At 42.4% G+C, this 144,179-nt stretch overlaps 1 pseudogene; it reads right to left on the reverse strand.

Annotated features, from left to right (window-relative positions):
* Position 1, reverse strand: part of LOC149274182 (pulmonary surfactant-associated protein A pseudogene) — a 444-nt pseudogene extending 443 nt beyond the window's left edge.
* Positions 2-144,179: the final 144,178 nt, after the last annotated feature.

Below are 144,179 nucleotides of genomic sequence, written 5' to 3' on the forward strand. Positions count from 1 at the left end.
TCGGTGGGTTTCTCCAGAAGAAGCCTTGGGCTGTGCATAGCCAAAACAGATAATTTAACTGTTTAACGTTATTTAGGTCCTTCTCTCAGGAGAAACCAGCCAACATTGACCTTTCATAATGTATCGTTTATTAAACGAAGAGATATTTCAACTGATGATTTGGTTAAAAAAAAACCTTTGGATAAAATATTCTTGGAAAGAACATCTGAATTGTTATGACATTTAGGAACGGAACCAGTCAGAGTTAACTGCCAACCAAGGGCCATAGCAGGAGGATGGACCATGTGGTCAAGACAATCCAGAACAAGTCATACCAGAGAGCAGAAAGACCAGGACAATTTGGGTTAGGATACCAGAGAGCATATAATAATGATGATGTCAGAATAAGACTACATGGTTTCTGGGTCTCAGGTGGGTCCTGAAGCATCAAACTTACCCTTCTGGAGGGATGCCAGCTTCTTCTCTAGAGCAGAAACCCTGCTCTCCAAATTTGTAACTTTTGTGTTCATGTTCGTATCTGCAATGGGCGCAATTCAAAATTAGTTTTGTTGATGGACCAAACAGAATCATGGATAGTGTTTAATAAACTCCAAGGTGACCTTCTGATGTACGTTGAGAAGGTCCTGGCTTTTCAGAGAGCCAACGCAGAACACGGCACGCAGGAGTCAGCGCCTTTTATATGAGCAGTTATTGATTATTCGCGGTATTTCATTGGACTTTTGACTTTTTCCTACGCTTATAGGATTCACGTTGTTGACTTTATAAAGGGGGCCCCCTGGACCTATAGGAAAGGGGGATCATGACTGCTGGCCCATGCATGGTGGTTTAGTAAGCTTCCTTTCATTGGTGGGTAGCTGCAACAATGTTGCAGCTATTAGGGTTTATAGGAAGGTGAAGAGGTGACTCTTACCTCTTTTTCCTGTACCAACAGCAGCTTCCAGACGTTCCTCTCCCGCCCGCCCCCTTTTTGGTCGTGTATAATTTTGTTGTATTGTGTATATTGTTTTGTTTTCTTTCCTGTTTGTTTTCTTCATTGTCACAGCAGCGGTCTGGGTCCCCTGGCCAGCGCGGTAATTTCAGGCAACCTGGATCATTTGCCCATAGCGGGCTTGGGGAGGCGAGTCCTGCGGGCGGCTCATGGCACCCGCAGGGCTGGGACTCTTGGTACAATCGGTGGTAATTTAACTGCCTGTTGGGCCTAGCGCTCAGCAGCTGGCAGGTTGTTTTCAGATGTGTAATGTTTGGTTTCCGCTGGCCTGGGGAATGGTTTAATAAAAGCTGTGGCCAAATGCCCTATCCCACTCATTGGTGTCTAGTGTCTTTATTTCTGGGGTTTGGGTGGGGTATTTGGTTCTTCTTGTTTATTCACCTTGCTATGGGTTTAAGCAGTCATGTTTTTCATAGCAGGGTAAGCTTTTTGGAGGAACTTGAAATCTAGAGAACTAGGTGAAATTTGAAAATGAATTATATATTTTTTTTTATTTTTGAATATTATTTTTATTATTATTATTATTATTTTTTTTTTTAGTAATTTTGATTAGGATTTCTCCTATGGGATAGGGACCTCTGCAGAAAAAAGCCCAGCATCTACCCCCTTCTTCTAGAGGGGAGTCAAGGTTTTATAAATAAAAATATATATATTTTTTTCTAGTGGTATGGCTATGAGGCGTTTCTAGTGGTTAGTGTATGAAATTCTCTTTTTTTATTATTTAGATTTTTATATTTTTGCACTGCTGACACTATGACCTCCACTGTAGCAGATCACACAGTGATCACGAAGCAGGGCACTGCAGTCCTGCATCTCTGACCCAGGCGAGGGTTCTCTGCAGTGTCTATATGGATCCCCTTGGATCTCTGCTCCTCCAATCAGTGCTTCCAGCGATGTCCACGCTGATACCAGTGTTTACCATGCATTATAGATTTGCCCTAAACCTTCAATGCTGAGTTTGCTTGTGATTTTTCAGTTGATCTATACCTGCATCATACCTGTTTCATGTGTTACTTATTAATACCTTCAAACACAAGGTTTGTATTTCTTTTTCATTTCATCTATACCTGCAATGCTGTGTTTTAATTTGTTGTTTATTTGCTCAATACGTGAATTACATGAGCAAAGAAAAGAGCATTTGGCACAGTGAAGGACAAATCGAAACTGGGGATGATAGGAGGGTGTCGACGAATTGCTATTTTGATTAAAGAAATATATCTCCGTGGTCTCTGTTTTTAGTTTTATATCAGGCATGGGTTTTTTGTATATTTGAGTCAGGACCTCGGATAAGATAAGGACCTGGAGTGTCTGGGATGTCTGAAGAAACAGAGGGCGAGTGCCTGGAGCAGGGCAGGAAAAGGGACACCTATTTGGTGGTGCGGCAGTTCTGTGAAGCCACCGATGCACTACAAACACACATAACAGAATTTCCAATGCTATTTACAGTTTATTAACAGATATACATAGCAGTGTAAATAGTGGCAGAAAATCCAGAAAAACTGCCATACTTTCTGTGCTTTGGATGGTTCTGGATTACTGAGCGGATGACTGGAACAGCCTCTCAGCAGAATACAACAACCAAAATGAAACATGCACAGAGAAGATATTTTTCATCCATCTATTCTCAAAATCCATCTTCCTCTGAACACTCAGAACTGTTTGATGATCCAAACAGTGCAGTGTAACAGCAGTAGCACATCGTCGTCATGGTGTCCGTCAGACAAAGCAGGACTCTGGATGTCAGGGAGTCGCTTTCAGAAGACGTTTCAGAAGACGTTTGAGAAGATGTTTTCAATGGCTCTGCCTGGGAAGTCTTGCTTGATGATTCCCCTCTGTCTAAGCTCGTTAAGCTTTCTCTAGGAAGCTTTTGAAGATGTCCCTCCAGAGGCTCCTGAGATTTAACAGGTTCCTCTCTGGGTAACGCATCCTTATTTTCCTTCCGAAGCCCACTCTGTGGTTTGAGATGCACCCGACTGTCTGTGCTGGTTGAGTGCTCCACAGGGAGATCTCGTAGATGTTTCTTCAGAGGGTTAGGCTGCTGAGATATAGCAGGTTTACCTCTGGATGATTTATGTCTCTCCTGTACACGTTCATCATTGAGTTTGGGAGGAGAAGGAATCTCCGAGCCACTTCGAATCATCTCCCGCATGTGGGTATTAGGAGACTGGGATGTTTTCATCAGTCCTACCCGTGAAGTCTTGCGTGAAGATTGACCGCTGTCTAAGCTCTTTAAGCTTTCTCCAGGCAGCTTTTGAAGATGTTCATCCTGAGCGGAAGGCTCCTGAGACATGACAGGTTCCTCTCTGGGTAACGCATCCCTATTTTTCTTCCCACGCCCACTCTGTTGTTTGAGATGCACCCCACTGTCTGTGCTGGTTGAGGGCTCCACAGGGAGATCTCGTAGATGTTTCTTCAGAGGGTAAGGCTGCTGAGATATAGCAGGTTTACCTCTGGATGATTTATGCCTCAATTTCCTCCTGCTCTCCCGTACTCGTTCATCATTGGGGTTGGGTTGTTCTCTGCTGATGGAACGTGTTTCTGGAGGGGAAGGTATCTCAGGGGGCACTACAGTTGCATTTATAGAGTTCTGGACCAGAATTGGTCGATCTGAGCAACTACGAAGCGTCTCCAGCATGTGGCTATGAATATGTTCCCCCGTCTCGGGATCCAAGAATGGGGTTGGGTGGAACCTCATATGTGTCTTGCGTGAAGATTCACGGCTGTCTAAGCTCTTTAAGCTTTCCCTAGGGAGCTTTTGAAGATGTTCCTCCAGAGGGGAAGGCTCCTGAGACATAACAGGTTCCTCTCTGGGTAACTCATCCCCATTTTTCTTCTTCCCACGCCCACTCTGTTGTTTCAGAAGCACCCCACTGTCTGCGCTGGTTGAGGGCTCCACAGGCAGATCTCGTAGGTGTTTCTTCAGAGGGGTAGGCTGCTGAGATATAGCAGGTTTACCTCTGGATGATTTATGTCTCTCCTGTACGCGTTCATAATTGAGGTTGGGAGGAGAAGGAGTATCCGAGCCACTTCGAATTATCTCCCGCATGTGGGTATTAAAAAATTCCCATGTCTCGGGATCCAGCTTTATCTGTTCAGGAGCTTCAGGAACTTCCTGTGAGAACGCTGGGATATTTCCCTCCATGTCTCTGGTTTTCGTCTCTGACATTTTGTTACCTTTGGCTTCCGCTTCACCAAGGTGAGTAAAATCGTCAGATGTCAGGGTGGGTGACGGGTCACTGGTTTGAGAAGACCGGGATGTTTTTAACAGTCCCGCCTTTGAAGTCTTGCGGCTGTCTAAGCTTTTTACATGCTCTCTTGGGAACTTTTGAAGATGTTCCTCCAGAGGGGAAGGCTCCTGAGATATAACAGGTTCCTCTCTGGGTAACGCATCCCTAATTTTCTTCCCACGCCCACTCTGTTGTTTGAGAAGCTCCCCACTGTCTGCGCTGGTTGAGGGCTCCACAGGGAGATCTCGTAGAGGTTTCCTCAGAGGGTTAGGCTGCTGAGATATAGCAGGTTTACCTCTGGATAATTTGTGTCTCAATTTCTCCCCACTCGGGGCCAGTAAATCTAGTCTTCGGTTGAGGATCCCCAGTTTCTCCTGTACATGTTCATCATTGAGGTTGGGAGGAGAAGGAATCTCCGAGCCACTTCGAATCATCTCCCGCATGTGGGTATTAAAACATTCCCTCGTCTCGGGATCCAGCTTTAGCTGTTCTTTAGCTTTAGGAACTTCCTGTGAGAACGCTGGGATTTTCTTGCGTGAAGATTCACCGCTGTCTAAGCTCTTTAAGCTTTCCCTAGGGAGCTTTTGAAGATGTTCCTCCAGAGGGGAAGGCTCCTGAGATATAACAGGTTCCTCTCTGGGTAACGCATCCCTATTTTTCTTCCCACGCCCACTCTGTTGTTTGAGAAGCTCCCCACTGTCTGTGCTGGTTGAGGGCTCCACAGGGAGATCTCGTAGCGGTTTCTTCAGAGGGTAAGGCTGCTGAGATATAGCAGGTTTACCTCTGGATGATTTATGCCTCAATTTCTCCCCACTCTGCTGCTGTAAAGTTGGTCTTCGGGGGAGGGTCTCCAGTGTCTCCTGTATAGCAGGTTTACCTCTGGATGATTTACGTCTCTCCTGTACGCGTTCATCATTGAGGTTGGGAGGAGAAGGAATCTCCGAGCCACTTCGAATCATCTCCCTCAAGTGGTTATTAAGAAATTCCCTCATCTCGGGATCCAGCTTTATCTGTTCAGGAGCTTCAGGAACTTCCTGTGAGAACGCTGGGATATTTCCCTCCACGTCTCTGTTTGTCATCTCTGACATAATGTTGTCTTTGGCTTCTACTTCACCAAGGTGAGTAAAATCGTCGCAGACGTTTTGTACGTCGTGTGATACACGGCCAACTCTATAAAGAAAGAAACAATGAATTCAGGATGTTGGTTCTCCATAGACAATAATGCTACACATGGGCACGGCCGATCTAGCAGCAACTCTATCAATATAGAGGCTCACAAATAATGAAATTCAAATTTCTTGCCCAAAAAGCAGCTGCCTTGGAAGCGAGATTCAATACAAAATACAAAGAAAGGTGAGGTATGTACAAATAAAAGGTGAGAGGGGCCGGCACATTTTTCTCTTGCTCTATGACCTTAAACCTTCATTGACTCCCCAGCCTTAAGTTCAGGGTGATGTGACTTACCTGTGAGTATCCATGTGTCTGTCTTACTCTCAGAATGTTGTGTTCATATAGCCTGTGCCCCATTGTGACATCATAGCTTCACATGTCATTGTGAAATCATCACTAGGCACAGGCAGAATCTTCATGCCTTTGTGACATCATCACTAGGCACAGCCAGAATCTTCAAATCTCTGTGACAGTATTACAAAGCACAGCTGAGAGCTTCAAATGTCTTTCTGATCATCACTAGACACATCCAGAATCTTCACCACTTTGTGACATCATCACCTATACCTTAAAAGAGAAGTCTGATGGAATTGTGTTTTCTTTAATCATAATTATAAATGTCACCCCCATTAATGTATTATATTATTACACAAACAAGGGGGTTTCTTTCTCATGGATCCAATAAAGTGCATAAAGGTATCTTGTTTAAATGTTCTTTATTATATCTACAGATTTCTATCACCAACAAATATATATTTCTATAAGCTTTATATACACACACATCTATACATATACAGATGTATGACGCTGGCTTCTGTACCAGCATGATGTCATCACCTGGGCGGGGCTGGCAGGTACATGAAAAGACAGTTGACGGTTGTTTTTCTTTGTAACCGTTAGCAGACAGTATAATAAAAGCATCAGTTACGTATTGGAATGGTCATTGCATCATTACGTCATAACACACATACACATATATTATATATATATACACATACTCATATATACACATACAGATATATATACACACACATAATTACACATACAGATATATTATATATACACACATAGATACACATACAGATATATTATATATACACACACATAATTACACATACAGATATATTATATATACACACACATATAGATACACATACAGACCTATTATATATACACACACATAATTACACATACAGATATATTATATATACACACATAGATACACATACATATATATTATATATACACACATAGATACACATACAGATATATTATATATACACACACATAGATACACATACAGATATATTATATACACACACATAATTACACATACAGATATATTATATACACACACATAGATACACATACAGATATATTATATACACACACATATAGATACACATACAGATATATTATATACACACACAAAATTACACATACAGATTTATTATATACACACACACATAGATACACATACATATATATTATATATACACACATATAGATACACATACAGATATATTATATACACACATAGATACACATACAGATATATTATATACACACACATAGATACACATACAGATATATTATATATACACACACATAGATACACATACAGATATATTATATACACACACATAGATACACATACAGATATATTATATACACACACATAGATACACATACAGATATATTATATATACACATATAGATACACATACAGATATATTTTATACACACAGATAGATACACATACAGATATATTATATATACACACACATAGATACACATACAGATATATTATATACACACACATAGATACACATACAGATATATTATATACACACACATAGATACACATACAGATATATTATATATACACATATAGATACACATACAGATATATTATATACACACACATAGATACACATACAGATATATTATATACACACACATAGATACACATACAGATATATTATATATACACACACATAGATACACATACAGATATATTATATATACACACATAGATACACATACAGATATATTATATATACACACACATAGATACACATACAGATATATTTTATACACACACATAGATACACATACAGATATATTATATACACACACATAGATACACATACAGATATATTATATATACACACACATAGATACACATACAGATATATTATATACACACACATAGATACACATACAGATATATTATATATACACACACATAGATACACATACAGATATATTATATATACACACACATAGATACACATACAGATATATTATATACACACACATAGATACACATACAGACATATTTTATACACACACATAGATACACATACATGTGGTTGTGCACCATGATGGAGATAACAGTAATATGTTGATTAGATGATGGTAGAGGCTGTGAAGTTCTCCTTTATATTGTTAATGTAACAACGATATAATCTTATTAAAACCTTAATGTTTTAAATTTAAACTAATAATGTAGTCATCACAATGAAAATTCACACAAGACTATGTTCCTAGCGCCACAGGGCCGGTCGTTCCACTGTCCGATTTCCATCATCTCAGCGCAGTTCTCACCCCTTTTTCCATCCGGTTGTTTCGGGTACCAGTTTTTATACCCAATTTTGTTCCCATTGAGATAAACAAAAACCCCTTCATCTTTAATGTCATTGATGCCAAGGAACACTCTCCTGTTAAAGGCTTTCGTAATCTGGGAGATGGCCGCGTTCTCGGCGCTGGTTTGGGGAGTCGGCAGCGTCCCCTGGAACTGTTCACAGTTGGCTTTTGCAGTCGCGTAATCAGCTTCCTTTCTGTTGCTCATGTATACTTTGTTCCCAGAGGAGATCGCTCCAGCTTCGAAGTAGAGAACTGCCAAACAGGACGAAACTATTTTAATATCCTCAAAGAAAACACTGTGAAGGTCAAACATCGGTGGGTTTCTCCAGAAGAAGCCTTGGGCTGTGCATAGCCAAAACAGATAATTTAACTGTTTAACGTTATTTAGGTCCTTCTCTCAGGAGAAACCAGCCAACATTGACCTTTCATAATGTATCGTTTATTAAACGAAGAGATATTTCAACTGATTTGGTTAAAAAAAAACCTTTGGATAAAATATTCTTGGAAAGAACATCTGAATTGTTATGACATTTAGGAACGGAACCAGTCAGAGTTAACTGCCAACCAAGGGCCATAGCAGGAGGATGGACCATGTGGTCAAGACAATCCAGAACAAGTCATACCAGAGAGCAGAAAGACCAGGACAATTTGGGTTAGGATACCAGAGAGCATATAATAATGATGATGTCAGAATAAGACTACATGGTTTCTGGGTCTCAGGTGGGTCCTGAAGCATCAAACTTACCCTTCTGGAGGGATGCCAGCTTCTTCTCTAGAGCAGAAACCCTGCTCTCCAAATTTGTAACTTTTGTGTTCATGTTCGTATCTGCAATGGGCGCAATTCAAAATTAGTTTTGTTGATGGACCAAACAGAATCATGGATAGTGTTTAATAAACTCCAAGGTGACCTTCTGATGTACGTTGAGAAGGTCCTGGCTTTTCAGAGAGCCAACGCAGAACACGGCACGCAGGAGTCAGCGCCTTTTATATGAGCAGTTATTGATTATTCGCGGTATTTCATTGGACTTTTGACTTTTTCCTACGCTTATAGGATTCACGTTGTTGACTTTATAAAGGGGGCCCCCTGGACCTATAGGAAAGGGGGATCATGACTGCTGGCCCATGCATGGTGGTTTAGTAAGCTTCCTTTCATTGGTGGGTAGCTGCAACAATGTTGCAGCTATTAGGGTTTATAGGAAGGTGAAGAGGTGACTCTTACCTCTTTTTCCTGTACCAACAGCAGCTTCCAGATGTTCCTCTCCCGCCCGCCCCCTTTTTGGTCGTGTATAATTTTGTTGTATTGTGTATATTGTTTTGTTTTCTTTCCTGTTTGTTTTCTTCATTGTCACAGCAGCGGTCTGGGTCCCCTGGCCAGCGCGGTAATTTCAGGCAACCTGGATCATTTGCCCATAGCGGGCTTGGGGAGGCGAGTCCTGCGGGCGGCTCATGGCACCCGCAGGGCTGGGACTCTTGGTACAATCGGTGGTAATTTAACTGCCTGTTGGGCCTAGCGCTCAGCAGCTGGCAGGTTGTTTTCAGATGTGTAATGTTTGGTTTCCGCTGGCCTGGGGAATGGTTTAATAAAAGCTGTGGCCAAATGCCCTATCCCACTCATTGGTGTCTAGTGTCTTTATTTCTGGGGTTTGGGTGGGGTATTTGGTTCTTCTTGTTTATTCACCTTGCTATGGGTTTAAGCAGTCATGTTTTTCATAGCAGGGTAAGCTTTTTGGAGGAACTTGAAATCTAGAGAACTAGGTGAAATTTGAAAATGAATTATATATTTTTTTTTATTTTTGAATATTATTTTTATTATTATTATTATTTTTTTTTTTTTTAGTAATTTTGATTAGGATTTCTCCTATGGGATAGGGACCTCTGCAGAAAAAAGCCCAGCATCTACCCCCTTCTTCTAGAGGGGAGTCAAGGTTTTATAAATAAAAATATATATATTTTTTTCTAGTGGTATGGCTATGAGGCGTTTCTAGTGGTTAGTGTATGAAATTCTCTTTTTTTATTATTTAGATTTTTATATTTTTGCACTGCTGACACTATGACCTCCACTGTAGCAGATCACACAGTGATCACGAAGCAGGGCACTGCAGTCCTGCATCTCTGACCCAGGCGAGGGTTCTCTGCAGTGTCTATATGGATCCCCTTGGATCTCTGCTCCTCCAATCAGTGCTTCCAGCGATGTCCACGCTGATACCAGTGTTTACCATGCATTATAGATTTGCCCTAAACCTTCAATGCTGAGTTTGCTTGTGATTTTTCAGTTGATCTATACCTGCATCATACCTGTTTCATGTGTTACTTATTAATACCTTCAAACACAAGGTTTGTATTTCTTTTTCATTTCATCTATACCTGCAATGCTGTGTTTTAATTTGTTGTTTATTTGCTCAATACGTGAATTACATGAGGAAAGAAAAGAGCATTTGGCACAGTGAAGGACAAATCGAAACTGGGGATGATAGGAGGGTGTCGACGAATTGCTATTTTGATTAAAGAAATATATCTCCGTGGTCTCTGTTTTTAGTTTTATATCAGGCATGGGTTTTTTGTATATTTGAGTCAGGACCTCGGATAAGATAAGGACCTGGAGTGTCTGGGATGTCTGAAGAAACAGAGGGCGAGTGCCTGGAGCAGGGCAGGAAAAGGGACACCTATTTGGTGGTGCGGCAGTTCTGTGAAGCCACCGATGCACTACAAACACACATAACAGAATTTCCAATGCTATTTACAGTTTATTAACAGATATACATAGCAGTGTAAATAGTGGCAGAAAATCCAGAAAAACTGCCATACTTTCTGTGCTTTGGATGGTTCTGGATTACTGAGCGGATGACTGGAACAGCCTCTCAGCAGAATACAACAACCAAAATGAAACATGCACAGAGAAGATATTTTTCATCCATCTATTCTCAAAATCCATCTTCCTCTGAACACTCAGAACTGTTTGATGATCCAAACAGTGCAGTGTAACAGCAGTAGCACATCGTCGTCATGGTGTCCGTCAGACAAAGCAGGACTCTGGATGTCAGGGAGTCGCTTTCAGAAGACGTTTCAGAAGACGTTTGAGAAGATGTTTTCAATGGCTCTGCCTGGGAAGTCTTGCTTGATGATTCCCCTCTGTCTAAGCTCGTTAAGCTTTCTCTAGGAAGCTTTTGAAGATGTCCCTCCAGAGGCTCCTGAGATTTAACAGGTTCCTCTCTGGGTAACGCATCCTTATTTTCCTTCCGAAGCCCACTCTGTGGTTTGAGATGCACCCGACTGTCTGTGCTGGTTGAGTGCTCCACAGGGAGATCTCGTAGATGTTTCTTCAGAGGGTTAGGCTGCTGAGATATAGCAGGTTTACCTCTGGATGATTTATGTCTCTCCTGTACACGTTCATCATTGAGTTTGGGAGGAGAAGGAATCTCCGAGCCACTTCGAATCATCTCCCGCATGTGGGTATTAGGAGACTGGGATGTTTTCATCAGTCCTACCCGTGAAGTCTTGCGTGAAGATTGACCGCTGTCTAAGCTCTTTAAGCTTTCTCCAGGCAGCTTTTGAAGATGTTCATCCTGAGCGGAAGGCTCCTGAGACATGACAGGTTCCTCTCTGGGTAACGCATCCCTATTTTTCTTCCCACGCCCACTCTGTTGTTTGAGATGCACCCCACTGTCTGTGCTGGTTGAGGGCTCCACAGGGAGATCTCGTAGATGTTTCTTCAGAGGGTAAGGCTGCTGAGATATAGCAGGTTTACCTCTGGATGATTTATGCCTCAATTTCCTCCTGCTCTCCTGTACTCGTTCATCATTGGGGTTGGGTTGTTCTCTGCTGATGGAACGTGTTTCTGGAGGGGAAGGTATCTCAGGGGGCACTACAGTTGCATTTATAGAGTTCTGGACCAGAATTGGTCGATCTGAGCAACTACGAAGCGTCTCCAGCATGTGGCTATGAATATGTTCCCCCGTCTCGGGATCCAAGAATGGGGTTGGGTGGAACCTCATATGTGTCTTGCGTGAAGATTCACGGCTGTCTAAGCTCTTTAAGCTTTCCCTAGGGAGCTTTTGAAGATGTTCCTCCAGAGGGGAAGGCTCCTGAGACATAACAGGTTCCTCTCTGGGTAACTCATCCCCATTTTTCTTCTTCCCACGCCCACTCTGTTGTTTCAGAAGCACCCCACTGTCTGCGCTGGTTGAGGGCTCCACAGGCAGATCTCGTAGGTGTTTCTTCAGAGGGGTAGGCTGCTGAGATATAGCAGGTTTACCTCTGGATGATTTATGTCTCTCCTGTACGCGTTCATAATTGAGGTTGGGAGGAGAAGGAGTATCCGAGCCACTTCGAATTATCTCCCGCATGTGGGTATTAAAAAATTCCCATGTCTCGGGATCCAGCTTTATCTGTTCAGGAGCTTCAGGAACTTCCTGTGAGAACGCTGGGATATTTCCCTCCATGTCTCTGGTTTTCGTCTCTGACATTTTGTTACCTTTGGCTTCCGCTTCACCAAGGTGAGTAAAATCGTCAGATGTCAGGGTGGGTGACGGGTCACTGGTTTGAGAAGACCGGGATGTTTTTAACAGTCCCGCCTTTGAAGTCTTGCGGCTGTCTAAGCTTTTTACATGCTCTCTTGGGAACTTTTGAAGATGTTCCTCCAGAGGGGAAGGCTCCTGAGATATAACAGGTTCCTCTCTGGGTAACGCATCCCTATTTTTCTTCCCACGCCCACTCTGTTGTTTGAGAAGCTCCCCACTGTCTGCGCTGGTTGAGGGCTCCACAGGGAGATCTCGTAGAGGTTTCCTCAGAGGGTTAGGCTGCTGAGATATAGCAGGTTTACCTCTGGATAATTTGTGTCTCAATTTCTCCCCACTCGGGGCCAGTAAATCTAGTCTTCGGTTGAGGATCCCCAGTTTCTCCTGTACATGTTCATCATTGAGGTTGGGAGGAGAAGGAATCTCCGAGCCACTTCGAATCATCTCCCGCATGTGGGTATTAAAACATTCCCTCGTCTCGGGATCCAGCTTTAGCTGTTCTTTAGCTTTAGGAACTTCCTGTGAGAACGCTGGGATTTTCTTGCGTGAAGATTCACCGCTGTCTAAGCTCTTTAAGCTTTCCCTAGGGAGCTTTTGAAGATGTTCCTCCAGAGGGGAAGGCTCCTGAGATATAACAGGTTCCTCTCTGGGTAACGCATCCCTATTTTTCTTCCCACGCCCACTCTGTTGTTTGAGAAGCTCCCCACTGTCTGTGCTGGTTGAGGGCTCCACAGGGAGATCTCGTAGCGGTTTCTTCAGAGGGTAAGGCTGCTGAGATATAGCAGGTTTACCTCTGGATGATTTATGCCTCAATTTCTCCCCACTCTGCTGCTGTAAAGTTGGTCTTCGGGGGAGGGTCTCCAGTGTCTCCTGTATAGCAGGTTTACCTCTGGATGATTTACGTCTCTCCTGTACGCGTTCATCATTGAGGTTGGGAGGAGAAGGAATCTCCGAGCCACTTCGAATCATCTCCCTCAAGTGGTTATTAAGAAATTCCCTCATCTCGGGATCCAGCTTTATCTGTTCAGGAGCTTCAGGAACTTCCTGTGAGAACGCTGGGATATTTCCCTCCACGTCTCTGTTTGTCATCTCTGACATAATGTTGTCTTTGGCTTCTACTTCACCAAGGTGAGTAAAATCGTCGCAGACGTTTTGTACGTCGTGTGATACACGGCCAACTCTATAAAGAAAGAAACAATGAATTCAGGATGTTGGTTCTCCATAGACAATAATGCTACACATGGGCACGGCCGATCTAGCAGCAACTCTATCAATATAGAGGCTCACAAATAATGAAATTCTAATTTCTTGCCCAAAAAGCAGCTGCCTTGGAAGCGAGATTCAATACAAAATACAAAGAAAGGTGAGGTATGTACAAATAAAAGGTGAGAGGGGCCGGCACATTTTTCTCTTGCTCTATGACCTTAAACCTTCATTGACTCCCCAGCCTTAAGTTCAGGGTGATGTGACTTACCTGTGAGTATCCATGTGTCTGTCTTACTCTCAGAATGTTGTGTTCATATAGCCTGTGCCCCATTGTGACATCATAGCTTCACATGTCATTGTGAAATCATCACTAGGCACAGGCAGAATCTTCATGCCTTTGTGACATCATCACTAGGCACAGCCAGAATCTTCAAATCTCTGTGACAGTATTACAAAGCACAGCTGAGAGCTTCAAATGTCTTTCTGATCATCACTAGACACATCCAGAATCTTCACCACTTTGTGACATCATCACCTATACCTTAAAAGAGAAGTCTGATGGAATTGTGTTTTCTTTAATCATAATTATAAATGTCACCCCCATTAATGTATTATATTATTACACAAACAAGGGGGTTTCTTTCTCATGGATCCAATAAAGTGCATAAAGGTATCTTGTTTAAATGCTCTTTATTATATCTACAGCTTTCTATCACCAACAAATATATATTTCTATAAGCTTTATATACACACACATCTATACATATACAGATGTATGACGCTGGCTTCTGTACCAGCATGATGTCATCACCTGGGCGGGGCTGGCAGGTACATGAAAAGACAGTTGACGGTTGTTTTTCTTTGTAACCGTTAGCAGACAGTATAATAAAAGCATCAGTTACGTATTGGAATGGTCATTGCATCATTATGTCATAACACACATACACATATATTATATATATATACACATACTCATATATACACATACAGATATATATACACACACATAATTACACATACAGATATATTATATATACACACACATATAGATACACATACAGACCTATTATATATACACACACATAATTACACATACAGATATATTATATATACACATAGATACACATACATATATATTATATATACACACATAGATACACATACAGATATATTATATATACACACACATAGATACACATACAGATATATTATATACACACACATAATTACACATACAGATATATTATATACACACACATAGATACACATACAGATATATTATATACACACACATATAGATACACATACAGATATATTATATACACACACAAAATTACACATACAGATTTATTATATACACACACACATAGATACACATACATATATATTATATATACACACATATAGATACACATACAGATATATTATATACACACACATAGATACACATACAGATATATTATATACACACACATAGATACACATACAGATATATTATATATACACACACATAGATACACATACAGATATATTATATACACACACATAGATACACATACAGATATATTATATACACACACATAGATACACATACAGATATATTATATATACACATATAGATACACATACAGATATATTTTATACACACACATAGATACACATACAGATATATTATATATACACATATAGATACACATACAGATATATTATATACACACACATAGATACACATACAGATATATTATATACACACACATAGATACACATACAGATATATTATATATACACACACATAGATACACATACAGATATATTATATATACACACACATAGATACACATACAGATATATTATATACACACACATAGATACACATACAGACATATTTTATACACACACATAGATACACATACATGTGGTTGTGCACCATGATGGAGATAACAGTAATATGTTGATTAGATGATGGTAGAGGCTGTGAAGTTCTCCTTTATATTGTTAATGTAACAACGATATAATCTTATTAAAACCTTAATGTTTTAAATTTAAACTAATAATGTAGTCATCACAATGAAAATTCACACAAGACTATGTTCCTAGCGCCACAGGGCCGGTCGTTCCACTGTCCGATTTCCATCATCTCAGCGCAGTTCTCACCCCTTTTTCCATCCGGTTGTTTCGGGTACCAGTTTTTATACCCAATTTTGTTCCCATTGAGAGAAACAAAAACCCCTTCATCTTTAATGTCATTGATGCCAAGGAACACTCTCCTGTTAAAGGCTTTCGTAATCTGGGAGATGGCCGCGTTCTCGGCGCTGGTTTGGGGAGTCGGCAGCGTCCCCTGGAACTGTTCACAGTTGGCTTTTGCAGTCGCGTAATCAGCTTCCTTTCTGTTGCTCATGTATACTTTGTTCCCAGAGGAGATCGCTCCAGCTTCGAAGTAGAGAACTGCCAAACAGGACGAAACTATTTTAATATCCTCAAAGAAAACACTGTGAAGGTCAAACATCGGTGGGTTTCTCCAGAAGAAGCCTTGGGCTGTGCATAGCCAAAACAGATAATTTAACTGTTTAACGTTATTTAGGTCCTTCTCTCAGGAGAAACCAGCCAACATTGACCTTTCATAATGTATCGTTTATTAAACGAAGAGATATTTCAACTGATGATTTGGTTAAAAAAAAACCTTTGGATAAAATATTCTTGGAAAGAACATCTGAATTGTTATGACATTTAGGAACGGAACCAGTCAGAGTTAACTGCCAACCAAGGGCCATAGCAGAAGGATGGACCATGTGGTCAAGACAATCCAGAACAAGTCATACCAGAGAGCAGAAAGACCAGGACAATTTGGGTTAGGATACCAGAGAGCATATAATAATGATGATGTCAGAATAAGACTACATGGTTTCTGGGTCTCAGGTGGGTCCTGAAGCATCAAACTTACCCTTCTGGAGGGATGCCAGCTTCTTCTCTAGAGCAGAAACCCTGCTCTCCAAATTTGTAACTTTTGTGTTCATGTTCGTATCTGCAATGGGCGCAATTCAAAATTAGTTTTGTTGATGGACCAAACAGAATCATGGATAGTGTTTAATAAACTCCAAGGTGACCTTCTGATGTACGTTGAGAAGGTCCTGGCTTTTCAGAGAGCCAACGCAGAACACGGCACGCAGGAGTCAGCGCCTTTTATATGAGCAGTTATTGATTATTCGCGGTATTTCATTGGACTTTTGACTTTTTCCTACGCTTATAGGATTCACGTTGTTGACTTTATAAAGGGGGCCCCCTGGACCTATAGGAAAGGGGGATCATGACTGCTGGCCCATGCATGGTGGTTTAGTAAGCTTCCTTTCATTGGTGGGTAGCTGCAACAATGTTGCAGCTATTAGGGTTTATAGGAAGGTGAAGAGGTGACTCTTACCTCTTTTTCCTGTACCAACAGCAGCTTCCAGACGTTCCTCTCCCGCCCGCCCCCTTTTTGGTCGTGTATAATTTTGTTGTATTGTGTATATTGTTTTGTTTTCTTTCCTGTTTGTTTTCTTCATTGTCACAGCAGCGGTCTGGGTCCCCTGGCCAGCGCGGTAATTTCAGGCAACCTGGATCATTTGCCCATAGCGGGCTTGGGGAGGCGAGTCCTGCGGGCGGCTCATGGCACCCGCAGGGCTGGGACTCTTGGTACAATCGGTGGTAATTTAACTGCCTGTTGGGCCTAGCGCTCAGCAGCTGGCAGGTTGTTTTCAGATGTGTAATGTTTGGTTTCCGCTGGCCTGGGGAATGGTTTAATAAAAGCTGTGGCCAAATGCCCTATCCCACTCATTGGTGTCTAGTGTCTTTATTTCTGGGGTTTGGGTGGGGTATTTGGTTCTTCTTGTTTATTCACCTTGCTATGGGTTTAAGCAGTCATGTTTTTCATAGCAGGGTAAGCTTTTTGGAGGAACTTGAAATCTAGAGAACTAGGTGAAATTTGAAAATGAATTATATATTTTTTTTTATTTTTGAATATTATTTTTATTATTATTATTATTATTTTTTTTTTAGTAATTTTGATTAGGATTTCTCCTATGGGATAGGGACCTCTGCAGAAAAAAGCCCAGCATCTACCCCCTTCTTCTAGAGGGGAGTCAAGGTTTTATAAATAAAAATATATATATTTTTTTCTAGTGGTATGGCTATGAGGCGTTTCTAGTGGTTAGTGTATGAAATTCTCTTTTTTTATTATTTAGATTTTTATATTTTTGCACTGCTGACACTATGACCTCCACTGTAGCAGATCACACAGTGATCACGAAGCAGGGCACTGCAGTCCTGCATCTCTGACCCAGGCGAGGGTTCTCTGCAGTGTCTATATGGATCCCCTTGGATCTCTGCTCCTCCAATCAGTGCTTCCAGCGATGTCCACGCTGATACCAGTGTTTACCATGCATTATAGATTTGCCCTAAACCTTCAATGCTGAGTTTGCTTGTGATTTTTCAGTTGATCTATACCTGCATCATACCTGTTTCATGTGTTACTTATTAATACCTTCAAACACAAGGTTTGTATTTCTTTTTCATTTCATCTATACCTGCAATGCTGTGTTTTAATTTGTTGTTTATTTGCTCAATACGTGAATTACATGAGGAAAGAAAAGAGCATTTGGCACAGTGAAGGACAAATCGAAACTGGGGATGATAGGAGGGTGTCGACGAATTGCTATTTTGATTAAAGAAATATATCTCCGTGGTCTCTGTTTTTAGTTTTATATCAGGCATGGGTTTTTTGTATATTTGAGTCAGGACCTCGGATAAGATAAGGACCTGGAGTGTCTGGGATGTCTGAAGAAACAGAGGGCGAGTGCCTGGAGCAGGGCAGGAAAAGGGACACCTATTTGGTGGTGCGGCAGTTCTGTGAAGCCACCGATGCACTACAAACACACATAACAGAATTTCCAATGCTATTTACAGTTTATTAACAGATATACATAGCAGTGTAAATAGTGGCAGAAAATCCAGAAAAACTGCCATACTTTCTGTGCTTTGGATGGTTCTGGATTACTGAGCGGATGACTGGAACAGCCTCTCAGCAGAATACAACAACCAAAATGAAACATGCACAGAGAAGATATTTTTCATCCATCTATTCTCAAAATCCATCTTCCTCTGAACACTCAGAACTGTTTGATGATCCAAACAGTGCAGTGTAACAGCAGTAGCACATCGTCGTCATGGTGTCCGTCAGACAAAGCAGGACTCTGGATGTCAGGGAGTCGCTTTCAGAAGACGTTTCAGAAGACGTTTGAGAAGATGTTTTCAATGGCTCTGCCTGGGAAGTCTTGCTTGATGATTCCCCTCTGTCTAAGCTCGTTAAGCTTTCTCTAGGAAGCTTTTGAAGATGTCCCTCCAGAGGCTCCTGAGATTTAACAGGTTCCTCTCTGGGTAACGCATCCTTATTTTCCTTCCGAAGCCCACTCTGTGGTTTGAGATGCACCCGACTGTCTGTGCTGGTTGAGTGCTCCACAGGGAGATCTCGTAGATGTTTCTTCAGAGGGTTAGGCTGCTGAGATATAGCAGGTTTACCTCTGGATGATTTATGTCTCTCCTGTACACGTTCATCATTGAGTTTGGGAGGAGAAGGAATCTCCGAGCCACTTCGAATCATCTCCCGCATGTGGGTATTAGGAGACTGGGATGTTTTCATCAGTCCTACCCGTGAAGTCTTGCGTGAAGATTGACCGCTGTCTAAGCTCTTTAAGCTTTCTCCAGGCAGCTTTTGAAGATGTTCATCCTGAGCGGAAGGCTCCTGAGACATGACAGGTTCCTCTCTGGGTAACGCATCCCTATTTTTCTTCCCACGCCCACTCTGTTGTTTGAGATGCACCCCACTGTCTGTGCTGGTTGAGGGCTCCACAGGGAGATCTCGTAGATGTTTCTTCAGAGGGTAAGGCTGCTGAGATATAGCAGGTTTACCTCTGGATGATTTATGCCTCAATTTCCTCCTGCTCTCCCGTACTCGTTCATCATTGGGGTTGGGTTGTTCTCTGCTGATGGAACGTGTTTCTGGAGGGGAAGGTATCTCAGGGGGCACTACAGTTGCATTTATAGAGTTCTGGACCAGAATTGGTCGATCTGAGCAACTACGAAGCGTCTCCAGCATGTGGCTATGAATATGTTCCCCCGTCTCGGGATCCAAGAATGGGGTTGGGTGGAACCTCATATGTGTCTTGCGTGAAGATTCACGGCTGTCTAAGCTCTTTAAGCTTTCCCTAGGGAGCTTTTGAAGATGTTCCTCCAGAGGGGAAGGCTCCTGAGACATAACAGGTTCCTCTCTGGGTAACTCATCCCCATTTTTCTTCTTCCCACGCCCACTCTGTTGTTTCAGAAGCACCCCACTGTCTGCGCTGGTTGAGGGCTCCACAGGCAGATCTCGTAGGTGTTTCTTCAGAGGGGTAGGCTGCTGAGATATAGCAGGTTTACCTCTGGATGATTTATGTCTCTCCTGTACGCGTTCATAATTGAGGTTGGGAGGAGAAGGAGTATCCGAGCCACTTCGAATTATCTCCCGCATGTGGGTATTAAAAAATTCCCATGTCTCGGGATCCAGCTTTATCTGTTCAGGAGCTTCAGGAACTTCCTGTGAGAACGCTGGGATATTTCCCTCCATGTCTCTGGTTTTCGTCTCTGACATTTTGTTACCTTTGGCTTCCGCTTCACCAAGGTGAGTAAAATCGTCAGATGTCAGGGTGGGTGACGGGTCACTGGTTTGAGAAGACCGGGATGTTTTTAACAGTCCCGCCTTTGAAGTCTTGCGGCTGTCTAAGCTTTTTACATGCTCTCTTGGGAACTTTTGAAGATGTTCCTCCAGAGGGGAAGGCTCCTGAGATATAACAGGTTCCTCTCTGGGTAACGCATCCCTATTTTTCTTCCCACGCCCACTCTGTTGTTTGAGAAGCTCCCCACTGTCTGCGCTGGTTGAGGGCTCCACAGGGAGATCTCGTAGAGGTTTCCTCAGAGGGTTAGGCTGCTGAGATATAGCAGGTTTACCTCTGGATAATTTGTGTCTCAATTTCTCCCCACTCGGGGCCAGTAAATCTAGTCTTCGGTTGAGGATCCCCAGTTTCTCCTGTACATGTTCATCATTGAGGTTGGGAGGAGAAGGAATCTCCGAGCCACTTCGAATCATCTCCCGCATGTGGGTATTAAAACATTCCCTCGTCTCGGGATCCAGCTTTAGCTGTTCTTTAGCTTTAGGAACTTCCTGTGAGAACGCTGGGATTTTCTTGCGTGAAGATTCACCGCTGTCTAAGCTCTTTAAGCTTTCCCTAGGGAGCTTTTGAAGATGTTCCTCCAGAGGGGAAGGCTCCTGAGATATAACAGGTTCCTCTCTGGGTAACGCATCCCTATTTTTCTTCCCACGCCCACTCTGTTGTTTGAGAAGCTCCCCACTGTCTGTGCTGGTTGAGGGCTCCACAGGGAGATCTCGTAGCGGTTTCTTCAGAGGGTAAGGCTGCTGAGATATAGCAGGTTTACCTCTGGATGATTTATGCCTCAATTTCTCCCCACTCTGCTGCTGTAAAGTTGGTCTTCGGGGGAGGGTCTCCAGTGTCTCCTGTATAGCAGGTTTACCTCTGGATGATTTACGTCTCTCCTGTACGCGTTCATCATTGAGGTTGGGAGGAGAAGGAATCTCCGAGCCACTTCGAATCATCTCCCTCAAGTGGTTATTAAGAAATTCCCTCATCTCGGGATCCAGCTTTATCTGTTCAGGAGCTTCAGGAACTTCCTGTAAGAACGCTGGGATATTTCCCTCCACGTCTCTGTTTGTCATCTCTGACATAATGTTGTCTTTGGCTTCTACTTCACCAAGGTGAGTAAAATCGTCGCAGACGTTTTGTACGTCGTGTGATACACGGCCAACTCTATAAAGAAAGAAACAATGAATTCAGGATGTTGGTTCTCCATAGACAATAATGCTACACATGGGCACGGCCGATCTAGCAGCAACTCTATCAATATAGAGGCTCACAAATAATGAAATTCAAATTTCTTGCCCAAAAAGCAGCTGCCTTGGAAGCGAGATTCAATACAAAATACAAAGAAAGGTGAGGTATGTACAAATAAAAGGTGAGAGGGGCCGGCACATTTTTCTCTTGCTCTATGACCTTAAACCTTCATTGACTCCCCAGCCTTAAGTTCAGGGTGATGTGACTTACCTGTGAGTATCCATGTGTCTGTCTTACTCTCAGAATGTTGTGTTCATATAGCCTGTGCCCCATTGTGACATCATAGCTTCACATGTCATTGTGAAATCATCACTAGGCACAGGCAGAATCTTCATGCCTTTGTGACATCATCACTAGGCACAGGCAGAATCTTCAAATCTCTGTGACAGTATTACAAAGCACAGCTGAGAGCTTCAAATGTCTTTCTGATCATCACTAGACACATCCAGAATCTTCACCACTTTGTGACATCATCACCTATACCTTAAAAGAGAAGTCTGATGGAATTGTGTTTTCTTTAATCATAATTATAAATGTCACCCCCATTAATGTATTATATTATTACACAAACAAGGGGGTTTCTTTCTCATGGATCCAATAAAGTGCATAAAGGTATCTTGTTTAAATGCTCTTTATTATATCTACAGATTTCTATCACCAACAAATATATATTTCTATAAGCTTTATATACACACACATCTATACATATACAGATGTATGACGCTGGCTTCTGTACGAGCATGATGTCATCACCTGGGCGGGGCTGGCAGGTACATGAAAAGACAGTTGACGGTTGTTTTTCTTTGTAACCGTTAGCAGACAGTATAATAAAAGCATCAGTTACGTATTGGAATGGTCATTGCATCATTACGTCATAACACACATACACATATATTATATATATATATCCACATACTCATATATACACATACAGATATATATACACACACATAATTACACATACAGATATATTATATATACACACATAGATACACATACAGATATATTATATATACACACACATAATTACACATACAGATATATTATATATACACACACATATAGATACACATACAGACCTATTATATATACACACACATAATTACACATACAGATATATTATATATACACACATAGATACACATACATATATATTATATATACACACATAGATACACATACAGATATATTATATATACACACACATAGATACACATACAGATATATTATATACACACACATAATTACACATACAGATATATTATATACACACACATAGATACACATACAGATATATTATATACACACACATATAGATACACATACAGATATATTATATACACACACAAAATTACACATACAGATTTATTATATACACACACACATAGATACACATACATATATATTATATATACACACATATAGATACACATACAGATATATTATATACACACACACATAGATACACATACAGATATATTATATATACACACACATAGATACACATACAGATATATTATATACACACACATAGATACACATACAGATATATTATATACACACACATAGATACACATACAGATATATTATATACACACACATAGATACACATACAGATATATTATATATACACATATAGATACACATACAGATATATTTTATACACACAGATAGATTCACATACAGATATATTATATATACACACACATAGATACACATACAGATATATTATATACACACACATAGATACACATACAGATATATTATATACACACACATAGATACACATACAGATATATTATATATACACATATAGATACACATACAGATATATTATATACACACACATAGATACACATACAGATATATTATATACACACACATAGATACACATACAGATATATTATATATACACACACATAGATACACATACAGATATATTATATATACACACACATAGATACACATACAGATATATTATATACACACACATAGATACACATACAGACATATTTTATACACACACATAGATACACATACATGTGGTTGTGCACCATGATGGAGATAACAGTAATATGTTGATTAGATGATGGTAGAGGCTGTGAAGTTCTCCTTTATATTGTTAATGTAACAACGATATAATCTTATTAAAACCTTAATGTTTTAAATTTAAACTAATAATGTAGTCATCACAATGAAAATTCACACAAGACTATGTTCCTAGCGCCACAGGGCCGGTCGTTCCACTGTCCGATTTCCATCATCTCAGCGCAGTTCTCACCCCTTTTTCCATCCGGTTGTTTCGGGTACCAGTTTTTATACCCAATTTTGTTCCCATTGAGATAAACAAAAACCCCTTCATCTTTAATGTCATTGATGCCAAGGAACACTCTCCTGTTAAAGGCTTTCGTAATCTGGGAGATGGCCGCGTTCTCGGCGCTGGTTTGGGGAGTCGGCAGCGTCCCCTGGAACTGTTCACAGTTGGCTTTTGCAGTCGCGTAATCAGCTTCCTTTCTGTTGCTCATGTATACTTTGTTCCCAGAGGAGATCGCTCCAGCTTCGAAGTAGAGAACTGCCAAACAGGACGAAACTATTTTAATATCCTCAAAGAAAACACTGTGAAGGTCAAACATCGGTGGGTTTCTCCAGAAGAAGCCTTGGGCTGTGCATAGCCAAAACAGATAATTTAACTGTTTAACGTTATTTAGGTCCTTCTCTCAGGAGAAACCAGCCAACATTGACCTTTCATAATGTATCGTTTATTAAACGAAGAGATATTTCAACTGATGATTTGGTTAAAAAAAAACCTTTGGATAAAATATTCTTGGAAAGAACATCTGAATTGTTATGACATTTAGGAACGGAACCAGTCAGAGTTAACTGCCAACCAAGGGCCATAGCAGGAGGATGGACCATGTGGTCAAGACAATCCAGAACAAGTCATACCAGAGAGCAGAAAGACCAGGACAATTTGGGTTAGGATACCAGAGAGCATATAATAATGATGATGTCAGAATAAGACTACATGGTTTCTGGGTCTCAGGTGGGTCCTGAAGCATCAAACTTACCCTTCTGGAGGGATGCCAGCTTCTTCTCTAGAGCAGAAACCCTGCTCTCCAAATTTGTAACTTTTGTGTTCATGTTCGTATCTGCAATGGGCGCAATTCAAAATTAGTTTTGTTGATGGACCAAACAGAATCATGGATAGTGTTTAATAAACTCCAAGGTGACCTTCTGATGTACGTTGAGAAGGTCCTGGCTTTTCAGAGAGCCAACGCAGAACACGGCACGCAGGAGTCAGCGCCTTTTATATGAGCAGTTATTGATTATTCGCGGTATTTCATTGGACTTTTGACTTTTTCCTACGCTTATAGGATTCACGTTGTTGACTTTATAAAGGGGGCCCCCTGGACCTATAGGAAAGGGGGATCATGACTGCTGGCCCATGCATGGTGGTTTAGTAAGCTTCCTTTCATTGGTGGGTAGCTGCAACAATGTTGCAGCTATTAGGGTTTATAGGAAGGTGAAGAGGTGACTCTTACCTCTTTTTCCTGTACCAACAGCAGCTTCCAGATGTTCCTCTCCCGCCCGCCCCCTTTTTGGTCGTGTATAATTTTGTTGTATTGTGTATATTGTTTTGTTTTCTTTCCTGTTTGTTTTCTTCATTGTCACAGCAGCGGTCTGGGTCCCCTGGCCAGCGCGGTAATTTCAGGCAACCTGGATCATTTGCCCATAGCGGGCTTGGGGAGGCGAGTCCTGCGGGCGGCTCATGGCACCCGCAGGGCTGGGACTCTTGGTACAATCGGTGGTAATTTAACTGCCTGTTGGGCCTAGCGCTCAGCAGCTGGCAGGTTGTTTTCAGATGTGTAATGTTTGGTTTCCGCTGGCCTGGGGAATGGTTTAATAAAAGCTGTGGCCAAATGCCCTATCCCACTCATTGGTGTCTAGTGTCTTTATTTCTGGGGTTTGGGTGGGGTATTTGGTTCTTCTTGTTTATTCACCTTGCTATGGGTTTAAGCAGTCATGTTTTTCATAGCAGGGTAAGCTTTTTGGAGGAACTTGAAATCTAGAGAACTAGGTGAAATTTGAAAATGAATTATATATTTTTTTTTATTTTTGAATATTATTTTTATTATTATTATTATTATTTTTTTTTTTAGTAATTTTGATTAGGATTTCTCCTATGGGATAGGGACCTCTGCAGAAAAAAGCCCAGCATCTACCCCCTTCTTCTAGAGGGGAGTCAAGGTTTTATAAATAAAAATATATATATTTTTTTCTAGTGGTATGGCTATGAGGCGTTTCTAGTGGTTAGTGTATGAAATTCTCTTTTTTTATTATTTAGATTTTTATATTTTTGCACTGCTGACACTATGACCTCCACTGTAGCAGATCACACAGTGATCACGAAGCAGGGCACTGCAGTCCTGCATCTCTGACCCAGGCGAGGGTTCTCTGCAGTGTCTATATGGATCCCCTTGGATCTCTGCTCCTCCAATCAGTGCTTCCAGCGATGTCCACGCTGATACCAGTGTTTACCATGCATTATAGATTTGCCCTAAACCTTCAATGCTGAGTTTGCTTGTGATTTTTCAGTTGATCTATACCTGCATCATACCTGTTTCATGTGTTACTTATTAATACCTTCAAACACAAGGTTTGTATTTCTTTTTCATTTCATCTATACCTGCAATGCTGTGTTTTAATTTGTTGTTTATTTGCTCAATACGTGAATTACATGAGGAAAGAAAAGAGCATTTGGCACAGTGAAGGACAAATCGAAACTGGGGATGATAGGAGGGTGTCGACGAATTGCTATTTTGATTAAAGAAATATATCTCCGTGGTCTCTGTTTTTAGTTTTATATCAGGCATGGGTTTTTTGTATATTTGAGTCAGGACCTCGGATAAGATAAGGACCTGGAGTGTCTGGGATGTCTGAAGAAACAGAGGGCGAGTGCCTGGAGCAGGGCAGGAAAAGGGACACCTATTTGGTGGTGCGGCAGTTCTGTGAAGCCACCGATGCACTACAAACACACATAACAGAATTTCCAATGCTATTTACAGTTTATTAACAGATATACATAGCAGTGTAAATAGTGGCAGAAAATCCAGAAAAACTGCCATACTTTCTGTGCTTTGGATGGTTCTGGATTACTGAGCGGATGACTGGAACAGCCTCTCAGCAGAATACAACAACCAAAATGAAACATGCACAGAGAAGATATTTTTCATCCATCTATTCTCAAAATCCATCTTCCTCTGAACACTCAGAACTGTTTGATGATCCAAACAGTGCAGTGTAACAGCAGTAGCACATCGTCGTCATGGTGTCCGTCAGACAAAGCAGGACTCTGGATGTCAGGGAGTCGCTTTCAGAAGACGTTTCAGAAGACGTTTGAGAAGATGTTTTCAATGGCTCTGCCTGGGAAGTCTTGCTTGATGATTCCCCTCTGTCTAAGCTCGTTAAGCTTTCTCTAGGAAGCTTTTGAAGATGTCCCTCCAGAGGCTCCTGAGATTTAACAGGTTCCTCTCTGGGTAACGCATCCTTATTTTCCTTCCGAAGCCCACTCTGTGGTTTGAGATGCACCCGACTGTCTGTGCTGGTTGAGTGCTCCACAGGGAGATCTCGTAGATGTTTCTTCAGAGGGTTAGGCTGCTGAGATATAGCAGGTTTACCTCTGGATGATTTATGTCTCTCCTGTACACGTTCATCATTGAGTTTGGGAGGAGAAGGAATCTCCGAGCCACTTCGAATCATCTCCCGCATGTGGGTATTAGGAGACTGGGATGTTTTCATCAGTCCTACCCGTGAAGTCTTGCGTGAAGATTGACCGCTGTCTAAGCTCTTTAAGCTTTCTCCAGGCAGCTTTTGAAGATGTTCATCCTGAGCGGAAGGCTCCTGAGACATGACAGGTTCCTCTCTGGGTAACGCATCCCTATTTTTCTTCCCACGCCCACTCTGTTGTTTGAGATGCACCCCACTGTCTGTGCTGGTTGAGGGCTCCACAGGGAGATCTCGTAGATGTTTCTTCAGAGGGTAAGGCTGCTGAGATATAGCAGGTTTACCTCTGGATGATTTATGCCTCAATTTCCTCCTGCTCTCCCGTACTCGTTCATCATTGGGGTTGGGTTGTTCTCTGCTGATGGAACGTGTTTCTGGAGGGGAAGGTATCTCAGGGGGCACTACAGTTGCATTTATAGAGTTCTGGACCAGAATTGGTCGATCTGAGCAACTACGAAGCGTCTCCAGCATGTGGCTATGAATATGTTCCCCCGTCTCGGGATCCAAGAATGGGGTTGGGTGGAACCTCATATGTGTCTTGCGTGAAGATTCACGGCTGTCTAAGCTCTTTAAGCTTTCCCTAGGGAGCTTTTGAAGATGTTCCTCCAGAGGGGAAGGCTCCTGAGACATAACAGGTTCCTCTCTGGGTAACTCATCCCCATTTTTCTTCTTCCCACGCCCACTCTGTTGTTTCAGAAGCACCCCACTGTCTGCGCTGGTTGAGGGCTCCACAGGCAGATCTCGTAGGTGTTTCTTCAGAGGGGTAGGCTGCTGAGATATAGCAGGTTTACCTCTGGATGATTTATGTCTCTCCTGTACGCGTTCATAATTGAGGTTGGGAGGAGAAGGAGTATCCGAGCCACTTCGAATTATCTCCCGCATGTGGGTATTAAAAAATTCCCATGTCTCGGGATCCAGCTTTATCTGTTCAGGAGCTTCAGGAACTTCCTGTGAGAACGCTGGGATATTTCCCTCCATGTCTCTGGTTTTCGTCTCTGACATTTTGTTACCTTTGGCTTCCGCTTCACCAAGGTGAGTAAAATCGTCAGATGTCAGGGTGGGTGACGGGTCACTGGTTTGAGAAGACCGGGATGTTTTTAACAGTCCCGCCTTTGAAGTCTTGCGGCTGTCTAAGCTTTTTACATGCTCTCTTGGGAACTTTTGAAGATGTTCCTCCAGAGGGGAAGGCTCCTGAGATATAACAGGTTCCTCTCTGGGTAACGCATCCCTATTTTTCTTCCCACGCCCACTCTGTTGTTTGAGAAGCTCCCCACTGTCTGCGCTGGTTGAGGGCTCCACAGGGAGATCTCGTAGAGGTTTCCTCAGAGGGTTAGGCTGCTGAGATATAGCAGGTTTACCTCTGGATAATTTGTGTCTCAATTTCTCCCCACTCGGGGCCAGTAAATCTAGTCTTCGGTTGAGGATCCCCAGTTTCTCCTGTACATGTTCATCATTGAGGTTGGGAGGAGAAGGAATCTCCGAGCCACTTCGAATCATCTCCCGCATGTGGGTATTAAAACATTCCCTCGTCTCGGGATCCAGCTTTAGCTGTTCTTTAGCTTTAGGAACTTCCTGTGAGAACGCTGGGATTTTCTTGCGTGAAGATTCACCGCTGTCTAAGCTCTTTAAGCTTTCCCTAGGGAGCTTTTGAAGATGTTCCTCCAGAGGGGAAGGCTCCTGAGATATAACAGGTTCCTCTCTGGGTAACGCATCCCTATTTTTCTTCCCACGCCCACTCTGTTGTTTGAGAAGCTCCCCACTGTCTGTGCTGGTTGAGGGCTCCACAGGGAGATCTCGTAGCGGTTTCTTCAGAGGGTAAGGCTGCTGAGATATAGCAGGTTTACCTCTGGATGATTTATGCCTCAATTTCTCCCCACTCTGCTGCTGTAAAGTTGGTCTTCGGGGGAGGGTCTCCAGTGTCTCCTGTATAGCAGGTTTACCTCTGGATGATTTACGTCTCTCCTGTACGCGTTCATCATTGAGGTTGGGAGGAGAAGGAATCTCCGAGCCACTTCGAATCATCTCCCTCAAGTGGTTATTAAGAAATTCCCTCATCTCGGGATCCAGCTTTATCTGTTCAGGAGCTTCAGGAACTTCCTGTGAGAACGCTGGGATATTTCCCTCCACGTCTCTGTTTGTCATCTCTGACATAATGTTGTCTTTGGCTTCTACTTCACCAAGGTGAGTAAAATCGTCGCAGACGTTTTGTACGTCGTGTGATACACGGCCAACTCTATAAAGAAAGAAACAATGAATTCAGGATGTTGGTTCTCCATAGACAATAATGCTACACATGGGCACGGCCGATCTAGCAGCAACTCTATCAATATAGAGGCTCACAAATAATGAAATTCTAATTTCTTGCCCAAAAAGCAGCTGCCTTGGAAGCGAGATTCAATACAAAATACAAAGAAAGGTGAGGTATGTACAAATAAAAGGTGAGAGGGGCCGGCACATTTTTCTCTTGCTCTATGACCTTAAACCTTCATTGACTCCCCAGCCTTAAGTTCAGGGTGATGTGACTTACCTGTGAGTATCCATGTGTCTGTCTTACTCTCAGAATGTTGTGTTCATATAGCCTGTGCCCCATTGTGACATCATAGCTTCACATGTCATTGTGAAATCATCACTAGGCACAGGCAGAATCTTCATGCCTTTGTGACATCATCACTAGGCACAGCCAGAATCTTCAAATCTCTGTGACAGTATTACAAAGCACAGCTGAGAGCTTCAAATGTCTTTCTGATCATCACTAGACACATCCAGAATCTTCACCACTTTGTGACATCATCACCTATACCTTAAAAGAGAAGTCTGATGGAATTGTGTTTTCTTTAATCATAATTATAAATGTCACCCCCATTAATGTATTATATTATTACACAAACAAGGGGGTTTCTTTCTCATGGATCCAATAAAGTGCATAAAGGTATCTTGTTTAAATGCTCTTTATTATATCTACAGCTTTCTATCACCAACAAATATATATTTCTATAAGCTTTATATACACACACATCTATACATATACAGATGTATGACGCTGGCTTCTGTACCAGCATGATGTCATCACCTGGGCGGGGCTGGCAGGTACATGAAAAGACAGTTGACGGTTGTTTTTCTTTGTAACCGTTAGCAGACAGTATAATAAAAGCATCAGTTACGTATTGGAATGGTCATTGCATCATTATGTCATAACACACATACACATATATTATATATATATACACATACTCATATATACACATACAGATATATATACACACACATAATTACACATACAGATATATTATATATACACACACATATAGATACACATACAGACCTATTATATATACACACACATAATTACACATACAGATATATTATATATACACATAGATACACATACATATATATTATATATACACACATAGATACACATACAGATATATTATATATACACACACATAGATACACATACAGATATATTATATACACACACATAATTACACATACAGATATATTATATACACACACATAGATACACATACAGATATATTATATACACACACATATAGATACACATACAGATATATTATATACACACACAAAATTACACATACAGATTTATTATATACACACACACATAGATACACATACATATATATTATATATACACACATATAGATACACATACAGATATATTATATACACACACATAGATACACATACAGATATATTATATACACACACATAGATACACATACAGATATATTATATATACACACACATAGATACACATACAGATATATTATATACACACACATAGATACACATACAGATATATTATATACACACACATAGATACACATACAGATATATTATATATACACATATAGATACACATACAGATATATTTTATACACACAGATAGATACACATACAGATATATTATATATACACACACATAGATACACATACAGATATATTATATACACACACATAGATACACATACAGATATATTATATACACACACATAGATACACATACAGATATATTATATATACACATATAGATACACATACAGATATATTATATACACACACATAGATACACATACAGATATATTATATACACACACATAGATACACATACAGATATATTATATATACACACACATAGATACACATACAGATATATTATATATACACACACATAGATACACATACAGATATATTATATACACACACATAGATACACATACAGACATATTTTATACACACACATAGATACACATACAGATATATTATATACACACACATAGATACACATACAGACATATTTTATACACACACATAGATACACATACATGTGGTTGTGCACCATGATGGAGATAACAGTAATATGTTGATTAGATGATGGTAGAGGCTGTGAAGTTCTCCTTTATATTGTTAATGTAACAACGATATAATCTTATTAAAACCTTAATGTTTTAAATTTAAACTAATAATGTAGTCATCACAATGAAAATTCACACAAGACTATGTTCCTAGCGCCACAGGGCCGGTCGTTCCACTGTCCGATTTCCATCATCTCAGCGCAGTTCTCACCCCTTTTTCCATCCGGTTGTTTCGGGTACCAGTTTTTATACCCAATTTTGTTCCCATTGAGAGAAACAAAAACCCCTTCATCTTTAATGTCATTGATGCCAAGGAACACTCTCCTGTTAAAGGCTTTCGTAATCTGGGAGATGGCCGCGTTCTCGGCGCTGGTTTGGGGAGTCGGCAGCGTCCCCTGGAACTGTTCACAGTTGGCTTTTGCAGTCGCGTAATCAGCTTCCTTTCTGTTGCTCATGTATACTTTGTTCCCAGAGGAGATCGCTCCAGCTTCGAAGTAGAGAACTGCCAAACAGGACGAAACTATTTTAATATCCTCAAAGAAAACACTGTGAAGGTCAAACATCGGTGGGTTTCTCCAGAAGAAGCCTTGGGCTGTGCATAGCCAAAACAGATAATTTAACTGTTTAACGTTATTTAGGTCCTTCTCTCAGGAGAAACCAGCCAACATTGACCTTTCATAATGTATCGTTTATTAAACGAAGAGATATTTCAACTGATGATTTGGTTAAAAAAAAACCTTTGGATAAAATATTCTTGGAAAGAACATCTGAATTGTTATGACATTTAGGAACGGAACCAGTCAGAGTTAACTGCCAACCAAGGGCCATAGCAGGAGGATGGACCATGTGGTCAAGACAATCCAGAACAAGTCATACCAGAGAGCAGAAAGACCAGGACAATTTGGGTTAGGATACCAGAGAGCATATAATAATGATGATGTCAGAATAAGACTACATGGTTTCTGGGTCTCAGGTGGGTCCTGAAGCATCAAACTTACCCTTCTGGAGGGATGCCAGCTTCTTCTCTAGAGCAGAAACCCTGCTCTCCAAATTTGTAACTTTTGTGTTCATGTTCGTATCTGCAATGGGCGCAATTCAAAATTAGTTTTGTTGATGGACCAAACAGAATCATGGATAGTGTTTAATAAACTCCAAGGTGACCTTCTGATGTACGTTGAGAAGGTCCTGGCTTTTCAGAGAGCCAACGCAGAACACGGCACGCAGGAGTCAGCGCCTTTTATATGAGCAGTTATTGATTATTCGCGGTATTTCATTGGACTTTTGACTTTTTCCTACGCTTATAGGATTCACGTTGTTGACTTTATAAAGGGGGCCCCCTGGACCTATAGGAAAGGGGGATCATGACTGCTGGCCCATGCATGGTGGTTTAGTAAGCTTCCTTTCATTGGTGGGTAGCTGCAACAATGTTGCAGCTATTAGGGTTTATAGGAAGGTGAAGAGGTGACTCTTACCTCTTTTTCCTGTACCAACAGCAGCTTCCAGACGTTCCTCTCCCGCCCGCCCCCTTTTTGGTCGTGTATAATTTTGTTGTATTGTGTATATTGTTTTGTTTTCTTTCCTGTTTGTTTTCTTCATTGTCACAGCAGCGGTCTGGGTCCCCTGGCCAGCGCGGTAATTTCAGGCAACCTGGATCATTTGCCCATAGCGGGCTTGGGGAGGCGAGTCCTGCGGGCGGCTCATGGCACCCGCAGGGCTGGGACTCTTGGTACAATCGGTGGTAATTTAACTGCCTGTTGGGCCTAGCGCTCAGCAGCTGGCAGGTTGTTTTCAGATGTGTAATGTTTGGTTTCCGCTGGCCTGGGGAATGGTTTAATAAAAGCTGTGGCCAAATGCCCTATCCCACTCATTGGTGTCTAGTGTCTTTATTTCTGGGGTTTGGGTGGGGTATTTGGTTCTTCTTGTTTATTCACCTTGCTATGGGTTTAAGCAGTCATGTTTTTCATAGCAGGGTAAGCTTTTTGGAGGAACTTGAAATCTAGAGAACTAGGTGAAATTTGAAAATGAATTATATATTTTTTTTTATTTTTGAATATTATTTTTATTATTATTATTATTATTTTTTTTTTTAGTAATTTTGATTAGGATTTCTCCTATGGGATAGGGACCTCTGCAGAAAAAAGCCCAGCATCTACCCCCTTCTTCTAGAGGGGAGTCAAGGTTTTATAAATAAAAATATATATATTTTTTTCTAGTGGTATGGCTATGAGGCGTTTCTAGTGGTTAGTGTATGAAATTCTCTTTTTTTATTATTTAGATTTTTATATTTTTGCACTGCTGACACTATGACCTCCACTGTAGCAGATCACACAGTGATCACGAAGCAGGGCACTGCAGTCCTGCATCTCTGACCCAGGCGAGGGTTCTCTGCAGTGTCTATATGGATCCCCTTGGATCTCTGCTCCTCCAATCAGTGCTTCCAGCGATGTCCACGCTGATACCAGTGTTTACCATGCATTATAGATTTGCCCTAAACCTTCAATGCTGAGTTTGCTTGTGATTTTTCAGTTGATCTATACCTGCATCATACCTGTTTCATGTGTTACTTATTAATACCTTCAAACACAAGGTTTGTATTTCTTTTTCATTTCATCTATACCTGCAATGCTGTGTTTTAATTTGTTGTTTATTTGCTCAATACGTGAATTACATGAGGAAAGAAAAGAGCATTTGGCACAGTGAAGGACAAATCGAAACTGGGGATGATAGGAGGGTGTCGACGAATTGCTATTTTGATTAAAGAAATATATCTCCGTGGTCTCTGTTTTTAGTTTTATATCAGGCATGGGTTTTTTGTATATTTGAGTCAGGACCTCGGATAAGATAAGGACCTGGAGTGTCTGGGATGTCTGAAGAAACAGAGGGCGAGTGCCTGGAGCAGGGCAGGAAAAGGGACACCTATTTGGTGGTGCGGCAGTTCTGTGAAGCCACCGATGCACTACAAACACACATAACAGAATTTCCAATGCTATTTACAGTTTATTAACAGATATACATAGCAGTGTAAATAGTGGCAGAAAATCCAGAAAAACTGCCATACTTTCTGTGCTTTGGATGGTTCTGGATTACTGAGCGGATGACTGGAACAGCCTCTCAGCAGAATACAACAACCAAAATGAAACATGCACAGAGAAGATATTTTTCATCCATCTATTCTCAAAATCCATCTTCCTCTGAACACTCAGAACTGTTTGATGATCCAAACAGTGCAGTGTAACAGCAGTAGCACATCGTCGTCATGGTGTCCGTCAGACAAAGCAGGACTCTGGATGTCAGGGAGTCGCTTTCAGAAGACGTTTCAGAAGACGTTTGAGAAGATGTTTTCAATGGCTCTGCCTGGGAAGTCTTGCTTGATGATTCCCCTCTGTCTAAGCTCGTTAAGCTTTCTCTAGGAAGCTTTTGAAGATGTCCCTCCAGAGGCTCCTGAGATTTAACAGGTTCCTCTCTGGGTAACGCATCCTTATTTTCCTTCCGAAGCCCACTCTGTGGTTTGAGATGCACCCGACTGTCTGTGCTGGTTGAGTGCTCCACAGGGAGATCTCGTAGATGTTTCTTCAGAGGGTTAGGCTGCTGAGATATAGCAGGTTTACCTCTGGATGATTTATGTCTCTCCTGTACACGTTCATCATTGAGTTTGGGAGGAGAAGGAATCTCCGAGCCACTTCGAATCATCTCCCGCATGTGGGTATTAGGAGACTGGGATGTTTTCATCAGTCCTACCCGTGAAGTCTTGCGTGAAGATTGACCGCTGTCTAAGCTCTTTAAGCTTTCTCCAGGCAGCTTTTGAAGATGTTCATCCTGAGCGGAAGGCTCCTGAGACATGACAGGTTCCTCTCTGGGTAACGCATCCCTATTTTTCTTCCCACGCCCACTCTGTTGTTTGAGATGCACCCCACTGTCTGTGCTGGTTGAGGGCTCCACAGGGAGATCTCGTAGATGTTTCTTCAGAGGGTAAGGCTGCTGAGATATAGCAGGTTTACCTCTGGATGATTTATGCCTCAATTTCCTCCTGCTCTCCCGTACTCGTTCATCATTGGGGTTGGGTTGTTCTCTGCTGATGGAACGTGTTTCTGGAGGGGAAGGTATCTCAGGGGGCACTACAGTTGCATTTATAGAGTTCTGGACCAGAATTGGTCGATCTGAGCAACTACGAAGCGTCTCCAGCATGTGGCTATGAATATGTTCCCCCGTCTCGGGATCCAAGAATGGGGTTGGGTGGAACCTCATATGTGTCTTGCGTGAAGATTCACGGCTGTCTAAGCTCTTTAAGCTTTCCCTAGGGAGCTTTTGAAGATGTTCCTCCAGAGGGGAAGGCTCCTGAGACATAACAGGTTCCTCTCTGGGTAACTCATCCCCATTTTTCTTCTTCCCACGCCCACTCTGTTGTTTCAGAAGCACCCCACTGTCTGCGCTGGTTGAGGGCTCCACAGGCAGATCTCGTAGGTGTTTCTTCAGAGGGGTAGGCTGCTGAGATATAGCAGGTTTACCTCTGGATGATTTATGTCTCTCCTGTACGCGTTCATAATTGAGGTTGGGAGGAGAAGGAGTATCCGAGCCACTTCGAATTATCTCCCGCATGTGGGTATTAAAAAATTCCCATGTCTCGGGATCCAGCTTTATCTGTTCAGGAGCTTCAGGAACTTCCTGTGAGAATGCTGGGATATTTCCCTCCATGTCTCTGGTTTTCGTCTCTGACATTTTGTTACCTTTGGCTTCCGCTTCACCAAGGTGAGTAAAATCGTCAGATGTCAGGGTGGGTGACGGGTCACTGGTTTGAGAAGACCGGGATGTTTTTAACAGTCCCGCCTTTGAAGTCTTGCGGCTGTCTAAGCTTTTTACATGCTCTCTTGGGAACTTTTGAAGATGTTCCTCCAGAGGGGAAGGCTCCTGAGATATAACAGGTTCCTCTCTGGGTAACGCATCCCTATTTTTCTTCCCACGCCCACTCTGTTGTTTGAGAAGCTCCCCACTGTCTGCGCTGGTTGAGGGCTCCACAGGGAGATCTCGTAGAGGTTTCCTCAGAGGGTTAGGCTGCTGAGATATAGCAGGTTTACCTCTGGATAATTTGTGTCTCAATTTCTCCCCACTCGGGGCCAGTAAATCTAGTCTTCGGTTGAGGATCCCCAGTTTCTCCTGTACATGTTCATCATTGAGGTTGGGAGGAGAAGGAATCTCCGAGCCACTTCGAATCATCTCCCGCATGTGGGTATTAAAACATTCCCTCGTCTCGGGATCCAGCTTTAGCTGTTCTTTAGCTTTAGGAACTTCCTGTGAGAACGCTGGGATTTTCTTGCGTGAAGATTCACCGCTGTCTAAGCTCTTTAAGCTTTCCCTAGGGAGCTTTTGAAGATGTTCCTCCAGAGGGGAAGGCTCCTGAGATATAACAGGTTCCTCTCTGGGTAACGCATCCCTATTTTTCTTCCCACGCCCACTCTGTTGTTTGAGAAGCTCCCCACTGTCTGTGCTGGTTGAGGGCTCCACAGGGAGATCTCGTAGCGGTTTCTTCAGAGGGTAAGGCTGCTGAGATATAGCAGGTTTACCTCTGGATGATTTATGCCTCAATTTCTCCCCACTCTGCTGCTGTAAAGTTGGTCTTCGGGGGAGGGTCTCCAGTGTCTCCTGTATAGCAGGTTTACCTCTGGATGATTTACGTCTCTCCTGTACGCGTTCATCATTGAGGTTGGGAGGAGAAGGAATCTCCGAGCCACTTCGAATCATCTCCCTCAAGTGGTTATTAAGAAATTCCCTCATCTCGGGATCCAGCTTTATCTGTTCAGGAGCTTCAGGAACTTCCTGTGAGAACGCTGGGATATTTCCCTCCACGTCTCTGTTTGTCATCTCTGACATAATGTTGTCTTTGGCTTCTACTTCACCAAGGTGAGTAAAATCGTCGCAGACGTTTTGTACGTCGTGTGATACACGGCCAACTCTATAAAGAAAGAAACAATGAATTCAGGATGTTGGTTCTCCATAGACAATAATGCTACACATGGGCACGGCCGATCTAGCAGCAACTCTATCAATATAGAGGCTCACAAATAATGAAATTCAAATTTCTTGCCCAAAAAGCAGCTGCCTTGGAAGCGAGATTCAATACAAAATACAAAGAAAGGTGAGGTATGTACAAATAAAAGGTGAGAGGGGCCGGCACATTTTTCTCTTGCTCTATGACCTTAAACCTTCATTGACTCCCCAGCCTTAAGTTCAGGGTGATGTGACTTACCTGTGAGTATCCATGTGTCTGTCTTACTCTCAGAATGTTGTGTTCATATAGCCTGTGCCCCATTGTGACATCATAGCTTCACATGTCATTGTGAAATCATCACTAGGCACAGGCAGAATCTTCATGCCTTTGTGACATCATCACTAGGCACAGCCAGAATCTTCAAATCTCTGTGACAGTATTACAAAGCACAGCTGAGAGCTTCAAATGTCTTTCTGATCATCACTAGACACATCCAGAATCTTCACCACTTTGTGACATCATCACCTATACCTTAAAAGAGAAGTCTGATGGAATTGTGTTTTCTTTAATCATAATTATAAATGTCACCCCCATTAATGTATTATATTATTACACAAACAAGGGGGTTTCTTTCTCATGGATCCAATAAAGTGCATAAAGGTATCTTGTTTAAATGCTCTTTATTATATCTACAGCTTTCTATCACCAACAAATATATATTTCTATAAGCTTTATATACACACACATCTATACATATACAGATGTATGACGCTGGCTTCTGTACCAGCATGATGTCATCACCTGGGCGGGGCTGGCAGGTACATGAAAAGACAGTTGACGGTTGTTTTTCTTTGTAACCGTTAGCAGACAGTATAATAAAAGCATCAGTTACGTATTGGAATGGTCATTGCATCATTATGTCATAACACACATACACATATATTATATATATATACACATACTCATATATACACATACAGATATATATACACACACATAATTACACATACAGATATATTATATATACACACACATATAGATACACATACAGACCTATTATATATACACACACATAATTACACATACAGATATATTATATATACACACATAGATACACATACATATATATTATATATACACACATAGATACACATACAGATATATTATATATACACACACATAGATACACATACAGATATATTATATACACACACATAATTACACATACAGATATATTATATACACACACATAGATACACATACAGATATATTATATACACACACATATAGATACACATACAGATATATTATATACACACACAAAATTACACATACAGATTTATTATATACACACACACATAGATACACATACATATATATTATATATACACACATATAGATACACATACAGATATATTATATACACACACATAGATACACATACAGATATATTATATACACACACATAGATACACATACAGATATATTATATATACACACACATAGATACACATACAGATATATTATATACACACACATAGATACACATACAGATATATTATATACACACACATAGATACACATACAGATATATTATATATACACATATAGATACACATATAGATATATTTTATACACACAGATAGATACACATACAGATATATTATATATACACACACATAGATACACATACAGATATATTATATACACACACATAGATACACATACAGATATATTATATACACACACATAGATACACATACAGATATATTATATACACACACATAGATACACATACAGATATATTATATACACACACATAGATACACATACAGATATATTATATATACACACACATAGATACACATACAGATATATTATATATACACACACATAGATACACATACAGATATATTATATACACACACATAGATACACATACAGACATATTTTATACACACACATAGATACACATACATGTGGTTGTGCACCATGATGGAGATAACAGTAATATGTTGATTAGATGATGGTAGAGGCTGTGAAGTTCTCCTTTATATTGTTAATGTAACAACGATATAATCTTATTAAAACCTTAATGTTTTAAATTTAAACTAATAATGTAGTCATCACAATGAAAATTCACACAAGACTATGTTCCTAGCGCCACAGGGCCGGTCGTTCCACTGTCCGATTTCCATCATCTCAGCGCAGTTCTCACCCCTTTTTCCATCCGGTTGTTTCGGGTACCAGTTTTTATACCCAATTTTGTTCCCATTGAGATAAACAAAAACCCCTTCATCTTTAATGTCATTGATGCCAAGGAACACTCTCCTGTTAAAGGCTTTCGTAATCTGGGAGATGGCCGCGTTCTCGGCGCTGGTTTGGGGAGTCGGCAGCGTCCCCTGGAACTGTTCACAGTTGGCTTTTGCAGTCGCGTAATCAGCTTCCTTTCTGTTGCTCATGTATACTTTGTTCCCAGAGGAGATCGCTCCAGCTTCGAAGTAGAGAACTGCCAAACAGGACGAAACTATTTTAATATCCTCAAAGAAAACACTGTGAAGGTCAAACATCGGTGGGTTTCTCCAGAAGAAGCCTTGGGCTGTGCATAGCCAAAACAGATAATTTAACTGTTTAACGTTATTTAGGTCCTTCTCTCAGGAGAAACCAGCCAACATTGACCTTTCATAATGTATCGTTTATTAAACGAAGAGATATTTCAACTGATGATTTGGTTAAAAAAAAACCTTTGGATAAAATATTCTTGGAAAGAACATCTGAATTGTTATGACATTTAGGAACGGAACCAGTCAGAGTTAACTGCCAACCAAGGGCCATAGCAGGAGGATGGACCATGTGGTCAAGACAATCCAGAACAAGTCATACCAGAGAGCAGAAAGACCAGGACAATTTGGGTTAGGATACCAGAGAGCATATAATAATGATGATGTCAGAATAAGACTACATGGTTTCTGGGTCTCAGGTGGGTCCTGAAGCATCAAACTTACCCTTCTGGAGGGATGCCAGCTTCTTCTCTAGAGCAGAAACCCTGCTCTCCAAATTTGTAACTTTTGTGTTCATGTTCGTATCTGCAATGGGCGCAATTCAAAATTAGTTTTGTTGATGGACCAAACAGAATCATGGATAGTGTTTAATAAACTCCAAGGTGACCTTCTGATGTACGTTGAGAAGGTCCTGGCTTTTCAGAGAGCCAACGCAGAACACGGCACGCAGGAGTCAGCGCCTTTTATATGAGCAGTTATTGATTATTCGCGGTATTTCATTGGACTTTTGACTTTTTCCTACGCTTATAGGATTCACGTTGTTGACTTTATAAAGGGGGCCCCCTGGACCTATAGGAAAGGGGGATCATGACTGCTGGCCCATGCATGGTGGTTTAGTAAGCTTCCTTTCATTGGTGGGTAGCTGCAACAATGTTGCAGCTATTAGGGTTTATAGGAAGGTGAAGAGGTGACTCTTACCTCTTTTTCCTGTACCAACAGCAGCTTCCAGACGTTCCTCTCCCGCCCGCCCCCTTTTTGGTCGTGTATAATTTTGTTGTATTGTGTATATTGTTTTGTTTTCTTTCCTGTTTGTTTTCTTCATTGTCACAGCAGCGGTCTGGGTCCCCTGGCCAGCGCGGTAATTTCAGGCAACCTGGATCATTTGCCCATAGCGGGCTTGGGGAGGCGAGTCCTGCGGGCGGCTCATGGCACCCGCAGGGCTGGGACTCTTGGTACAATCGGTGGTAATTTAACTGCCTGTTGGGCCTAGCGCTCAGCAGCTGGCAGGTTGTTTTCAGATGTGTAATGTTTGGTTTCCGCTGGCCTGGGGAATGGTTTAATAAAAGCTGTGGCCAAATGCCCTATCCCACTCATTGGTGTCTAGTGTCTTTATTTCTGGGGTTTGGGTGGGGTATTTGGTTCTTCTTGTTTATTCACCTTGCTATGGGTTTAAGCAGTCATGTTTTTCATAGCAGGGTAAGCTTTTTGGAGGAACTTGAAATCTAGAGAACTAGGTGAAATTTGAAAATGAATTATATATTTTTTTTTATTTTTGAATATTATTTTTATTATTATTATTATTATTTTTTTTTTTAGTAATTTTGATTAGGATTTCTCCTATGGGATAGGGACCTCTGCAGAAAAAAGCCCAGCATCTACCCCCTTCTTCTAGAGGGGAGTCAAGGTTTTATAAATAAAAATATATATTTTTTTTTCTAGTGGTATGGCTATGAGGCGTTTCTAGTGGTTAGTGTATGAAATTCTCTTTTTTTATTATTTAGATTTTTATATTTTTGCACTGCTGACACTATGACCTCCACTGTAGCAGATCACACAGTGATCACGAAGCAGGGCACTGCAGTCCTGCATCTCTGACCCAGGCGAGGGTTCTCTGCAGTGTCTATATGGATCCCCTTGGATCTCTGCTCCTCCAATCAGTGCTTCCAGCGATGTCCACGCTGATACCAGTGTTTACCATGCATTATAGATTTGCCCTAAACCTTCAATGCTGAGTTTGCTTGTGATTTTTCAGTTGATCTATACCTGCATCATACCTGTTTCATGTGTTACTTATTAATACCTTCAAACACAAGGTTTGTATTTCTTTTTCATTTCATCTATACCTGCAATGCTGTGTTTTAATTTGTTGTTTATTTGCTCAATACGTGAATTACATGAGGAAAGAAAAGAGCATTTGGCACAGTGAAGGACAAATCGAAACTGGGGATGATAGGAGGGTGTCGACGAATTGCTATTTTGATTAAAGAAATATATCTCCGTGGTCTCTGTTTTTAGTTTTATATCAGGCATGGGTTTTTTGTATATTTGAGTCAGGACCTCGGATAAGATAAGGACCTGGAGTGTCTGGGATGTCTGAAGAAACAGAGGGCGAGTGCCTGGAGCAGGGCAGGAAAAGGGACACCTATTTGGTGGTGCGGCAGTTCTGTGAAGCCACCGATGCACTACAAACACACATAACAGAATTTCCAATGCTATTTACAGTTTATTAACAGATATACATAGCAGTGTAAATAGTGGCAGAAAATCCAGAAAAACTGCCATACTTTCTGTGCTTTGGATGGTTCTGGATTACTGAGCGGATGACTGGAACAGCCTCTCAGCAGAATACAACAACCAAAATGAAACATGCACAGAGAAGATATTTTTCATCCATCTATTCTCAAAATCCATCTTCCTCTGAACACTCAGAACTGTTTGATGATCCAAACAGTGCAGTGTAACAGCAGTAGCACATCGTCGTCATGGTGTCCGTCAGACAAAGCAGGACTCTGGATGTCAGGGAGTCGCTTTCAGAAGACGTTTCAGAAGACGTTTGAGAAGATGTTTTCAATGGCTCTGCCTGGGAAGTCTTGCTTGATGATTCCCCTCTGTCTAAGCTCGTTAAGCTTTCTCTAGGAAGCTTTTGAAGATGTCCCTCCAGAGGCTCCTGAGATTTAACAGGTTCCTCTCTGGGTAACGCATCCTTATTTTCCTTCCGAAGCCCACTCTGTGGTTTGAGATGCACCCGACTGTCTGTGCTGGTTGAGTGCTCCACAGGGAGATCTCGTAGATGTTTCTTCAGAGGGTTAGGCTGCTGAGATATAGCAGGTTTACCTCTGGATGATTTATGTCTCTCCTGTACACGTTCATCATTGAGTTTGGGAGGAGAAGGAATCTCCGAGCCACTTCGAATCATCTCCCGCATGTGGGTATTAGGAGACTGGGATGTTTTCATCAGTCCTACCCGTGAAGTCTTGCGTGAAGATTGACCGCTGTCTAAGCTCTTTAAGCTTTCTCCAGGCAGCTTTTGAAGATGTTCATCCTGAGCGGAAGGCTCCTGAGACATGACAGGTTCCTCTCTGGGTAACGCATCCCTATTTTTCTTCCCACGCCCACTCTGTTGTTTGAGATGCACCCCACTGTCTGTGCTGGTTGAGGGCTCCACAGGGAGATCTCGTAGATGTTTCTTCAGAGGGTAAGGCTGCTGAGATATAGCAGGTTTACCTCTGGATGATTTATGCCTCAATTTCCTCCTGCTCTCCCGTACTCGTTCATCATTGGGGTTGGGTTGTTCTCTGCTGATGGAACGTGTTTCTGGAGGGGAAGGTATCTCAGGGGGCACTACAGTTGCATTTATAGAGTTCTGGACCAGAATTGGTCGATCTGAGCAACTACGAAGCGTCTCCAGCATGTGGCTATGAATATGTTCCCCCGTCTCGGGATCCAAGAATGGGGTTGGGTGGAACCTCATATGTGTCTTGCGTGAAGATTCACGGCTGTCTAAGCTCTTTAAGCTTTCCCTAGGGAGCTTTTGAAGATGTTCCTCCAGAGGGGAAGGCTCCTGAGACATAACAGGTTCCTCTCTGGGTAACTCATCCCCATTTTTCTTCTTCCCACGCCCACTCTGTTGTTTCAGAAGCACCCCACTGTCTGCGCTGGTTGAGGGCTCCACAGGCAGATCTCGTAGGTGTTTCTTCAGAGGGGTAGGCTGCTGAGATATAGCAGGTTTACCTCTGGATGATTTATGTCTCTCCTGTACGCGTTCATAATTGAGGTTGGGAGGAGAAGGAGTATCCGAGCCACTTCGAATTATCTCCCGCATGTGGGTATTAAAAAATTCCCATGTCTCGGGATCCAGCTTTATCTGTTCAGGAGCTTCAGGAACTTCCTGTGAGAACGCTGGGATATTTCCCTCCATGTCTCTGGTTTTCGTCTCTGACATTTTGTTACCTTTGGCTTCCGCTTCACCAAGGTGAGTAAAATCGTCAGATGTCAGGGTGGGTGACGGGTCACTGGTTTGAGAAGACCGGGATGTTTTTAACAGTCCCGCCTTTGAAGTCTTGCGGCTGTCTAAGCTTTTTACATGCTCTCTTGGGAACTTTTGAAGATGTTCCTCCAGAGGGGAAGGCTCCTGAGATATAACAGGTTCCTCTCTGGGTAACGCATCCCTATTTTTCTTCCCACGCCCACTCTGTTGTTTGAGAAGCTCCCCACTGTCTGCGCTGGTTGAGGGTTCCACAGGGAGATCTCGTAGAGGTTTCCTCAGAGGGTTAGGCTGCTGAGATATAGCAGGTTTACCTCTGGATAATTTGTGTCTCAATTTCTCCCCACTCGGGGCCAGTAAATCTAGTCTTCGGTTGAGGATCCCCAGTTTCTCCTGTACATGTTCATCATTGAGGTTGGGAGGAGAAGGAATCTCCGAGCCACTTCGAATCATCTCCCGCATGTGGGTATTAAAACATTCCCTCGTCTCGGGATCCAGCTTTAGCTGTTCTTTAGCTTTAGGAACTTCCTGTGAGAACGCTGGGATTTTCTTGCGTGAAGATTCACCGCTGTCTAAGCTCTTTAAGCTTTCCCTAGGGAGCTTTTGAAGATGTTCCTCCAGAGGGGAAGGCTCCTGAGATATAACAGGTTCCTCTCTGGGTAACGCATCCCTATTTTTCTTCCCACGCCCACTCTGTTGTTTGAGAAGCTCCCCACTGTCTGTGCTGGTTGAGGGCTCCACAGGGAGATCTCGTAGCGGTTTCTTCAGAGGGTAAGGCTGCTGAGATATAGCAGGTTTACCTCTGGATGATTTATGCCTCAATTTCTCCCCACTCTGCTGCTGTAAAGTTGGTCTTCGGGGGAGGGTCTCCAGTGTCTCCTGTATAGCAGGTTTACCTCTGGATGATTTACGTCTCTCCTGTACGCGTTCATCATTGAGGTTGGGAGGAGAAGGAATCTCCGAGCCACTTCGAATCATCTCCCTCAAGTGGTTATTAAGAAATTCCCTCATCTCGGGATCCAGCTTTATCTGTTCAGGAGCTTCAGGAACTTCCTGTGAGAACGCTGGGATATTTCCCTCCACGTCTCTGTTTGTCATCTCTGACATAATGTTGTCTTTGGCTTCTACTTCACCAAGGTGAGTAAAATCGTCGCAGACGTTTTGTACGTCGTGTGATACACGGCCAACTCTATAAAGAAAGAAACAATGAATTCAGGATGTTGGTTCTCCATAGACAATAATGCTACACATGGGCACGGCCGATCTAGCAGCAACTCTATCAATATAGAGGCTCACAAATAATGAAATTCAAATTTCTTGCCCAAAAAGCAGCTGCCTTGGAAGCGAGATTCAATACAAAATACAAAGAAAGGTGAGGTATGTACAAATAAAAGGTGAGAGGGGCCGGCACATTTTTCTCTTGCTCTATGACCTTAAACCTTCATTGACTCCCCAGCCTTAAGTTCAGGGTGATGTGACTTACCTGTGAGTATCCATGTGTCTGTCTTACTCTCAGAATGTTGTGTTCATATAGCCTGTGCCCCATTGTGACATCATAGCTTCACATGTCATTGTGAAATCATCACTAGGCACAGGCAGAATCTTCATGCCTTTGTGACATCATCACTAGGCACAGCCAGAATCTTCAAATCTCTGTGACAGTATTACAAAGCACAGCTGAGAGCTTCAAATGTCTTTCTGATCATCACTAGACACATCCAGAATCTTCACCACTTTGTGACATCATCACCTATACCTTAAAAGAGAAGTCTGATGGAATTGTGTTTTCTTTAATCATAATTATAAATGTCACCCCCATTAATGTATTATATTATTACACAAACAAGGGGGTTTCTTTCTCATGGATCCAATAAAGTGCATAAAGGTATCTTGTTTAAATGCTCTTTATTATATCTACAGCTTTCTATCACCAACAAATATATATTTCTATAAGCTTTATATACACACACATCTATACATATACAGATGTATGACGCTGGCTTCTGTACCAGCATGATGTCATCACCTGGGCGGGGCTGGCAGGTACATGAAAAGACAGTTGACGGTTGTTTTTCTTTGTAACCGTTAGCAGACAGTATAATAAAAGCATCAGTTACGTATTGGAATGGTCATTGCATCATTACGTCATAACACACATACACATATATTATATATATATACACATACTCATATATACACATACAGATATATATACACACACATAATTACACATACAGATATATTATATATACACACATAGATACACATACAGATATATTATATATACACACACATAATTACACATACAGATATATTATATATACACACACATATAGATACACATACAGACCTATTATATATACACACACATAATTACACATACAGATATATTATATATACACACATAGATACACATACATATATATTATATATACACACATAGATACACATACAGATATATTATATATAGACACACATAGATACACATACAGATATATTATATACACACACATAATTACACATACAGATATATTATATACACACACATAGATACACATACAGATATATTATATACACACACATATAGATACACATACAGATATATTATATACACACACAAAATTACACATACAGATATATTATATACACACACATAGATACACATACAGATATATTATATACACACACATATAGATACACATACAGATATATTATATACACACACATAGATACACATACAGATATATTATATACACACACATAGATACACATACAGATATATTATATATACACACACATAGATACACATACAGATATATTATATACACACACATAGATACACATACAGATATATTATATACACACACATAGATACACATACAGATATATTATATATACACATATAGATACACATACAGATATATTTTATACACACAGATAGATACACATACAGATATATTATATATACACACACATAGATACACATACAGATATATTATATACACACACATAGATACACATACAGATATATTATATACACACACATAGATACACATACAGATATATTATATATACACATATAGATACACATACAGATATATTATATACACACACATAGATACACATACAGATATATTATATACACACACATAGATACACATACAGATATATTATATATACACACACATAGATACACATACAGATATATTATATATACACACACATAGATACACATACAGATATATTATATACACACACATAGATACACATACAGACATATTTTATACACACACATAGATACACATACAGATATATTATATATACACATATAGATACACATACAGATATATTATATATACACACACATAGATACACATACAGACATATTTTATACACACACATAGATACACATACATGTGGTTGTGCACCATGATGGAGATAACAGTAATATGTTGATTAGATGATGGTAGAGGCTGTGAAGTTCTCCTTTATATTGTTAATGTAACAACGATATAATCTTATTAAAACCTTAATGTTTTAAATTTAAACTAATAATGTAGTCATCACAATGAAAATTCACACAAGACTATTTTCCTAGCGCCACAGGGCCGGTCGTTCCACTGTCCGATTTCCATCATCTCAGCGCAGTTCTCACCCCTTTTTCCATCCGGTTGTTTCGGGTACCAGTTTTTATACCCAATTTTGTTCCCATTGAGATAAACAAAAACCCCTTCATCTTTAATGTCATTGATGCCAAGGAACACTCTCCTGTTAAAGGCTTTCGTAATCTGGGAGATGGCCGCGTTCTCGGCGCTGGTTTGGGGAGTCGGCAGCGTCCCCTGGAACTGTTCACAGTTGGCTTTTGCAGTCGCGTAATCAGCTTCCTTTCTGTTGCTCATGTATACTTTGTTCCTAGAGGAGATCGCTCCAGCTTCGAAGTAGAGAACTGCCAAACAGGACGAAACTATTTTAATATCCTCAAAGAAAACACTGTGAAGGTCAAACATCGGTGGGTTTCTCCAGAAGAAGCCTTGGGCTGTGCATAGCCAAAACAGATAATTTAACTGTTTAACGTTATTTAGGTCCTTCTCTCAGGAGAAACCAGCCAACATTGACCTTTCATAATGTATCGTTTATTAAACGAAGAGATATTTCAACTGATGATTTGGTTAAAAAAAAACCTTTGGATAAAATATTCTTGGAAAGAACATCTGAATTGTTATGACATTTAGGAACGGAACCAGTCAGAGTTAACTGCCAACCAAGGGCCATAGCAGGAGGATGGACCATGTGGTCAAGACAATCCAGAACAAGTCATACCAGAGAGCAGAAAGACCAGGACAATTTGGGTTAGGATACCAGAGAGCATATAATAATGATGATGTCAGAATAAGACTACATGGTTTCTGGGTCTCAGGTGGGTCCTGAAGCATCAAACTTACCCTTCTGGAGGGATGCCAGCTTCTTCTCTAGAGCAGAAACCCTGCTCTCCAAATTTGTAACTTTTGTGTTCATGTTCGTATCTGCAATGGGCGCAATTCAAAATTAGTTTTGTTGATGGACCAAACAGAATCATGGATAGTGTTTAATAAACTCCAAGGTGACCTTCTGATGTACGTTGAGAAGGTCCTGGCTTTTCAGAGAGCCAACGCAGAACACGGCACGCAGGAGTCAGCGCCTTTTATATGAGCAGTTATTGATTATTCGCGGTATTTCATTGGACTTTTGACTTTTTCCTACGCTTATAGGATTCACGTTGTTGACTTTATAAAGGGGGCCCCCTGGACCTATAGGAAAGGGGGATCATGACTGCTGGCCCATGCATGGTGGTTTAGTAAGCTTCCTTTCATTGGTGGGTAGCTGCAACAATGTTGCAGCTATTAGGGTTTATAGGAAGGTGAAGAGGTGACTCTTACCTCTTTTTCCTGTACCAACAGCAGCTTCCAGACGTTCCTCTCCCGCCCGCCCCCTTTTTGGTCGTGTATAATTTTGTTGTATTGTGTATATTGTTTTGTTTTCTTTCCTGTTTGTTTTCTTCATTGTCACAGCAGCGGTCTGGGTCCCCTGGCCAGCGCGGTAATTTCAGGCAACCTGGATCATTTGCCCATAGCGGGCTTGGGGAGGCGAGTCCTGCGGGCGGCTCATGGCACCCGCAGGGCTGGGACTCTTGGTACAATCGGTGGTAATTTAACTGCCTGTTGGGCCTAGCGCTCAGCAGCTGGCAGGTTGTTTTCAGATGTGTAATGTTTGGTTTCCGCTGGCCTGGGGAATGGTTTAATAAAAGCTGTGGCCAAATGCCCTATCCCACTCATTGGTGTCTAGTGTCTTTATTTCTGGGGTTTGGGTGGGGTATTTGGTTCTTCTTGTTTATTCACCTTGCTATGGGTTTAAGCAGTCATGTTTTTCATAGCAGGGTAAGCTTTTTGGAGGAACTTGAAATCTAGAGAACTAGGTGAAATTTGAAAATGAATTATATATTTTTTTTTATTTTTGAATATTATTTTTATTATTATTATTATTATTTTTTTTTTTAGTAATTTTGATTAGGATTTCTCCTATGGGATAGGGACCTCTGCAGAAAAAAGCCCAGCATCTACCCCCTTCTTCTAGAGGGGAGTCAAGGTTTTATAAATAAAAATATATATTTTTTTTTCTAGTGGTATGGCTATGAGGCGTTTCTAGTGGTTAGTGTATGAAATTCTCTTTTTTTATTATTTAGATTTTTATATTTTTGCACTGCTGACACTATGACCTCCACTGTAGCAGATCACGAAGCAGGGCACTGCAGTCCTGCATCTCTGACCCAGGCGAGGGTTCTCTGCAGTGTCTATATGGATCCCCTTGGATCTCTGCTCCTCCAATCAGTGCTTCCAGCGATGTCCACGCTGATACCAGTGTTTACCATGCATTATAGATTTGCCCTAAACCTTCAATGCTGAGTTTGCTTGTGATTTTTCAGTTGATCTATACCTGCATCATACCTGTTTCATGTGTTACTTATTAATACCTTCAAACACAAGGTTTGTATTTCTTTTTCATTTCATCTATACCTGCAATGCTGTGTTTTAATTTGTTGTTTATTTGCTCAATACGTGAATTACATGAGGAAAGAAAAGAGCATTTGGCACAGTGAAGGACAAATCGAAACTGGGGATGATAGGAGGGTGTCGACGAATTGCTATTTTGATTAAAGAAATATATCTCCGTGGTCTCTGTTTTTAGTTTTATATCAGGCATGGGTTTTTTGTATATTTGAGTCAGGACCTCGGATAAGATAAGGACCTGGAGTGTCTGGGATGTCTGAAGAAACAGAGGGCGAGTGCCTGGAGCAGGGCAGGAAAAGGGACACCTATTTGGTGGTGCGGCAGTTCTGTGAAGCCACCGATGCACTACAAACACACATAACAGAATTTCCAATGCTATTTACAGTTTATTAACAGATATACATAGCAGTGTAAATAGTGGCAGAAAATCCAGAAAAACTGCCATACTTTCTGTGCTTTGGATGGTTCTGGATTACTGAGCGGATGACTGGAACAGCCTCTCAGCAGAATACAACAACCAAAATGAAACATGCACAGAGAAGATATTTTTCATCCATCTATTCTCAAAATCCATCTTCCTCTGAACACTCAGAACTGTTTGATGATCCAAACAGTGCAGTGTAACAGCAGTAGCACATCGTCGTCATGGTGTCCGTCAGACAAAGCAGGACTCTGGATGTCAGGGAGTCGCTTTCAGAAGACGTTTCAGAAGACGTTTGAGAAGATGTTTTCAATGGCTCTGCCTGGGAAGTCTTGCTTGATGATTCCCCTCTGTCTAAGCTCGTTAAGCTTTCTCTAGGAAGCTTTTGAAGATGTCCCTCCAGAGGCTCCTGAGATTTAACAGGTTCCTCTCTGGGTAACGCATCCTTATTTTCCTTCCGAAGCCCACTCTGTGGTTTGAGATGCACCCGACTGTCTGTGCTGGTTGAGTGCTCCACAGGGAGATCTCGTAGATGTTTCTTCAGAGGGTTAGGCTGCTGAGATATAGCAGGTTTACCTCTGGATGATTTATGTCTCTCCTGTACACGTTCATCATTGAGTTTGGGAGGAGAAGGAATCTCCGAGCCACTTCGAATCATCTCCCGCATGTGGGTATTAGGAGACTGGGATGTTTTCATCAGTCCTACCCGTGAAGTCTTGCGTGAAGATTGACCGCTGTCTAAGCTCTTTAAGCTTTCTCCAGGCAGCTTTTGAAGATGTTCATCCTGAGCGGAAGGCTCCTGAGACATGACAGGTTCCTCTCTGGGTAACGCATCCCTATTTTTCTTCCCACGCCCACTCTGTTGTTTGAGATGCACCCCACTGTCTGTGCTGGTTGAGGGCTCCACAGGGAGATCTCGTAGATGTTTCTTCAGAGGGTAAGGCTGCTGAGATATAGCAGGTTTACCTCTGGATGATTTATGCCTCAATTTCCTCCTGCTCTCCCGTACTCGTTCATCATTGGGGTTGGGTTGTTCTCTGCTGATGGAACGTGTTTCTGGAGGGGAAGGTATCTCAGGGGGCACTACAGTTGCATTTATAGAGTTCTGGACCAGAATTGGTCGATCTGAGCAACTACGAAGCGTCTCCAGCATGTGGCTATGAATATGTTCCCCCGTCTCGGGATCCAAGAATGGGGTTGGGTGGAACCTCATATGTGTCTTGCGTGAAGATTCACGGCTGTCTAAGCTCTTTAAGCTTTCCCTAGGGAGCTTTTGAAGATGTTCCTCCAGAGGGGAAGGCTCCTGAGACATAACAGGTTCCTCTCTGGGTAACTCATCCCCATTTTTCTTCTTCCCACGCCCACTCTGTTGTTTCAGAAGCACCCCACTGTCTGCGCTGGTTGAGGGCTCCACAGGCAGATCTCGTAGGTGTTTCTTCAGAGGGGTAGGCTGCTGAGATATAGCAGGTTTACCTCTGGATGATTTATGTCTCTCCTGTACGCGTTCATAATTGAGGTTGGGAGGAGAAGGAGTATCCGAGCCACTTCGAATTATCTCCCGCATGTGGGTATTAAAAAATTCCCATGTCTCGGGATCCAGCTTTATCTGTTCAGGAGCTTCAGGAACTTCCTGTGAGAACGCTGGGATATTTCCCTCCATGTCTCTGGTTTTCGTCTCTGACATTTTGTTACCTTTGGCTTCCGCTTCACCAAGGTGAGTAAAATCGTCAGATGTCAGGGTGGGTGACGGGTCACTGGTTTGAGAAGACCGGGATGTTTTTAACAGTCCCGCCTTTGAAGTCTTGCGGCTGTCTAAGCTTTTTACATGCTCTCTTGGGAACTTTTGAAGATGTTCCTCCAGAGGGGAAGGCTCCTGAGATATAACAGGTTCCTCTCTGGGTAACGCATCCCTATTTTTCTTCCCACGCCCACTCTGTTGTTTGAGAAGCTCCCCACTGTCTGCGCTGGTTGAGGGCTCCACAGGGAGATCTCGTAGAGGTTTCCTCAGAGGGTTAGGCTGCTGAGATATAGCAGGTTTACCTCTGAATAATTTGTGTCTCAATTTCTCCCCACTCGGGGCCAGTAAATCTAGTCTTCGGTTGAGGATCCCCAGTTTCTCCTGTACATGTTCATCATTGAGGTTGGGAGGAGAAGGAATCTCCGAGCCACTTCGAATCATCTCCCGCATGTGGGTATTAAAACATTCCCTCGTCTCGGGATCCAGCTTTAGCTGTTCTTTAGCTTTAGGAACTTCCTGTGAGAACGCTGGGATTTTCTTGCGTGAAGATTCACCGCTGTCTAAGCTCTTTAAGCTTTCCCTAGGGAGCTTTTGAAGATGTTCCTCCAGAGGGGAAGGCTCCTGAGATATAACAGGTTCCTCTCTGGGTAACGCATCCCTATTTTTCTTCCCACGCCCACTCTGTTGTTTGAGAAGCTCCCCACTGTCTGTGCTGGTTGAGGGCTCCACAGGGAGATCTCGTAGAGGTTTCCTCAGAGGGTTAGGCTGCTGAGATATAGCAGGTTTACCTCTGGATAATTTGTGTCTCAATTTCTCCCCACTCGGGGCCAGTAAATCTAGTCTTCGGTTGAGGATCCCCAGTTTCTCCTGTACATGTTCATCATTGAGGTTGGGAGGAGAAGGAATCTCCGAGCCACTTCGAATCATCTCCCGCATGTGGGTATTAAAACATTCCCTCGTCTCGGGATCCAGCTTTAGCTGTTCTTTAGCTTTAGGAACTTCCTGTGAGAACGCTGGGATTTTCTTGCGTGAAGATTCACCGCTGTCTAAGCTCTTTAAGCTTTCCCTAGGGAGCTTTTGAAGATGTTTCTTCAGAGGGTAAGGCTGCTGAGATATAGCAGGTTTACCTCTGGATGATTTATGCCTCAATTTCTCCCCACTCTGCTGCTGTAAAGTTGGTCTTCGGGGGAGGGTCTCCAGTGTCTCCTGTATAGCAGGTTTACCTCTGGATGATTTACGTCTCTCCTGTACGCGTTCATCATTGAGGTTGGGAGGAGAAGGAATCTCCGAGCCACTTCGAATCATCTCCCTCAAGTGGTTATTAAGAAATTCCCTCATCTCGGGATCCAGCTTTATCTGTTCAGGAGCTTCAGGAACTTCCTGTGAGAACGCTGGGATATTTCCCTCCACGTCTCTGTTTGTCATCTCTGACATAATGTTGTCTTTGGCTTCTACTTCACCAAGGTGAGTAAAATCGTCGCAGACGTTTTGTACGTCGTGTGATACACGGCCAACTCTATAAAGAAAGAAACAATGAATTCAGGATGTTGGTTCTCCATAGACAATAATGCTACACATGGGCACGGCCGATCTAGCAGCAACTCTATCAATATAGAGGCTCACAAATAATGAAATTCAAATTTCTTGCCCAAAAAGCAGCTGCCTTGGAAGCGAGATTCAATACAAAATACAAAGAAAGGTGAGGTATGTACAAATAAAAGGTGAGAGGGGCCGGCACATTTTTCTCTTGCTCTATGACCTTAAACCTTCATTGACTCCCCAGCCTTAAGTTCAGGGTGATGTGACTTACCTGTGAGTATCCATGTGTCTGTCTTACTCTCAGAATGTTGTGTTCATATAGCCTGTGCCCCATTGTGACATCATAGCTTCACATGTCATTGTGAAATCATCACTAGGCACAGGCAGAATCTTCATGCCTTTGTGACATCATCACTAGGCACAGCCAGAATCTTCAAATCTCTGTGACAGTATTACAAAGCACAGCTGAGAGCTTCAAATGTCTTTCTGATCATCACTAGACACATCCAGAATCTTCACCACTTTGTGACATCATCACCTATACCTTAAAAGAGAAGTCTGATGGAATTGTGTTTTCTTTAATCATAATTATAAATGTCACCCCCATTAATGTATTATATTATTACACAAACAAGGGGGTTTCTTTCTCATGGATCCAATAAAGTGCATAAAGGTATCTTGTTTAAATGCTCTTTATTATATCTACAGCTTTCTATCACCAACAAATATATATTTCTATAAGCTTTATATACACACACATCTATACATATACAGATGTATGACGCTGGCTTCTGTACCAGCATGATGTCATCACCTGGGCGGGGCTGGCAGGTACATGAAAAGACAGTTGACGGTTGTTTTTCTTTGTAACCGTTAGCAGACAGTATAATAAAAGCATCAGTTACGTATTGGAATGGTCATTGCATCATTACGTCATAACACACATACACATATATTATATATATATACATACTCATATATACACATACAGATATATATACACACACATAATTACACATACAGATATATTATATATACACACATAGATACACATACAGATATATTATATATACACACACATAATTACACATACAGATATATTATATATACACACACATATAGATACACATACAGACCTATTATATATACACACACATAATTACACATACAGATATATTATATATACACACATAGATACACATACATATATATTATATATACACACATAGATACACATACAGATATATATACACACACATAGATACACATACAGATATATTATATACACACACATAATTACACATACAGATTTATTATATACACACACAAAATTACACATACAGATTTATTATATACACACACACATAGATACACATACATATATATTATATATACACACATATAGATACACATACAGATATATTATATACACACACATAGATACACATACAGATATATTATATACACACACATAGATACACATACAGATATATTATATATACGCACACATAGATACACATACAGATATATTATATACACACACATAGATACACATACAGATATATTATATACACACACATAGATACACATACAGATATATTATATATACACATATAGATACACATACAGATATATTTTATACACACAGATAGATACACATACAGATATATTATATATACACACACATAGATACACATACAGATATATTATATACACACACATAGATACACATACAGATATATTATATACACACACATAGATACACATACAGATATATTATATATACACATATAGATACACATACAGATATATTATATACACACACATAGATACACATACAGATATATTATATACACACACATAGATACACATACAGATATATTATATATACACACACATAGATACACATACAGATATATTATATATACACACACATAGATACACATACAGATATATTATATATACACACACATAGATACACATACAGACATATTTTATACACACACATAGATACACATACAGATATATTATATATACACATATAGATACACATACAGATATATTATATATACACACACATAGATACACATACAGACATATTTTATACACACACATAGATACACATACATGTGGTTGTGCACCATGATGGAGATAACAGTAATATGTTGATTAGATGATGGTAGAGGCTGTGAAGTTCTCCTTTATATTGTTAATGTAACAACGATATAATCTTATTAAAACCTTAATGTTTTAAATTTAAACTAATAATGTAGTCATCACAATGAAAATTCACACAAGACTATGTTCCTAGCGCCACAGGGCCGGTCGTTCCACTGTCCGATTTCCATCATCTCAGCGCAGTTCTCACCCCTTTTTCCATCCGGTTGTTTCGGGTACCAGTTTTTATACCCAATTTTGTTCCCATTGAGATAAACAAAAACCCCTTCATCTTTAATGTCATTGATGCCAAGGAACACTCTCCTGTTAAAGGCTTTCGTAATCTGGGAGATGGCCGCGTTCTCGGCGCTGGTTTGGGGAGTCGGCAGCGTCCCCTGGAACTGTTCACAGTTGGCTTTTGCAGTCGCGTAATCAGCTTCCTTTCTGTTGCTCATGTATACTTTGTTCCCAGAGGAGATCGCTCCAGCTTCGAAGTAGAGAACTGCCAAACAGGACGAAACTATTTTAATATCCTCAAAGAAAACACTGTGAAGGTCAAACATCGGTGGGTTTCTCCAGAAGAAGCCTTGGGCTGTGCATAGCCAAAACAGATAATTTAACTGTTTAACGTTATTTAGGTCCTTCTCTCAGGAGAAACCAGCCAACATTGACCTTTCATAATGTATCGTTTATTAAACGAAGAGATATTTCAACTGATGATTTGGTTAAAAAAAAACCTTTGGATAAAATATTCTTGGAAAGAACATCTGAATTGTTATGACATTTAGGAACGGAACCAGTCAGAGTTAACTGCCAACCAAGGGCCATAGCAGGAGGATGGACCATGTGGTCAAGACAATCCAGAACAAGTCATACCAGAGAGCAGAAAGACCAGGACAATTTGGGTTAGGATACCAGAGAGCATATAATAATGATGATGTCAGAATAAGACTACATGGTTTCTGGGTCTCAGGTGGGTCCTGAAGCATCAAACTTACCCTTCTGGAGGGATGCCAGCTTCTTCTCTAGAGCAGAAACCCTGCTCTCCAAATTTGTAACTTTTGTGTTCATGTTCGTATCTGCAATGGGCGCAATTCAAAATTAGTTTTGTTGATGGACCAAACAGAATCATGGATAGTGTTTAATAAACTCCAAGGTGACCTTCTGATGTACGTTGAGAAGGTCCTGGCTTTTCAGAGAGCCAACGCAGAACACGGCACGCAGGAGTCAGCGCCTTTTATATGAGCAGTTATTGATTATTCGCGGTATTTCATTGGACTTTTGACTTTTTCCTACGCTTATAGGATTCACGTTGTTGACTTTATAAAGGGGGCCCCCTGGACCTATAGGAAAGGGGGATCATGACTGCTGGCCCATGCATGGTGGTTTAGTAAGCTTCCTTTCATTGGTGGGTAGCTGCAACAATGTTGCAGCTATTAGGGTTTATAGGAAGGTGAAGAGGTGACTCTTACCTCTTTTTCCTGTACCAACAGCAGCTTCCAGACGTTCCTCTCCCGCCCGCCCCCTTTTTGGTCGTGTATAATTTTGTTGTATTGTGTATATTGTTTTGTTTTCTTTCCTGTTTGTTTTCTTCATTGTCACAGCAGCGGTCTGGGTCCCCTGGCCAGCGCGGTAATTTCAGGCAACCTGGATCATTTGCCCATAGCGGGCTTGGGGAGGCGAGTCCTGCGGGCGGCTCATGGCACCCGCAGGGCTGGGACTCTTGGTACAATCGGTGGTAATTTAACTGCCTGTTGGGCCTAGCGCTCAGCAGCTGGCAGGTTGTTTTCAGATGTGTAATGTTTGGTTTCCGCTGGCCTGGGGAATGGTTTAATAAAAGCTGTGGCCAAATGCCCTATCCCACTCATTGGTGTCTAGTGTCTTTATTTCTGGGGTTTGGGTGGGGTATTTGGTTCTTCTTGTTTATTCACCTTGCTATGGGTTTAAGCAGTCATGTTTTTCATAGCAGGGTAAGCTTTTTGGAGGAACTTGAAATCTAGAGAACTAGGTGAAATTTGAAAATGAATTATATATTTTTTTTTATTTTTGAATATTATTTTTATTATTATTATTATTATTATTTTTTTTAGTAATTTTGATTAGGATTTCTCCTATGGGATAGGGACCTCTGCAGAAAAAAGCCCAGCATCTACCCCCTTCTTCTAGAGGGGAGTCAAGGTTTTATAAATAAAAATATATATTTTTTTTTCTAGTGGTATGGCTATGAGGCGTTTCTAGTGGTTAGTGTATGAAATTCTCTTTTTTTATTATTTAGATTTTTATATTTTTGCACTGCTGACACTATGACCTCCACTGTAGCAGATCACGAAGCAGGGCACTGCAGTCCTGCATCTCTGACCCAGGCGAGGGTTCTCTGCAGTGTCTATATGGATCCCCTTGGATCTCTGCTCCTCCAATCAGTGCTTCCAGCGATGTCCACGCTGATACCAGTGTTTACCATGCATTATAGATTTGCCCTAAACCTTCAATGCTGAGTTTGCTTGTGATTTTTCAGTTGATCTATACCTGCATCATACCTGTTTCATGTGTTACTTATTAATACCTTCAAACACAAGGTTTGTATTTCTTTTTCATTTCATCTATACCTGCAATGCTGTGTTTTAATTTGTTGTTTATTTGCTCAATACGTGAATTACATGAGGAAAGAAAAGAGCATTTGGCACAGTGAAGGACAAATCGAAACTGGGGATGATAGGAGGGTGTCGACGAATTGCTATTTTGATTAAAGAAATATATCTCCGTGGTCTCTGTTTTTAGTTTTATATCAGGCATGGGTTTTTTGTATATTTGAGTCAGGACCTCGGATAAGATAAGGACCTGGAGTGTCTGGGATGTCTGAAGAAACAGAGGGCGAGTGCCTGGAGCAGGGCAGGAAAAGGGACACCTATTTGGTGGTGCGGCAGTTCTGTGAAGCCACCGATGCACTACAAACACACATAACAGAATTTCCAATGCTATTTACAGTTTATTAACAGATATACATAGCAGTGTAAATAGTGGCAGAAAATCCAGAAAAACTGCCATACTTTCTGTGCTTTGGATGGTTCTGGATTACTGAGCGGATGACTGGAACAGCCTCTCAGCAGAATACAACAACCAAAATGAAACATGCACAGAGAAGATATTTTTCATCCATCTATTCTCAAAATCCATCTTCCTCTGAACACTCAGAACTGTTTGATGATCCAAACAGTGCAGTGTAACAGCAGTAGCACATCGTCGTCATGGTGTCCGTCAGACAAAGCAGGACTCTGGATGTCAGGGAGTCGCTTTCAGAAGACGTTTCAGAAGACGTTTGAGAAGATGTTTTCAATGGCTCTGCCTGGGAAGTCTTGCTTGATGATTCCCCTCTGTCTAAGCTCGTTAAGCTTTCTCTAGGAAGCTTTTGAAGATGTCCCTCCAGAGGCTCCTGAGATTTAACAGGTTCCTCTCTGGGTAACGCATCCTTATTTTCCTTCCGAAGCCCACTCTGTGGTTTGAGATGCACCCGACTGTCTGTGCTGGTTGAGTGCTCCACAGGGAGATCTCGTAGATGTTTCTTCAGAGGGTTAGGCTGCTGAGATATAGCAGGTTTACCTCTGGATGATTTATGTCTCTCCTGTACACGTTCATCATTGAGTTTGGGAGGAGAAGGAATCTCCGAGCCACTTCGAATCATCTCCCGCATGTGGGTATTAGGAGACTGGGATGTTTTCATCAGTCCTACCCGTGAAGTCTTGCGTGAAGATTGACCGCTGTCTAAGCTCTTTAAGCTTTCTCCAGGCAGCTTTTGAAGATGTTCATCCTGAGCGGAAGGCTCCTGAGACATGACAGGTTCCTCTCTGGGTAACGCATCCCTATTTTTCTTCCCACGCCCACTCTGTTGTTTGAGATGCACCCCACTGTCTGTGCTGGTTGAGGGCTCCACAGGGAGATCTCGTAGATGTTTCTTCAGAGGGTAAGGCTGCTGAGATATAGCAGGTTTACCTCTGGATGATTTATGCCTCAATTTCCTCCTGCTCTCCCGTACTCGTTCATCATTGGGGTTGGGTTGTTCTCTGCTGATGGAACGTGTTTCTGGAGGGGAAGGTATCTCAGGGGGCACTACAGTTGCATTTATAGAGTTCTGGACCAGAATTGGTCGATCTGAGCAACTACGAAGCGTCTCCAGCATGTGGCTATGAATATGTTCCCCCGTCTCGGGATCCAAGAATGGGGTTGGGTGGAACCTCATATGTGTCTTGCGTGAAGATTCACGGCTGTCTAAGCTCTTTAAGCTTTCCCTAGGGAGCTTTTGAAGATGTTCCTCCAGAGGGGAAGGCTCCTGAGACATAACAGGTTCCTCTCTGGGTAACTCATCCCCATTTTTCTTCTTCCCACGCCCACTCTGTTGTTTCAGAAGCACCCCACTGTCTGCGCTGGTTGAGGGCTCCACAGGCAGATCTCGTAGGTGTTTCTTCAGAGGGGTAGGCTGCTGAGATATAGCAGGTTTACCTCTGGATGATTTATGTCTCTCCTGTACGCGTTCATAATTGAGGTTGGGAGGAGAAGGAGTATCCGAGCCACTTCGAATTATCTCCCGCATGTGGGTATTAAAAAATTCCCATGTCTCGGGATCCAGCTTTATCTGTTCAGGAGCTTCAGGAACTTCCTGTGAGAACGCTGGGATATTTCCCTCCATGTCTCTGGTTTTCGTCTCTGACATTTTGTTACCTTTGGCTTCCGCTTCACCAAGGTGAGTAAAATCGTCAGATGTCAGGGTGGGTGACGGGTCACTGGTTTGAGAAGACCGGGATGTTTTTAACAGTCCCGCCTTTGAAGTCTTGCGGCTGTCTAAGCTTTTTACATGCTCTCTTGGGAACTTTTGAAGATGTTCCTCCAGAGGGGAAGGCTCCTGAGATATAACAGGTTCCTCTCTGGGTAACGCATCCCTATTTTTCTTCCCACGCCCACTCTGTTGTTTGAGAAGCTCCCCACTGTCTGCGCTGGTTGAGGGCTCCACAGGGAGATCTCGTAGAGGTTTCCTCAGAGGGTTAGGCTGCTGAGATATAGCAGGTTTACCTCTGGATAATTTGTGTCTCAATTTCTCCCCACTCGGGGCCAGTAAATCTAGTCTTCGGTTGAGGATCCCCAGTTTCTCCTGTACATGTTCATCATTGAGGTTGGGAGGAGAAGGAATCTCCGAGCCACTTCGAATCATCTCCCGTATGTGGGTATTAAAACATTCCCTCGTCTCGGGATCCAGCTTTAGCTGTTCTTTAGCTTTAGGAACTTCCTGTGAGAACGCTGGGATTTTCTTGCGTGAAGATTCACCGCTGTCTAAGCTCTTTAAGCTTTCCCTAGGGAGCTTTTGAAGATGTTCCTCCAGAGGGGAAGGCTCCTGAGATATAACAGGTTCCTCTCTGGGTAACGCATCCCTATTTTTCTTCCCACGCCCACTCTGTTGTTTGAGAAGCTCCCCACTGTCTGTGCTGGTTGAGGGCTCCACAGGGAGATCTCGTAGCGGTTTCTTCAGAGGGTAAGGCTGCTGAGATATAGCAGGTTTACCTCTGGATGATTTATGCCTCAATTTCTCCCCACTCTGCTGCTGTAAAGTTGGTCTTCGGGGGAGGGTCTCCAGTGTCTCCTGTATAGCAGGTTTACCTCTGGATGATTTACGTCTCTCCTGTACGCGTTCATCATTGAGGTTGGGAGGAGAAGGAATCTCCGAGCCACTTCGAATCATCTCCCTCAAGTGGTTATTAAGAAATTCCCTCATCTCGGGATCCAGCTTTATCTGTTCAGGAGCTTCAGGAACTTCCTGTGAGAACGCTGGGATATTTCCCTCCACGTCTCTGTTTGTCATCTCTGACATAATGTTGTCTTTGGCTTCTACTTCACCAAGGTGAGTAAAATCGTCGCAGACGTTTTGTACGTCGTGTGATACACGGCCAACTCTATAAAGAAAGAAACAATGAATTCAGGATGTTGGTTCTCCATAGACAATAATGCTACACATGGGCACGGCCGATCTAGCAGCAACTCTATCAATATAGAGGCTCACAAATAATGAAATTCAAATTTCTTGCCCAAAAAGCAGCTGCCTTGGAAGCGAGATTCAATACAAAATACAAAGAAAGGTGAGGTATGTACAAATAAAAGGTGAGAGGGGCCGGCACATTTTTCTCTTGCTCTATGACCTTAAACCTTCATTGACTCCCCAGCCTTAAGTTCAGGGTGATGTGACTTACCTGTGAGTATCCATGTGTCTGTCTTACTCTCAGAATGTTGTGTTCATATAGCCTGTGCCCCATTGTGACATCATAGCTTCACATGTCATTGTGAAATCATCACTAGGCACAGGCAGAATCTTCATGCCTTTGTGACATCATCACTAGGCACAGCCAGAATCTTCAAATCTCTGTGACAGTATTACAAAGCACAGCTGAGAGCTTCAAATGTCTTTCTGATCATCACTAGACACATCCAGAATCTTCACCACTTTGTGACATCATCACCTATACCTTAAAAGAGAAGTCTGATGGAATTGTGTTTTCTTTAATCATAATTATAAATGTCACCCCCATTAATGTATTATATTATTACACAAACAAGGGGGTTTCTTTCTCATGGATCCAATAAAGTGCATAAAGGTATCTTGTTTAAATGCTCTTTATTATATCTACAGCTTTCTATCACCAACAAATATATATTTCTATAAGCTTTATATACACACACATCTATACATATACAGATGTATGACGCTGGCTTCTGTACCAGCATGATGTCATCACCTGGGCGGGGCTGGCAGGTACATGAAAAGACAGTTGACGGTTGTTTTTCTTTGTAACCGTTAGCAGACAGTATAATAAAAGCATCAGTTACGTATTGGAATGGTCATTGCATCATTATGTCATAACACACATACACATATATTATATATATATACACATACTCATATATACACATACAGATATATATACACACACATAATTACACATACAGATATATTATATATACACACATAGATACACATACAGATATATTATATATACACACACATAATTACACATACAGATATATTATATATACACACACATATAGATACACATACAGACCTATTATATATACACACACATAATTACACATACAGATATATTATATATACACACATAGATACACATACATATATATTATATATACACACATAGATACACATACAGATATATTATATATACACACACATAGATACACATACAGATATATTATATACACACACATAATTACACATACAGATATATTATATACACACACATAGATACACATACAGATATATTATATACACACACATATAGATACACATACAGATATATTATATACACACACAAAATTACACATACAGATTTATTATATACACACACACATAGATACACATACATATATATTATATATACACACATATAGATACACATACAGATATATTATATACACACACATAGATACACATACAGATATATTATATACACACACATAGATACACATACAGATATATTATATATACACACACATAGATACACATACAGATATATTATATACACACACATAGATACACATACAGATATATTATATACACACACATAGATACACATACAGATATATTATATATACACATATAGATACACATACAGATATATTTTATACACACAGATAGATACACATACAGATATATTATATATACACACACATAGATACACATACAGATATATTATATACACACACATAGATACACATACAGATATATTATATACACACACATAGATACACATACAGATATATTATATATACACATATAGATACACATACAGATATATTATATACACACACATAGATACACATACAGATATATTATATACACACACATAGATACACATACAGATATATTATATATACACACACATAGATACACATACAGATATATTATATATACACACACATAGATACACATACAGATATATTATATACACACACATAGATACACATACAGACATATTTTATACACACACATAGATACACATACATGTGGTTGTGCACCATGATGGAGATAACAGTAATATGTTGATTAGATGATGGTAGAGGCTGTGAAGTTCTCCTTTATATTGTTAATGTAACAACGATATAATCTTATTAAAACCTTAATGTTTTAAATTTAAACTAATAATGTAGTCATCACAATGAAAATTCACACAAGACTATGTTCCTAGCGCCACAGGGCCGGTCGTTCCACTGTCCGATTTCCATCATCTCAGCGCAGTTCTCACCCCTTTTTCCATCCGGTTGTTTCGGGTACCAGTTTTTATACCCAATTTTGTTCCCATTGAGATAAACAAAAACCCCTTCATCTTTAATGTCATTGATGCCAAGGAACACTCTCCTGTTAAAGGCTTTCGTAATCTGGGAGATGGCCGCGTTCTCGGCGCTGGTTTGGGGAGTCGGCAGCGTCCCCTGGAACTGTTCACAGTTGGCTTTTGCAGTCGCGTAATCAGCTTCCTTTCTGTTGCTCATGTATACTTTGTTCCCAGAGGAGATCGCTCCAGCTTCGAAGTAGAGAACTGCCAAACAGGACGAAACTATTTTAATATCCTCAAAGAAAACACTGTGAAGGTCAAACATCGGTGGGTTTCTCCAGAAGAAGCCTTGGGCTGTGCATAGCCAAAACAGATAATTTAACTGTTTAACGTTATTTAGGTCCTTCTCTCAGGAGAAACCAGCCAACATTGACCTTTCATAATGTATCGTTTATTAAACGAAGAGATATTTCAACTGATGATTTGGTTAAAAAAAAACCTTTGGATAAAATATTCTTGGAAAGAACATCTGAATTGTTATGACATTTAGGAACGGAACCAGTCAGAGTTAACTGCCAACCAAGGGCCATAGCAGGAGGATGGACCATGTGGTCAAGACAATCCAGAACAAGTCATACCAGAGAGCAGAAAGACCAGGACAATTTGGGTTAGGATACCAGAGAGCATATAATAATGATGATGTCAGAATAAGACTACATGGTTTCTGGGTCTCAGGTGGGTCCTGAAGCATCAAACTTACCCTTCTGGAGGGATGCCAGCTTCTTCTCTAGAGCAGAAACCCTGCTCTCCAAATTTGTAACTTTTGTGTTCATGTTCGTATCTGCAATGGGCGCAATTCAAAATTAGTTTTGTTGATGGACCAAACAGAATCATGGATAGTGTTTAATAAACTCCAAGGTGACCTTCTGATGTACGTTGAGAAGGTCCTGGCTTTTCAGAGAGCCAACGCAGAACACGGCACGCAGGAGTCAGCGCCTTTTATATGAGCAGTTATTGATTATTCGCGGTATTTCATTGGACTTTTGACTTTTTCCTACGCTTATAGGATTCACGTTGTTGACTTTATAAAGGGGGCCCCCTGGACCTATAGGAAAGGGGGATCATGACTGCTGGCCCATGCATGGTGGTTTAGTAAGCTTCCTTTCATTGGTGGGTAGCTGCAACAATGTTGCAGCTATTAGGGTTTATAGGAAGGTGAAGAGGTGACTCTTACCTCTTTTTCCTGTACCAACAGCAGCTTCCAGACGTTCCTCTCCCGCCCGCCCCCTTTTTGGTCGTGTATAATTTTGTTGTATTGTGTATATTGTTTTGTTTTCTTTCCTGTTTGTTTTCTTCATTGTCACAGCAGCGGTCTGGGTCCCCTGGCCAGCGCGGTAATTTCAGGCAACCTGGATCATTTGCCCATAGCGGGCTTGGGGAGGCGAGTCCTGCGGGCGGCTCATGGCACCCGCAGGGCTGGGACTCTTGGTACAATCGGTGGTAATTTAACTGCCTGTTGGGCCTAGCGCTCAGCAGCTGGCAGGTTGTTTTCAGATGTGTAATGTTTGGTTTCCGCTGGCCTGGGGAATGGTTTAATAAAAGCTGTGGCCAAATGCCCTATCCCACTCATTGGTGTCTAGTGTCTTTATTTCTGGGGTTTGGGTGGGGTATTTGGTTCTTCTTGTTTATTCACCTTGCTATGGGTTTAAGCAGTCATGTTTTTCATAGCAGGGTAAGCTTTTTGGAGGAACTTGAAATCTAGAGAACTAGGTGAAATTTGAAAATGAATTATATATTTTTTTTTATTTTTGAATATTATTTTTATTATTATTATTATTATTATTTTTTTTAGTAATTTTGATTAGGATTTCTCCTATGGGATAGGGACCTCTGCAGAAAAAAGCCCAGCATCTACCCCCTTCTTCTAGAGGGGAGTCAAGGTTTTATAAATAAAAATATATATATTTTTTTCTAGTGGTATGGCTATGAGGCGTTTCTAGTGGTTAGTGTATGAAATTCTCTTTTTTTATTATTTAGATTTTTATATTTTTGCACTGCTGACACTATGACCTCCACTGTAGCAGATCACACAGTGATCACGAAGCAGGGCACTGCAGTCCTGCATCTCTGACCCAGGCGAGGGTTCTCTGCAGTGTCTATATGGATCCCCTTGGATCTCTGCTCCTCCAATCAGTGCTTCCAGCGATGTCCACGCTGATACCAGTGTTTACCATGCATTATAGATTTGCCCTAAACCTTCAATGCTGAGTTTGCTTGTGATTTTTCAGTTGATCTATACCTGCATCATACCTGTTTCATGTGTTACTTATTAATACCTTCAAACACAAGGTTTGTATTTCTTTTTCATTTCATCTATACCTGCAATGCTGTGTTTTAATTTGTTGTTTATTTGCTCAATACGTGAATTACATGAGGAAAGAAAAGAGCATTTGGCACAGTGAAGGACAAATCGAAACTGGGGATGATAGGAGGGTGTCGACGAATTGCTATTTTGATTAAAGAAATATATCTCCGTGGTCTCTGTTTTTAGTTTTATATCAGGCATGGGTTTTTTGTATATTTGAGTCAGGACCTCGGATAAGATAAGGACCTGGAGTGTCTGGGATGTCTGAAGAAACAGAGGGCGAGTGCCTGGAGCAGGGCAGGAAAAGGGACACCTATTTGGTGGTGCGGCAGTTCTGTGAAGCCACCGATGCACTACAAACACACATAACAGAATTTCCAATGCTATTTACAGTTTATTAACAGATATACATAGCAGTGTAAATAGTGGCAGAAAATCCAGAAAAACTGCCATACTTTCTGTGCTTTGGATGGTTCTGGATTACTGAGCGGATGACTGGAACAGCCTCTCAGCAGAATACAACAACCAAAATGAAACATGCACAGAGAAGATATTTTTCATCCATCTATTCTCAAAATCCATCTTCCTCTGAACACTCAGAACTGTTTGATGATCCAAACAGTGCAGTGTAACAGCAGTAGCACATCGTCGTCATGGTGTCCGTCAGACAAAGCAGGACTCTGGATGTCAGGGAGTCGCTTTCAGAAGACGTTTCAGAAGACGTTTGAGAAGATGTTTTCAATGGCTCTGCCTGGGAAGTCTTGCTTGATGATTCCCCTCTGTCTAAGCTCGTTAAGCTTTCTCTAGGAAGCTTTTGAAGATGTCCCTCCAGAGGCTCCTGAGATTTAACAGGTTCCTCTCTGGGTAACGCATCCTTATTTTCCTTCCGAAGCCCACTCTGTGGTTTGAGATGCACCCGACTGTCTGTGCTGGTTGAGTGCTCCACAGGGAGATCTCGTAGATGTTTCTTCAGAGGGTTAGGCTGCTGAGATATAGCAGGTTTACCTCTGGATGATTTATGTCTCTCCTGTACACGTTCATCATTGAGTTTGGGAGGAGAAGGAATCTCCGAGCCACTTCGAATCATCTCCCGCATGTGGGTATTAGGAGACTGGGATGTTTTCATCAGTCCTACCCGTGAAGTCTTGCGTGAAGATTGACCGCTGTCTAAGCTCTTTAAGCTTTCTCCAGGCAGCTTTTGAAGATGTTCATCCTGAGCGGAAGGCTCCTGAGACATGACAGGTTCCTCTCTGGGTAACGCATCCCTATTTTTCTTCCCACGCCCACTCTGTTGTTTGAGATGCACCCCACTGTCTGTGCTGGTTGAGGGCTCCACAGGGAGATCTCGTAGATGTTTCTTCAGAGGGTAAGGCTGCTGAGATATAGCAGGTTTACCTCTGGATGATTTATGCCTCAATTTCCTCCTGCTCTCCCGTACTCGTTCATCATTGGGGTTGGGTTGTTCTCTGCTGATGGAACGTGTTTCTGGAGGGGAAGGTATCTCAGGGGGCACTACAGTTGCATTTATAGAGTTCTGGACCAGAATTGGTCGATCTGAGCAACTACGAAGCGTCTCCAGCATGTGGCTATGAATATGTTCCCCCGTCTCGGGATCCAAGAATGGGGTTGGGTGGAACCTCATATGTGTCTTGCGTGAAGATTCACGGCTGTCTAAGCTCTTTAAGCTTTCCCTAGGGAGCTTTTGAAGATGTTCCTCCAGAGGGGAAGGCTCCTGAGACATAACAGGTTCCTCTCTGGGTAACTCATCCCCATTTTTCTTCTTCCCACGCCCACTCTGTTGTTTCAGAAGCACCCCACTGTCTGCGCTGGTTGAGGGCTCCACAGGCAGATCTCGTAGGTGTTTCTTCAGAGGGGTAGGCTGCTGAGATATAGCAGGTTTACCTCTGGATGATTTATGTCTCTCCTGTACGCGTTCATAATTGAGGTTGGGAGGAGAAGGAGTATCCGAGCCACTTCGAATTATCTCCCGCATGTGGGTATTAAAAAATTCCCATGTCTCGGGATCCAGCTTTATCTGTTCAGGAGCTTCAGGAACTTCCTGTGAGAACGCTGGGATATTTCCCTCCATGTCTCTGGTTTTCGTCTCTGACATTTTGTTACCTTTGGCTTCCGCTTCACCAAGGTGAGTAAAATCGTCAGATGTCAGGGTGGGTGACGGGTCACTGGTTTGAGAAGACCGGGATGTTTTTAACAGTCCCGCCTTTGAAGTCTTGCGGCTGTCTAAGCTTTTTACATGCTCTCTTGGGAACTTTTGAAGATGTTCCTCCAGAGGGGAAGGCTCCTGAGATATAACAGGTTCCTCTCTGGGTAACGCATCCCTATTTTTCTTCCCACGCCCACTCTGTTGTTTGAGAAGCTCCCCACTGTCTGCGCTGGTTGAGGGCTCCACAGGGAGATCTCGTAGAGGTTTCCTCAGAGGGTTAGGCTGCTGAGATATAGCAGGTTTACCTCTGGATAATTTGTGTCTCAATTTCTCCCCACTCGGGGCCAGTAAATCTAGTCTTCGGTTGAGGATCCCCAGTTTCTCCTGTACATGTTCATCATTGAGGTTGGGAGGAGAAGGAATCTCCGAGCCACTTCGAATCATCTCCCGCATGTGGGTATTAAAACATTCCCTCGTCTCGGGATCCAGCTTTAGCTGTTCTTTAGCTTTAGGAACTTCCTGTGAGAACGCTGGGATTTTCTTGCGTGAAGATTCACCGCTGTCTAAGCTCTTTAAGCTTTCCCTAGGGAGCTTTTGAAGATGTTCCTCCAGAGGGGAAGGCTCCTGAGATATAACAGGTTCCTCTCTGGGTAACGCATCCCTATTTTTCTTCCCACGCCCACTCTGTTGTTTGAGAAGCTCCCCACTGTCTGTGCTGGTTGAGGGCTCCACAGGGAGATCTCGTAGCGGTTTCTTCAGAGGGTAAGGCTGCTGAGATATAGCAGGTTTACCTCTGGATGATTTATGCCTCAATTTCTCCCCACTCTGCTGCTGTAAAGTTGGTCTTCGGGGGAGGGTCTCCAGTGTCTCCTGTATAGCAGGTTTACCTCTGGATGATTTACGTCTCTCCTGTACGCGTTCATCATTGAGGTTGGGAGGAGAAGGAATCTCCGAGCCACTTCGAATCATCTCCCTCAAGTGGTTATTAAGAAATTCCCTCATCTCGGGATCCAGCTTTATCTGTTCAGGAGCTTCAGGAACTTCCTGTGAGAACGCTGGGATATTTCCCTCCACGTCTCTGTTTGTCATCTCTGACATAATGTTGTCTTTGGCTTCTACTTCACCAAGGTGAGTAAAATCGTCGCAGACGTTTTGTACGTCGTGTGATACACGGCCAACTCTATAAAGAAAGAAACAATGAATTCAGGATGTTGGTTCTCCATAGACAATAATGCTACACATGGGCACGGCCGATCTAGCAGCAACTCTATCAATATAGAGGCTCACAAATAATGAAATTCAAATTTCTTGCCCAAAAAGCAGCTGCCTTGGAAGCGAGATTCAATACAAAATACAAAGAAAGGTGAGGTATGTACAAATAAAAGGTGAGAGGGGCCGGCACATTTTTCTCTTGCTCTATGACCTTAAACCTTCATTGACTCCCCAGCCTTAAGTTCAGGGTGATGTGACTTACCTGTGAGTATCCATGTGTCTGTCTTACTCTCAGAATGTTGTGTTCATATAGCCTGTGCCCCATTGTGACATCATAGCTTCACATGTCATTGTGAAATCATCACTAGGCACAGGCAGAATCTTCATGCCTTTGTGACATCATCACTAGGCACAGCCAGAATCTTCAAATCTCTGTGACAGTATTACAAAGCACAGCTGAGAGCTTCAAATGTCTTTCTGATCATCACTAGACACATCCAGAATCTTCACCACTTTGTGACATCATCACCTATACCTTAAAAGAGAAGTCTGATGGAATTGTGTTTTCTTTAATCATAATTATAAATGTCACCCCCATTAATGTATTATATTATTACACAAACAAGGGGGTTTCTTTCTCATGGATCCAATAAAGTGCATAAAGGTATCTTGTTTAAATGCTCTTTATTATATCTACAGCTTTCTATCACCAACAAATATATATTTCTATAAGCTTTATATACACACACATCTATACATATACAGATGTATGACGCTGGCTTCTGTACCAGCATGATGTCATCACCTGGGCGGGGCTGGCAGGTACATGAAAAGACAGTTGACGGTTGTTTTTCTTTGTAACCGTTAGCAGACAGTATAATAAAAGCATCAGTTACGTATTGGAATGGTCATTGCATCATTACGTCATAACACACATACACATATATTATATATATATACACATACTCATATATACACATACAGATATATATACACACACATAATTACACATACAGATATATTATATATACACACATAGATACACATACAGATATATTATATATACACACACATAATTACACATACAGATATATTATATATACACACACATATAGATACACATACAGACCTATTATATATACACACACATAATTACACATACAGATATATTATATATACACACATAGATACACATACATATATATTATATATACACACATAGATACACATACAGATATATTATATATAGACACACATAGATACACATACAGATATATTATATACACACACATAATTACACATACAGATATATTATATACACACACATAGATACACATACAGATATATTATATACACACACATATAGATACACATACAGATATATTATATACACACACAAAATTACACATACAGATTTATTATATACACACACACATAGATACACATACATATATATTATATATACACACATATAGATACACATACAGATATATTATATACACACACATAGATACACATACAGATATATTATATACACACACATAGATACACATACAGATATATTATATATGCACACACATAGATACACATACAGATATATTATATACACACACATAGATACACATACAGATATATTATATACACACACATAGATACACATACAGATATATTATATATACACATATAGATACACATACAGATATATTTTATACACACAGATAGATACACATACAGATATATTATATATACACACACATAGATACACATACAGATATATTATATACACACACATAGATACACATACAGATATATTATATACACACACATAGATACACATACAGATATATTATATATACATATATAGATACACATACAGATATATTATATACACACACATAGATACACATACAGATATATTATATACACACACATAGATACACATACAGATATATTATATATACACACACATAGATACACATACAGATATATTATATATACACACACATAGATACACATACAGATATATTATATACACACATAAATACACATACAGACATATTTTATACACACACATAGATACACATACATGTGGTTGTGCACCATGATGGAGATAACAGTAATATGTTGATTAGATGATGGTAGAGGCTGTGAAGTTCTCCTTTATATTGTTAATGTAACAACGATATAATCTTATTAAAACCTTAATGTTTTAAATTTAAACTAATAATGTAGTCATCACAATGAAAATTCACACAAGACTATGTTCCTAGCGCCACAGGGCCGGTCGTTCCACTGTCCGATTTCCATCATCTCAGCGCAGTTCTCACCCCTTTTTCCATCCGGTTGTTTCGGGTACCAGTTTTTATACCCAATTTTGTTCCCATTGAGATAAACAAAAACCCCTTCATCTTTAATGTCATTGATGCCAAGGAACACTCTCCTGTTAAAGGCTTTCGTAATCTGGGAGATGGCCGCGTTCTCGGCGCTGGTTTGGGGAGTCGGCAGCGTCCCCTGGAACTGTTCACAGTTGGCTTTTGCAGTCGCGTAATCAGCTTCCTTTCTGTTGCTCATGTATACTTTGTTCCCAGAGGAGATCGCTCCAGCTTCGAAGTAGAGAACTGCCAAACAGGACGAAACTATTTTAATATCCTCAAAGAAAACACTGTGAAGGTCAAACATCGGTGGGTTTCTCCAGAAGAAGCCTTGGGCTGTGCATAGCCAAAACAGATAATTTAACTGTTTAACGTTATTTAGGTCCTTCTCTCAGGAGAAACCAGCCAACATTGACCTTTCATAATGTATCGTTTATTAAACGAAGAGATATTTCAACTGATGATTTGGTTAAAAAAAAACCTTTGGATAAAATATTCTTGGAAAGAACATCTGAATTGTTATGACATTTAGGAACGGAACCAGTCAGAGTTAACTGCCAACCAAGGGCCATAGCAGGAGGATGGACCATGTGGTCAAGACAATCCAGAACAAGTCATACCAGAGAGCAGAAAGACCAGGACAATTTGGGTTAGGATACCAGAGAGCATATAATAATGATGATGTCAGAATAAGACTACATGGTTTCTGGGTCTCAGGTGGGTCCTGAAGCATCAAACTTACCCTTCTGGAGGGATGCCAGCTTCTTCTCTAGAGCAGAAACCCTGCTCTCCAAATTTGTAACTTTTGTGTTCATGTTCGTATCTGCAATGGGCGCAATTCAAAATTAGTTTTGTTGATGGACCAAACAGAATCATGGATAGTGTTTAATAAACTCCAAGGTGACCTTCTGATGTACGTTGAGAAGGTCCTGGCTTTTCAGAGAGCCAACGCAGAACACGGCACGCAGGAGTCAGCGCCTTTTATATGAGCAGTTATTGATTATTCGCGGTATTTCATTGGACTTTTGACTTTTTCCTACGCTTATAGGATTCACGTTGTTGACTTTATAAAGGGGGCCCCCTGGACCTATAGGAAAGGGGGATCATGACTGCTGGCCCATGCATGGTGGTTTAGTAAGCTTCCTTTCATTGGTGGGTAGCTGCAACAATGTTGCAGCTATTAGGGTTTATAGGAAGGTGAAGAGGTGACTCTTACCTCTTTTTCCTGTACCAACAGCAGCTTCCAGACGTTCCTCTCCCGCCCGCCCCCTTTTTGGTCGTGTATAATTTTGTTGTATTGTGTATATTGTTTTGTTTTCTTTCCTGTTTGTTTTCTTCATTGTCACAGCAGCGGTCTGGGTCCCCTGGCCAGCGCGGTAATTTCAGGCAACCTGGATCATTTGCCCATAGCGGGCTTGGGGAGGCGAGTCCTGCGGGCGGCTCATGGCACCCGCAGGGCTGGGACTCTTGGTACAATCGGTGGTAATTTAACTGCCTGTTGGGCCTAGCGCTCAGCAGCTGGCAGGTTGTTTTCAGATGTGTAATGTTTGGTTTCCGCTGGCCTGGGGAATGGTTTAATAAAAGCTGTGGCCAAATGCCCTATCCCACTCATTGGTGTCTAGTGTCTTTATTTCTGGGGTTTGGGTGGGGTATTTGGTTCTTCTTGTTTATTCACCTTGCTATGGGTTTAAGCAGTCATGTTTTTCATAGCAGGGTAAGCTTTTTGGAGGAACTTGAAATCTAGAGAACTAGGTGAAATTTGAAAATGAATTATATATTTTTTTTTATTTTTGAATATTATTTTTATTATTATTATTATTATTTTTTTTTTTAGTAATTTTGATTAGGATTTCTCCTATGGGATAGGGACCTCTGCAGAAAAAAGCCCAGCATCTACCCCCTTCTTCTAGAGGGGAGTCAAGGTTTTATAAATAAAAATATATATTTTTTTTTCTAGTGGTATGGCTATGAGGCGTTTCTAGTGGTTAGTGTATGAAATTCTCTTTTTTTATTATTTAGATTTTTATATTTTTGCACTGCTGACACTATGACCTCCACTGTAGCAGATCACACAGTGATCACGAAGCAGGGCACTGCAGTCCTGCATCTCTGACCCAGGCGAGGGTTCTCTGCAGTGTCTATATGGATCCCCTTGGATCTCTGCTCCTCCAATCAGTGCTTCCAGCGATGTCCACGCTGATACCAGTGTTTACCATGCATTATAGATTTGCCCTAAACCTTCAATGCTGAGTTTGCTTGTGATTTTTCAGTTGATCTATACCTGCATCATACCTGTTTCATGTGTTACTTATTAATACCTTCAAACACAAGGTTTGTATTTCTTTTTCATTTCATCTATACCTGCAATGCTGTGTTTTAATTTGTTGTTTATTTGCTCAATACGTGAATTACATGAGGAAAGAAAAGAGCATTTGGCACAGTGAAGGACAAATCGAAACTGGGGATGATAGGAGGGTGTCGACGAATTGCTATTTTGATTAAAGAAATATATCTCCGTGGTCTCTGTTTTTAGTTTTATATCAGGCATGGGTTTTTTGTATATTTGAGTCAGGACCTCGGATAAGATAAGGACCTGGAGTGTCTGGGATGTCTGAAGAAACAGAGGGCGAGTGCCTGGAGCAGGGCAGGAAAAGGGACACCTATTTGGTGGTGCGGCAGTTCTGTGAAGCCACCGATGCACTACAAACACACATAACAGAATTTCCAATGCTATTTACAGTTTATTAACAGATATACATAGCAGTGTAAATAGTGGCAGAAAATCCAGAAAAACTGCCATACTTTCTGTGCTTTGGATGGTTCTGGATTACTGAGCGGATGACTGGAACAGCCTCTCAGCAGAATACAACAACCAAAATGAAACATGCACAGAGAAGATATTTTTCATCCATCTATTCTCAAAATCCATCTTCCTCTGAACACTCAGAACTGTTTGATGATCCAAACAGTGCAGTGTAACAGCAGTAGCACATCGTCGTCATGGTGTCCGTCAGACAAAGCAGGACTCTGGATGTCAGGGAGTCGCTTTCAGAAGACGTTTCAGAAGACGTTTGAGAAGATGTTTTCAATGGCTCTGCCTGGGAAGTCTTGCTTGATGATTCCCCTCTGTCTAAGCTCGTTAAGCTTTCTCTAGGAAGCTTTTGAAGATGTCCCTCCAGAGGCTCCTGAGATTTAACAGGTTCCTCTCTGGGTAACGCATCCTTATTTTCCTTCCGAAGCCCACTCTGTGGTTTGAGATGCACCCGACTGTCTGTGCTGGTTGAGTGCTCCACAGGGAGATCTCGTAGATGTTTCTTCAGAGGGTTAGGCTGCTGAGATATAGCAGGTTTACCTCTGGATGATTTATGTCTCTCCTGTACACGTTCATCATTGAGTTTGGGAGGAGAAGGAATCTCCGAGCCACTTCGAATCATCTCCCGCATGTGGGTATTAGGAGACTGGGATGTTTTCATCAGTCCTACCCGTGAAGTCTTGCGTGAAGATTGACCGCTGTCTAAGCTCTTTAAGCTTTCTCCAGGCAGCTTTTGAAGATGTTCATCCTGAGCGGAAGGCTCCTGAGACATGACAGGTTCCTCTCTGGGTAACGCATCCCTATTTTTCTTCCCACGCCCACTCTGTTGTTTGAGATGCACCCCACTGTCTGTGCTGGTTGAGGGCTCCACAGGGAGATCTCGTAGATGTTTCTTCAGAGGGTAAGGCTGCTGAGATATAGCAGGTTTACCTCTGGATGATTTATGCCTCAATTTCCTCCTGCTCTCCCGTACTCGTTCATCATTGGGGTTGGGTTGTTCTCTGCTGATGGAACGTGTTTCTGGAGGGGAAGGTATCTCAGGGGGCACTACAGTTGCATTTATAGAGTTCTGGACCAGAATTGGTCGATCTGAGCAACTACGAAGCGTCTCCAGCATGTGGCTATGAATATGTTCCCCCGTCTCGGGATCCAAGAATGGGGTTGGGTGGAACCTCATATGTGTCTTGCGTGAAGATTCACGGCTGTCTAAGCTCTTTAAGCTTTCCCTAGGGAGCTTTTGAAGATGTTCCTCCAGAGGGGAAGGCTCCTGAGACATAACAGGTTCCTCTCTGGGTAACTCATCCCCATTTTTCTTCTTCCCACGCCCACTCTGTTGTTTCAGAAGCACCCCACTGTCTGCGCTGGTTGAGGGCTCCACAGGCAGATCTCGTAGGTGTTTCTTCAGAGGGGTAGGCTGCTGAGATATAGCAGGTTTACCTCTGGATGATTTATGTCTCTCCTGTACGCGTTCATAATTGAGGTTGGGAGGAGAAGGAGTATCCGAGCCACTTCGAATTATCTCCCGCATGTGGGTATTAAAAAATTCCCATGTCTCGGGATCCAGCTTTATCTGTTCAGGAGCTTCAGGAACTTCCTGTGAGAACGCTGGGATATTTCCCTCCATGTCTCTGGTTTTCGTCTCTGACATTTTGTTACCTTTGGCTTCCGCTTCACCAAGGTGAGTAAAATCGTCAGATGTCAGGGTGGGTGACGGGTCACTGGTTTGAGAAGACCGGGATGTTTTTAACAGTCCCGCCTTTGAAGTCTTGCGGCTGTCTAAGCTTTTTACATGCTCTCTTGGGAACTTTTGAAGATGTTCCTCCAGAGGGGAAGGCTCCTGAGATATAACAGGTTCCTCTCTGGGTAACGCATCCCTATTTTTCTTCCCACGCCCACTCTGTTGTTTGAGAAGCTCCCCACTGTCTGCGCTGGTTGAGGGCTCCACAGGGAGATCTCGTAGAGGTTTCCTCAGAGGGTTAGGCTGCTGAGATATAGCAGGTTTACCTCTGGATAATTTGTGTCTCAATTTCTCCCCACTCGGGGCCAGTAAATCTAGTCTTCGGTTGAGGATCCCCAGTTTCTCCTGTACATGTTCATCATTGAGGTTGGGAGGAGAAGGAATCTCCGAGCCACTTCGAATCATCTCCCGCATGTGGGTATTAAAACATTCCCTCGTCTCGGGATCCAGCTTTAGCTGTTCTTTAGCTTTAGGAACTTCCTGTGAGAACGCTGGGATTTTCTTGCGTGAAGATTCACCGCTGTCTAAGCTCTTTAAGCTTTCCCTAGGGAGCTTTTGAAGATGTTCCTCCAGAGGGGAAGGCTCCTGAGATATAACAGGTTCCTCTCTGGGTAACGCATCCCTATTTTTCTTCCCACGCCCACTCTGTTGTTTGAGAAGCTCCCCACTGTCTGTGCTGGTTGAGGGCTCCACAGGGAGATCTCGTAGCGGTTTCTTCAGAGGGTAAGGCTGCTGAGATATAGCAGGTTTACCTCTGGATGATTTATGCCTCAATTTCTCCCCACTCTGCTGCTGTAAAGTTGGTCTTCGGGGGAGGGTCTCCAGTGTCTCCTGTATAGCAGGTTTACCTCTGGATGATTTACGTCTCTCCTGTACGCGTTCATCATTGAGGTTGGGAGGAGAAGGAATCTCCGAGCCACTTCGAATCATCTCCCTCAAGTGGTTATTAAGAAATTCCCTCATCTCGGGATCCAGCTTTATCTGTTCAGGAGCTTCAGGAACTTCCTGTGAGAACGCTGGGATATTTCCCTCCACGTCTCTGTTTGTCATCTCTGACATAATGTTGTCTTTGGCTTCTACTTCACCAAGGTGAGTAAAATCGTCGCAGACGTTTTGTACGTCGTGTGATACACGGCCAACTCTATAAAGAAAGAAACAATGAATTCAGGATGTTGGTTCTCCATAGACAATAATGCTACACATGGGCACGGCCGATCTAGCAGCAACTCTATCAATATAGAGGCTCACAAATAATGAAATTCAAATTTCTTGCCCAAAAAGCAGCTGCCTTGGAAGCGAGATTCAATACAAAATACAAAGAAAGGTGAGGTATGTACAAATAAAAGGTGAGAGGGGCCGGCACATTTTTCTCTTGCTCTATGACCTTAAACCTTCATTGACTCCCCAGCCTTAAGTTCAGGGTGATGTGACTTACCTGTGAGTATCCATGTGTCTGTCTTACTCTCAGAATGTTGTGTTCATATAGCCTGTGCCCCATTGTGACATCATAGCTTCACATGTCATTGTGAAATCATCACTAGGCACAGGCAGAATCTTCATGCCTTTGTGACATCATCACTAGGCACAGCCAGAATCTTCAAATCTCTGTGACAGTATTACAAAGCACAGCTGAGAGCTTCAAATGTCTTTCTGATCATCACTAGACACATCCAGAATCTTCACCACTTTGTGACATCATCACCTATACCTTAAAAGAGAAGTCTGATGGAATTGTGTTTTCTTTAATCATAATTATAAATGTCACCCCCATTAATGTATTATATTATTACACAAACAAGGGGGTTTCTTTCTCATGGATCCAATAAAGTGCATAAAGGTATCTTGTTTAAATGCTCTTTATTATATCTACAGCTTTCTATCACCAACAAATATATATTTCTATAAGCTTTATATACACACACATCTATACATATACAGATGTATGACGCTGGCTTCTGTACCAGCATGATGTCATCACCTGGGCGGGGCTGGCAGGTACATGAAAAGACAGTTGACGGTTGTTTTTCTTTGTAACCGTTAGCAGACAGTATAATAAAAGCATCAGTTACGTATTGGAATGGTCATTGCATCATTACGTCATAACACACATACACATATATTATATATATATATACACATACTCATATATACACATACAGATATATATACACACACATAATTACACATACAGATATATTATATATACACACATAGATACACATACAGATATATTATATATACACACACATAATTACACATACAGATATATTATATATACACACACATATAGATACACATACAGACCTATTATATATACACACACATAATTACACATACAGATATATTATATATACACACATAGATACACATACATATATATTATATATACACACATAGATACACATACAGATATATTATATATACACACACATAGATACACATACAGATATATTATATACACACACATAATTACACATACAGATATATTATATACACACACATAGATACACATACAGATATATTATATACACACACATATAGATACACATACAGATATATTATATACACACACAAAATTACACATACAGATTTATTATATACACACACACATAGATACACATACATATATATTATATATACACACATATAGATACACATACAGATATATTATATACACACACATAGATACACATACAGATATATTATATATACACACACATAGATACACATACAGATATATTATATACACACACATAGATACACATACAGATATATTATATACACACACATAGATACACATACAGATATATTATATACACACACATAGATACACATACAGATATATTATATATACACATATAGATACACATACAGATATATTTTATACACACAGATAGATACACATACAGATATATTATATATACACACACATAGATACACATACAGATATATTATATACACACACATAGATACACATACAGATATATTATATACACACACATAGATACACATACAGATATATTATATATACACATATAGATACACATACAGATATATTATATACACACACATAGATACACATACAGATATATTATATACACACACATAGATACACATACAGATATATTATATATACACACACATAGATACACATACAGATATATTATATATACACACACATAGATACACATACAGATATATTATATACACACACATAGATACACATACAGACATATTTTATACACACACATAGATACACATACATGTGGTTGTGCACCATGATGGAGATAACAGTAATATGTTGATTAGATGATGGTAGAGGCTGTGAAGTTCTCCTTTATATTGTTAATGTAACAACGATATAATCTTATTAAAACCTTAATGTTTTAAATTTAAACTAATAATGTAGTCATCACAATGAAAATTCACACAAGACTATGTTCCTAGCGCCACAGGGCCGGTCGTTCCACTGTCCGATTTCCATCATCTCAGCGCAGTTCTCACCCCTTTTTCCATCCGGTTGTTTCGGGTACCAGTTTTTATACCCAATTTTGTTCCCATTGAGATAAACAAAAACCCCTTCATCTTTAATGTCATTGATGCCAAGGAACACTCTCCTGTTAAAGGCTTTCGTAATCTGGGAGATGGCCGCGTTCTCGGCGCTGGTTTGGGGAGTCGGCAGCGTCCCCTGGAACTGTTCACAGTTGGCTTTTGCAGTCGCGTAATCAGCTTCCTTTCTGTTGCTCATGTATACTTTGTTCCCAGAGGAGATCGCTCCAGCTTCGAAGTAGAGAACTGCCAAACAGGACGAAACTATTTTAATATCCTCAAAGAAAACACTGTGAAGGTCAAACATCGGTGGGTTTCTCCAGAAGAAGCCTTGGGCTGTGCATAGCCAAAACAGATAATTTAACTGTTTAACGTTATTTAGGTCCTTCTCTCAGGAGAAACCAGCCAACATTGACCTTTCATAATGTATCGTTTATTAAACGAAGAGATATTTCAACTGATGATTTGGTTAAAAAAAAACCTTTGGATAAAATATTCTTGGAAAGAACATCTGAATTGTTATGACATTTAGGAACGGAACCAGTCAGAGTTAACTGCCAACCAAGGGCCATAGCAGGAGGATGGACCATGTGGTCAAGACAATCCAGAACAAGTCATACCAGAGAGCAGAAAGACCAGGACAATTTGGGTTAGGATACCAGAGAGCATATAATAATGATGATGTCAGAATAAGACTACATGGTTTCTGGGTCTCAGGTGGGTCCTGAAGCATCAAACTTACCCTTCTGGAGGGATGCCAGCTTCTTCTCTAGAGCAGAAACCCTGCTCTCCAAATTTGTAACTTTTGTGTTCATGTTCGTATCTGCAATGGGCGCAATTCAAAATTAGTTTTGTTGATGGACCAAACAGAATCATGGATAGTGTTTAATAAACTCCAAGGTGACCTTCTGATGTACGTTGAGAAGGTCCTGGCTTTTCAGAGAGCCAACGCAGAACACGGCACGCAGGAGTCAGCGCCTTTTATATGAGCAGTTATTGATTATTCGCGGTATTTCATTGGACTTTTGACTTTTTCCTACGCTTATAGGATTCACGTTGTTGACTTTATAAAGGGGGCCCCCTGGACCTATAGGAAAGGGGGATCATGACTGCTGGCCCATGCATGGTGGTTTAGTAAGCTTCCTTTCATTGGTGGGTAGCTGCAACAATGTTGCAGCTATTAGGGTTTATAGGAAGGTGAAGAGGTGACTCTTACCTCTTTTTCCTGTACCAACAGCAGCTTCCAGACGTTCCTCTCCCGCCCGCCCCCTTTTTGGTCGTGTATAATTTTGTTGTATTGTGTATATTGTTTTGTTTTCTTTCCTGTTTGTTTTCTTCATTGTCACAGCAGCGGTCTGGGTCCCCTGGCCAGCGCGGTAATTTCAGGCAACCTGGATCATTTGCCCATAGCGGGCTTGGGGAGGCGAGTCCTGCGGGCGGCTCATGGCACCCGCAGGGCTGGGACTCTTGGTACAATCGGTGGTAATTTAACTGCCTGTTGGGCCTAGCGCTCAGCAGCTGGCAGGTTGTTTTCAGATGTGTAATGTTTGGTTTCCGCTGGCCTGGGGAATGGTTTAATAAAAGCTGTGGCCAAATGCCCTATCCCACTCATTGGTGTCTAGTGTCTTTATTTCTGGGGTTTGGGTGGGGTATTTGGTTCTTCTTGTTTATTCACCTTGCTATGGGTTTAAGCAGTCATGTTTTTCATAGCAGGGTAAGCTTTTTGGAGGAACTTGAAATCTAGAGAACTAGGTGAAATTTGAAAATGAATTATATATTTTTTTTTATTTTTGAATATTATTTTTATTATTATTATTATTATTATTTTTTTTAGTAATTTTGATTAGGATTTCTCCTATGGGATAGGGACCTCTGCAGAAAAAAGCCCAGCATCTACCCCCTTCTTCTAGAGGGGAGTCAAGGTTTTATAAATAAAAATATATATATTTTTTTCTAGTGGTATGGCTATGAGGCGTTTCTAGTGGTTAGTGTATGAAATTCTCTTTTTTTATTATTTAGATTTTTATATTTTTGCACTGCTGACACTATGACCTCCACTGTAGCAGATCACACAGTGATCACGAAGCAGGGCACTGCAGTCCTGCATCTCTGACCCAGGCGAGGGTTCTCTGCAGTGTCTATATGGATCCCCTTGGATCTCTGCTCCTCCAATCAGTGCTTCCAGCGATGTCCACGCTGATACCAGTGTTTACCATGCATTATAGATTTGCCCTAAACCTTCAATGCTGAGTTTGCTTGTGATTTTTCAGTTGATCTATACCTGCATCATACCTGTTTCATGTGTTACTTATTAATACCTTCAAACACAAGGTTTGTATTTCTTTTTCATTTCATCTATACCTGCAATGCTGTGTTTTAATTTGTTGTTTATTTGCTCAATACGTGAATTACATGAGGAAAGAAAAGAGCATTTGGCACAGTGAAGGACAAATCGAAACTGGGGATGATAGGAGGGTGTCGACGAATTGCTATTTTGATTAAAGAAATATATCTCCGTGGTCTCTGTTTTTAGTTTTATATCAGGCATGGGTTTTTTGTATATTTGAGTCAGGACCTCGGATAAGATAAGGACCTGGAGTGTCTGGGATGTCTGAAGAAACAGAGGGCGAGTGCCTGGAGCAGGGCAGGAAAAGGGACACCTATTTGGTGGTGCGGCAGTTCTGTGAAGCCACCGATGCACTACAAACACACATAACAGAATTTCCAATGCTATTTACAGTTTATTAACAGATATACATAGCAGTGTAAATAGTGGCAGAAAATCCAGAAAAACTGCCATACTTTCTGTGCTTTGGATGGTTCTGGATTACTGAGCGGATGACTGGAACAGCCTCTCAGCAGAATACAACAACCAAAATGAAACATGCACAGAGAAGATATTTTTCATCCATCTATTCTCAAAATCCATCTTCCTCTGAACACTCAGAACTGTTTGATGATCCAAACAGTGCAGTGTAACAGCAGTAGCACATCGTCGTCATGGTGTCCGTCAGACAAAGCAGGACTCTGGATGTCAGGGAGTCGCTTTCAGAAGACGTTTCAGAAGACGTTTGAGAAGATGTTTTCAATGGCTCTGCCTGGGAAGTCTTGCTTGATGATTCCCCTCTGTCTAAGCTCGTTAAGCTTTCTCTAGGAAGCTTTTGAAGATGTCCCTCCAGAGGCTCCTGAGATTTAACAGGTTCCTCTCTGGGTAACGCATCCTTATTTTCCTTCCGAAGCCCACTCTGTGGTTTGAGATGCACCCGACTGTCTGTGCTGGTTGAGTGCTCCACAGGGAGATCTCGTAGATGTTTCTTCAGAGGGTTAGGCTGCTGAGATATAGCAGGTTTACCTCTGGATGATTTATGTCTCTCCTGTACACGTTCATCATTGAGTTTGGGAGGAGAAGGAATCTCCGAGCCACTTCGAATCATCTCCCGCATGTGGGTATTAGGAGACTGGGATGTTTTCATCAGTCCTACCCGTGAAGTCTTGCGTGAAGATTGACCGCTGTCTAAGCTCTTTAAGCTTTCTCCAGGCAGCTTTTGAAGATGTTCATCCTGAGCGGAAGGCTCCTGAGACATGACAGGTTCCTCTCTGGGTAACGCATCCCTATTTTTCTTCCCACGCCCACTCTGTTGTTTGAGATGCACCCCACTGTCTGTGCTGGTTGAGGGCTCCACAGGGAGATCTCGTAGATGTTTCTTCAGAGGGTAAGGCTGCTGAGATATAGCAGGTTTACCTCTGGATGATTTATGCCTCAATTTCCTCCTGCTCTCCCGTACTCGTTCATCATTGGGGTTGGGTTGTTCTCTGCTGATGGAACGTGTTTCTGGAGGGGAAGGTATCTCAGGGGGCACTACAGTTGCATTTATAGAGTTCTGGACCAGAATTGGTCGATCTGAGCAACTACGAAGCGTCTCCAGCATGTGGCTATGAATATGTTCCCCCGTCTCGGGATCCAAGAATGGGGTTGGGTGGAACCTCATATGTGTCTTGCGTGAAGATTCACGGCTGTCTAAGCTCTTTAAGCTTTCCCTAGGGAGCTTTTGAAGATGTTCCTCCAGAGGGGAAGGCTCCTGAGACATAACAGGTTCCTCTCTGGGTAACTCATCCCCATTTTTCTTCTTCCCACGCCCACTCTGTTTTTTCAGAAGCACCCCACTGTCTGCGCTGGTTGAGGGCTCCACAGGCAGATCTCGTAGGTGTTTCTTCAGAGGGGTAGGCTGCTGAGATATAGCAGGTTTACCTCTGGATGATTTATGTCTCTCCTGTACGCGTTCATAATTGAGGTTGGGAGGAGAAGGAGTATCCGAGCCACTTCGAATTATCTCCCGCATGTGGGTATTAAAAAATTCCCATGTCTCGGGATCCAGCTTTATCTGTTCAGGAGCTTCAGGAACTTCCTGTGAGAACGCTGGGATATTTCCCTCCATGTCTCTGGTTTTCGTCTCTGACATTTTGTTACCTTTGGCTTCCGCTTCACCAAGGTGAGTAAAATCGTCAGATGTCAGGGTGGGTGACGGGTCACTGGTTTGAGAAGACCGGGATGTTTTTAACAGTCCCGCCTTTGAAGTCTTGCGGCTGTCTAAGCTTTTTACATGCTCTCTTGGGAACTTTTGAAGATGTTCCTCCAGAGGGGAAGGCTCCTGAGATATAACAGGTTCCTCTCTGGGTAACGCATCCCTATTTTTCTTCCCACGCCCACTCTGTTGTTTGAGAAGCTCCCCACTGTCTGCGCTGGTTGAGGGCTCCACAGGGAGATCTCGTAGAGGTTTCCTCAGAGGGTTAGGCTGCTGAGATATAGCAGGTTTACCTCTGGATAATTTGTGTCTCAATTTCTCCCCACTCGGGGCCAGTAAATCTAGTCTTCGGTTGAGGATCCCCAGTTTCTCCTGTACATGTTCATCATTGAGGTTGGGAGGAGAAGGAATCTCCGAGCCACTTCGAATCATCTCCCGCATGTGGGTATTAAAACATTCCCTCGTCTCGGGATCCAGCTTTAGCTGTTCTTTAGCTTTAGGAACTTCCTGTGAGAACGCTGGGATTTTCTTGCGTGAAGATTCACCGCTGTCTAAGCTCTTTAAGCTTTCCCTAGGGAGCTTTTGAAGATGTTCCTCCAGAGGGGAAGGCTCCTGAGATATAACAGGTTCCTCTCTGGGTAACGCATCCCTATTTTTCTTCCCACGCCCACTCTGTTGTTTGAGAAGCTCCCCACTGTCTGTGCTGGTTGAGGGCTCCACAGGGAGATCTCGTAGCGGTTTCTTCAGAGGGTAAGGCTGCTGAGATATAGCAGGTTTACCTCTGGATGATTTATGCCTCAATTTCTCCCCACTCTGCTGCTGTAAAGTTGGTCTTCGGGGGAGGGTCTCCAGTGTCTCCTGTATAGCAGGTTTACCTCTGGATGATTTACGTCTCTCCTGTACGCGTTCATCATTGAGGTTGGGAGGAGAAGGAATCTCCGAGCCACTTCGAATCATCTCCCTCAAGTGGTTATTAAGAAATTCCCTCATCTCGGGATCCAGCTTTATCTGTTCAGGAGCTTCAGGAACTTCCTGTGAGAACGCTGGGATATTTCCCTCCACGTCTCTGTTTGTCATCTCTGACATAATGTTGTCTTTGGCTTCTACTTCACCAAGGTGAGTAAAATCGTCGCAGACGTTTTGTACGTCGTGTGATACACGGCCAACTCTATAAAGAAAGAAACAATGAATTCAGGATGTTGGTTCTCCATAGACAATAATGCTACACATGGGCACGGCCGATCTAGCAGCAACTCTATCAATATAGAGGCTCACAAATAATGAAATTCAAATTTCTTGCCCAAAAAGCAGCTGCCTTGGAAGCGAGATTCAATACAAAATACAAAGAAAGGTGAGGTATGTACAAATAAAAGGTGAGAGGGGCCGGCACATTTTTCTCTTGCTCTATGACCTTAAACCTTCATTGACTCCCCAGCCTTAAGTTCAGGGTGATGTGACTTACCTGTGAGTATCCATGTGTCTGTCTTACTCTCAGAATGTTGTGTTCATATAGCCTGTGCCCCATTGTGACATCATAGCTTCACATGTCATTGTGAAATCATCACTAGGCACAGGCAGAATCTTCATGCCTTTGTGACATCATCACTAGGCACAGCCAGAATCTTCAAATCTCTGTGACAGTATTACAAAGCACAGCTGAGAGCTTCAAATGTCTTTCTGATCATCACTAGACACATCCAGAATCTTCACCACTTTGTGACATCATCACCTATACCTTAAAAGAGAAGTCTGATGGAATTGTGTTTTCTTTAATCATAATTATAAATGTCACCCCCATTAATGTATTATATTATTACACAAACAAGGGGGTTTCTTTCTCATGGATCCAATAAAGTGCATAAAGGTATCTTGTTTAAATGCTCTTTATTATATCTACAGCTTTCTATCACCAACAAATATATATTTCTATAAGCTTTATATACACACACATCTATACATATACAGATGTATGACGCTGGCTTCTGTACCAGCATGATGTCATCACCTGGGCGGGGCTGGCAGGTACATGAAAAGACAGTTGACGGTTGTTTTTCTTTGTAACCGTTAGCAGACAGTATAATAAAAGCATCAGTTACGTATTGGAATGGTCATTGCATCATTACGTCATAACACACATACACATATATTATATATATATACACATACTCATATATACACATACAGATATATATACACACACATAATTACACATACAGATATATTATATATACACACATAGATACACATACAGATATATTATATATACACACACATAATTACACATACAGATATATTATATATACACACACATATAGATACACATACAGACCTATTATATATACACACACATAATTACACATACAGATATATTATATATACACACATAGATACACATACATATATATTATATATACACACATAGATACACATACAGATATATTATATATACACACACATAGATACACATACAGATATATTATATACACACACATAATTACACATACAGATATATTATATACACACACATAGATACACATACAGATATATTATATACACACACATATAGATACACATACAGATATATTATATACACACACAAAATTACACATACAGATTTATTATATACACACACACATAGATACACATACATATATATTATATATACACACATATAGATACACATACAGATATATTATATACACACACATAGATACACATACAGATATATTATATACACACACATAGATACACATACAGATATATTATATATACACACACATAGATACACATACAGATATATTATATACACACACATAGATACACATACAGATATATTATATACACACATAGATACACATACAGATATATTATATATACACATATAGATACACATACAGATATATTTTATACACACAGATAGATACACATACAGATATATTATATATACACACACATAGATACACATACAGATATATTATATACACACACATAGATACACATACAGATATATTATATACACACACATAGATACACATACAGATATATTATATATACACATATAGATACACATACAGATATATTATATACACACACATAGATACACATACAGATATATTATATACACACACATAGATACACATACAGATATATTATATATACACACACATAGATACACATACAGATATATTATATATACACACATAGATACACATACAGATATATTATATATACACACACATAGATACACATACAGATATATTTTATACACACACATAGATACACATACAGATATATTATATACACACATAGATACACATACAGATATATTATATATACACACACATAGATACACATACAGATATATTATATACACACACATAGATACACATACAGATATATTATATATACACACACATAGATACACATACAGATATATTATATATACACACACATAGATACACATACAGATATATTATATACACACACATAGATACACATACAGACATATTTTATACACACACATAGATACACATACATGTGGTTGTGCACCATGATGGAGATAACAGTAATATGTTGATTAGATGATGGTAGAGGCTGTGAAGTTCTCCTTTATATTGTTAATGTAACAACGATATAATCTTATTAAAACCTTAATGTTTTAAATTTAAACTAATAATGTAGTCATCACAATGAAAATTCACACAAGACTATGTTCCTAGCGCCACAGGGCCGGTCGTTCCACTGTCCGATTTCCATCATCTCAGCGCAGTTCTCACCCCTTTTTCCATCCGGTTGTTTCGGGTACCAGTTTTTATACCCAATTTTGTTCCCATTGAGATAAACAAAAACCCCTTCATCTTTAATGTCATTGATGCCAAGGAACACTCTCCTGTTAAAGGCTTTCGTAATCTGGGAGATGGCCGCGTTCTCGGCGCTGGTTTGGGGAGTCGGCAGCGTCCCCTGGAACTGTTCACAGTTGGCTTTTGCAGTCGCGTAATCAGCTTCCTTTCTGTTGCTCATGTATACTTTGTTCCCAGAGGAGATCGCTCCAGCTTCGAAGTAGAGAACTGCCAAACAGGACGAAACTATTTTAATATCCTCAAAGAAAACACTGTGAAGGTCAAACATCGGTGGGTTTCTCCAGAAGAAGCCTTGGGCTGTGCATAGCCAAAACAGATAATTTAACTGTTTAACGTTATTTAGGTCCTTCTCTCAGGAGAAACCAGCCAACATTGACCTTTCATAATGTATCGTTTATTAAACGAAGAGATATTTCAACTGATGATTTGGTTAAAAAAAAACCTTTGGATAAAATATTCTTGGAAAGAACATCTGAATTGTTATGACATTTAGGAACGGAACCAGTCAGAGTTAACTGCCAACCAAGGGCCATAGCAGGAGGATGGACCATGTGGTCAAGACAATCCAGAACAAGTCATACCAGAGAGCAGAAAGACCAGGACAATTTGGGTTAGGATACCAGAGAGCATATAATAATGATGATGTCAGAATAAGACTACATGGTTTCTGGGTCTCAGGTGGGTCCTGAAGCATCAAACTTACCCTTCTGGAGGGATGCCAGCTTCTTCTCTAGAGCAGAAACCCTGCTCTCCAAATTTGTAACTTTTGTGTTCATGTTCGTATCTGCAATGGGCGCAATTCAAAATTAGTTTTGTTGATGGACCAAACAGAATCATGGATAGTGTTTAATAAACTCCAAGGTGACCTTCTGATGTACGTTGAGAAGGTCCTGGCTTTTCAGAGAGCCAACGCAGAACACGGCACGCAGGAGTCAGCGCCTTTTATATGAGCAGTTATTGATTATTCGCGGTATTTCATTGGACTTTTGACTTTTTCCTACGCTTATAGGATTCACGTTGTTGACTTTATAAAGGGGGCCCCCTGGACCTATAGGAAAGGGGGATCATGACTGCTGGCCCATGCATGGTGGTTTAGTAAGCTTCCTTTCATTGGTGGGTAGCTGCAACAATGTTGCAGCTATTAGGGTTTATAGGAAGGTGAAGAGGTGACTCTTACCTCTTTTTCCTGTACCAACAGCAGCTTCCAGACGTTCCTCTCCCGCCCGCCCCCTTTTTGGTCGTGTATAATTTTGTTGTATTGTGTATATTGTTTTGTTTTCTTTCCTGTTTGTTTTCTTCATTGTCACAGCAGCGGTCTGGGTCCCCTGGCCAGCGCGGTAATTTCAGGCAACCTGGATCATTTGCCCATAGCGGGCTTGGGGAGGCGAGTCCTGCGGGCGGCTCATGGCACCCGCAGGGCTGGGACTCTTGGTACAATCGGTGGTAATTTAACTGCCTGTTGGGCCTAGCGCTCAGCAGCTGGCAGGTTGTTTTCAGATGTGTAATGTTTGGTTTCCGCTGGCCTGGGGAATGGTTTAATAAAAGCTGTGGCCAAATGCCCTATCCCACTCATTGGTGTCTAGTGTCTTTATTTCTGGGGTTTGGGTGGGGTATTTGGTTCTTCTTGTTTATTCACCTTGCTATGGGTTTAAGCAGTCATGTTTTTCATAGCAGGGTAAGCTTTTTGGAGGAACTTGAAATCTAGAGAACTAGGTGAAATTTGAAAATGAAATATATATTTTTTTTTATTTTTGAATATTATTTTTATTATTATTATTATTATTTTTTTTTTTAGTAATTTTGATTAGGATTTCTCCTATGGGATAGGGACCTCTGCAGAAAAAAGCCCAGCATCTACCCCCTTCTTCTAGAGGGGAGTCAAGGTTTTATAAATAAAAATATATATATTTTTTTCTAGTGGTATGGCTATGAGGCGTTTCTAGTGGTTAGTGTATGAAATTCTCTTTTTTTATTATTTAGATTTTTATATTTTTGCACTGCTGACACTATGACCTCCACTGTAGCAGATCACACAGTGATCACGAAGCAGGGCACTGCAGTCCTGCATCTCTGACCCAGGCGAGGGTTCTCTGCAGTGTCTATATGGATCCCCTTGGATCTCTGCTCCTCCAATCAGTGCTTCCAGCGATGTCCACGCTGATACCAGTGTTTACCATGCATTATAGATTTGCCCTAAACCTTCAATGCTGAGTTTGCTTGTGATTTTTCAGTTGATCTATACCTGCATCATACCTGTTTCATGTGTTACTTATTAATACCTTCAAACACAAGGTTTGTATTTCTTTTTCATTTCATCTATACCTGCAATGCTGTGTTTTAATTTGTTGTTTATTTGCTCAATACGTGAATTACATGAGGAAAGAAAAGAGCATTTGGCACAGTGAAGGACAAATCGAAACTGGGGATGATAGGAGGGTGTCGACGAATTGCTATTTTGATTAAAGAAATATATCTCCGTGGTCTCTGTTTTTAGTTTTATATCAGGCATGGGTTTTTTGTATATTTGAGTCAGGACCTCGGATAAGATAAGGACCTGGAGTGTCTGGGATGTCTGAAGAAACAGAGGGCGAGTGCCTGGAGCAGGGCAGGAAAAGGGACACCTATTTGGTGGTGCGGCAGTTCTGTGAAGCCACCGATGCACTACAAACACACATAACAGAATTTCCAATGCTATTTACAGTTTATTAACAGATATACATAGCAGTGTAAATAGTGGCAGAAAATCCAGAAAAACTGCCATACTTTCTGTGCTTTGGATGGTTCTGGATTACTGAGCGGATGACTGGAACAGCCTCTCAGCAGAATACAACAACCAAAATGAAACATGCACAGAGAAGATATTTTTCATCCATCTATTCTCAAAATCCATCTTCCTCTGAACACTCAGAACTGTTTGATGATCCAAACAGTGCAGTGTAACAGCAGTAGCACATCGTCGTCATGGTGTCCGTCAGACAAAGCAGGACTCTGGATGTCAGGGAGTCGCTTTCAGAAGACGTTTCAGAAGACGTTTGAGAAGATGTTTTCAATGGCTCTGCCTGGGAAGTCTTGCTTGATGATTCCCCTCTGTCTAAGCTCGTTAAGCTTTCTCTAGGAAGCTTTTGAAGATGTCCCTCCAGAGGCTCCTGAGATTTAACAGGTTCCTCTCTGGGTAACGCATCCTTATTTTCCTTCCGAAGCCCACTCTGTGGTTTGAGATGCACCCGACTGTCTGTGCTGGTTGAGTGCTCCACAGGGAGATCTCGTAGATGTTTCTTCAGAGGGTTAGGCTGCTGAGATATAGCAGGTTTACCTCTGGATGATTTATGTCTCTCCTGTACACGTTCATCATTGAGTTTGGGAGGAGAAGGAATCTCCGAGCCACTTCGAATCATCTCCCGCATGTGGGTATTAGGAGACTGGGATGTTTTCATCAGTCCTACCCGTGAAGTCTTGCGTGAAGATTGACCGCTGTCTAAGCTCTTTAAGCTTTCTCCAGGCAGCTTTTGAAGATGTTCATCCTGAGCGGAAGGCTCCTGAGACATGACAGGTTCCTCTCTGGGTAACGCATCCCTATTTTTCTTCCCACGCCCACTCTGTTGTTTGAGATGCACCCCACTGTCTGTGCTGGTTGAGGGCTCCACAGGGAGATCTCGTAGATGTTTCTTCAGAGGGTAAGGCTGCTGAGATATAGCAGGTTTACCTCTGGATGATTTATGCCTCAATTTCCTCCTGCTCTCCCGTACTCGTTCATCATTGGGGTTGGGTTGTTCTCTGCTGATGGAACGTGTTTCTGGAGGGGAAGGTATCTCAGGGGGCACTACAGTTGCATTTATAGAGTTCTGGACCAGAATTGGTCGATCTGAGCAACTACGAAGCGTCTCCAGCATGTGGCTATGAATATGTTCCCCCGTCTCGGGATCCAAGAATGGGGTTGGGTGGAACCTCATATGTGTCTTGCGTGAAGATTCACGGCTGTCTAAGCTCTTTAAGCTTTCCCTAGGGAGCTTTTGAAGATGTTCCTCCAGAGGGGAAGGCTCCTGAGACATAACAGGTTCCTCTCTGGGTAACTCATCCCCATTTTTCTTCTTCCCACGCCCACTCTGTTGTTTCAGAAGCACCCCACTGTCTGCGCTGGTTGAGGGCTCCACAGGCAGATCTCGTAGGTGTTTCTTCAGAGGGGTAGGCTGCTGAGATATAGCAGGTTTACCTCTGGATGATTTATGTCTCTCCTGTACGCGTTCATAATTGAGGTTGGGAGGAGAAGGAGTATCCGAGCCACTTCGAATTATCTCCCGCATGTGGGTATTAAAAAATTCCCATGTCTCGGGATCCAGCTTTATCTGTTCAGGAGCTTCAGGAACTTCCTGTGAGAACGCTGGGATATTTCCCTCCATGTCTCTGGTTTTCGTCTCTGACATTTTGTTACCTTTGGCTTCCGCTTCACCAAGGTGAGTAAAATCGTCAGATGTCAGGGTGGGTGACGGGTCACTGGTTTGAGAAGACCGGGATGTTTTTAACAGTCCCGCCTTTGAAGTCTTGCGGCTGTCTAAGCTTTTTACATGCTCTCTTGGGAACTTTTGAAGATGTTCCTCCAGAGGGGAAGGCTCCTGAGATATAACAGGTTCCTCTCTGGGTAACGCATCCCTATTTTTCTTCCCACGCCCACTCTGTTGTTTGAGAAGCTCCCCACTGTCTGCGCTGGTTGAGGGCTCCACAGGGAGATCTCGTAGAGGTTTCCTCAGAGGGTTAGGCTGCTGAGATATAGCAGGTTTACCTCTGGATAATTTGTGTCTCAATTTCTCCCCACTCGGGGCCAGTAAATCTAGTCTTCGGTTGAGGATCCCCAGTTTCTCCTGTACATGTTCATCATTGAGGTTGGGAGGAGAAGGAATCTCCGAGCCACTTCGAATCATCTCCCGCATGTGGGTATTAAAACATTCCCTCGTCTCGGGATCCAGCTTTAGCTGTTCTTTAGCTTTAGGAACTTCCTGTGAGAACGCTGGGATTTTCTTGCGTGAAGATTCACCGCTGTCTAAGCTCTTTAAGCTTTCCCTAGGGAGCTTTTGAAGATGTTCCTCCAGAGGGGAAGGCTCCTGAGATATAACAGGTTCCTCTCTGGGTAACGCATCCCTATTTTTCTTCCCACGCCCACTCTGTTGTTTGAGAAGCTCCCCACTGTCTGTGCTGGTTGAGGGCTCCACAGGGAGATCTCGTAGCGGTTTCTTCAGAGGGTAAGGCTGCTGAGATATAGCAGGTTTACCTCTGGATGATTTATGCCTCAATTTCTCCCCACTCTGCTGCTGTAAAGTTGGTCTTCGGGGGAGGGTCTCCAGTGTCTCCTGTATAGCAGGTTTACCTCTGGATGATTTACGTCTCTCCTGTACGCGTTCATCATTGAGGTTGGGAGGAGAAGGAATCTCCGAGCCACTTCGAATCATCTCCCTCAAGTGGTTATTAAGAAATTCCCTCATCTCGGGATCCAGCTTTATCTGTTCAGGAGCTTCAGGAACTTCCTGTGAGAACGCTGGGATATTTCCCTCCACGTCTCTGTTTGTCATCTCTGACATAATGTTGTCTTTGGCTTCTACTTCACCAAGGTGAGTAAAATCGTCGCAGACGTTTTGTACGTCGTGTGATACACGGCCAACTCTATAAAGAAAGAAACAATGAATTCAGGATGTTGGTTCTCCATAGACAATAATGCTACACATGGGCACGGCCGATCTAGCAGCAACTCTATCAATATAGAGGCTCACAAATAATGAAATTCAAATTTCTTGCCCAAAAAGCAGCTGCCTTGGAAGCGAGATTCAATACAAAATACAAAGAAAGGTGAGGTATGTACAAATAAAAGGTGAGAGGGGCCGGCACATTTTTCTCTTGCTCTATGACCTTAAACCTTCATTGACTCCCCAGCCTTAAGTTCAGGGTGATGTGACTTACCTGTGAGTATCCATGTGTCTGTCTTACTCTCAGAATGTTGTGTTCATATAGCCTGTGCCCCATTGTGACATCATAGCTTCACATGTCATTGTGAAATCATCACTAGGCACAGGCAGAATCTTCATGCCTTTGTGACATCATCACTAGGCACAGCCAGAATCTTCAAATCTCTGTGACAGTATTACAAAGCACAGCTGAGAGCTTCAAATGTCTTTCTGATCATCACTAGACACATCCAGAATCTTCACCACTTTGTGACATCATCACCTATACCTTAAAAGAGAAGTCTGATGGAATTGTGTTTTCTTTAATCATAATTATAAATGTCACCCCCATTAATGTATTATATTATTACACAAACAAGGGGGTTTCTTTCTCATGGATCCAATAAAGTGCATAAAGGTATCTTGTTTAAATGTTCTTTATTATATCTACAGATTTCTATCACCAACAAATATATATTTCTATAAGCTTTATATACACACACATCTATACATATACAGATGTATGACGCTGGCTTCTGTACCAGCATGATGTCATCACCTGGGCGGGGCTGGCAGGTACATGAAAAGACAGTTGACGGTTGTTTTTCTTTGTAACCGTTAGCAGACAGTATAATAAAAGCATCAGTTACGTATTGGAATGGTCATTGCATCATTACGTCATAACACACATACACATATATTATATATATATACACATACTCATATATACACATACAGATATATATACACACACATAATTACACATACAGATATATTATATATACACACATAGATACACATACAGATATATTATATATACACACACATAATTACACATACAGATATATTATATATACACACACATATAGATACACATACAGACCTATTATATATACACACACATAATTACACATACAGATATATTATATATACACACATAGATACACATACATATATATTATATATACACACATAGATACACATACAGATATATTATATATACACACACATAGATACACATACAGATATATTATATACACACACATAATTACACATACAGATATATTATATACACACACATAGATACACATACAGATATATTATATACACACACATATAGATACACATACAGATATATTATATACACACACAAAATTACACATACAGATTTATTATATACACACACACATAGATACACATACATATATATTATATATACACACATATAGATACACATACAGATATATTATATACACACACATAGATACACATACAGATATATTATATACACACACATAGATACACATACAGATATATTATATATACACACACATAGATACACATACAGATATATTATATACACACACATAGATACACATACAGATATATTATATACACACATAGATACACATACAGATATATTATATATACACATATAGATACACATACAGATATATTTTATACACACAGATAGATACACATACAGATATATTATATATACACACACATAGATACACATACAGATATATTATATACACACACATAGATACACATACAGATATATTATATACACACACATAGATACACATACAGATATATTATATATACACATATAGATACACATACAGATATATTATATACACACACATAGATACACATACAGATATATTATATACACACACATAGATACACATACAGATATATTATATATACACACACATAGATACACATACAGATATATTATATATACACACATAGATACACATACAGATATATTATATATACACACACATAGATACACATACAGATATATTTTATACACACACATAGATACACATACAGATATATTATATACACACATAGATACACATACAGATATATTATATATACACACACATAGATACACATACAGATATATTATATACACACACATAGATACACATACAGATATATTATATATACACACACATAGATACACATACAGATATATTATATATACACACACATAGATACACATACAGATATATTATATACACACACATAGATACACATACAGACATATTTTATACACACACATAGATACACATACATGTGGTTGTGCACCATGATGGAGATAACAGTAATATGTTGATTAGATGATGGTAGAGGCTGTGAAGTTCTCCTTTATATTGTTAATGTAACAACGATATAATCTTATTAAAACCTTAATGTTTTAAATTTAAACTAATAATGTAGTCATCACAATGAAAATTCACACAAGACTATGTTCCTAGCGCCACAGGGCCGGTCGTTCCACTGTCCGATTTCCATCATCTCAGCGCAGTTCTCACCCCTTTTTCCATCCGGTTGTTTCGGGTACCAGTTTTTATACCCAATTTTGTTCCCATTGAGATAAACAAAAACCCCTTCATCTTTAATGTCATTGATGCCAAGGAACACTCTCCTGTTAAAGGCTTTCGTAATCTGGGAGATGGCCGCGTTCTCGGCGCTGGTTTGGGGAGTCGGCAGCGTCCCCTGGAACTGTTCACAGTTGGCTTTTGCAGTCGCGTAATCAGCTTCCTTTCTGTTGCTCATGTATACTTTGTTCCCAGAGGAGATCGCTCCAGCTTCGAAGTAGAGAACTGCCAAACAGGACGAAACTATTTTAATATCCTCAAAGAAAACACTGTGAAGGTCAAACATCGGTGGGTTTCTCCAGAAGAAGCCTTGGGCTGTGCATAGCCAAAACAGATAATTTAACTGTTTAACGTTATTTAGGTCCTTCTCTCAGGAGAAACCAGCCAACATTGACCTTTCATAATGTATCGTTTATTAAACGAAGAGATATTTCAACTGATGATTTGGTTAAAAAAAAACCTTTGGATAAAATATTCTTGGAAAGAACATCTGAATTGTTATGACATTTAGGAACGGAACCAGTCAGAGTTAACTGCCAACCAAGGGCCATAGCAGGAGGATGGACCATGTGGTCAAGACAATCCAGAACAAGTCATACCAGAGAGCAGAAAGACCAGGACAATTTGGGTTAGGATACCAGAGAGCATATAATAATGATGATGTCAGAATAAGACTACATGGTTTCTGGGTCTCAGGTGGGTCCTGAAGCATCAAACTTACCCTTCTGGAGGGATGCCAGCTTCTTCTCTAGAGCAGAAACCCTGCTCTCCAAATTTGTAACTTTTGTGTTCATGTTCGTATCTGCAATGGGCGCAATTCAAAATTAGTTTTGTTGATGGACCAAACAGAATCATGGATAGTGTTTAATAAACTCCAAGGTGACCTTCTGATGTACGTTGAGAAGGTCCTGGCTTTTCAGAGAGCCAACGCAGAACACGGCACGCAGGAGTCAGCGCCTTTTATATGAGCAGTTATTGATTATTCGCGGTATTTCATTGGACTTTTGACTTTTTCCTACGCTTATAGGATTCACGTTGTTGACTTTATAAAGGGGGCCCCCTGGACCTATAGGAAAGGGGGATCATGACTGCTGGCCCATGCATGGTGGTTTAGTAAGCTTCCTTTCATTGGTGGGTAGCTGCAACAATGTTGCAGCTATTAGGGTTTATAGGAAGGTGAAGAGGTGACTCTTACCTCTTTTTCCTGTACCAACAGCAGCTTCCAGACGTTCCTCTCCCGCCCGCCCCCTTTTTGGTCGTGTATAATTTTGTTGTATTGTGTATATTGTTTTGTTTTCTTTCCTGTTTGTTTTCTTCATTGTCACAGCAGCGGTCTGGGTCCCCTGGCCAGCGCGGTAATTTCAGGCAACCTGGATCATTTGCCCATAGCGGGCTTGGGGAGGCGAGTCCTGCGGGCGGCTCATGGCACCCGCAGGGCTGGGACTCTTGGTACAATCGGTGGTAATTTAACTGCCTGTTGGGCCTAGCGCTCAGCAGCTGGCAGGTTGTTTTCAGATGTGTAATGTTTGGTTTCCGCTGGCCTGGGGAATGGTTTAATAAAAGCTGTGGCCAAATGCCCTATCCCACTCATTGGTGTCTAGTGTCTTTATTTCTGGGGTTTGGGTGGGGTATTTGGTTCTTCTTGTTTATTCACCTTGCTATGGGTTTAAGCAGTCATGTTTTTCATAGCAGGGTAAGCTTTTTGGAGGAACTTGAAATCTAGAGAACTAGGTGAAATTTGAAAATGAAATATATATTTTTTTTTATTTTTGAATATTATTTTTATTATTATTATTATTATTTTTTTTTTTAGTAATTTTGATTAGGATTTCTCCTATGGGATAGGGACCTCTGCAGAAAAAAGCCCAGCATCTACCCCCTTCTTCTAGAGGGGAGTCAAGGTTTTATAAATAAAAATATATATATTTTTTTCTAGTGGTATGGCTATGAGGCGTTTCTAGTGGTTAGTGTATGAAATTCTCTTTTTTTATTATTTAGATTTTTATATTTTTGCACTGCTGACACTATGACCTCCACTGTAGCAGATCACACAGTGATCACGAAGCAGGGCACTGCAGTCCTGCATCTCTGACCCAGGCGAGGGTTCTCTGCAGTGTCTATATGGATCCCCTTGGATCTCTGCTCCTCCAATCAGTGCTTCCAGCGATGTCCACGCTGATACCAGTGTTTACCATGCATTATAGATTTGCCCTAAACCTTCAATGCTGAGTTTGCTTGTGATTTTTCAGTTGATCTATACCTGCATCATACCTGTTTCATGTGTTACTTATTAATACCTTCAAACACAAGGTTTGTATTTCTTTTTCATTTCATCTATACCTGCAATGCTGTGTTTTAATTTGTTGTTTATTTGCTCAATACGTGAATTACATGAGGAAAGAAAAGAGCATTTGGCACAGTGAAGGACAAATCGAAACTGGGGATGATAGGAGGGTGTCGACGAATTGCTATTTTGATTAAAGAAATATATCTCCGTGGTCTCTGTTTTTAGTTTTATATCAGGCATGGGTTTTTTGTATATTTGAGTCAGGACCTCGGATAAGATAAGGACCTGGAGTGTCTGGGATGTCTGAAGAAACAGAGGGCGAGTGCCTGGAGCAGGGCAGGAAAAGGGACACCTATTTGGTGGTGCGGCAGTTCTGTGAAGCCACCGATGCACTACAAACACACATAACAGAATTTCCAATGCTATTTACAGTTTATTAACAGATATACATAGCAGTGTAAATAGTGGCAGAAAATCCAGAAAAACTGCCATACTTTCTGTGCTTTGGATGGTTCTGGATTACTGAGCGGATGACTGGAACAGCCTCTCAGCAGAATACAACAACCAAAATGAAACATGCACAGAGAAGATATTTTTCATCCATCTATTCTCAAAATCCATCTTCCTCTGAACACTCAGAACTGTTTGATGATCCAAACAGTGCAGTGTAACAGCAGTAGCACATCGTCGTCATGGTGTCCGTCAGACAAAGCAGGACTCTGGATGTCAGGGAGTCGCTTTCAGAAGACGTTTCAGAAGACGTTTGAGAAGATGTTTTCAATGGCTCTGCCTGGGAAGTCTTGCTTGATGATTCCCCTCTGTCTAAGCTCGTTAAGCTTTCTCTAGGAAGCTTTTGAAGATGTCCCTCCAGAGGCTCCTGAGATTTAACAGGTTCCTCTCTGGGTAACGCATCCTTATTTTCCTTCCGAAGCCCACTCTGTGGTTTGAGATGCACCCGACTGTCTGTGCTGGTTGAGTGCTCCACAGGGAGATCTCGTAGATGTTTCTTCAGAGGGTTAGGCTGCTGAGATATAGCAGGTTTACCTCTGGATGATTTATGTCTCTCCTGTACACGTTCATCATTGAGTTTGGGAGGAGAAGGAATCTCCGAGCCACTTCGAATCATCTCCCGCATGTGGGTATTAGGAGACTGGGATGTTTTCATCAGTCCTACCCGTGAAGTCTTGCGTGAAGATTGACCGCTGTCTAAGCTCTTTAAGCTTTCTCCAGGCAGCTTTTGAAGATGTTCATCCTGAGCGGAAGGCTCCTGAGACATGACAGGTTCCTCTCTGGGTAACGCATCCCTATTTTTCTTCCCACGCCCACTCTGTTGTTTGAGATGCACCCCACTGTCTGTGCTGGTTGAGGGCTCCACAGGGAGATCTCGTAGATGTTTCTTCAGAGGGTAAGGCTGCTGAGATATAGCAGGTTTACCTCTGGATGATTTATGCCTCAATTTCCTCCTGCTCTCCCGTACTCGTTCATCATTGGGGTTGGGTTGTTCTCTGCTGATGGAACGTGTTTCTGGAGGGGAAGGTATCTCAGGGGGCACTACAGTTGCATTTATAGAGTTCTGGACCAGAATTGGTCGATCTGAGCAACTACGAAGCGTCTCCAGCATGTGGCTATGAATATGTTCCCCCGTCTCGGGATCCAAGAATGGGGTTGGGTGGAACCTCATATGTGTCTTGCGTGAAGATTCACGGCTGTCTAAGCTCTTTAAGCTTTCCCTAGGGAGCTTTTGAAGATGTTCCTCCAGAGGGGAAGGCTCCTGAGACATAACAGGTTCCTCTCTGGGTAACTCATCCCCATTTTTCTTCTTCCCACGCCCACTCTGTTGTTTCAGAAGCACCCCACTGTCTGCGCTGGTTGAGGGCTCCACAGGCAGATCTCGTAGGTGTTTCTTCAGAGGGGTAGGCTGCTGAGATATAGCAGGTTTACCTCTGGATGATTTATGTCTCTCCTGTACGCGTTCATAATTGAGGTTGGGAGGAGAAGGAGTATCCGAGCCACTTCGAATTATCTCCCGCATGTGGGTATTAAAAAATTCCCATGTCTCGGGATCCAGCTTTATCTGTTCAGGAGCTTCAGGAACTTCCTGTGAGAACGCTGGGATATTTCCCTCCATGTCTCTGGTTTTCGTCTCTGACATTTTGTTACCTTTGGCTTCCGCTTCACCAAGGTGAGTAAAATCGTCAGATGTCAGGGTGGGTGACGGGTCACTGGTTTGAGAAGACCGGGATGTTTTTAACAGTCCCGCCTTTGAAGTCTTGCGGCTGTCTAAGCTTTTTACATGCTCTCTTGGGAACTTTTGAAGATGTTCCTCCAGAGGGGAAGGCTCCTGAGATATAACAGGTTCCTCTCTGGGTAACGCATCCCTATTTTTCTTCCCACGCCCACTCTGTTGTTTGAGAAGCTCCCCACTGTCTGCGCTGGTTGAGGGCTCCACAGGGAGATCTCGTAGAGGTTTCCTCAGAGGGTTAGGCTGCTGAGATATAGCAGGTTTACCTCTGGATAATTTGTGTCTCAATTTCTCCCCACTCGGGGCCAGTAAATCTAGTCTTCGGTTGAGGATCCCCAGTTTCTCCTGTACATGTTCATCATTGAGGTTGGGAGGAGAAGGAATCTCCGAGCCACTTCGAATCATCTCCCGCATGTGGGTATTAAAACATTCCCTCGTCTCGGGATCCAGCTTTAGCTGTTCTTTAGCTTTAGGAACTTCCTGTGAGAACGCTGGGATTTTCTTGCGTGAAGATTCACCGCTGTCTAAGCTCTTTAAGCTTTCCCTAGGGAGCTTTTGAAGATGTTCCTCCAGAGGGGAAGGCTCCTGAGATATAACAGGTTCCTCTCTGGGTAACGCATCCCTATTTTTCTTCCCACGCCCACTCTGTTGTTTGAGAAGCTCCCCACTGTCTGTGCTGGTTGAGGGCTCCACAGGGAGATCTCGTAGCGGTTTCTTCAGAGGGTAAGGCTGCTGAGATATAGCAGGTTTACCTCTGGATGATTTATGCCTCAATTTCTCCCCACTCTGCTGCTGTAAAGTTGGTCTTCGGGGGAGGGTCTCCAGTGTCTCCTGTATAGCAGGTTTACCTCTGGATGATTTACGTCTCTCCTGTACGCGTTCATCATTGAGGTTGGGAGGAGAAGGAATCTCCGAGCCACTTCGAATCATCTCCCTCAAGTGGTTATTAAGAAATTCCCTCATCTCGGGATCCAGCTTTATCTGTTCAGGAGCTTCAGGAACTTCCTGTGAGAACGCTGGGATATTTCCCTCCACGTCTCTGTTTGTCATCTCTGACATAATGTTGTCTTTGGCTTCTACTTCACCAAGGTGAGTAAAATCGTCGCAGACGTTTTGTACGTCGTGTGATACACGGCCAACTCTATAAAGAAAGAAACAATGAATTCAGGATGTTGGTTCTCCATAGACAATAATGCTACACATGGGCACGGCCGATCTAGCAGCAACTCTATCAATATAGAGGCTCACAAATAATGAAATTCAAATTTCTTGCCCAAAAAGCAGCTGCCTTGGAAGCGAGATTCAATACAAAATACAAAGAAAGGTGAGGTATGTACAAATAAAAGGTGAGAGGGGCCGGCACATTTTTCTCTTGCTCTATGACCTTAAACCTTCATTGACTCCCCAGCCTTAAGTTCAGGGTGATGTGACTTACCTGTGAGTATCCATGTGTCTGTCTTACTCTCAGAATGTTGTGTTCATATAGCCTGTGCCCCATTGTGACATCATAGCTTCACATGTCATTGTGAAATCATCACTAGGCACAGGCAGAATCTTCATGCCTTTGTGACATCATCACTAGGCACAGCCAGAATCTTCAAATCTCTGTGACAGTATTACAAAGCACAGCTGAGAGCTTCAAATGTCTTTCTGATCATCACTAGACACATCCAGAATCTTCACCACTTTGTGACATCATCACCTATACCTTAAAAGAGAAGTCTGATGGAATTGTGTTTTCTTTAATCATAATTATAAATGTCACCCCCATTAATGTATTATATTATTACACAAACAAGGGGGTTTCTTTCTCATGGATCCAATAAAGTGCATAAAGGTATCTTGTTTAAATGCTCTTCATTATATCTACAGCTTTCTATCACCAACAAATATATATTTCTATAAGCTTTATATACACACACATCTATACATATACAGATGTATGACGCTGGCTTCTGTACCAGCATGATGTCATCACCTGGGCGGGGCTGGCAGGTACATGAAAAGACAGTTGACGGTTGTTTTTCTTTGTAACCGTTAGCAGACAGTATAATAAAAGCATCAGTTACGTATTGGAATGGTCATTGCATCATTACGTCATAACACACATACACATATATTATATATATATATACACATACTCATATATACACATACAGATATATATACACACACATAATTACACATACAGATATATTATATATACACACATAGATACACATACAGATATATTATATATACACACACATAATTACACATACAGATATATTATATATACACACACATATAGATACACATACAGACCTATTATATATACACACACATAATTACACATACAGATATATTATATATACACACATAGATACACATACATATATATTATATATACACACATAGATACACATACAGATATATTATATATACACACACATAGATACACATACAGATATATTATATACACACACATAATTACACATACAGATATATTATATACACACACATAGATACACATACAGATATATTATATACACACACATATAGATACACATACAGATATATTATATACACACACAAAATTACACATACAGATTTATTATATACACACACACATAGATACACATACATATATATTATATATACACACATATAGATACACATACAGATATATTATATACACACACATAGATACACATACAGATATATTATATATACACACACATAGATACACATACAGATATATTATATACACACACATAGATACACATACAGATATATTATATACACACACATAGATACACATACAGATATATTATATACACACACATAGATACACATACAGATATATTATATATACACATATAGATACACATACAGATATATTTTATACACACAGATAGATACACATACAGATATATTATATATACACACACATAGATACACATACAGATATATTATATACACACACATAGATACACATACAGATATATTATATACACACACATAGATACACATACAGATATATTATATATACACATATAGATACACATACAGATATATTATATACACACACATAGATACACATACAGATATATTATATACACACACATAGATACACATACAGATATATTATATATACACACACATAGATACACATACAGATATATTATATATACACACACATAGATACACATACAGATATATTATATACACACACATAGATACACATACAGACATATTTTATACACACACATAGATACACATACATGTGGTTGTGCACCATGATGGAGATAACAGTAATATGTTGATTAGATGATGGTAGAGGCTGTGAAGTTCTCCTTTATATTGTTAATGTAACAACGATATAATCTTATTAAAACCTTAATGTTTTAAATTTAAACTAATAATGTAGTCATCACAATGAAAATTCACACAAGACTATGTTCCTAGCGCCACAGGGCCGGTCGTTCCACTGTCCGATTTCCATCATCTCAGCGCAGTTCTCACCCCTTTTTCCATCCGGTTGTTTCGGGTACCAGTTTTTATACCCAATTTTGTTCCCATTGAGATAAACAAAAACCCCTTCATCTTTAATGTCATTGATGCCAAGGAACACTCTCCTGTTAAAGGCTTTCGTAATCTGGGAGATGGCCGCGTTCTCGGCGCTGGTTTGGGGAGTCGGCAGCGTCCCCTGGAACTGTTCACAGTTGGCTTTTGCAGTCGCGTAATCAGCTTCCTTTCTGTTGCTCATGTATACTTTGTTCCCAGAGGAGATCGCTCCAGCTTCGAAGTAGAGAACTGCCAAACAGGACGAAACTATTTTAATATCCTCAAAGAAAACACTGTGAAGGTCAAACATCGGTGGGTTTCTCCAGAAGAAGCCTTGGGCTGTGCATAGCCAAAACAGATAATTTAACTGTTTAACGTTATTTAGGTCCTTCTCTCAGGAGAAACCAGCCAACATTGACCTTTCATAATGTATCGTTTATTAAACGAAGAGATATTTCAACTGATGATTTGGTTAAAAAAAAACCTTTGGATAAAATATTCTTGGAAAGAACATCTGAATTGTTATGACATTTAGGAACGGAACCAGTCAGAGTTAACTGCCAACCAAGGGCCATAGCAGGAGGATGGACCATGTGGTCAAGACAATCCAGAACAAGTCATACCAGAGAGCAGAAAGACCAGGACAATTTGGGTTAGGATACCAGAGAGCATATAATAATGATGATGTCAGAATAAGACTACATGGTTTCTGGGTCTCAGGTGGGTCCTGAAGCATCAAACTTACCCTTCTGGAGGGATGCCAGCTTCTTCTCTAGAGCAGAAACCCTGCTCTCCAAATTTGTAACTTTTGTGTTCATGTTCGTATCTGCAATGGGCGCAATTCAAAATTAGTTTTGTTGATGGACCAAACAGAATCATGGATAGTGTTTAATAAACTCCAAGGTGACCTTCTGATGTACGTTGAGAAGGTCCTGGCTTTTCAGAGAGCCAACGCAGAACACGGCACGCAGGAGTCAGCGCCTTTTATATGAGCAGTTATTGATTATTCGCGGTATTTCATTGGACTTTTGACTTTTTCCTACGCTTATAGGATTCACGTTGTTGACTTTATAAAGGGGGCCCCCTGGACCTATAGGAAAGGGGGATCATGACTGCTGGCCCATGCATGGTGGTTTAGTAAGCTTCCTTTCATTGGTGGGTAGCTGCAACAATGTTGCAGCTATTAGGGTTTATAGGAAGGTGAAGAGGTGACTCTTACCTCTTTTTCCTGTACCAACAGCAGCTTCCAGACGTTCCTCTCCCGCCCGCCCCCTTTTTGGTCGTGTATAATTTTGTTGTATTGTGTATATTGTTTTGTTTTCTTTCCTGTTTGTTTTCTTCATTGTCACAGCAGCGGTCTGGGTCCCCTGGCCAGCGCGGTAATTTCAGGCAACCTGGATCATTTGCCCATAGCGGGCTTGGGGAGGCGAGTCCTGCGGGCGGCTCATGGCACCCGCAGGGCTGGGACTCTTGGTACAATCGGTGGTAATTTAACTGCCTGTTGGGCCTAGCGCTCAGCAGCTGGCAGGTTGTTTTCAGATGTGTAATGTTTGGTTTCCGCTGGCCTGGGGAATGGTTTAATAAAAGCTGTGGCCAAATGCCCTATCCCACTCATTGGTGTCTAGTGTCTTTATTTCTGGGGTTTGGGTGGGGTATTTGGTTCTTCTTGTTTATTCACCTTGCTATGGGTTTAAGCAGTCATGTTTTTCATAGCAGGGTAAGCTTTTTGGAGGAACTTGAAATCTAGAGAACTAGGTGAAATTTGAAAATGAATTATATATTTTTTTTTATTTTTGAATATTATTTTTATTATTATTATTATTATTATTTTTTTTAGTAATTTTGATTAGGATTTCTCCTATGGGATAGGGACCTCTGCAGAAAAAAGCCCAGCATCTACCCCCTTCTTCTAGAGGGGAGTCAAGGTTTTATAAATAAAAATATATATTTTTTTTTCTAGTGGTATGGCTATGAGGCGTTTCTAGTGGTTAGTGTATGAAATTCTCTTTTTTTATTATTTAGATTTTTATATTTTTGCACTGCTGACACTATGACCTCCACTGTAGCAGATCACACAGTGATCACGAAGCAGGGCACTGCAGTCCTGCATCTCTGACCCAGGCGAGGGTTCTCTGCAGTGTCTATATGGATCCCCTTGGATCTCTGCTCCTCCAATCAGTGCTTCCAGCGATGTCCACGCTGATACCAGTGTTTACCATGCATTATAGATTTGCCCTAAACCTTCAATGCTGAGTTTGCTTGTGATTTTTCAGTTGATCTATACCTGCATCATACCTGTTTCATGTGTTACTTATTAATACCTTCAAACACAAGGTTTGTATTTCTTTTTCATTTCATCTATACCTGCAATGCTGTGTTTTAATTTGTTGTTTATTTGCTCAATACGTGAATTACATGAGGAAAGAAAAGAGCATTTGGCACAGTGAAGGACAAATCGAAACTGGGGATGATAGGAGGGTGTCGACGAATTGCTATTTTGATTAAAGAAATATATCTCCGTGGTCTCTGTTTTTAGTTTTATATCAGGCATGGGTTTTTTGTATATTTGAGTCAGGACCTCGGATAAGATAAGGACCTGGAGTGTCTGGGATGTCTGAAGAAACAGAGGGCGAGTGCCTGGAGCAGGGCAGGAAAAGGGACACCTATTTGGTGGTGCGGCAGTTCTGTGAAGCCACCGATGCACTACAAACACACATAACAGAATTTCCAATGCTATTTACAGTTTATTAACAGATATACATAGCAGTGTAAATAGTGGCAGAAAATCCAGAAAAACTGCCATACTTTCTGTGCTTTGGATGGTTCTGGATTACTGAGCGGATGACTGGAACAGCCTCTCAGCAGAATACAACAACCAAAATGAAACATGCACAGAGAAGATATTTTTCATCCATCTATTCTCAAAATCCATCTTCCTCTGAACACTCAGAACTGTTTGATGATCCAAACAGTGCAGTGTAACAGCAGTAGCACATCGTCGTCATGGTGTCCGTCAGACAAAGCAGGACTCTGGATGTCAGGGAGTCGCTTTCAGAAGACGTTTCAGAAGACGTTTGAGAAGATGTTTTCAATGGCTCTGCCTGGGAAGTCTTGCTTGATGATTCCCCTCTGTCTAAGCTCGTTAAGCTTTCTCTAGGAAGCTTTTGAAGATGTCCCTCCAGAGGCTCCTGAGATTTAACAGGTTCCTCTCTGGGTAACGCATCCTTATTTTCCTTCCGAAGCCCACTCTGTGGTTTGAGATGCACCCGACTGTCTGTGCTGGTTGAGTGCTCCACAGGGAGATCTCGTAGATGTTTCTTCAGAGGGTTAGGCTGCTGAGATATAGCAGGTTTACCTCTGGATGATTTATGTCTCTCCTGTACACGTTCATCATTGAGTTTGGGAGGAGAAGGAATCTCCGAGCCACTTCGAATCATCTCCCGCATGTGGGTATTAGGAGACTGGGATGTTTTCATCAGTCCTACCCGTGAAGTCTTGCGTGAAGATTGACCGCTGTCTAAGCTCTTTAAGCTTTCTCCAGGCAGCTTTTGAAGATGTTCATCCTGAGCGGAAGGCTCCTGAGACATGACAGGTTCCTCTCTGGGTAACGCATCCCTATTTTTCTTCCCACGCCCACTCTGTTGTTTGAGATGCACCCCACTGTCTGTGCTGGTTGAGGGCTCCACAGGGAGATCTCGTAGATGTTTCTTCAGAGGGTAAGGCTGCTGAGATATAGCAGGTTTACCTCTGGATGATTTATGCCTCAATTTCCTCCTGCTCTCCCGTACTCGTTCATCATTGGGGTTGGGTTGTTCTCTGCTGATGGAACGTGTTTCTGGAGGGGAAGGTATCTCAGGGGGCACTACAGTTGCATTTATAGAGTTCTGGACCAGAATTGGTCGATCTGAGCAACTACGAAGCGTCTCCAGCATGTGGCTATGAATATGTTCCCCCGTCTCGGGATCCAAGAATGGGGTTGGGTGGAACCTCATATGTGTCTTGCGTGAAGATTCACGGCTGTCTAAGCTCTTTAAGCTTTCCCTAGGGAGCTTTTGAAGATGTTCCTCCAGAGGGGAAGGCTCCTGAGACATAACAGGTTCCTCTCTGGGTAACTCATCCCCATTTTTCTTCTTCCCACGCCCACTCTGTTGTTTCAGAAGCACCCCACTGTCTGCGCTGGTTGAGGGCTCCACAGGCAGATCTCGTAGGTGTTTCTTCAGAGGGGTAGGCTGCTGAGATATAGCAGGTTTACCTCTGGATGATTTATGTCTCTCCTGTACGCGTTCATAATTGAGGTTGGGAGGAGAAGGAGTATCCGAGCCACTTCGAATTATCTCCCGCATGTGGGTATTAAAAAATTCCCATGTCTCGGGATCCAGCTTTATCTGTTCAGGAGCTTCAGGAACTTCCTGTGAGAACGCTGGGATATTTCCCTCCATGTCTCTGGTTTTCGTCTCTGACATTTTGTTACCTTTGGCTTCCGCTTCACCAAGGTGAGTAAAATCGTCAGATGTCAGGGTGGGTGACGGGTCACTGGTTTGAGAAGACCGGGATGTTTTTAACAGTCCCGCCTTTGAAGTCTTGCGGCTGTCTAAGCTTTTTACATGCTCTCTTGGGAACTTTTGAAGATGTTCCTCCAGAGGGGAAGGCTCCTGAGATATAACAGGTTCCTCTCTGGGTAACGCATCCCTATTTTTCTTCCCACGCCCACTCTGTTGTTTGAGAAGCTCCCCACTGTCTGCGCTGGTTGAGGGCTCCACAGGGAGATCTCGTAGAGGTTTCCTCAGAGGGTTAGGCTGCTGAGATATAGCAGGTTTACCTCTGGATAATTTGTGTCTCAATTTCTCCCCACTCGGGGCCAGTAAATCTAGTCTTCGGTTGAGGATCCCCAGTTTCTCCTGTACATGTTCATCATTGAGGTTGGGAGGAGAAGGAATCTCCGAGCCACTTCGAATCATCTCCCGCATGTGGGTATTAAAACATTCCCTCGTCTCGGGATCCAGCTTTAGCTGTTCTTTAGCTTTAGGAACTTCCTGTGAGAACGCTGGGATTTTCTTGCGTGAAGATTCACCGCTGTCTAAGCTCTTTAAGCTTTCCCTAGGGAGCTTTTGAAGATGTTCCTCCAGAGGGGAAGGCTCCTGAGATATAACAGGTTCCTCTCTGGGTAACGCATCCCTATTTTTCTTCCCACGCCCACTCTGTTGTTTGAGAAGCTCCCCACTGTCTGTGCTGGTTGAGGGCTCCACAGGGAGATCTCGTAGCGGTTTCTTCAGAGGGTAAGGCTGCTGAGATATAGCAGGTTTACCTCTGGATGATTTATGCCTCAATTTCTCCCCACTCTGCTGCTGTAAAGTTGGTCTTCGGGGGAGGGTCTCCAGTGTCTCCTGTATAGCAGGTTTACCTCTGGATGATTTACGTCTCTCCTGTACGCGTTCATCATTGAGGTTGGGAGGAGAAGGAATCTCCGAGCCACTTCGAATCATCTCCCTCAAGTGGTTATTAAGAAATTCCCTCATCTCGGGATCCAGCTTTATCTGTTCAGGAGCTTCAGGAACTTCCTGTGAGAACGCTGGGATATTTCCCTCCACGTCTCTGTTTGTCATCTCTGACATAATGTTGTCTTTGGCTTCTACTTCACCAAGGTGAGTAAAATCGTCGCAGACGTTTTGTACGTCGTGTGATACACGGCCAACTCTATAAAGAAAGAAACAATGAATTCAGGATGTTGGTTCTCCATAGACAATAATGCTACACATGGGCACGGCCGATCTAGCAGCAACTCTATCAATATAGAGGCTCACAAATAATGAAATTCAAATTTCTTGCCCAAAAAGCAGCTGCCTTGGAAGCGAGATTCAATACAAAATACAAAGAAAGGTGAGGTATGTACAAATAAAAGGTGAGAGGGGCCGGCACATTTTTCTCTTGCTCTATGACCTTAAACCTTCATTGACTCCCCAGCCTTAAGTTCAGGGTGATGTGACTTACCTGTGAGTATCCATGTGTCTGTCTTACTCTCAGAATGTTGTGTTCATATAGCCTGTGCCCCATTGTGACATCATAGCTTCACATGTCATTGTGAAATCATCACTAGGCACAGGCAGAATCTTCATGCCTTTGTGACATCATCACTAGGCACAGCCAGAATCTTCAAATCTCTGTGACAGTATTACAAAGCACAGCTGAGAGCTTCAAATGTCTTTCTGATCATCACTAGACACATCCAGAATCTTCACCACTTTGTGACATCATCACCTATACCTTAAAAGAGAAGTCTGATGGAATTGTGTTTTCTTTAATCATAATTATAAATGTCACCCCCATTAATGTATTATATTATTACACAAACAAGGGGGTTTCTTTCTCATGGATCCAATAAAGTGCATAAAGGTATCTTGTTTAAATGCTCTTTATTATATCTACAGCTTTCTATCACCAACAAATATATATTTCTATAAGCTTTATATACACACACATCTATACATATACAGATGTATGACGCTGGCTTCTGTACCAGCATGATGTCATCACCTGGGCGGGGCTGGCAGGTACATGAAAAGACAGTTGACGGTTGTTTTTCTTTGTAACCGTTAGCAGACAGTATAATAAAAGCATCAGTTACGTATTGGAATGGTCATTGCATCATTACGTCATAACACACATACACATATATTATATATATATACACATACTCATATATACACATACAGATATATATACACACACATAATTACACATACAGATATATTATATATACACACATAGATACACATACAGATATATTATATATACACACACATAATTACACATACAGATATATTATATATACACACACATATAGATACACATACAGACCTATTATATATACACACACATAATTACACATACAGATATATTATATATACACACATAGATACACATACATATATATTATATATACACACATAGATACACATACAGATATATTATATATAGACACACATAGATACACATACAGATATATTATATACACACACATAATTACACATACAGATATATTATATACACACACATAGATACACATACAGATATATTATATACACACACATATAGATACACATACAGATATATTATATACACACACAAAATTACACATACAGATTTATTATATACACACACACATAGATACACATACATATATATTATATATACACACATATAGATACACATACAGATATATTATATACACACACATAGATACACATACAGATATATTATATACACACACATAGATACACATACAGATATATTATATATGCACACACATAGATACACATACAGATATATTATATACACACACATAGATACACATACAGATATATTATATACACACACATAGATACACATACAGATATATTATATATACACATATAGATACACATACAGATATATTTTATACACACAGATAGATACACATACAGATATATTATATATACACACACATAGATACACATACAGATATATTATATACACACACATAGATACACATACAGATATATTATATACACACACATAGATACACATACAGATATATTATATATACATATATAGATACACATACAGATATATTATATACACACACATAGATACACATACAGATATATTATATACACACACATAGATACACATACAGATATATTATATATACACACACATAGATACACATACAGATATATTATATATACACACACATAGATACACATACAGATATATTATATACACACACATAGATACACATACAGACATATTTTATACACACACATAGATACACATACATGTGGTTGTGCACCATGATGGAGATAACAGTAATATGTTGATTAGATGATGGTAGAGGCTGTGAAGTTCTCCTTTATATTGTTAATGTAACAACGATATAATCTTATTAAAACCTTAATGTTTTAAATTTAAACTAATAATGTAGTCATCACAATGAAAATTCACACAAGACTATGTTCCTAGCGCCACAGGCCCGGTCGTTCCACTGTCTGATTTCCATCATCTCAGCGCAGTTCTCACCCCTTTTTCCATCCGGTTGTTTCGGGTACCAGTTTTTATACCCAATTTTGTTCCCATTGAGAGAAACAAAAACCCCTTCATCTTTAATGTCATTGATGCCAAGGAACACTCTCCTGTTAAAGGCTTTCGTAATCTGGGAGATGGCCGCGTTCTCGGCGCTGGTTTGGGGAGTCGGCAGCGTCCCCTGGAACTGTTCACAGTTGGCTTTTGCAGTCGCGTAATCAGCTTCCTTTCTGTTGCTCATGTATACTTTGTTCCCAGAGGAGATCGCTCCAGCTTCGAAGTAGAGAACTGCCAAACAGGACGAAACTATTTTAATATCCTCAAAGAAAACACTGTGAAGGTCAAACATCGGTGGGTTTCTCCAGAAGAAGCCTTGGGCTGTGCATAGCCAAAACAGATAATTTAACTGTTTAACGTTATTTAGGTCCTTCTCTCAGGAGAAACCAGCCAACATTGACCTTTCATAATGTATCGTTTATTAAACGAAGAGATATTTCAACTGATGATTTGGTTAAAAAAAAAACCTTTGGATAAAATATTCTTGGAAAGAACATCTGAATTGTTATGACATTTAGGAACGGAACCAGTCAGAGTTAACTGGCAACCAAGGGCCATAGCAGGAGGATGGACCATGTGGTCAAGACAATCCAGAACAAGTCATACCAGAGAGCAGAAAGACCAGGACAAGCCGGGTTAGGATAGCAGAGAGCATATAATAATGATGATGTCAGAATAAGACTACATGGTTTCTGGGTCTCAGGTGGGTCCATAAGCATCAAACTTACCCTTCTGGAGGGATGCCAGCTTCTTCTCTAGAGCAGAAACCCTGCTCTCCAAATTTGTAACTTTTGTGTTCATGTTCGTATCTGCAATGGGCGCAATTCAAAATTAGTTTTGTTGATGGACCAAACTGAATCATGGATAGTGTTTAATAAACTCCAAGGTGACCTTCTGATGTACGTTGAGAAGGTCCTGGCTTTTCAGAGAGCCAACGCAGGAGTCAGCGCCTTTTATATTAGCAGTTATTGATTATTCGCGGTATTTCTTTGGACTTTTGACTTTTTCCTACGCTTATAGGATTCACGTTGTTGACTTTATAATGTGTTTCATAGCAGGGTAAGCTTTTTTGAGGAACTTGAAATCTAGAGAACTAGGTGAAATTTGAAAATGAATTATATATTTTTTTTTATTTTTGAATATTATTTTTATTATTATTATTATTTTTTTTTTTTAGTAATTTTGATTAGGATTTCTCCTATGGGATAGCGACCTCTGCAGAAAAAAGCCCAGCATCTACCCCCCTACTTCTAGAGGGGAGTCAAGGTTTTATAAATAAAAATATATATATTTTTTTCTAGTGGTATGGCTATGAGGCGTTTCTAGTGGTTAGTGTATGAAATTCTCTTTTTTTATTATTTAGATTTTTATATTTTTGCACTGCTGACACTATGACCTCCACTGTAGCAGATCACACAGTGATCACGAAGCAGGGCACTGCAGTCCTGCATCTCTGACCCAGGCGAGGGTTCTCTGCAGTGTCTATATGGATCCCCTTGGATCTCTGCTCCTCCAATCAGTGCTTCCAGCGATGTCCACGCTGATACCAGTGTTTACCATGCATTATAGATTTGCCCTAAACCTTCAATGCTGAGTTTGCTTGTGATTTTTCAGTTGATCTATACCTGCATCATACCTGTTTCATGTGTTACTTATTAATACCTTCAAACACAAGGTTTGTATTTCTTTTTCATTTCATCTATACCTGCAATGTTGTGTTTTAATTTGTTGTTTATTTGCTCAATACGTGAATTAAATGAGGAAAGAAAAGAGCATTTGGCACAGTGAAGGACAAATCAAAACTGGGGATGATAGGAGGGTGTCGACGAATTGCTATTTTGATTAAAGAAATAAATCTCCGTGGTCTCTGTTTTTAGTTTTATATCAGGCATGGGTTTTTTGTATATTTGAGTCAGGACCTCGGATAAGATAAGGACCTGGAGTGTCTGGGATGTCTGAAGAGACAGAGGGCGAGTGCCTGGAGCAGGGCAGGAAAAGGGACACCTATTGGGTGGTGCGGCAGTTCTGTGAAGCCACCGATGCACTACAAACACACATAACAGAATTTCCAATGCTATTTACAGTTTATTAACAGATATACATAGCAGTGTAAATAGTGGCAGAAAATCCAGAAAAACTGCCATACTTTCTGTGCTTTGGATGGTTCTGGATTACTGAGCGGATGACTGGAACAGCCTCTCAGCAGAATACAACAACCAAAATGAAACATGCACAGAGAAGATATTTTTCATCCGTCTTTTCTCACAATCCATCTTCCTCTGAACTGTTTGATGATCCAAACAGTGTAGTGCAACAGCAGTAGCACATCGTCGTCATGGTGTCCGTCAGACAAAGCAGGAGTCTGGATGTCAGGGAGTCACTTTCAGAAGACGTTTCAGAAGCCGTTTGAGAAGATGTTTTCAATGGCTCTGCCTGGGAAGTCTTGCTTGATGATTCCCCTCTGTCTAAGCTCATTAAGCTTTCTCTAGGAAGCTTTTGAAGATGTCCCTCCAGAGGCTCCTGAGATTTAACAGGTTCCTCTCTGGGTAACGCATCCTTATTTTCCTTCCGAAGCCCACTCTGTTGTTTGAGATGCACCCGACTGTCTGTGCTGGTTGAGTGCTCCACAGGGAGATCTCGTAGATGTTTCTTCAGAGGGTTAGGCTGCTGAGATATAGCAGGTTTACCTCTGGATGATTTATGTCTCTCCTGTACGCGTTCATCATTGAGTTTGGGAGGAGAAGGAATCTCCGAGCCACTTCGAATCATCTCCCGCATATGGGTATTAGGAGACTGGGATGTTTTCATCAGTCCTACCCGTGAAGTCTTGCGTGAAGATTCACCGCTGTCTAAGCTCTTTAAGCTTTCTCCAGGCAGCTTTTGAAGATGTTCCTCCTGAGCGGAAGGCTCCTGAGACATGACAGGTTCCTCTCTGGGTAACGCATCCCTATTTTTCTTCCCACGCCCACTCTGTTGTTTGAGATGCACCCCACTGTCTGTGCTGGTTGAGGGCTCCACAGGTAGATCTCGTAGATGTTTCTTCAGAGGGTAAGGCTGCTGAGATATAGCAGGTTTACCTCTGGATGATTTATGCCTCAATTTCCTCCTACTCTCCCGTACTCGTTCATCATTGGGGTTGGGTTGTTCTCTGCTGATGGAACGTGTTTCTGGAGGGGAAGGTATCTCAGGGGGCACTACAGTTGCATTTATAGAGTTCTGGACCAGAATTGGTCGATCTGAGCAACTACGAAGCGTCTCCAGCATGTGGCTATGAATATGTTCCCCCGTCTCGGGATCCAAGAATGGGGTTGGGTGGAACCTCATATGTGTCTTGCGTGAAGATTCACGGCTGTCTAAGCTCTTTAAGCTTTCCCTAGGGAGCTTTTGAAGATGTTCCTCCAGAGGGGAAGGCTCCTGAGACATAACAGGTTCCTCTCTGGGTAACTCATCCCCATTTTTCTTCTTCCCACGCCCACTCTGTTGTTTGAGAAGCTCCCCACTGTCTGCGCTGGTTGAGGGCCCCACAGGCAGATCTCGTAGGTGTTTCTTCAGAGGGTAAGGCTGCTGAGATATAGCAGGTTTACCTCTGGATGATTTATGTCTCTCCTGTACGCGTTCATCATTGAGGTTGGGAGGAGAAGGAGTATCCGAGCCACTTCGAATTATCTCCCGCATGTGGGTATTAAAAAATTCCCATGTCTCGGGATCCAGCTTTATCTGTTCAGGAGCTTCAGGAACTTCCTGTGCGAACGCTGGGATATTTCCCTCCACGTCTCTGGTTTTCGTCTCTGACATTTTGTTACCTTTGGCTTCCACTTCACCAAGGTGAGTAAAATCGTCAGATGTCAGGGTGGGTGACGGGTCACTGGTTTGAGAAGACCGGGATGTTTTTAACAGTCCCGCCTTTGAAGTCTTGCGGCTGTCTAAGCTTTTTACGTGTTCTCTTGGGAACTTTTGAAGATGTTCCTCCAGGGGGGAAGGCTCCTGAGATATAACAGGTTCCTCTCTGGGTAACGCATCCCTATTTTTCTTCCCACGCCCACTCTGTTGTTTGAGAAGCTCCCCACTGTCTGCGCTGGTTGAGGGCTCCACAGGGAGATCTCGTAGGTGTTTCTTCAGAGGGTAAGGCTGCTGAGATATAGCAGGTTTACCTCTGGATGATTTATGTCTCTCCTGTACGCGTTCATCATTGAGGTTGGGAGGAGAAGGATTATCCGAGCCACTTCGAATTATCTCCCGCATGTGGGTATTAAAAAATTTGCATGTCTCGGGATCCAGCTTTATCTGTTCAGGAGCTTCAGGAACTTCCTGTAAGAACGCTGGGATATTTCCCTCCACGTCTCTGTTTGTCATCTCTGACATAATGTTGTCTTTGGCTTCTACTTCACCAAGGTGAGTAAAATCGTCGCAGACGTTTTGTACGTCGTGTGATACACGGCCAACTCTATAAAGAAAGAAACAATGAATTCAGGATGTTGGTTCTCCATAGACAATAATGCTACACATGGGCACGGCCGATCTAGCAGCAACTCTATCAATATAGAGGCTCACAAATAATGAAATTCAAATTTCTTGCTCAAAAAGCAGCTGCCTTGGAAGTGAGATTCAGAAGTCAAAATAAAATACAAAATACAAAGAAAGGTGAGGTATGTACAAATAAAAGGTGAGAGGGGCCGGCACATTTTTCTCTTGCTCTTTGACCTTAAACCTTCATTGACTCCCCAGCCTTACGTTCAGGGTGATGTGACTTACCTGTGAGTATCCATGTGTCTGTCTTACTCTCAGAATGTTGTGTTCATATAGCCTGTGCCCCACTGTGACATCATAGCTTCACATGTCATTGTGAAATCATCACTAGGCACAGGCAGAATCTTCATGCCTTTGTGACATCATCACCTATACCTTAAAAGAGAAGTCTGATGGAATTGTGTTTTCTTTAATCATAATTATAAATGTCACCCCCCATTAATGTATTATATTATTACACAAACAAGGGGGTTTCTTTCTCATGGATCCAATAAAGTGCATAAAGGTATCTTGTTTAAATGCTCTTTATTATATCTACAGCTTTCTATCACCAACAAATATATATTTCTATAAGCTTTATATACACACACATCTATACATATACAGATGTACCAGCATGATGTCATCACCTGGGCGGGGCTGGCAGGTACATGAAAAGACAGTTGACGGTTGTTTTTCTTTGTAACCGTTAGCAGACAGTATAATAAAAGCATCAGTTACGTATTGGAATGGTCATTGCATCATTACGTCATAACACACATACACATATATTATATATATATACACATACTCATAGATACACATACAGATATATATACACACACATAATTACACATACAGATATATTATATATACACACACATAGATACACATACAGATATATTATATATACACACACATAGATACACATACAGATATATATACACACATATAGATACACATACAGATATATTTTATATACTCATAGATACACATACAGATATATTATATACACACACATAGATACACATACAGCAGGTATATTATATTTACACATAGATACACATACAGATATATTATATACACACACATATAGATACACATGCAGATATATTATATGTAATCATACATACAGACATACTATATGTACACATAGATACATATACAGATATATTATATATACACACACATATAGATACACATATAGATATATTATATACACACACATAGATACACATACAGCAGGTATATTATATATACACATAGATACACATACAGATATATTATATATACACACATATAGATACACATATAGATATATTATATACACACATATAGATACACATGCAGATATATTTTATACACACATATAGATACACATATCAACATATTTTATACACACACATAGATACACATACAGATATATTATATATACACACATAGATACACATACAGACATATTATATACAGACACCATAGGGTTGATGGGGTTGAGGTCAGGGCTCTGTGTAGCCAGTTACGTTACTCCTCACCAAACTCATCCAACCATGTTTGCTTTGTGAGCTGAGAGACATTCATGCTGGAATAGAAAAGGGTCTTTCCCAAACTCTTCCCACAAAGTTGGAATCAAACAATTGTCTAAAATGTCTTTGAATGCTGTATCATTAACATTGCCCTTTGCTGGAAAACAGCCCCAGAACATTATCCCTCCCCCATCAAACTTTACAGTAGGCACTTTGCATTTCGGTTCTCCTGACAACCCAACCCAAATCCGTCCATCAAACCTCACCCAAAAGTGATTTGTCACTCCAGAGAACACGAATAGTAATCCTCGGCTAGTGTGGAGCTGCTTGGCCATGGGGTCCCATTTCATAAAGCACAGACACAGAGCGTTTGTGCTGATGTTCCTTCCAGAGGCAGATTAGAACTCTGAATTGAGCAATGCTACAGAGTACAGGCAATTTGTACAAGCTTCAGCACTCCGCAGCCCCGCTCTGTGAGTGTACGTGGTCTACTTGTCCTGTTAACACCAACCCTCCCCTTTCCAGTCCCAAGTAGATCAGAGTTGCCTGCATGGACACTCTGACCAAAACATTCAGCGTGGCCTAGCCCTCTAACCAGGAGAGTCTATCAGCACTTCTGTTTTCCTTGTTAAACCACCTGGCTTCATCGCAAAAGTCTACCATTGTTCCTAGAAATCCAGGCAGACCAGGGCGTTGTTGCCGGTGTGCCAAGCTGCCGGGAAGGTTCATATTCACCATCGGTAAATGTGTAAGGGGAGTAGGCTGGTGCTGATGTTGTCTGCATAATCCCTGGAATTGTGTTATGTGTTAACTATGTGAATCATTTCTAGTTTCCTGTGTTTTGTCAGTATCCCCTATATAAACTCTGCCCAGTCCCAACAAAGTGTCCTCTTGCATCCTGACTGGTGTGCCGTGACTGATGGTATGGTTCTTTATGAGATCCTTCTTCCCCGGTATAGCACATTTACTCTGAGAACCCAGAGTGACTACCAATCTTGTTGCCTGCTTTGGCAAAGGGTAGGTGGTAGCGACAGCGCTGGTTACACTGTGGCAGTGGTGGGATCTCGTATTAATGAAATGTAACTAATATCAATCCCCCTCCTCCACACCTTTATATCATGTTATCTGTTCCCTATGTTTCCCATACACCTCTCACTGCATTCACTGGATATAAGAGTGAAAGATCTAGCTTACAGCTGCACCATTCAGCAATGGCTGAGATTCTGGAGACTCCTGAGCTGAGCCATGAAAGAGCAGGTAACAGAGCATGGGGTCTCTATTGGCTGATTTTTGGACTGTAGGAGAACTGTCTGCATGCGTGGCGCTTTAACACTATAATTACCGTATTGTCCGGCGTATAAGACAACTGGCCGTATAAGACGACCGCCAACTTTTCCAGTTAAAATATAGAGTTTGGGCTATACTCGCCGTATAAGACTACCCCTCTTCCAACGCACACCAAATAAAAATTAAAAAACATCAGATTTGATTTCAATATGGTAATTTTAATTCAAACTTATGACATGCAGCAAAAACTGTCACTTATAAACATAAGGCTGTTTGTCATCAAACAGTGCAAGTGGAGTAAACTTTTCCTAATTCACTCTAAAGCTGAAAGGAAGGATAAGACAATAAACCCATGGGAGCTGCCATGCTGTCAACCAAACTGGACAACTAAGCTGTCAACCAAACTGGAACTGATGATGATAGGAGGAAGAAAACAAACAATAGAGTGCCGGGCAAGTCCCTGGCGAGTCAGCAACGCCCATCATAACTGCAAGCTATTTTTACGGGTTTTGCTGGCGTGACGGTTTCCCTTTAAAAGCCTTCAAAATCCTGCTGTTCGTCATCTGATATCACAAGTACATCAACGACATCTTGTGATACATCTGTAAAGCAGTCATCGTATGGATCGAATTCCGTATCAGATAGTGTGGTCTCAGCTTCGGCTTCCTCTTCATCTTGCCACAAGTAGTCGTCCTCCATACCATCTAATGAATTTGATATGCCACACTTCTTGAAAGACTTGATTACTGTTTCTGCATCAATATCATTCCAGGCTTTTATGACAAACTTGCACAAAACATCCAACTGTGGAGCACGCATGTTTCCTCCTTTTGTGAATGACTTTTCGCCGCTAACCATCCTTTCATTCCACTGTTCTCGAATGCGATGTTTAAATGGCTTGTTTAGGCACACATCCAGTGGCAATGTCAATCCTGCAGGAATAACTGCCACATCTGTGTTTATTCTTGTAAGCCTTTCCTTGGTGCTGGGAGTTAAATGAGCCCTGAACATATCCCACACCAGTAGACTACGTCTTTGAATAAGTCCACCTGGTCGCCTGCTCCATACATTATCAAGCCATAGCTTTACCCCTTTTTCATCCATCCAGCCTTCTTCATTCACATGTACAAAACAACCAACAGGGAACTTGAGTTTCGGCATTGTTTTTCTTTTAAAAATAATCATTGGTCTCAGTTTGGCGCCATCAGCTGTGCATACTAGTACCACTGTAAAACTGGACTTCTCATGTCCTGTTGTTTTAATTAACATTGGTTTTTCACCTTTTTGATGGACAGTTTTATTTCCAACCATATCAAAATTCATTGGAGTTTCATCCATATTTCCAATACTACTTAACGCATAGCCATGTTTAGTGCGCTGTTGTATTACGTATCGATGGAAACTATTTTTTTTGCTTTCAAGATCTGCAGGTAATTTTTGTGCAATTTTCGTCTTTTGCCTCAGTACCATATTATGCCTTCCCAAGAATCTAGTACACCAGGATACAGTGGCCTTAAATCTGTTGCTGTGATCTGGGTTAGATTTGGCCCACTGAAGTGCAAACATATTTTATTTCGTGTCACTACATAACCGCACTGCGGTCCTCAGGAGGACAACAACCAGCCAATCACCGGTAAGGTACATCGCTTGCCGTGATTGGCTGGTTGTTTACAACTTTAAGTTTGAAACTGGCTTCATATTTCTTTCTTCTTTCTGGTGGAGCCATGATGGGGTCTTGACTGTTGGACATTTGTATACTGTACTATATGTACTGGTGCTGCACTGTATGAACTGGCACAGATACTGGTACTGTACTGTATCTACCCAGTATATAACAACCAGCCAATCACTGGTAAGGTACATCGCTTGCCGTGATTGGCTGGTGATTGCAGAAACAGGGCCCAGTTATTCCAGGGGGGTCCATAACAGCTGCCCTTTGAGCCAGCAGAAACTACGACCAGGCCTGCCACTTTAGAAGACCCGGACGACCCCTGCAATTACTTCTGCACTGGCTGGCACTTTACCTCTGTGTCAGGATCCATTCTCTGCTCCCTGAACCATGGCTGAATCATACATCAAGCTAACACATCTGCTACCACTAGTGGCCACCCTCCTCCCTCTGGAGTGAGCTGAACCTGATTATCAGGTACAGCTGCGCCTCATGAACTGAGTGAAGCCTGCCTTTATAAGACCTGCCCTGCCCATCAGTCAGGGCCTTGGCATTGAAGTTGTAGAACTGCCTTTGCTCTGAGCCGCTACCTGTGCCCGAACCCGAACCCGTGCCCGTGCCCGAGCCTGAGCCTGAGCCCGAACCCGTGCCTGAGCCTGAACCCGTGCCTGAGCCTGAACCCATGCCTGAGCCCGAACCCGTGCCTGAGCCTGTTCCTGTTCCTGTACCCGTGCCTGAGCCGGTACTCGTGCACGATCCAGTACCCGAGTGTAAGTCCGTACCCGTGCATGAACCTGTACACGTGCCTGGCCCGGTAGTACTCCGTTCCCGTCCGCCCTGCCAGTGGGCCTCCGTTCCCGTCCGCCCTGCCAGTGGGCCTCCGTTCCCGTCCGCCCTGCCAGTGGGCCTCCGTTCCCGTCCGCCCTGCCAGTGGGCCTCGCCTGTGCCTGAACCTGTACCTGGACCCTGTACCTGAACCTGCCTGTGGGCTTACCTGCCAGTGGGCCCGCACCCGAGCCTGTACCTGTGCCTGTGGGCTTACCTGCCAATGGGCCCGCACCCGAGCCTGTACCTGTGCCTGTGGGCTTACCTGCCAGTGGGCCCGCACCCGAGCCTGTACCTGTACCTGTGCCTGAACCTGCCTTTGGGCTTACCTGCTTCGGCTCCCGTCTCTCTGCCTCAACTCCCGAGCCTGCACCTGCCTCAGCTCCCGTCTCTCTGCCTCAACTCCCGAGCCTGCACCTGCCTCAGCCCCCGTCTCTCTGCCTCAGCCCCCGAGCCTGTACCTGCCTCAGCTCCCGAACCTGTACCTGCCTCAGCTCCCGAGCCTGTACCTGCCTCAGCTCCCGTCTCTCTGCCTCAGCTCCCGAGCCTGTACCTGCCTCAGCTCCCGTCTCTCTGCCTCAGCTCCCGAGCCTGTACCTGCCTCAGCTCCTGTCTCTCGTCCTATCCAGTCCTGCTACTCTGTCTGTACCTATCTCAGTGTCACCATGCATAAAGGGGTACAGACAGAGTTCCCCGTATCCCCTGCACATGGACTCCTACCCGACCTGCTCGCCCTGGTCCTGACACTCTGTGTTGCTGTCTTGTACCGCACAGAGGAAGTAGAAACGCAGTAGGGTCATGTTAAGTTATGTCACGTCACGTGACCCTGCTGGGTTCCTGGTTCCCCAGGTGGAAAAAGAGAACTTGTTCTCAGAGTGGGAGAGCAACGCAAAGATGGCACATAGAGGCTGTTTGGGGTAAAGATGACACAGGGAAGCTGTTTAGGGCAAAGATAAAGGCTGTTTGTCATAAAGATGGCACAGGGAGGCTGTTTAGGCCAAAGATTGCACAGGGAGGCTGTTTGGGGCAAAGATAGCACAGGCAGGCTGTTTGGGGATGAAGATGGCAAGACTTATGTGTGACGGGACCGACCTGTACCCCGACTGGGTACTCCCGCCAAACGTTGCTTCCTCCTGCCGGGACACCAACAATTAACCCCTTCAGCGCCAGGCAGAACCAGCGTTGTAGATAGAAGGGGGGGCGTCGCTGCACCGGAGCTACCTTGGCACTGTGGCTAGTCGAAGCTTAGCTACACAGCGTGGTTATTGTCCTGAAAAGGACAATACAGGATCATAGCAGCCCACCCCAAGCATCAGGCAACACTCATGTTGAGGTGAAAACAGGACTCTCTTTATTTGGGAACACAGGGGTATTTAAACAGTACAAGGGATTGAGTTACGTCCAATAGACACACAAGGGAATTGCGTCCAATAGACACAAGGGAATTACATCCTGCCCTCCTTTGCATATGACTGAGTATTAGCACTCAGCCCAGTAGGGGGTCTCTACTGTAGTCTGTGTGAGGGGGGAGGGGGCAGGAGATGTGGCACCTGGACAGGGTAGCAAACAAGGGGAACAAAAGCACACACCATAATTACAGCATATACAGGGAAATGCAGGTATCACAAACAATAACTATTACAGACGGTACCGATTAACCCGGGGCCGTCACATCTCCCCCCCCCCCATAGTCCGGCAGACCCGGCTAGACCCCTAGCGGGTCGGCTTGGGGCTGTCCGGGAAAGATAGGTGGGCATTAGGTTGTCTCTGCTCCCCAGTCTTTGGAGTGTGGCGCTCTGCACCCGGGCCCATAGTCTGTAGGGAGAAGTCAGGTGGGCACGAGATCGGTTTGCCGTGAGAGCCCATCAGCGTTCCCGTTTTGTTTTCCTGGACGATACTGAACCGTGAAGTTGTAGGGTTGTAGGGCTAGGCTCCATCGCAGCAGGCGTCCATTGTCCCCGGAGACACGGTTCAGCCAAATGAGGGGATTGTGGTCTTTAAGCACTGTAAAAGATTGCCCGTACAGGTAGGGTTGGAGTTTCTTTAGAGCCCACACCAGCGCTAGGCACTCTTTTTCCACGGCAGCGTACCCGACTTCCCTGGGCAGCAGCTTTCGGCTGATGTAGGCTACGGGGTGCTCACTGCCGTCAGTTCCTACTTGGCTTAGAACTGCTCCCAGCCCGAATGTGGAGGCATCTGTGTGGACAGAAAAACGCTTGGACGGGTCAGGTGCGTCTAGTACTGGGGTGGAGGTCAAGGCACTCTTTAACTGCTGGAAGGCGGCTTCGCACTCTGGAGACCACAGGACCTGTCGGGGCAACTTTTTTTTTGTTAGGTCCGTCAGGGGTTTGGCAATGGCGCTGTAGTTGGGGACGAACCGTCGGTAGTAACCCGTTGTACCCAAAAAGGCTAAGACCTGTGTCTTGGTTGTAGGGGTGGGCCAGTTAGCCACTGCCTCTATCTTCACAGGTTCAGGTCGTTGTCGCCCGCTGCCCACCCGGTGGCCTAGATAAGATACCTCGGAAACCCCTATCTTACACTTGTCTGGTTTCAAGGTGAGACCCGCAGATCTGAAGCGGTCTAATACAACTCCCAGGTGAACGAGGTGTTCGTCCCAGTTGTCGCTATATATCGCGATGTCATCCAGGTATGCACAAGCAAAGTCCTGGAGGCCATCCAGTAGCCGGTCAATCATCCGTTGGAAAGTCGCCGGGGCGTTCTTCATCCCAAACGGCATAACCTTAAACTGGTATAAGCCAAAAGGGGTGATGAAGGCCGACTTCGGAATGGCCTCTGGGGCCAGCGGGATCTGCCAGTAACCCTTACACAGGTCTAGGGTAGTGAGAAAATTTCCCCTAGCAATGCGGTCCAAGAGTTTGTCTACTCGGGGAATGGGGTAAGCGTCGGTTGTAGTCCGGTCGTTTAACTTACGGTAGTCCACGCAGAAGCGGGTCGTGCCGTCCCGCTTCGGCACTAGCACTACCGGGGAAGCCCAAGGGCTGCTGGAGGGCTCAATAACTCCTAGATCTAACATTTCTCGTATTTCGGACCGCATACCTTCCCGTACAGTCTCGGGTACCCGGTAAGCTGCTTGCCGCATGGGAGGCTGCCCCGGGGTCTCCACCTGGTGCACTGCTACAGTAGTGTACCCAGGGGCAGTGGAGAACATTTGATGGCGCTTAGACAGTACATGCCGGGCCTGTTCCCGCTGGGTCGCCCCTAATTGATCGCAATTTGGATAGCCTCTATGCCCGCTTGCCCTGCGCCCCGTCGGGGTAACTCTGGTAGCGGAAGATCCTCTGAATCCTCTGCGGCAGGGGCACAGATAGCGGACACCTCGTCGGGCCGTTCCTGGTAAGCCTTAAGCATGTTTACATGGAAGGCTCGTTGAATCCTCCTATCGGAGCATTTGGTTACCAGGTAGGTAGTGTCACACAGTTGTTTCACTACCTGGTAGGGACCCTGCCAGGCAGCTTGTAATTTATCGGACTTAGCCGGCTTGAGGACAAGAACTTTTTGCCCAACTTGCAGAGTGCGGTCTCGGGCGGTGCGATCGTACCACCGTTTTTGCCGCCCCTGCGCGGCTTGAAGGTTCTCCCGAACCATTCCGGCGAGTGCCTTCAGCCGCTCCCGTAACTTTAAGACATACTGTATGACCGGGGTGCCCTCGGTGGTTACTCCCCCCTCCCAATGGCTCCGGATCAACTCTAAGGGGCCCCGTACCTGCCTCCCGTACACCAACTCGAAAGGAGAATACCCGGTGGACTCTTGGGGCACCTCCCGGTACGCGAACAGGAGGTGCGGTAGGTACTTTTCCCAGTCCCGGTGAGAGGTAGCGAACGTCCGAAGCAGTTGCTTCAGTGTTCCATTGAACCTCTCGCATAACCCGTTCGTCTGGGGGTGGTAAGGGACGCTATACACAGGCTTAATCCCGCACAACCTCCACAGCTGCTGGGTAATCTCCGCGGTAAATTGGGTCCCCTGGTCGGAAATTATCTCCTGTGGAAAGCCTACCCTGGCGAAGACCCGAAGTAGGGCATCGGCTACAGTCTCCGCATGTATATTGGACAGGGGGACGGCCTCGGGATACCGGGTAGCATAATCTACCACGGTCAGTATGTACCTTTTCCCCGAAGGGCTAGGCCGGGGTAGGGGCCCTACTAGATCCACCGCTATCCGGCTGAAGGGTTCATCTATGATGGGTAGCGGGCGTAATGTGGCTTTCGTCTGGCCACGCCCCTTCCCTATTCGCTGGCAGGTGTCGCAGGTGCTACAGTACTGCTGGATATCCTTGGACAGCCCTGGCCAGAAAAAGAACCGGGTGACTCGTGATGGGTCCGTCGCCTCCCCAAATGGCCTGCCAGGGGAATGTCGTGTCCAATACGCATGATCTCTTGCCGATACTTTTGCGGCACGACCAGCTGGCGTTTGGGCACACGGGTCTCTCCCTGCCCATCCGTAAGTCGGTATAATAGCCCCTGGCTCCATTCAATTCTGTCTTCCTCGTCCCCACCCGGATCCGCCCCTGCCCGGTCCCTATAGCCCTGTAAGGTCGGGTCATGTAGGGTCTCCTTGGCAAAGTCAGCGGGGGAGGCCCAGGGCAAAGTAGGGGCCGTCGGGGAACATTCGGGAGGGATGTCAGGGTTAACAGTACTCACCCGGGTCTCGTCCTCGAGTGCGTGGTCCGCCTTCCGTGCCTGCTGGCGAGTGATGGCTCCACACTGCTCGGCGGTGTCATCCGGGTGAAACGCGGTAGTTAGGTGACCCAGATCGTTGCCCAGTAGAACTTCCACGGGTAGGTTCTTCATGACACCTACTACTACTTCGCGAGCGCCAGCTCCCCAATCCAAATGCACCCGGGCGGTGGGGATTCGGAGTACCTTTCCTCCCGCCACCCGTACAGCGACCGAGTGGCTGGTCTGCTCGGTCGCGGTGACCATCTGTGGCTGTACCAAGGTAATGGTAGCCCCACTGTCCCGTAATCCTTGAGCAGGGTGACCGTTAAGCCATACGACTTGCCGGTGATGATGTCGATTGTCCGAGGCGGCGGCCTGCACCGGGTCGGCCTCGTATAGTACCCCGAAATCCTCTTCGACCCAGTAGCAGTGTGGGGGGAATGGTGGAGCCTCCAGGCAATTAGCAGCTGCCCGGATGGGCCCGGCTGGTGGGCGCCCTCCCGGTCTAGCAGCGTGGTTAGCAGGGCATTCCCTATGTATGTGCCCGACTCGATTGCATCCGAAGCACCGGACACCCGAAGGTCGACTGTCCCTGAAGGTAGTGGGCCGCTGTTGTGCCGGGGGTCGAGGTGCGGTGCGGTGAGCCTGAGGTGGCCGAAGTGGGGGTGATACATAGCGGGCCCCTGATCGGTGCTCCAGTGGGGTAGACCTCCGGGAGTCAATATACTGGTCAGCTAGAACTGCTGCCTGGTCTGCTGTGTGGGGTCGCCGGTCACGTACCCAGTCTCTTACTGCAGGGGGGGCCAAGTCATAGAATTGCTCCAGTATAATCAGCTGGAGGACATCTGTGACGGAGGAGGCTTGGAACCCGTGGATCCACCCTTCGGCTGCCCGGGTCATGCGATGCACCCACTCGGTGAAGGGCTGCCCATCTGCGCGTCGGAGGCTCCGAAATTTCAGCCTGTGGGCCTCGGGGGTGATACCATATCGAGCTAGTAAGCGTTCCTTTACCCGATAGTAATTGGTACTGTCCGCATCTGGGGTAGTCTCATAAGCCTCCAAGGCTCGTCCCGACAGCCGACTCACCAGTAGTGTCACCCAGTCTGCCGCTTCCACGCCCTGCAAATCGCATTGTCGCTCAAAGATCTGAAGGTATCTATCTATCTCATCTACGCCATCTTGAAATCGGGGAATGGCGTCGTAGGGTAGTTTAGCTTTGTTCGAGGGGCCACTCCGATCTGTCGTGGGCGCCCGTTCTTTATCTCTCTGGAGCTCTGTGATGCGAAGCTGGGTGGCCTCGCTGACTATCTGGGCGATGAGCGCCTGTGGCGGTTCTGATCCCAGGAGGCCGATACGCCACCGGATTTCTCACTGGAGCTCTGAAGTTTCAGTGCCCTCTGATGAGGCGAGGCTGTTCCGGTCTCCCTCCATTAGCTCCGCGATCAAGGTAGCCTTTGACTTGTTGCTTGCCGTCTGCCCACGGGCTTCCAATAAGTCTTTCAATGTCTGCCTCTTCAAGCCCTCGTAACGATGCTCCATTCACTGGAATGCAGTCCCGGTGGTCGTTTGGATCTCCCGGTTCAGAGGAAGCATCCCACCGCTGCCACCAATGTGACGGGACCGACCTGTACCCCGACTGGGTACTCCCGCCAAACGTTGCTTCCTCCTGCCGGGACACCAACAATTAACCCCTTCAGCGCCAGGCAGAACCAGCGTTGTAGATAGAAGGGGGGGCGTCGCTGCACCGGAGCTACCTTGGCACTGTGGCTAGTCGAAGCTTAGCTACACAGCGTGGTTATTGTCCTGAAAAGAACAATACAGGATCATAGCAGCCCACCCCAAGCATCAGGCAACACTCATGTTGAGGTGAAAACAGGACTCTCTTTATTTGGGAACACAGGGGTATTTCAACAGTACAAGGGATTGAGTTACGTCCAATAGACACACAAGGGAATTGCGTCCAATAGACACAAGGGAATTGCGTCCAACAGACACAAGGGAATTACATCCTGCCCTCCTTTGCATATGACTGAGTATTAGCACTCAGCCCAGTAGGGGGTCTCTACTGTAGTCTGAGTGAGGGGGGAGGGGGCAGGAGATGTGGCACCTGGACAGGGTAGCAAACAAGGGGAACAAAAGCACACACCATAATTACAGCATATACAGGGAAATGCAGGTATCACAAACAATAACTATTACAGACGGTACCGATTAACCCGGGGCCGTCACACTATGCGTCCAATCTTTGGAGTATGTAACCTGTTATCTATGTCTGTAATTTAGGGTTGCCATGCATTATTTATTTGATCTAAACCTTCACTGCTGAGTTTGCTTGTGATTTGTCAGTTGATCTATACCTGCAATGCTGTTTTGTGTGTTATTTATTAATACCTTCAAACACAAGGTTTATATGTCTTATTCATTTGATCTATGTGACGGACTCGTCCCTTCAGGCACACCGCTGTGGATATTATACAGCCCAACCACCCGTTCCCCTGGAACCCAGTTTCTATGTTTACCCCTTTTTCCTATTGCCCAGAAGCTGCCCTCTGCCGCCCACACCGCCAGGCCCAGTACCAGGACATACAGGTTTTACTTTTAGAACTGCTGGGCGGCTAGAATAGCCTCCTGCCCCACTATGTGTACCAGACAGGATTATCTCCACAGGGTGCCCAGCCAGGGCTCCAGCCTGACTATCGGTGGAAGATATCAGAGGCTAATCCCGTTATCTCCCCTATTGTTCCTGGGAGAACTGAATCCCCCATCTTAAGGGGGCGGTTATGTTACTCAGACGTCTCATTCTGTGTGTTGATGTGATTATATGGATATATATACCTGTGCCTGTGTCCAATAAAGTGTTCTTAATGTTACCCTACTCTGAGTCTCGGCTAGTGACTGGGGAACCGGGGAAAGTGTGTGGTGTCCCAGGCTAAGGGAGCACAAGACAGCGGAGGTAGTCGGTCGGACTAGCCAGCTCCGTGACAATCTATACCGGCAATTCTATGTTTCCATTTTTTTGTTGGTATGATCTATACATGAGCTACATTAGGAAAGAAAAAAAGTGTGGCACAGTGAAAGAGGGGACAAAGAGACATTAGGGGTGATTAATGGGGGGGACGACAAACTCTTATTTTGATTAAAGAAATGTATCTCCATGGTCTCTAATTTCTGTTTTTGTCTATAGCACAGGCAGGCTGTTTGGGGAGAAGATTGGGCAATTCTATACATCCAATCTGGGTTCTGGGCATGTCCTGTGGATGTATTCTCCGTGCCGGAGCTGGCCTTTGAGGTGAGTGACCTGTGATCTATGTCTGCAATTTGGGTTACCATGCATTATAGATTTGCCCTAAACCTTCAATGCTGAGTTTGCTTGTGATTTTTCAGTTGATCTATACCTGCATCATACCTGTTTCATGTGTTACTTCTTAATACCTTCAAACACAAGGTTTGTATTTCTTTTTCATTTCATCTATACCTGCAATGCTGTGTTTTAATTTGTTGTTTATTTGCTCAATACGTGAATTACATGAGGAAAGAAAAGAGCATTTGGCACAGTGAAGGACAAATCGAAACTGGGGATGATAGGGGGGTGTCGACGAATTGCTATTTTGATTAAAGAAATATATCTCCGTGGTCTCTGTTTTTAGTTTTATATCAGGCATGGGTTTTTTGTATATTTGAGTCAGGACCTCGGATAAGATAAGGACCTGGAGTGTCTGGGATGTCTGAAGAGACAGAGGGCGAGTGCCTAGAGCAGGGTATGAAAAGGGACACCTATTCGGTGGTGCGGCAGTTCTGTGAAGCCACCGATGCACTACAAACACACATAACAGAATTTCCAATGCTATTTACAGTTCATTAACAGATATACATAGCAGTGTAAATAGTGGCAGAAAATCCAGAAAAACTGCCATACTTTCTGTGCTTTGGATGGTTCTGGATTACTGAGCGGATGACTGGAACAGCCTCTCAGCAGAATACAACAACCAAAATGAAACATGCACAGGGTAGATATTTTTCATCCGTCTATTCTCAAAATCCATCTTCCTCTGAACACTCAGAACTGTTTGATGATCCAAACAGTGCAACAGCAGTAGCACATCGTCGTCATGGTGTCCGTCAGACAAAGCAGGAGTCTGGATGTCAGGGAGTCGCTTTCAGAAGACGTTTGAGAAGATGTTTTCAATGGCTCTGCCGGGGAAGTCTTGCTTGATGATTCCCCTCTGTCTAAGCTCATTAAGCTTTCTCTAGGAAGCTTTTGAAGATGTCCCTCCAGAGGCTCCTGAGATTTAACAGGTTCCTCTCTGGGTAACGCATCCTTATTTTCCTTCCGAAGCCCGATGCACCCGACTGTCTGTGCTGTCTGTGCTGGTTGAGATCTCGTAGATGTTTCTTCAGAGGGTTAGGCTGCTGAGATATAGCAGGTTTACCTCTGGATGATTTATGTCTCTCCTGTACACGTTCATCATTGAGTTTGGGAGGAGAAGGAATCTCCGAGCCACTTCGAATCATCTCCCGCATGTGGGTATTAGGAGACTGGGATGTTTTCATCAGTCCTGCCCGTGAAGTCTTGCGTGAAGATTCACCGCTGTCTAAGCTCTTTAAGCTTTCTCCAGGCAGCTTTTGAAGATGTTCCTCCTGAGCGGAAGGCTCCTGAGACATAACAGGTTCCTCTCTGGGTAACGCATCCCTATTTTTCTTTCCACGCCCACTCTGTTGTTTGAGATGCACCCCACTGTCTGTGCTGGTTGAGGGCTCCACAGGTAGATCTCGTAGATGTTTCTTCAGAGGGTAAGGCTGCTGAGATATAGCAGGTTTACCTCTGGATGATTTATGCCTCAATTTCCTCCTACTCTCCCGTACTCGTTCATCATTGGGGTTGGGTTGTTCTCTGCTGATGGAACGTGTTTCTGGAGGGGAAGGTATCTCAGGGGGCACTACAGTTGCATTTATAGAGTTCTGGACCAGAATTGGTCGATCTGAGCAACTACGAAGCATCTCCAGCATGTGGCTATGAATATGTTCCCCCGTCTCGGGATCCAAGAATGGGGTTGGGTGGAACCTCATATGTGTCTTGCGTGAAGATTCACGGCTGTCTAAGCTCTTTAAGCTTTCCCTAGGGAGCTTTTGAAGATGTTCCTCCAGAGGGGAAGGCTCCTGAGGCATAACAGGTTCCTCTCTGGGTAACTCATCCCCATTTTTCTTCCCACGCCCACTCTGTTGTTTCAGAAGCACCCCACTGTCTGCGCTGGTTGAGGGCTCCACAGGCAGATCTTGTAGGTGTTTCTTCAGAGGGGTAGGCTGCTGAGATATAGCAGGTTTACCTCTGGATGATTTATGTCTCTCCTGTACGCATTCATCATTGAGGTTGGGAGGAGAAGGAGTATCCGAGCCACTTCGAATTATCTCCTGCATGTGGGTATTAAAAAATTGCCATGTCTCGGGATCCAGCATTATCTGTTCAGGAGCTTCAGGAACTTCCTGTGAGAACGCTGGGATATTTCCCTCCACGTCTCTGGTTTTCGTCTCTGACATTTTGTTACCTTTGGCTTCCACTTCACCAAGGTGAGTAAAATCGTCAGATGTCAGGGTGGGTGACGGGTCACTGGTTTGAGAAGACTGGGATGTTTTTAACAGTCCCGCCTTTGAAGTCTTGCGGCTGTCTAAGCTTTTTACATGTTCTCTTGGGAACTTTTGAAGATGTTCCTCCAGAGGGGAAGGCTCCTGAGATATAACAGGTTCCTCTCTGGGTAACGCATCCCTATTTTTCTTCCCACGCCCACTCTGTTGTTTGAGAAGCTCCCCACTGTCTGCGCTGGTTGAGGGCTCTACAGGGAGATCTCGTACAGGTTTCTTCAGAGGGTTAGGCTGCTGAGATATAGCAGGTTTACCTCTGGATAATTTGTGTCTCAATATCTCCCCACTCTGGGTCAGTAAATCTAGTTTTCGGTTGAGGATCCCCAGTCTCTCCTGTACATGTTCATCATTGAGGTTGGGAGGAGAAGGAATCTCCGAGCCACTTGGAATCATCTCCCGCATGTGGGTATTAAAACATTCCCTCGTCTCGCGATCCAGCTTTAGCTGTTCTTTAGCTTTAGGAACTTCCTGTGAGAACGCTGGGATTTTCTTGCTTGAAGATTGACGGCTGTCTAATCTCTTTAAGTGTTCCCTAGGGAGCTTTTGAAGATGTTCCTCCAGAGGGGAAGGCTCCTGAGATATAACAGGTTCCTCTCTGGGTAACGCATCCCTATTTTTCTTCCCACGCCCACTCTGTTGTTTGAGAAGCTCCCCACTGTCTGCGCTGGTTGAGGGCTCCACAGGGAGATCTCATAGATGTTTCTTCAGAGGGTAAGGCTGCTGAGATATAGCAGGTTTACCTCTGGATGATTTATGGCTCAATTTCTTCTCACTCTGCTGCTGTAAAGTTGGTCTTTGGGGGAGGGTCTCCAGTGTCTCCTGTACACGTTCATCATTGAGGTTGGGAGGAGAAGGACTCTCCAAGCGACTTCGAATCATCTCCCTCAAGTGGGTGTTAAGAAATTCCCTATTCTTGGGATCCAGCTTTAGCTGTTCAGGAGCTTCAGGAACTTCCTGTGAGAACCCTCGGATATTTCCCTCCACGTCTCTGTTTTTCGTCTCTGACATTTTGTTACCTTTGGCTTTCACTTCACCAAGGTGAGTAAAATGGTCGGATGTCAGCGTGGGTGACGAGTCACTGGTTTGAAGAGACGGGGATGTTTTCAACAGTCCAGCCCGTGAAGTCTTGCGTGAAGATTCACCGCTGTCTAAGCTCTTTAAGCTTTCTCTAGGGAGCTTTTGAAGATGTTCCTCCAGAGGGGAAGGCTCCTGAGACGTAACAGGTTCCTCTCTGGGTAACGCATCCCTATTTTTCTTCCCACTCTGTTGTTTCAGAAGCACCCCACTGTCTGCACTGGTTGAGGGCTCCACAGGGAGATCTCGTAGGTGTTTCTTCAGAGGGGTAGACTGCTGAGATATAGCAGGTTTACCTCTGGATGATTTATGTCTCTCCTGTACGCGTTTATCATTGAGGTTGGGAGGAGAAGGAGTATCCGAGCCACTTCGAATTATCTCCCGCATGTGGGTATTAAAAAATTCCCATGTCTCGGGATCCAGCTTTATCTGTTCAGGAGCTTCAGGAACTTCATGTGAGAACGCTGGGATATTTCCCTCCACGTCTCTGGTTTTCGTCTCTGACATTTTGTTGTCTTTGGCTTCTACTTCACCAAGGTGAGTAAAATCGTCGCAGACGTTTTGTACGTCGTGTGATACACGGCCAACTCTATAAAGAAAGAAACAATGAATTCAGGATGTTGGTTCTCCATAGACAATAATGCTACACATGGGCACGGCCGATCTAGCAGCAACTCTATCAATATAGAGACTCACAAATAATGAAATTCAAATTTCTTGCCCAAAAAGCAGCTGCCTTGGAAGCGAGATTCAGAAGTCAAAATAAAATACAAAATACAAAGAAAGGTGAGGTATGTACAAATAAAAGGTGAGAGGGGCCGGCACATTTTTCTCTTGCTCTATGACCTTAAACCTTCATTGACTATGATATATTTTATATACTCATAGATACACATACAGATATATTATATACACACACATATAGATACACATGCAGATATATTATATGTAATCATAGATACACATACAGACATACTATATGTACACATAGATACATATACAGATATATTATATACACACACACATATAGATACACATACAGATATATACACACACATAGATACACATACAGCAGGTATATTATATATACACATAGATACACATACAGATATATATACACACACATATAGATACACATGCAGATATATTATATGTAATCATAGATACACATACAGACATACTATATGTACACATAGATACATATACAGATATATTATATACACACACACATATAGATACACAGATATATACACACACATAGATACACATACAGCAGGTATATTATATATACACATAGATACACATACAGATATTATATATACACACACATAGATACACATACAGACATATTTTATACACACATATAGATACACATATCGACATATTTTATACACACATATAGATACACATGCAGATATATTTTATACACACACATAGATACACATACAGACATATTTTATACACACATATAGATACACATATCGACATATTTTATACACACACATAGATACACATACAGACATATTTTATACACACACATAGATACACATACAGACATATTATATACAGACACCAAAGGTGATGGGGTTGAGGTCAGGGCTCTGTGTAGCCAGTTACGTTACTCCTCACCAAACTCATCCAACCATGTTTGAAGTGTGGTGTGAAGTATGTTGCAATGGTGGTGTCTGTTGACGCCCTCTGGCCCAGGGTCAACATCAGGTGGTGGTGGAGTATGTTGCCTCTGAGGCGACGGTGGTGTCTGTTGGCGCTCTCCGGCCCAGGGTGAACATCAGGTCGAGGTGGAGTATGTTGTCCCTGGGGCGACGGTGGTGTCTGTTGACACCCTCCGGAAAAGTGTCAACATTAGTTGGTGGTGGAGTATTTTGCGCCAGAGGCGACGGTGGTATCTGTTGGCGCCCTTCATCCCAGGGCCGACATCAGGTGGTGGTGGAGTATGGTGTCTCTGGGGCGACGGTGGTGTCTGTTGACACCCTCCGGCCCAGGGCCAACATCAGGTGGTGTGAAGTATGTTGCAATGGTGGTGTCTGTTGGCGCCCTCTGGCCCAGGGTCAACATCAGGTGGTGGTGGAGTATGTTGCCTCTGAGGCGACGGTGGTGTCTGTTGGCGCTCTCCGGCCCAGGGTGAACATCAGGTCGAGGTGGAGTATGTTGTCCCTGGGGCGACGGTGGTGTCTGTTGACACCCTCCGGAAAAGTGTCAACATTAGTTGGTAGTGGAGTATTTTGCGCCAGAGGCGACGGTGGTGTCTGTTGGCGCCCTTCATCCCAGGGCCGACATCAGATGGTGGTGGAGTATGGTGTCTCTGGGGCGACGGTGGTGTCTGTTGACACCCTCCGGCCCAGGGCCAACATCAGGTGGTGTGAAGTATGTTGAGACGGTGGTGTCTGTTGGCGCCCTCTGGCCCAGGGTCAACATCAGGTGGTGGTGGAGTATGTTGTCTCTGAGGCGACGGTGGTGTCTCTTGGCGCCCTTCATCCCAGGGAATCCCCCCGGACCGTACTCCGGCCGGGATCATGACACACAAATAACACAGTGACATAACACATATAACACAGTGACATAACACATATAACACAAATAACAGTGACATAACACAGTGACATAACACATATAACACACAGTAACATAACACATAACACACACGTACAATGCACAAATCACAAGGACCTTTCCTCTTGTTATTTGCCCTGGCCTTCACTCACTAATAGCATTACATAAACGCTATAACTCACACTTCACCCTATAACATTTTTCCATCCACATACCTGCCAACAGACCCAACTTTTTCAGGGACAGTCCTGCTTTTTTTCCAGTCCTGTCCCATCTAATTTAGCTAAACTAGGTATGCAAATACACGTAGGTAGTTATAGCTCGGTAGGTAACGCTAGTATAAACATTAAATAAATAAAATGAAGTACTAAATAATAAATCTAACTTTAAAATACATTTAAATAAACCCCTAATTTTTTTTTTTTTTAAAACCCATTAAAATTAATTATTTAGACATAATACATCTTTAACCAAACCAGTGCACTGCTACTAATCTTAAACATAACCGTACATTAACCCTAAGCTATTTTTTAGTTCATTTTTCCATCCGCATACCTGCCAACACACCCAAGATTTTGGTGGACAGTCCTGCTTTTTTCCAGTCCTGTCCAGTAAAAGTTGGCTTGTTGCAAAGTATGCCATTGTAAATAGGTAGCAAATGTTAGGCATGTATTACAAGTGGTCCAAAATCAATTTAAAAATGTAAAATAATCCCTATTCTTTTATTAAACATCTATGGATGTGTGATTGTGTATGATAAAAAGGAGGCCAAGTTCCTTGGAGCATTTGTCTCTAGGTCATTTTGTGTACTGTACACCTCAGTACGTGTGTGCAACTCTATTGGTCGTTTCGGCAGGGGGCTCGCCTGCCATCAACGAATGAAGTGCGTTCTGCATGTTTCATGGGCTCCATTCTCTGTAAACTCGGTAGTGGGTGAAAATCTCAGGAGATCTGTTGTTTAGGAGCCACCACTTCTACAGCCATCAAACTTACCCAGGGAGATCTTGATTCTTCGCCTTTCTAATTTTGGGTCAGCAGCATTTAAGCCTCTTCACGGCGTTCCTGTGCTTTCTATATGGAGCATACACAAGCTTGCAATGCCCACCAACAACGGACAGCCTATTTTACGGCGAGTCCCCCGCTTGGGGGCGTCTCAAGTTACATTACAAGTTACATCTCGTGCCATTGCAGAAGAAGAACCTCCATCGACATATCAGTCTGATCCTTCCTCAGGACTGGAAATGGAACCAACAACCTCACATGTATGTTTTAACTTTTATGGGCCTTGTCAGTGGGGTCCAGTTGGTATCCCTCTAGTCACAAGTGAACAAGGAGGTCCACGTCCGGACTCAGCTTTTCACTTGGGTTGAGCCCCAAAAAGACCCCTGAAGGGTGAAATACCATAGAAAACAAGGTTGAGAACCTCACCAAGAACAGACAGCTGTTATACACCCCAAGTTTATTTAAAACGAGGAGAGATGTTAGAACACAAGGCCATAATCTTAAACTAGAGGGCCAGAGACTTAGATGGAATCTTACTTTACGGAGGTGGTAGATAAGTGGAACAGCCTTCCTGCAGAGGTGGTAGAGAATGGCATATGGCTACTGAATCCTGATTAAGGTCTGAGTCCTGGATGGGTCTGATCCGTCATCAGATTCTGATAGACTCAGAAACCATCCTGAGCTCCTAGAAAGAGGGACTGGACAAGCTGAACAGGGACACTTGGGAGGTTGTATTGGTATTAATCATCTTGTGCATGTGCGGTAGTAAATCTTTAAGTCAGGAGCCTTCAGCAGCAGATGTGATTGGTTGTTTGGGGAGGGCCCATCATGCCCATGAAGGTAAGTTATCATATTAATAAACCGGGGCGTCATCCGTCCTGAAAGGAAAAGGGGGATTTTCAAGCGCCTGTCCTGTTTATTCACCAAACTATAATGGCCCATTAGCCCTCGCACAAAGAGATAACAAGCGGGATTAATTCCGCCCCAACAAGGGGTATAATAGGCATTGAATAATCTGATTTGCCCTTTAAAGGTATAAACCCCCCCCCACAAAAAAAAGGCAGAGAAGTTAAAAGGCTGAGCTAATGAAAAGAAGGGGGTGTAGGACTCAACAAAATAGAGGGAGGGGGGTCAATTAACCCTGTAAACTCAGCTCAGAGTCACTCAGTCCTACTAAAGATTGTCATCTGCCAACAACGGTGATATTGAGCCGAAACAGAATAAGATAGAGATTCGTATAAACTTATGGAACCTCGGAGGTCTCTTTCTCAGTAAAAACGTGACTAATTGATGAACTTTTCCCACCATGCAGAGCAGTTTATTGCTCTCTCGTTCTTTAGATGACATTACATTGCCCCCTTCTGGTCAATGTCTGCATTCCACTGCTTTACACGTGTTGCGCATATATTATATATATATATATATATATATATATATATATATATATATATATATACATATATATATATACATACATATATATACACACACACACACACACACACATACATATATATATATACACACACACACATATATACACACACACCGTATTGGCTCGAACATAGGCCGCACTTTTCCCCCCCACTTTAAGTCTTTAAAGTGGGGGTGCGGCCTATATTCGGGGTCTAGCGCCCGACGCCCGGGACTGCATGTCAGCAGGTAGCAGGTTTAGGATACAGATCCCCCGCAGCGGTGCAGGGGACCTGCATCCTACCGTCTGATACGCTGACAGCCTCCCCTGCCAGCACTTTCCACTGCCGGCAGCAGAGGTTGGTTACCCGCATCGCCGCAGCCGGTGACCGTCCACGCGATGCGTTTTACCTCTGCCCCCAAGACTTACCAGAGCAGACTCACGGGTGTCTTGCGGGGCCGGCGGGGGACATCTACGCAATACGCGTTGTCACGGAGCTGGCTAGTCCGACCGACTACCTCCGCTGTCTTGTGCTCCCTTAGCCTGGGACAACACTCCCTTCCCAGATTCCCCAGTCACTAGCCGAGACTCAGTGTAGGGTAAAACCAAACGAAGACTGATTTATTTCTCACACACAGGACTGGATATATCCAGCAAAACACACATTAACATAAAACAAGATATTGGGACACAAACCGCCCCTTAATCTGCCTCCCAGAGACAACAGGGGCAGTAACGGGATTAACAATACAATAGGGGGGGGAGACTGATTTATATAACATTAAACTGAAACAATGGTGGTCACTCCCTGGTGGCAGATCCTGGCTGTCTGGCGGAGATAATCCCCTCAGCCAGTGATGAGATGATACTGCTGGGGGTAGCCACAGAAGCCTTTACAAACCCAGGGCCCATAGTCAATAGGGAGGAGGCTGGCAGTCAGGCTTCTCCAGTGGTCCCAGTGATGGAGGCTTCCCGGCGGAAAAACGTTTTCTTTAAAAAAGCACCAAACTTTTAGGGTGCGGCCTATATACGGGGGCGGCCTATATCCGAGCCAATACGGTATATAGTCTCATCCATTCCAAGTGTCCCTGCTTAATACGACCAGTCCCTCTTTAGTTCCCAGATGACCTGCTTGCTGAACATGAGGGCATCGCAGGGTTCTACAGCGATGTCCACATTGTCCCCTAGGAGTCATCCCCTGAAACCCTCGTAAGCGGGCTAACCAGATTTGGTCAATTTTTTACGAATCTCCGAAAACGAGGAAGAACCCCCAACGAAGCCAACGGAGGAGGAGGACTAAGAATTTTAATTGGGCGCTTTAAGGCCAGTAGTCACCCATTGACTTTAGGTAGATATGAGAGGCCACAGGCTACGTTTTTATGCTGGCGGCCACCAGCGACAGACCAGGCGAGTATGGAGGGGTGTCGCCAGCAGCCCAGGGGGCATTTGCTTGGTGCTCTGGGCCTAGCTGCAGGGGACCTGGATCCTCCTCTCTGGCAGCCGGTGGATGCTTCTGTCCGGCATTTCCTCTGGGGCTTCTATGACGGAGCGTCACATGACCTTCAAGTGCTCAGTCATAGAAGACCCGGCGGAAGTGCCGGCAGCAGAGGTTGTGTATGCGCATCGCACAGATGCCCACCGGCTGCCCCCACTAGACACCAAGGAATCTGAAGCACGGGGGACAAGTCTGGGGATGCATTGGTAAGGGAGGGGGGGCAGAGTGGCATATCCGGGGGGTATAAGGCACATCAGGGGGTCAGAATTGAAAGCCGTGGGGCAGGTTGGCAAATAAAAACAAAAAATGCATTTTTCTCAATCATAGTTTTTATTAAATATGAAAAAATAGTTTCAATGTGAATTAATATTTACAAACAAGGGGTTAATTCCACGCGTCCGCAAGTCGACCAATCAGTAAGTGCTCCCGAGGCTACTGGTCGGTAAACTTTGCCTTTCTCCCCTCCCCAAAAGCCGTCATCCCCTATATATATATATATATATATAATTACACACATATACACTATACATAGGCCCACTTTAATTAATGTTCTATGTGTAGGTACTGCGTGGCTATACAGACATAATGCAGTGTATGGCGGACCCCCCCCCACTCACCGCGTATCCGTTGACAGCCGCGATGACGGGCTTCTTCATAGAAGAGATGTGGTTCCAGTGAGCGAGGAAGCCGCTGCTGTACCATTCCTGGAACGTCCGGTTCTGCATCTCCTCGATGTCGGCTCCACCTGGAATAGCAAATAAGAGCATTAAAATGTAAAAGTTCCACATAAGGCCCATCCGGCCCCCCGTCTAGATTCAGGAGCCATATGCCTATCCAATGCATGTTTAAATCCCCTCGCTGTATTAACCTCTACCACTTCTGGTGGGAGGCTGCTCCACTTATCTACCACCCTTTCAGTAAAGCTATTGGTACTATGGGAGAGTACTTATTGGCGTTAATTCTTCGCTTTAATGTTATATCCGCTTCTTTTCATTTCTAATCAGCTAACTAAACCATATTAAACGGAACGGTGAACCACTGTAAACAAGACTAATGTGTCACAGGTGGCTAAATAAACACTCAAACATAAATTATAGATATTTATTGCTGCTTTTGTGCCTGGAAAAAAGAGAGATTTCCGGAACCCACGTTAAACGTTTAGCGCCAGCAGATTCTCCTGGTATAGGGGACCAGGACGGCGCCCAGCGGAGACGGGACTTTGATTTAATTTTTGTGTCTGTCCCTTTAAAAGCATTCCCGTCACCCGTGGCAACTGAGAGCATTCCAGAGCTTTACTGCTCTAATGGTAAAGAACGGAGGGGGCTGTAGACGTCACTGACCTGAAAAGGCTTTCTTGCTTCCTGCGATCACAATGGCCCCGACCTGCGGGTCCTCTTCGAAAGCGTCCAGGGCCCGGTTCAGTTCTGTCATCATGGCATCGCAGAAAATGTTCTCATTCTCGCCCTTGTGCTCCACCAATATGTACTGATAGCCCGGACCTGCCGGGGGACATGTAAAAGATATATACGTCATTCCATCAAGCTGCGGACCCACCACGCAAGAACGCAGATTTAATTTTCTGGCGGGGGTGGGGTGGTCAGAAGCATGGGCCATTATTATGAATTCTTATGGGTCATCAAAATAGGGACTGTCTCTCCCAAAAAGGCACACTTGGCAGGTATCTAATCATACATTATATATATATATATATATATATATATATATATATATATATATATATATATATATATATATATATATATATATATATATATATATATATATATATATATATATATATATATATATATATATATATATATATATATATATATATACACTCCTCCTGATCTTTTACTCCAGGACTGAACAGATAATAAACTAGCATTACCCATCATACAGCGCTACAGAATATGATGGCGCTATATAAAACAATAAATAATAATAATAATAGAAGCTAAAGTGTGTACACTCTACAGAAACTTGTCCAATTTCTTACTTAATATCTATAAATTATACAGCATCTTGTTTATGGATCTCGGTCTTGCATTTCGGAGCCACAAAAGTCACAAATAAAAATATAACTTAAAAATAATATTATTCATTAGTCCTTTTGATGGTCTGTGTTTCTTAAGTTTGCATGGCTGATAGCGTATACAGGGGCTAGGAACATAGATGGGATGAATCAAGGTGTATATAACGTATTGGCCCGAATATAGGCCGCACTTGCGTGTGCCGGCACGGGAGATTGTCTAAGCGCATCGCGCAGACGTTCACCGGCAGCGGCAATGCGAGCGTAAACAGCTTCCGCTGCCGGCACATCTGCACGATGTGCTTTAACAACCTCCCTTACCGTTGGAAAGGTAAACGACTCACCATACCGGTATAAGGCTTGTAAAAGAAAGAATAAAAAATATTAAGTTAAAAAATGAAAATGTAAAGAAAAAAAAAATTTAAAAAAATGATTTGGGGGTCTCTAAAGGCAGATAAATAAAGATCAAAATTGCCCAGAGACCCCCAAATTAAAT

This window comes from Sceloporus occidentalis, unplaced genomic scaffold, assembly GCF_023333645.1.
Source record: "Sceloporus occidentalis isolate IW3139 unplaced genomic scaffold, rSceOcc1.0.p SCAF_344, whole genome shotgun sequence".
In the NCBI taxonomy this organism is placed as follows: domain Eukaryota; kingdom Metazoa; phylum Chordata; class Lepidosauria; order Squamata; family Phrynosomatidae; genus Sceloporus; species Sceloporus occidentalis.